Source organism: Hippocampus zosterae, chromosome 21 (assembly GCF_025434085.1).
Source record: "Hippocampus zosterae strain Florida chromosome 21, ASM2543408v3, whole genome shotgun sequence".
NCBI classification, from domain to species: Eukaryota; Metazoa; Chordata; class Actinopteri; order Syngnathiformes; family Syngnathidae; genus Hippocampus; species Hippocampus zosterae.
The window spans coordinates 10,353,805-10,497,983 of NC_067471.1; the positions used below are offsets into that span (position 1 = coordinate 10,353,805).

The 144,179-nt window shown below is 48.6% G+C and overlaps 1 protein-coding gene across 3 annotated transcripts; it reads left to right on the forward strand.

Moving 5' to 3' along the window:
• The first annotated feature begins 20,417 nt into the window (after nt 1-20,417).
• LOC127594022 (chemokine-like protein TAFA-5) lies at nt 20,418-91,586 on the forward strand. 3 transcript variants are annotated; one of them, XM_052055877.1, is made up of 5 exons: nt 20,422-21,127; nt 63,764-63,913; nt 80,775-80,902; nt 85,353-85,529; nt 89,699-91,586. In XM_052055877.1, the coding sequence occupies exons 1-4, from the start codon at nt 21,016-21,018 to the stop codon at nt 85,359-85,361; spliced, it is 399 nt and encodes a 132-aa protein (XP_051911837.1). In that variant the 5' UTR covers nt 20,422-21,015; the 3' UTR covers nt 85,362-85,529; nt 89,699-91,586. The 3 variants fall into 3 exon arrangements, with proteins under 3 accessions (XP_051911838.1, XP_051911837.1, XP_051911839.1); XM_052055879.1 differs by lacking the exon at nt 20,422-21,127 and adding an exon at nt 42,296-42,860; XM_052055878.1 differs by lacking the exon at nt 85,353-85,529 and having other exon boundaries at nt 20,418-21,127.
• The last annotated feature ends 52,593 nt before the right edge of the window (nt 91,587-144,179 follow it).

Below are 144,179 nucleotides of genomic sequence, written 5' to 3' on the forward strand. Positions count from 1 at the left end.
TTTGGGGTGGGGGTGGGGGGGGGTCGCCTCCGTGCCTCAGCTGGCCCGCGTTTGCGTTAGCGTTAGAAATATCGCGCATCTTTCTTTCTTTCTGACCAAGCGTCGCAAATAAATGGTCGTGCGACCGAAAAGTCGGATGGAGTGAGAAACGCAAACGCTAAAAAGCCATCGCCCACGTCGTCGATTGGATCTGACCTTTCAAACTTTTTTTTTTTTTTTTTGGGACAGCAGCGTCATCGCCGACACCCCCCCCTAACGTACAATCACTTTTTCAGCTTCATTCGCCTTTGCGTTCATCACGGCGATGGCAGGAGAGCGGCATCTCGTGAGTTACTCGCTTTGCTAGCAGAAGGTTATTACAAAGAGATAAACAGCATTTCAAAATAAAAGAAAAAAAAAATCTTCAAGCGATAAAGAAGATCGATGCCTCTCCGGCGGGAGCCGGCGCCAATGACTCCATCACCTCTCGCTGTCTCTCGCTTATTTCCCTCACTCCGTTTCTAATCATCCCATCCTTCCCCCCCCCACCCCCCCTCCCTCACTCACGCTTGCCTCCGGCGCTGATGTTAATAAACTCAATTGAAGCCCTTGTTGCCTCCCCTCAATCATCAGCCAACAAAGAGAATGGCGCTCGTTATTAATTGTCCAATGGGAGGAATCTCCCCCATTACAGTCGGACTGTGGAATTGAGACGGAGCTGAGACGGTGGGGGGAGGGGGGCGGGGGGTGTTATATCGCGTGATTAATGACAAGTTCGCGCAGCGCGTGATTAATTCGGAAGCGCGAGTGGGTGTTTAATCAGCGCCACGCGCGATATGATCAATTGTAGGGTGCCGAGTGATTCGACTCCCTTTCGGTTTTTGATTCGCTCTTCTGTCCCGAGCGACTTCAAATCGAGTTTGTCAACTTTGTGCGGCGTAATCGACATACTCGCGCCACGTTTCGGTTGCGATATCTAGCGTGCGCCACCGATCCTCGTCGACGTGGCCTTTCATTCCGCGGACGACGGAATTGCGACAGTGAATCAGGCTTAAATCGTCCGCCCCTCCCCCCCCCCCCCGACCCCCGGAGGCCTTCCGCCGCCATAATTGAGGGATCAGTGGGCGAAAAAGGTCACACAACTCCGTGCAAAGGGTGACGGCGCTCTCATAACAGCGACTCCTGTTGTGTTGTCATTTTTACTGACCTTCTGCTCCGTTATTGCGCCTTGTTGAGTGGCGGTTCTTTGTCCCGCTACCGGCACTCTACGAAAAGAAAAACACAGCGGAGAACGGACGAGGTTAATGGCGGAAAGTTGCTCGACTTGCAAAGGGGAAAAAAATAAATAAACACACACCAAAAAACTGTCATTGAACGTCGCATCTTGCTTCATTTTGTTTCGAGCTTTCGGTAAGCGCACTTGAGCCCTCGCAACTGTGCATATATTGTCACAGAAGAATACTCGGAGCCACTTGGGGATGGGGGGGTAGGGCGGGGAGGTAACCTTTTGTATAAAAAAAACAAAAAAAAAACGGATTCAGGTTTGCAAAACAACAACACGGCGCCGGCGCTCACTCCGATCTCTCGCGTACGGCGCGGCAGCTGTTGGCGCGTGCTAATTGAAAGCGTCGGCATTCATCGCAAGACGCCGTCGTCGCCTTTTTGCCTTTTTGATGTCGTCACGCACACTTGCCTGGAAATTCTCCGCCGCGGAATGACGCGTGATTGGAACGAGAACGATTTGATTAGTTTGCGGAGTAAACAAGTACAACAAAATTGACCCCGCCCCCAAAAAATAGTCCCAAAATCACATTCGACATCAATATGCGATCATTTATTTGGTTCCAACATCCACGTTTGAATTCGCCGCCTCACACACACAAAGCAGGGCTATTGATTCGTCAAGCGCTGCGGTCGAGCAGAGCTGACTGGTCTCGCCCCCCCCCCGCCCCCCTCCCCCGGGGTTAGACGACACACAATCGGCAGCGGATGTGCCGCTTCTAAACTGTCCCTGGGCGCCATTTCAAATCCCCGCAGATTCCTGATATTGATTTGAAACTATTTCTCCCACCGCCAGCATCTCATCCGCCTCCATCATCTTGTGTGTGTGTGTGGGGGGGGGGGGTTGGTTTGTTTTGTTCCCCCCTTCCCCATTCGGCCTCTTGATGTTTTGTGTCTTGTTCCCAGAGGAAATTGAGAAGATAAATAAAAGACAGGCATCTTTAAAATTGCAGCCACCAAGGATAGGAAAAGGGAGTGGACTCGGAATTGAGGGGTGAGGGGCGGTGTGTGTGGGGGGGGGGCAACCTAGCATGACAACAGTCAAGTCTACTTACTGTTGCGGCCGAGGCAGGAAAGCATTGTCATGCAAAAAAAGGTTGCGGGAGCGGCAGAAAAGAAAAAGTTTGCTTTGAATGCATCGGGGGGGGGGGGGGGGGGCGTCGATGCAAAGCAAATAGCTACTTGGGCGAGCCGCTATCTCTCTCTGTCAAAGCGTGTTCAATCACTTTTTTGGGGCGGGGGGGGGGGGGGTATCAAGTCATACCGTATGAGTCGCCGGCAGAGCTCTTTGGCCTTCCAAAAACAATCGCATATTAAAATCTCAATATTGATGGAGGGAAAAAAAAAAAAAAAAAGACGTCGTTCAGGCCGAGCGTGTTACTTCTGCCATTTTTGATGGAGCGATGTGGCCGCACTTTCATTAGCTGGCACGGCAATGACGGCGGCTTTATGGGCACAGACGACCTCGCCGTGGGAGTGCAGCAGCTTGAAAGACTAATTAGGATGACTTTGGGAGACAAAAAAAAAAAAAAAAAAAAAAAAAGAAAAGGAAAAAAAAAAAAAAAAAAAAAAGGTAGACTTGGCTCTAAAGAAGGCGCATCGCCAGTAGCCCAAAATGGACAAAAGCAGTAATGGGCCAAGTGGCGCTGCTTTCAAAACTTTGAAAAGAAATCAGCAGCATTGCCAATGAGAGATGTCCAAGAGGCTGCCGCCTTTGAGCGCAATCAGACAGGTCGCTGATGAGAGAGCTTTTCTAAAAATAACCCCCCCCCCCCCCTACATACACCCCCCCTCGTGTATGAAGCGGACAGGTACTTGGCAGCTGTTCAGTTTGGGCCCGCTGGGTCCAAGATGTCATTCATCACTCATTACTGCCTTTGATTTTAACCCGACGAGAAGGCGGCCGCCAGGAAACGGCGCAGCCGTTGACCGTAACGCCCCCCCCCCACCCCCCTGCAAATTTGACTTCTCGCTTTGGCTCGCCATACCTAATTTAGCCACATAGCCCGCGCGCGGAAAATGTACAGCTTTCGAGTTGAACCGTAATTTCATTTCAATATTTTACCACAAGCGGACCCGAACTCCGTCGCGACCACCATTTTGGATCTGGCTCTCGGATCGCCTTCAACGAGATTGCATCGATTGCAGCGAGTAACAAAATAAACCGAAGACGCCGCGGCCTCCCGCGCCCACGGAACCGATCGATAGGCGCCGACCGACGCCCGCACGCCGATAAAAGAAGCCGAGCCATTTTGCCAAATCACCGCTTGAGCCGCTGCGATGGGCTTCTTTAGCTAGCAGAGGACAGATCGCGCGCAGGCGTGCGAATCCCTCGCCGTCCGTGTGCCGAGAAGAGGCTGGATTGGCTACTTTCGCTTAGGGCCACAATGCGAGATACACACACAAACACACACACACACATCTGGCTGCCTGTCGGCCATGTCAGCGCTCTGGCTGCCTCTTTCAGTAAATAACGCCATTCATTATCCGCAAGAAGAACCTCGGCGGGATTGAAGAGCGTTTCACCAAACAACACCGGAAGCGCTCCAACATCATTACGCTTCATGTTCAGGGAGCACAGAGTCAGTCGACGGGTTGAGCAGCACAGCCGCCATAACGAGACCGCAGGAAGAATCCCAAAAGGGGATTTGTTTGGCGTTTTGTAAAATACACGGACGGCCATTGCGAACTCCGAAATTCAAAGCTTACCGCTTTTCATACGATAGCATGTCAAGGTTGAAAGCGACGTTCCTCGTGACGCACGGTTGCTCAGGCGCCCGCAGCCAAAAGTGTCGGCCGGCGTTCCGTTCGGGCTAGCCGGTGTCAGCGCGCGTGGCGGCCACCCAGGACCTAGCCTGATTCTTTCACCTCGACGCTTCACATTCGACTTTACGTTTGCTGAACGATGAGCCCCGCGCGCTCCAGCGGGTTTCCGTCAAGACGCTCTGAAGGTCGTCCGTCTTCGTTTTCTCTTTCCGCGGCGCCGTTTTTTTCATATTAGGGATGAGCTTTCGAATTAGCTTGGACAACTCGCTTAAAAAAAATAATGTAGTTAACAGAGCTATCGCTGAGAATCTAGAAGGGGAAAAGCTCTGTCGGTGTCCTAGTTTATTTTATTTTATTATTTTATTTTATTTTTTATTTTTTCATTTTTGTACAAAATGTGTTCTGAATGCAGCCTTTGTTTTGACCCAGTTTTCAACCGACATCAAGTTCCAAACAACAAAACTATTCCAATATACGAGATGTTAGAGATGCTAACGAATGCATCGCTATGGTGATGTTGACAATGTGACCTTTTCCCTTAAAAAAAAAATAAAATAAATTAAATAAATCAAGCAAATAAACAAACACAATTTCCCTCTATTTTCAAACCAAATAGCGAGGCACAGATAAATATTAATGGGATCAAGCTACACGGGGGGGTTTTCACCGGGGACCCCCGATGAATTTTTCATCCACGGCAAAACGGCAGCCGCGCTTTTGGGATTTGCTCAGGCATCCGAGTGAACCGAATGTCGGGAGCGGGATGATGTCGCGTTGATATGCTAGAACCGGAGGGATGACATTGCGGAGGACTGACTACAAACAACTGCGGGAAAGGGGGGGGGGGCACGCAAGGCAGGTTCAAGGTGAAGGGGAATAAAGCGAAATGTGAAAGCGAGGCAATGCCGGCACGATTTTGGTGAGTTGTAAATTAAATAAAGCCGTTAGTCAATTAATGGCTCGCTCCAAAATTTGCATTCGGAAAATTGCAACGCGGCGGATCTCATTAGATGAAAACAAAAGACGATTAGCGGAAACAGAAATGGCAAAAATGACCCCCCTTTTGCTCCGCCACAACAAAACAAACCACTTATTGAGCCAGTTTCTCCTTAATAATGCCACTTGCACTAATAACGGAGGCCGAAAACTGCTCATGAATACAACAACGACAAAAAAAAAAAAAATTTTTTAATTAAATTAAAAAAAAAAAAATTCAGGCGACTACAACCACGGTTACATCCTTCTGTAAAAATCGCATTTGATTCCAAATGGATTTGATTTGAATTCAATGACATTTGTATTGCACAACAAATATGGCCGACGGTCGGCGTGCGTCTACTTTCAAGTCGAAACTTTCGTTCCCTTTTCCAAAAAATAGTTTGTGCCATACGGCGGGCGCGTGAAGCAACAGCCGCCGCATTTAATGCGACGAGCCGCTCTGAACAAATGAGCTCCGCCGCTACCGTTGCGTGAAGCTTTGCCGGCAAACTCCCCGGGTGTTGCGCAAACTTTCCCCTAAACAGATAGCGAAGAAAGCGAGTGGGGGGGGGGATTCGATGCCGTTTGCTGGGCCCATAAAGGCGGCGATTAGAGCCGCTCCTCGGGAGGAGCTTCCCGCCCAACAATCTGTTACATCACGGCGCCGCAATTAGACAACGCACGCTGTTGATTTTTTTTTATTTTCACTCTGACCCTGTGCGGCGACCAATAAGGACGATTGCCCATCTACAAGCGACCGATCAATACGCCGATCAAGTACAAAAACACAAATGATTAACACTTTCCAGGGCTGCACAAATGCACGACAATTAAAATAGAATGACATCCAAGCACAGCTATGTCCCCGTTTCCTCATCAAAATTTGTTTTTTTTCTCCCCTCCGTTACTTCCATTGAAAGGGGGGCCGCGCTCATGTTTTAAATGAAGCTCATATTGCCACTTTTTTTTTTTTTTTTTTTAATCAGAGCCACAGCGGATGCTCAATCAAGTCGCATTACTCGTGATGGATTCGCAGGATGGTCAAGCCATCCGTCGAGTCAATTAGACCACCTCGCTGTCGCCCGCAGATTTCGCAATGAGATGCGAGGACGGGGGGGCCCCGACTTTGTTCATCATGAAAGCCTCTCATGCGACCGTCTTGGAATTTATTCAATTGGAAACGTGATCAGGTGCTCAAATGGAACTGACGACCAAAACAATGGAATTGGATGTTAATTACAGCCCGCGGCATTTGATTGATAGCTAACGATTGATCAAATTCTCAATTTCCCACCAAATGAAGCGTTTCAAACCCCCCCCCCCCCAAAAAAAAAGGCACAAATGACACCTCGCACAAGAGTGCTTGGCGAGCCAAAGAGAAAAGATGGCTTGATGCTAAGCTAGCTACGTTGCCTTTTGATGACCTTTGATGGGATAGTTGCCCCCACAAACATGGCTGCCACTTATGCACATGCCTCGCCTTTGATCGGGGAAAGTTGCCCTTGCCAACATGGCCACCGCACAGGCATACTTTTTAACTTGCTAGCACGTCTGTTGTTGCCACGTTTTTTTTTTGAGAGGGGTATGGGGGTGGGGGGGGGTTCTAGGTCCATTAAATGATCCGCTATAAAGTTTTGTTTTTTTTTTGCTTTCGGAGTATCTTGCAGTGGTAATAAATTCATTTTTGACATTTTATATTTGGGGCTTACACCGGGTCCAAATCGGCTCACGCGTACTCTGCGGTGTCGCTTTTCAAAGCCCGAAACGTTTGAAATACTACTGGCCAACCTTTGCCTGTCGATATCTCTCCCACAACCCTTTTCTCCTCTGGCAGCCCCCAAGACCATATTTCTGCCGTCAGTTCACATCCAGGGCGGGGTAGGGGGGGAGCCAGCTGGCCTCCGTCTTGGTCCCCAGACAGAGCGCCATCGGGCTCTCCATACTCGGGGAAAAATAAAGTGACATTTGAAGCCAGAAGAATTGCACTTGTCTCGCCGTGCCAAATAGCAAGGAGCCATTAAGCTCTTGATGCATGGCGGAGCAACAAAAGAGCATGAAACGGGGGCGGGGGAGTCTTTCTGTTTTATTTCGATAATTGAAGGGGGAAATAAAAAATGAAGGCAAAACAGTCTGTACACTGTACAGTACAAAATCCACCCTAAGATGATTTCACAGCTCGACTTCTATGCACGGCGGGCTCCAAAGCGTTCGGCTCTTGAGGTTTGCCGACGTGACATAATTTGATATTTTGCTTGGGCTTCATTTTGTTCATATTTTTCTCGGCTAGAGGACGGACTCACACCGATCACAAAACGAGTTAACCGAGGTGGAAATTGTCGCAAAGCCACGGGCACGATAAAAGCTATTGTGTGAAATTTGCCGATATCAGGTGACGTGCCCCCCCCCTAAAAAAGAAACCGTCCTTTGAAGTGGTCCGAAAGTCTCGAGGAATTTGTGCTCGTCGAAAGGATCAAACTGGAGCTGGCAAAAGGCCGCAGAAATTGTACTCAAGGAAATGGGGTGCCATTTGGAAGCCCCCCCCCCACCCCTGATTTTTGGGCGGTTGGGGGTCCACTTAAAAATGCCACAGCGGATTAATTCACCTGCTGCCAAGGTGCCGGCGCACCTTTTGGATCGACTGCCCCACAGCTGTGCTCGCCGCCTTTGATGTGCGAGACAGCAATCGACGGACGCGTGTGAAGTTCGAGGGGGCCACGGGGGAGAACCTGGCAAGAAAGTCCAGATTGAGGGGGGGGGGCGTGGGTGTGATTGACAGCACCTTTTTTTTTACATTTGATCAGCCGCGGGAGAGAGCGGATGGGACGGGCGAGCGCATGGGCATGCGCGCACCTGCGCGCGTGTAGCTAGGAGACCGTCCCCATGGAGACCCCCCCCCCCCCCCGGCGCCAAGGAGGGAGTCGGGAGAGCTCCGGAAGTAGTGCGGGATGCCTGAAACTCAACCGCATTGATTTTTTTTTTTTTTTTTGTCATTTGAGGCAGAATTCTTCACAGTCGCAGAGACGAAACGCTAGCTCGTTAGCACGGAAGCTAACCGCAGACGTTAGCACGGAAGCTAACTGCGAAAAGTCGCTACGCAGCTGGAACCCACGACCAGAGACCAACCAGTCGCGGGAAAGCGTTTGACAAAGCCGATTCGCAGTCAACAGCCGAACACGACGCTCGTCAGTCAAACAAAGGCGGCTGCTATCCCACGATACTGGCTATCAGCCGCGCTGCTTTTGTTGTTTTAATTGTGCGTCACGCCAAATGAACTTCTAATCTTGCACATTTTCAAAGAAAGCAAAGGAGGACAAAGATAGACGCTCGTCTCGCCACCCACGCGCCGCGCCGCAAACAGCTCGGCTTTGTCACAGCCAATCAGCCTGACAACACTCCAGTCGGAGTTGGTCTTGGAAGATTTAGCGTCAGACTTTTTGATTTCATAACTTTGTGCGTTCAATCACCCACTCTAAGGAAAATCTTGTACTCTGACTCTCTCTGACGTTACTTCCTAGCTGCCGCCTTTAACGCACACCTCCTCCGCCGAATCTTTTCAAAGGATTTCATCCAAGGTTACCCTGACCCGTCATTTCTCAAAGGCCTCTGCAATTTCCCGCTCACAATCGCTGGAGCGGCGAAATGGTTGTGAGCGATGTGACGCCTCCAAAATAAGCTTTGGCGGAATAGTTCTGACGCTCGGAGCGATTCGGGAGGGCCGGTGGGCAACGAATGACGCATGACAAGGACGACGCAATGTGCGCCAACGCGGCGTCCAAGTGAACGCCAAATCCAAAAGTGATGGCAAATCCCGTTCTTCCGAACACGGCAAACTCGGGACTCGTCTGACCCAAGTGGACGCTAAGTGAGTTTGTGAGAGCTCGTCTCTTTACCGGCGGCCATCTTGACCGCTGTCCCACCGCCCCGCACTTGGTATCTGGGGACGCCATGATGGTTTCACAAAACATGAAGTAAAAAAAAATATACAAAACAAAAAAATATACAAGGCCTATCACGACTTTTCATCTCATTGTAGGAGGAGGAAAACGGCGGGTTAAAAGAGAGCGAAATAGCTAACCCAGCGCTAGGTCCAAAAGGGTTTACCAAATTATTTGTACCCATCACATTGGGTGAAAGATTTTCTTGAAATAATAATTGCCTATTAAATCACAATCGCCATATTGAGGTGAAAAAAAAACAAACAACAGGCAATTACTGTTTTTCAAAATTGATTGGCCCAATTAACAAGCGTCGGTACTCAATCTGGTTAGCTCATGAGCCACAAATATGAGTCAATACCGCCAACGACGACCGTTTATAAGCACGTCTCGCCACGCTGCAGTGAAAACAGAAAAAAAAAAAATTAAAATCAATTTCATCATTTCAGCACAAAACATGAACAAGTGCGAAGGCCACTTTGGCGGCTTTACCAAAAAGAATAGCGAGTGAAACGAATAAGTCTCACAAATGAAAAGCCCAAATCAAAAAATCAAAAATAAAGGCTGAAAAGCAAATCGGTCCTTTTTAATAGCGCCGGCGGGCTCGTAAATGATGTGTTGCGATCGCTGACTGATTGCTCATTTCCATCGCCGGCGACTTTATGAGGCTTGATGGGCGAACATGTAAAATGCATGAAGGTACGTGACACGACGACGACGGCGGCGGCGTCGCCGCAAACGGCTAATTTAACAGCCTGTGAATTCCGCCGTTGGTTTATGCTTCCCTTAATGAGCGCCGCGTAGCCAGGCGTCAGGTACGTTCCAACCTCCCGTCATTAGCGCAGAATAGTCCAATTTATTGTGCCTGGGATGTCATATTCGGGGAGGCTAAAATTTGACGTTTGGCTCAAGTAACGGCGGTGGGCGGAGCTTCAACCTGTGAACTCGTTGTGCGTTTCATGAAACATTCGGCTCGCTACATTATCCGGCTTCATGAAACATTCACAAATTAGGGCTCATGCTGTCAAATATATTTTTTTAAATATGATTACGTAATGTTAGCCGCAAGTTGCCGAAAGTTTTGCTCGAGTTTCTCAATCGCGTTTATTTCTGATTAGCGGAACGGCGCCGTGTCAAAGCGCTTTGCCGACACGTTTCGCGAGCCTTCACGCCGACGCCTGAACATGCCGCGGCACGCAAACACAGTCCCGCGCATCCAAATATGCCTTTCAGATCCTGATAAACAAGATACGGGCGGGCAAGCTTTGACCCTCACCGAGTTAATCCACTCAATACGGCACACACACACACACACACACACACACACGGGCTTTATTGTTTATTCGGGTTGCATTCAGCCAATCTGATGCCGCACGGGAACAGACAAAGACGGTAACGACGTTACTTTTGTAAGCTAACTGTGGCTATACTTTGTCCGAGGGATTTGAATGAACCGCCAGAGGACAAAAGTACGGAGACGAGCAGGCGGCGATTGATCCCGGAGAGAACGCGAGCGGCGATTGCACCCGACACCTCGGCGAATGCTCTCGATTGTATCGCCACATCCGCGCTCCGCCGTGTGACATTTGCACCCCGCCATTCACGTCGCGAGGGAACTTCCTCTACTTTGTAGATGCCGGTTTCTCTGACCCGGAGAAGAGTCTCCAATTAAGGGAGACATTTCACAAAAATGTCACAAACGACATTACAGGACGTAGCGGGTACGCGGGAACAGGCTTTTCGACAAATTTGTACAAGCAATCGCTTGGATATGCCATTCGCCGTCGGACATGAGAATAACGTGGGAGGCAAATTTAAGATGAGTTCCGCTAAGTCCTGTGCGGCACAATTTAACGGTTTCTTGGCGAACGCCGCGCGCCTTATAATGCGGTGCGCCCTATACTGCAGAAATTGTTTTCTTTTTACGCAACGGTCTGAAAATTGGCTGTCGCTGAATTTGACATGATGTTCCGCCACTGTTAAAAAGATGTCGCTTCACACGGCAGCTAGCGCCGGCGCCGGCGGAGGAGAGTCGGTCTTTACTCATGCGCGCAGATTAAGGATGGATACGGCAAAGAGCAGTTGTGCTGCTAAATGTTTCATGCAGCACGACTTCGGAATGCCGTCTCCATTCCTGGAAGGCCACTGGACACAAAGGCGCCCGAATCGTACGACGGCGGCGCAACTAATCCTCGTACAAACACAAACGCACGCCATTAGCGGAAGTCCACTCATGCATATCGCGGGAAGCTGCTGATCTTCCAGTGTAATCCATCGGCAACAGCGGCTTTGCGGGTGTCATCAAAGCCCCGTTTCAAAGCATCTGCTCCTCTTTTGCGTTTATTCTGGGCATCAAAACCCCATTTAGCCATGTTCTGAGGCTCTTTAATTCAAATCAATAACAAATAAATCTCTCAGAGTGTCCCCAACCCCCTAAGGGCTTTGAGTGAGGAGATGGTGAGGAAGACGCAGGAATTACATTAAATTAAGCCCCAGCCACTTCACAGTATTAAACCGAAGTCACAAATGAGAGAATCCATTCCAGTGTTTACGACCGGGATGGCTCTGCTGGAAGGGATTCGCGTTGGTGATCAACGACACTGGTGTCAAGATTGGAATTTGGCACGGTTGCCAGATAATATCAACGTTGACACAAACCATCCCCCCAAATCCACCGTTGCCGCAGCGCAGGGCTGACGCAATATTTTTGCAACACCTTCCGCCGTGACACAAATACCGAGCTGAGCCGAACCGATGTCAATGTCAATCAAAAACACACACGCACGCACACAAAAAAACAGACACACACCCCCGAAAAAAAAAAAAAATCACGTCGGTGTCTAGTTGTTGGTTTTGTTCTCTCGCATAAGTCGTATTTTATGTCGCTGCCAAAGCTGTCAAAAAAATCACAACGCCGATGCCAATGGGGGCATCCAGACCAATTGGCCCTGCTGGGCAGTCTTTCAAGGCCACACAGCTGCATCCCAAATGGAGCCGATGCCAAACCTTTGACATTTTGGGTTTTTTTTTTTTTTTTTCACTACTCAAGCAAAGTCCTCATCAAACAGCAGAGAGCATGTCATAGAGCCAGGTGGCATCCCTAGGTGAAGTCACCTTCGGCCATTCAATTGGGCACATGGAAAGAGGTTAAATTTGATGTCACTGAGTAGTGAGAGAAAGAGACGGTAGGGGTTGGGTGGGGGGGGGTGCTGTTTATGGAACGTGACCCCCCCCCCCCCCCTTTGATTCCAGTCAGGGAAACGAGGGCCGGCTGGAATGAATTCATTAAGAACGTTGCCAGCAGCTTGCGGTTGAAATTGTCTTTCTTTCAGTCGATTCCACAGTGCTGCGTTTCACAAGGGAAAGAAGGAGTCGCTAATGCAGACAGGTGGTGTGCGCTGGACCGCGTAGAAAAAAAAAAAAAAAAAAAAAAGGAGAGACACACGCATGGGGCCTGCCGTAAAAAAAAAAAAAAAAAAAGAACGCAGATGCGCGCTTGAATTACAGCAGGACTACATGTCGACGATGCAAACACGTGAAGCTGAAAATCGTCATGAAGAAAGACTCATGACGCTTTATTTTCGAAAAAAGTGAAATGGCAAGCTCGTCTCGCATTTAATGAGCTGGGGAAAGATGTTTTCTTGTCGGTTGCCATGGCGAGTGGCCCCTCACATTAAAACGAGCGCAATTCATTCCATTTCAACTCCACTTATTATTTTTTATTTTTTGCATCAAATGTGGAAAACCACCCACGACTTTTGTTGTTGTCGTTGATGCTATGGTGATAAGAGTTGCGTCAATTTGTTGCAATCGTCGCAAACAAGTCATATTAATCCGTGCTGGGGATGATCTCGGACACACACGCGTTTGAACTTTGCCTTCCGTGAAGAGTTTGATTTGACTCACGCGACCGGGCACTTTGCAAAGGGCAGGCATAACGACAGAGTGACATTTCATTTCATTTCAGTCATTCATTCCCGTCTGCCCCCCCCTCCCCGTGTAAACCAATAGCGACCGGCAGAGGGGGCGGCTGACAGAGCGGCCGTCTGCTAGCCACGCCGACCGTGCCCAGTGGCGGATTAATGCGGTTAGCATTGAATCCCGGGGTTTGGAATCTATCGCTTCGTCCGTGGCATGAATGCGTAAGGAGGTGGGAGTGGGGGGGGGGGGGGGTCTACATGTGATGCTTTTGTGTGGCATTATCTACCCGAGAGGAGTCTTACGCTAACCCCGTTTCATGACATCTGCGGAAGCTTAACGCGTGTTGTGCGCGCAAGGGCTGCTTGGGTTCCCGACGCGTTACAGGCGCCCCTGGAGTCCGCTCTAATTTTATTTTCTTCGCGGATCCGCGCACGTGTTTTGACCGCATGCTTCTCATCGAGCTCCCGATTGAATTGGACGCATGAGCGTTTGGGAAAAAAAAAAAAAGCTCAAACGAAGGTTGCTCCAGTGAACGGAGATCAAACGAAATTTAGGGTGCTTGTAAAACTAAAACTAAAACTAAAACTAAAACTATCGCGAAAAAGGTATTTTGTTTTTTCGGTCAAGCCGACGGCAACCACTCCCCACTTATCGGCGACCGCTCATCATCAAGCCAACGAAGCGCACACCTGGAGAAAAGAGCTTGCGCTATCCCGCCGCGTTAGCATTTCATCCGCCGCCATCTCTTACTTCCTTCTGACACGAGTGGCATCTCGCGAGCAAAAAGCCGGTGAGTAAATCTCCCGGGGCGATGCCTTGAGCCTTCATGTAAACCTGCTGTTGGCTGCTTCCCGATGAAAGCGCGCTCCCCCGAAGAAGGTTTATCAAGGAAATTCGATGCTTTGCACCTCTCAACCAATTGCGGAAAAAAAAGGAGACTACTGCTATGTCACGGAAATATTCGCTATATCAGAATGTAGTTCAGAGTGATGATTTTTGACACTTGTACTCAGATATTTTTGTTTACAGACATCTGCATCGTTTTCGAGCGGGAGAAAAGTCTGGTTGACAGCGTTTGGGAAATTTGGTAAACCCCCGCAACGCCTCGATAGATGTTCCGGCGATTTCTACGGCACGCCCCCGGCGCATCTGGCAACGTGGTGACTCGATTTTAGACTTGCTAAAAGCAGGTCTAAGTCGCGGCGCGGGTGGCGGAATGCGATTTTTGGCAGATTTGATCGAGGGCGCAGACGTGCGTGGTGGTATTTCATTGGTGAGTCTGAAGAATCGTTGCAGAAATAAATTGTTTTGGAACTACTTGGGATGGGGGGTGGGGGTGGGCATGACTCAGGATGGCTCTCTTTGACAGTATCTCATTGTAAGGCTTTGTCATGTTCAAAGTTCTCTTGGAATTTTCAAATCGAGAGCGCCAGTGTTTCTCACAGCATCTTGGTCGACTACCCGAAGCGGCCCGGGGGCAAGGAAATGAAAAATAACTGATCAAAGCTGCGCCACTTCACAAAAGACGCCGTTTACCAATCCGGATGTTTAAACGGCATCAATTTGATGGCGCCGCACCAACAAGCACGCTGGAAGGCGTGGGGGTACGTCAACAAACCGTCCCACCGCTGTGCCAAACGGATCTGAATTCAAGAGGGGGCGGGGGGACATTTCGGAGAAAACAAGATTAACCGCCGTGTTAATGTTAGCGGCTCAGCTGAGGCTTGAGATAATGATATTTGCGCTAAGAGCGTAGCGCACGCTGGCGCCGAGACACCGGCCCGTTCGACATCCTTGCATCCGGTTAACACGCTAGAAAGATCTTTGAGGGGCAAAATTGTCACGGCTGTTATCGTTAAATATTGATCGGAAAACAGTTGAATGTACAGCGTGCGCCAATTACACCGTAAATGTTAACATATAGAATAAGAGAGCGGAAATGAGCGAGGCCTCGATCGTCGCAGGCTTGCTATGAACAAGATTGGACTTGGACGGCGAAAGGGAAACGCACAGAACGCCTCGAGGAAAGAGTCGTCGTCGTCGTCGTCATACGGCGGCGAAGCGGCAGCGGAGTTTTCTATAACGATACACAACGCGGCGTCCGCTGTTTGGTAAATATTATGACTCGGTTGTCATGGTTCCGCTAATCACTGCAAAGTGAAATCAGCATTCCGCGCGTCATGTCGCGCCGGGCCGGCGGCACCGTCAACATGCCTCCTGTTATAGGCCATAGTCAATACCAGAAATTGCAGGGAGGGGGTTGGGGGAGGGACAAATATTGTGACGCAAACTTTGATCCCTAAAAATAGTGGACGCGAGCAACTTCGCGGGGGCAATTATTTTAAAGGCACTAATGTGGAGGATGACAGATGGCTCGACGGAGGCCATCTGTGTCCACGCGACGGAAGCATCCGTCATCGGAAGACGGTGGTCTGCAACGCCACTTATCAGTCATTTACCACCACGCCTCGCCGTGTCATCCCCGGACACTTGAACACTTATTCACCCCCCCCCCCCCCCACCCCCTTCTAATGACTCCCGCTCGACAGCCGGGCGGACAAACGACCCTCGCACGACCGCGACGACTCGGAGGTTAAACGCCGCCGGACCCGCCTCGCGCTCAGTCAGAAGACGAAGAACGACGGATGACGCGAAAAGTTGGCATGTGTAACCTTTCCGACAATCACATCGAGGTCAGATCATCGTTACCGTGGCAACCCATACAAGATGGAGATTAATGGCGGATCGGCCGGCCCCGGGACGCTTAGCTTTTCGAAACGGAAGCACGACACAAAAAAAAAAAAAATATTGTTTTTGGTTCATCTCATCAAGTGGTTGGAAGGAAGAAAAAAATCATTTGAATCCAGATGATGTTATGTAACCACTTGACAAAATAAAATAAAATTAGAGCACATTCACTCTAATTCTATGTCGTTAAAAAACGACATAGTATAGTAAGGCGTTTTTGAGCCGAAAAAAACGACATAGTATAGTAAGGCGTTTTTGAGCCGAAAAAAACGACATAGTATAGTAAGGCGTTTTTGAGCCGAAAAAAACGACATAGTATAGTAAGGCGTTTTTGGTGCGAAAAAAACGACATAGTATAGTAAGGCTTTTTTGGCCAGAAAAAACGACATAGTTTTCCCCCCAGTGTAGTTAATGAACTAACTCCGCCAGTCTAAAGTTGAGCAGCGGCATTGCAGAGGAAAGCGGCGGTCTGATCAGACAGCCCTCCCACCCCCCACCCCCCCCCCCCCCCCGCTTAAAAAAAATGGGCCCATTTAAAACTACATCTTTATGTGAATCGGTGATAATGCGCCGCATAAATTCCCGGCCGCAGTCATAAGGTCAGCGGGCTTACATTTGTGTGAGGATTGCGAACGGGTGGGGGGGGGCGCGGTGTGAACGTCGATAAAATGCAGATGGAACAAAATCATTCACAGCTTTGGCAAAAAAAATCTCTGCAATTACAAAAAGCGGCACCATGAACATCCTTTAATCTTCTCACTATTAGCACAAGTCTTCTTTGTCTAATCTGGTGTCAATCCATCTTTGCATACCCTTTTCTTTCCTTCCCCCCCCCCCCCCCAAAGCACTAATTTAGTCCTTTTATTGCTCTTGATTGTCAGCAATGGTACACTTGCAAGCCATCGGACGCAGCAAGCGTGTTGCTTTGAGCTAATCGCAGGTATAATTAGTCTAACGGCTTGTGCTGCCATTCTAGTCACTTTGCCGTGAGCCATTTAGGCCCCGAAGCCCCCCCCCCCCAAAAAACAGGACCCTGGCTTGGCTAAACGAAACAACTCTGTAATTAGTCCTATTAATTGTTTCTGCCGTGCCCTTGGTACGATAAGCCAAGATGGCTCCCTGTACCGATGGTTTATTTGGGAGATTAGAAAGAGGCTACTATGCCAACAGCAGTAGTTGTTTTTTTTTTTGGGGGGGGGGGGGTTCAAATCTTTGTAGAATCCGTCCTCTCAGAGGCTTTGTTTGCAGGTTGGCATTTGTCATCAAAATGCACCCGCAAAAAGCTTTTGAGCCTGGCCAGTAAAAGCAATTTGGGGGGGCGGACGATGGCACCAAGCAAGAAAAGCGACCGTGAAAACGTTAGGAGGAGATTAAGCCGCCTCGTCGAATTCTCCGGCTAATCAAGGCGCGCCACGAGATGGGCATGGTCGGGATTTGCAACTATTCGGGGACAGTCAACAACAAAAACAAAGTCACCACGCGCTTTACAAGCGACGCCATATTGCAAGAAAGAGAAACGCATGCATTAAATTGATAAAAGAGCCCCTCACCCGGTTGTGTGCTTCCATCAGAAAACTCTTTTCGGGTCATTCATGTTTTCACAGAGTCACACTAGCCAGGGAACAACGCCCACTGCTTCAGGACCTACTTCCTGTTTGCTTTTTTTAGGGGGTGGAGTCAGAATATGACTGGCAAATTGAAAGCAACAGGAAAAGACACACACACACACACACACACACACACATTCACGTCGTGATATTGATTAGAGGACCGCTTCGTGCTCATCTGCTATTTCCAGGCACTCGGGGCGCATCTCCCCCGAAAGCTCACATGGACGCATTGGGGGATTTCCACACAAACATATGAATTAGCATGCAAATGAGTTTGGGAGTCGTTGACTTAAAGCGCTCGCTATTCTTCATTTCAGACCCCGCCGAGGCAATTAATGGGTCCTTGTTCACAAGAAAGAGAATTGCCTGCAGATAACTGTCAGAGGAAAAAAAAGACGCCCCACCCGCCTCCCCCCACCACCTACCATCCTCGCCGCCCCGCAACCCCTGCGAAACGTGGCACCGAAAGCGCACGTTAGCCATCGTAACGGCACAATAAAACCTCTTTTATCAGTCGCGGATAGAGCGACAGAAGCGACAAAGCTGCACGAAATAATTTCCGACGTGATTTGTGAGCACTCCAACGTTCATTTACACTTTCCCTACAACCCGTGCAAATAAATGGGCTACCTGCCGTGCTCAGCTGCGACGGATGCCCGCGGCGGCGGCGGCGGAGCCGCGTTCGCGCGTCGTGAGCGCGACAAACGTACAATGTCAAATCGCGAGCAGGAAGCAGCGGGAGGCAAAAGGAGGCCTGCGTCTTGAAATCTGAGGTAACCTGTCGCTATGGTGATTAACCAATATGGGACGCGATTCAATATCTTGCATCGTAGGGGTGAGAGGCGGGTGCACGTTACTGCACGTTGTCGGCTCAAATAGAGGAAATGCAAAAGGAACACTGAATAGTGGATTTAAAAAAAAATAGCAATCTTGGTACTCTTTTGACTATAAAGACAAATGAATAGAAAAGCCCAGGATGATGATGTCACCCCTCGGTACCCCCCAGGTGGGCTTTGTCATCTTTTATTGAGCAAGTCCTCATCACTTCATAAAGTAACGTAGCCTCGCTGCATTTATTTGGCCCCGTGGCAGCGCGCCAAGCCACGCGGGCGAATACAAGCAAAGGCACCTGTTCTCCATTTGTAAACGACAGGCGAGGAGACCAGCGGGGGGGGGGGGGGGGGGGGTGGGGTGGGGGGTGGGGGGCTAAACAGGTGGGCCGCTCTGCTCCCGCACGCCTGTTTACCTGGGATCAACATTTAGCCCTGCCGCTGGAAGAAATATGGCCCTTTGGCTCCGCCGCGCTAATTTCGAAAGCGATGACATTATTTGCTCGGCGCCAGTTTCCAACGTCTGCAATCTTAAAATAGCTTTTTGTGTCTGCGATTTGGAGTCTTTTAAAAAAAATTTTTCTTAATCCGGTGAGGGTAAAATAACGGCCGCAATCGGTGCCACCGTGTGGCTTTATATCACTGAAATCACCGAGAGTGGTTTGTGTTCAAAGCGCTCCCACAGTTGGGAGCGGGCAAAGCCGAAGAAGAAGACGGCGACGCTCGCGTCTGGCCGGATCAAAGTCGAGCGGCGGAGACGGAAAAGGTCACGTCTGAGAAGCTTGGCGGGCGGAGAAGATGAGTCCCGCCGCGAGAGGGCGAAGCGCCATGCCGGCTTTTATATTTTAGATTTGTAGAGGTGAAGGGGAGATGGTGTGCCATTTTCCGAAGCCCCCCCCACCCCCCCTGACAAAAGTATCCCAATTCTCGTTCTCTCTATGTTCTTTCTCAGGTGCGCTCGTTTTGACTCCCCTCTCATATTGGCCAGATTGCTTCACTCAGGACGACATGATGCATCGTGGAGTGATTAAAACTGGAATTCAACTGGCAGAGAGACAGCTCGCGGAGTCCAAAAAAAAAAAAAAAAAAAAAAAAAGGGGGAGGGTGAAATCAAACAATCAATCAGGCGGTTGTGCAGAACAAACTCGGGTAATCGGGCGCCGGTCCAAATCCCCACGACAAAAAGCTCGAATAGTGACAATCTGGCAAGGGACGAAGGAAGTGGCAGGTAAACAAGTCACAAGATGCGATTTTTAATTTTTTTTTTTTTTAAACGAGGAGAGTCCACGAGAGTTTCTCCAATGAGTCCTCGCGGAGGATTTGAAAGTAGTCAAACGGAGCAATTAGACGCAGATTTAGCGGATTACAAGGAAAGGCATATACAGCAATTAACCATTTTATGAGTGCGCTTTTATCGTCTGCTTTAAAAGACGCCCAATTTGGAGCTCATTACCGCCGGCGGGGGCTAAACGGGATAACTTGAGGATGTCCGTTAATTCATCGTTCATTCGATTACAAACGCTGCCCAAGTTCGAGCGCTATTTCGACACAACGGGCATTCAGTCCGAGACAATTCTGGACCAAGTCTGAAAAGACGTTTAAAAACGTCATTGGGAGTGAATGAGTTAAATATCGGGCGGCCCGGTAGGCCAGTGGTTAGCACGTCGGCTTCACAGTGCAGAGGTACCGGGTTCGATTCCAGCTCCCTGTGTGGAGTTTGCATGTTCTCCCCGGGCCTGCGTGGGTTTTCTCCGGGTGCTCCGGTTTCCTCCCACATTCCAAAAACATGCGTGACAGGCTGATTGAACACTCTAAATTGTCCCTAGTTGTGAGTGTGAGTGTGAATGGTTGTTCGTTTCTGTGTGCCCTGCGATTGGCTGGCAACCGATTCAGGGTGTCCCCCGCCTACTGCCCGAAGACAGCTGGGATTGGCTCCAGCACCCCCCCGCGACCCTAGTGAGGATCAAGCGGCTCGGAAGATGAATGAATGAATGAATGAGTTAAATATCGCTGATTCCCGAGGCTCCGAAAATGGGTGGCGCAGTTGTTCCTAATGGAGTGCATCCCTTCCCCCCCCACCCCCCCCGCACGTGCGCATGCACCTGGAGGAGACGTCGCCTTGCACCAATCATCCGCCGTCAACTCCAAAAGTCCAAACCTGCAACGTGTGCGACGCATGACGTGAGCCGTCAAACCCCGTCGATGCTGTGATGTCAAACGCGTACACCCCCCTCCCTGGCCCCCCCCAGTCCCCTTTTTACATTCTCACGGGGCTCATTGCATGACGCAATATTGATTATCTGATGCGAAGGGGTGCGCACTTCGCCCACCTCTCTCTCTCTCTCTCTCTCTCTCTCTCTCTCTCTCGTCTCCTGCATTCAGCGTCTTCTTCCAGCATGCACGCCGTGGTCTACTTTCAGCCCGGCTCGCTCGTGTCGCATGCTTAATCACAGAACTGCGTCGGACCTCGCTGTTATTTTGGAGTGGCTTTGGTTGCGAGGGGGAGAGGAAAGAAAAACAAAAAAAAAAAAGAAAATCACCAGGCAACACAGGTGGAAGGATCTTTTTTACGATGCTGCGGTAGAGATGATTGAACACTTGGAGCACGCACTTAGCGCAATCAGTCACCGGCGCGTCCTCCTCGTCGGAAATTGAGATGCGGTGCACTTTTTAGGGGTCGACAACTAAGGGAATGGTTTTTTTCTTTTTTTTTTTTTTTGGTTCCCTGAAGAGCCCAGAGGATGTAATGTTTTCTTTTGCGTACCGCTAATCGGACTACAAATCCTCCCCCCACTTGCTCCGGCCGGTCTTTTTCTATTCTTAAGAGGAAATATCGTGGAGGAATGAGCTTGACAAGAGCGCCATTTGGATTGTGAGCTGTTTTCATTTTTTTCCAGAAGAAGCACCAACACCCCCCCGCTCCCCTCCCCTCCCGCCACACTGTCTTTATCGTCTGCGTGCGCTTTCATGGCATCGCCGAAGCGCTCGGCCAGACGCAACGACGCCGGTCGCTGGCCGAGGATGTCGTCAACTTTCTGGGCTTTTGTGCTTCTCACCGCGCTCTTGGTTCTCTACTGCGGTAAGTGCTGGTGTGCGCGCGCGCGTTGGCCCCCACGCCGGTGGTGCGCGGCGGAGGCGCGTGCAAAGCAGGAGTCCTCAAAGAACACGCGTTAGGAATATTGCAGTATCATGATGCTTGTTCTTATTTTCTAAACATTTTTTTTGTTTTGCACGGATTTGCACATTTTTATGACGTGACAAACTGCCTTGCTCGCGGGCACCGTCGCCCCAATCGAGCCTGCGATTCCATAATCGTAAGATGAATGTTATAAAACAACATCTGTCTCGGCATTGTGGCTACACTGATTGACATATAGTAGGAAATATTCGGGGGGGAGGGTAGCGGGGGGGCTTCTGAAGACACACATGGGAACATGATTAAAAAGTGGAAAATGCTACTTGGGCGTCTGAATATGAATGTGGACACGGTTGCCATACGGGCCTGATGCGGTCTCATGTCATTCAGTTTCCCAATATTGGACAAAGCACACACACACACACACACCTTCCCCCTCCCACTTGTAAAAATCCTTCCATTAGGGGACCAAATGGGCGGGGCATATGCAAAGAGTGTGTGGAGGAGTGAGTGCAATAGCACCGAATAACCATGTGGGGGGCTGCTGAGCACCATGTACACACACACAATCAGTGTGGGGACCTGCTTTTTTGTCCCCATACGGAAAATGGTCGCCAAGACGTGACTGTGTTTCTAATTTTATGTCCCCTCAAAACATGGAAACGAGTGCACACGCACACACACACACACACAGACACGTCTCGGGGGCTATGCCGCTGTCGCAGACCCGCCGAGGTCAGACGGTCATGTGTCAGTCATCCCGTTATCAGCACCAAACAGTGACTCCAGAGAATGCATCAAAGACCAAACTCCTGATGAACAGCAAGTTCATTCGACCTTATTAGGCAAATGTATTCACGCAGCACACACACACACACACATACACGCACACACACGCACAGAGGGACTATCTGTGTTTGCAAAGCCCACTTTCTTTCCTAGCACCCTCTTGCCTTTCGTCTACGAATGCATGTGAGTCACGCGTGAAGAAAGATCCAGCTGGCAACTGCGCTCCAGCCCACTGCATGTGGAAAGGAGGGAAGGGTAAAAAAAAAAAAAAAAAAAGTATATCATTAGACCCTCAGCGAATGATTAATATAATCATCCCGTCTTGCTTGAAGCACATTAGCTCATCATTAGCTTCGTTGTCCTTTTCAACGACTTTGCAAGTCGAATTGCATATATGGCGTGCTGCGTTCAAAAAAAGTTCTAAAAAGCAGCCGTTTCTAAAATCGGAAGGACCCGGAAGAGGTCACCGCTTTTCTCCTCGAAAGATAAGTGCAAGATTGAGTTAGCTTTGTAATCACAACGACGGCGGCTTAATCAATGGGGAAGGCCCGCTCGAGGGTTTTGGGTCGGAGCGGGAGCCTTTTTTTTTTTTCTTTCTTAAGCCACCTTGTGCCATGTCGATTGATCTCCTGCTTTGGGCCAATCAATGCAGGCGCTCGGGTGTTTGTTTTAGTCAGCAAGTCTGGACGTCAAGGAGGAGCTCGACCTGGCAACATCTCGCCGCCATAATCAGTCATCGGACCTTTTTACAACAACTTCAGCTCATACTGCGCTCATCTAAGATTTCTCACTTTTTTGGGGGGGGTTATGATTTTGATCCTTGGTGGGCGGTATTTGGAAAGTAAGGCGCGGAGAGTCTCCGTCACCAAATTGCAGTCAGTGAATGAGGGCGATCGAACATTGTCAATAGCATCTTAAAATAGACACTTGATAATCATCAACTGATTTTGCTCCGAAATTATTATGACAACAAATTGAACGGTTACATAAAGAAAACAATATAAAACATGGAGCACGTTGGAGCAATTGATTGCCTACAGTCGTCGTTTGCACCAGGGTGGGGGTGTCGGATTTGTGAAGGTGCGCCAAAAAAAAAGCAGAGTGCGGGAGCTCTTTCATTACGCCTCACATGCATACGGTGCCTGCCACCTAGAATCAACATCTGACTTCACACGTTTCCGCTGAGGCCCTCCCGGGGGGGGGGTGCGGAGGAAGTTGATGTCCTTCGGTTGGGGAGAGACGAATGCGTGAGCCGCTGTCGGAAAATGAGGCCGTTTAAAGGGGGCTGATCCACAGGAAAGAGGATAGAATGAGGGTCGGTGAAGAATAAGAAAGGCGAACCCCCCCCACCCCCCGTTGAGGAGGGCACGGTGAGAAGAGAGCAGCGCGCAGAGGAAGATAGAAGAAAAATCAGTCAGGGAGAGACGAGAGCGAAACACTGGCAAGATAAATGGCAGCTGCTCAACAATATAACCGCTCGAGCTGGAAGAGGCTGTTTAAAACTCTAATCACACAAGAATGCTTCACTAGCCACTGATTACATTCTTTAAAAAAAAAAAGACAATCTGCCTCTAGCTCCCTCCTCTGGAACCTCTTGGCTGTACATTTTTTTCTTTTTTTGGGGGGGGTGTCACTCTTTATTCATGAGACTGTCGCCTGCTCGGGCCGGGCGAGCTAATCAGTATGCTAATCTTAGCTCACGGGTTAGCTCACAATTTAGCATGCTCGCGGCCCTTATGAGGGCTGCGCTCCCCCCCCCCCCCCAGCGCGTGGAAACACGCGACGGTTTGCGGAAGCGTGGGGACTCCTTATAATGCGGTTGATCGTCGTTCTACCGTTAAAATGACCAAGTGCTTCGCGAAGCGCCGCTGACGTGTCCTGGTAGCTGAGGCATTTAACCGTCGCCACGGCAGAGCTAATCAGTATGCTAATCTTAGCTCACGGGTTAGCTCACAATTTAGCAAGCTCGCGGCCCTTATGAAGGCTGCCCCCCCCCCCGGCGTGTGGAAACACGCGACGGTTTGCGGAAGCGTGGGGACTCCTTATAATGCGGTTGATCGTCGTTCTACCGTTAAAATGACCAAGTGCTTCGCGAAGCGCCGCTGACGTGTCCTGGTTAGCTGAGGCATTTAACCGTCGCCGCGGCAGAGCGTATACGTTTGCCTCACCGTGGACGCTTCCAGACAAAACACTGCCTTTTTTTTTTCCTCTGTGATGTCTGAGAAGATTTCACCGGGGCTGATTCACTAGCCAGGGAAGAAGGGGGGGGGGGGGGAACCGGGACTGGGCTGACCTCACTTGTAGGTGAACACGTGCACATATTTGAATACGTTATCCTATTTCCAGCATAGCCCGCAGCCTTCTCCTCTTCAGGGAGGGAGGCCGAGAGAGGAGCCGCTGTCAGGGAGTAGCAGAGCGGCCCCGCCGATGGCCCGGGGAGGTAAATTCATAAGAGGAAGTCAACTTGTTAAGTCTTTCCTGCGAGAAAGGGAAACGCCACATTATGGACCCGGGGAAATTGGGCCAGAGTGCGTCTACATATTTGAAAAGCTTTTTAGACGGCGCTGTTGCAAAATTTAAAGAGAGTGATGAGCGTTTGTACGAGGGCTGCGGATGGAGGCTCGCATTTGCCCGGATGGCGGTAATGAGCATTCGGCGTATGGAAGGCCTCGACTCTTGTAAGTCAACTAAGACGTATTACCATTTTGCAAGTTGAAATATGAAATATTAAGCAGGCGGGGGATCTCTTTCTGCGGCGCGCAAGGGCCCCGCTGACATTAAACGGGCCTGGACGCCAAGGCTCGCGGCGATCCTCGGGTTGGCGTCATCCCATCAGCTTTAAAATGTGTGGGGGTCAGCACGCTTTGAGGCAATTACATCGCACCAGGACACTCTCATTTATGGCTGACGCCGACAGCTTCGGGTGCTCCGGGAAAATCCAAATCTAACTTTTCGACAACGGGCCGCGGTTTAAGTTTGACGCGGGGCATCTAATTGGCAGCCTATTAGGGATTGGGGATTCACGCAGGCCCGGGGAGAACATGCAAACTCCACACAGGGAGGCCGGAGCTGGAATCGAACCCGGTACCTCTGCACTGTGAAGCCGACGTGCTAACCACTGGACTACCGGGCCGCCGGATTGGGGATTTTTATTTTTAATTTCCATCGGAAACACGTTGATCACGTCAAACCGCCGCCTTGATAACAGCCTCACCGATTCTCACTTTGCATACCGACGTTTGACATCCTTCTCTGCGTTCAATTTCCACGCGACGGCGGTTTCCACGATTACCATTGTCGCCTGTCAAACTTCATGCCCAGCGGGGGGCCCCTCACTCATCAGTCAACTCACTTGTTTAGTAAAGTTTAGCTATAAAACGCGTGGCGCAGCCAACCCCGGACCCCCTCCGGTCCGTCATGCTCAAAAGCTTCCTCATCTCACACTGCCACTCGCGTAAGACGTGCCTGCCAAACCGCTGTCTCCCCTAATAGCATGCTAATATACGCTGACATTTACTTTATGGAAGCAAACCGCTCAAGTGTTTTGTTTTTTTTGTTGTTTACCTACACGACTGGCGACATGGCTAATTGCACCCTAAATGTTGGCCGTGCCATTGGGAATTAATGTGCCGTTGGTGCGCCGTAGGCCAACGCTACATATTATATTTTATATTACAAGTGAAAAGCAGAAAAATGCACCGATTAGCGCCTATTTGTAACGTCACAGCTAGCGACCAGCGATAGCCGAACGAGCATGACGGGAAATTCCAGTCAAGGGCCGAGCAGCAAAGGTTCTTTTTGCGGCATGCAAAGCGGGGCGGTAAACGTCTCGGGATGATGCAGAGAAAGGTTAGTGGTTGAAGTTAGATGATGTAATCGCTTGTAATGGCTTCAAAAATACAAATAACGCTTCAGGATAATGAAATGGCTAATGTGAGAGTAGAAATTGCTTCTTTTTACACACTACAGCATCCCGGATTCTAAATAATCTTCGAGACATTTATTTTTAGCAGTAATGGTAGAAAAATTAGGGCGGAAAGATTTGGGGATTGTAGTTCTCGGTTTCTCATCTATGGTCACGAGCTATGGGTCGTGACCGAAAGAACAAGATCCCGGATACAAGCGGCCGAAATGAGTTTTCTCCGCAGGGTGTCCGGGCTCTCCCTTAGAGATAAGGTGAGAAGCTCGGTCATCCGGGAGGGGCTCCGAGTCGAGCCGCTTCTCCTCCACATCGAGAGGAGCCAGATGAGGTGGCTTGGGCATCTGATTCGGATGCCTCCTGAAAGCCTCCCTGGTGAGGTGTTCCGGGCATGTCCCACCGGGAGGAGACCCTGAGGAACACCCAGGACACGCTGGAGAGACTATGTCACCCAGCTGGCCTGGGAACGCCTCGGGATCCCCCGGGGAGAGCTGGACGAAGTAGCTAGGGAGAGGGAAGTCTGGGCTTCCCTGCTAAAGCTGTTGCCCCCGCGACCCGGCCCCGGATAAGCGGTAGAAGATGGATGGATGGATGGAGTTCTCGGTTTATTCAGGGTGGAAAGCATTAACGTGCGCAAGTCAAATTAGACGTGCAAAGAGCTTTGTCAAAGTGCCCGTTTTACATTTTGCTTTCAAACTAGCCCTTCAAGTTGAGCAAAGAATGTGCTTAATTGGGTCGGAATTTAGACAGGAGCCCGGGCGCTGTGCTTCACTCTCAGGAGGATTCACGAATGCGCACTTTTGCATGTTTCGCCTTGGGCCAGTAAGCCTATCCAGAGAGAGATGCTAAAGCTAACCCCCTTACCCGGCCGCCCGCCACCTCCTCCCACCTCGTCTCCTTTATGACTACAAAAAGCCAATTGCTCGGAAGAAAATGCCGGAATGGTGCTTTGAATTCCTGGAGGGGCCCATCACGGAGACACGGCCCACGGAGCCGAGACAGCTAGCATCTGGAGCAAAGACACGCTAGCGTGAGCGGGGGGGGGGGGGGGCTGTCGAGTGAGCGAGGAAGGAGACGACAGCGGGACGAGCAACCGGAGAGCGACAAGAGAGCGCGAGGAGGCAGGGAAATGGCGAACGCGAGACAGACGGAGCCGGAGGTCGACAAGGGAGTCGTAGGAAGCACTCGGAAAGAGGAGCGGGGTTGGAGGAGAGGGCGGTGTAGGGGGGGGTGGACAGTTGAGCCAATGTGACAAAAGACAGACAGACGACGACACCGAGACGCTCCGCCGATTGACAGCCGGCCGGGGAATAAAGTCAAGTAACGCAACGAAGCAGTCTGCAGACGGGAGCGGCCCGGAGGCTCTCTGAAGCGAAAACAAATATTACATTAGAAGAGACAGAAGCCATTTGTCACATCGGGCGGCCCGAAAGGTAGTTAAGGCGGCGCCTATAAGCACCCCTCAGCCGGGCTTGATCTACGGGACGTCGCCAACGCTATGAAAATTGTGCTGAAGTCAACTCGGCTCAATCTATTCTCCCTCTTGAGATGGCAAACTTTCCCGACTCTCAAAGTTGTTATTGGACCCGCGGGGTGGTTCCTTAACTCCGACTCGAGGGCTGCCCGACCCCCCCCCCCCTCTCCGCACACCTCAGCATCCCGCCGACGCGCGTGCTGACGGCCGCAAATCGACGTGAACGCGTCCGCGAGCCAAATCCGCAGGACGTTTATGGCCTCGGTGACAGCTGCACTCTCCGTCGTCGAGTGTGCCGCAAGGACAGCGGAGGGGGGTGGAGTCAGGGCGCCTGTCAGTCGGTCAGTCGGACACTCGGCTCGGCGCCAGATGCTGCATTACCCCCACCCCCCACCCCCAATTTGATAACCGCAGCATCCACTGGTTTGTTTCCGGCTGAGCTCCGACTCGTCATCACTTGCCATTGTATCACGTCTGAATGAGTCAGTGATGAGATCACATCAGGGTTAATTTTAATTTGAATCAAAGCACCCGAGTGGCTCCTTGACTGACATTTTGGCCGGAGAAAAAAAAAAAAGCAATTTCATCATGAATTGCGCGTTAATACCGAGGAATGCTCATTACTGCCGCGCCGCATTTCAAAGAAAACCCAAATGCGCTCCCCCCCCTTCTACGAGGCGATCACCAGATGTTGCAGAACTCGGACACTTTGACCATTGCGGGTTTGGACTGCGGTCCAAATTCATTCATTCATTCATTCATCTTCCTAACCGCTTGATTAGGGTCTAGGGTCGCGGGTGAGTTAACTCATGCGATTAATCACAATGAATCACACATTTTTATCTAGTCTATATATTTTTTTCCCGATCCGCATTGATGAAATTCGCACTGGGGATGTTTACATCGCGCGTGTCGTTCAAAGAGGAAAACATACGGAAATTGGTTCTGTGCTATTATGATAACCAGGCTGTTTATCTTTTGTTGTGGTGACAGATCATTTTCTTATCCGTATCCTTGTGGGAATACACGCAATTTTTTTTTATTTATAATTGCCCGCAGCAGTAGCTCGGGCACTAATTGCCACGTGTCTCTAAACCTGTGAACCAACCAAGTTTGACCTGAGATTAGCCAGTGTTGACTCTCTTTGAACTGACCAAAAAAAAAAAAAAAGGTTGGCAGGGGGGGGGGGCTCGTTAGTGGTATTTGTTTCTCCTCTGGCTTCCGCTCTCTGGATGTGTGAATGATATGGAAATGGCAACCCGCCCGCCCTCATTTATCTCGCCGCCGCCACACAACAATCGCACTGGGATGTGGAAACAATGAACTGATTTGCGTCCGCTGCCGTCGTCGGGAGTAAAAGGAGATGCAGTCAAAGATTTGATTTTAAACCGCACGGGGCTCAGCGAAGGGGGACAAGGAAGCAGAAAGTAAAACGTGGAGTGAAAGCGCCTGACTGCGGGCTTGAGGATCAAAGCTAATGCTAAGCCACCTAGCCGTTGCTACATAATTACACGTACAAGTATACACGTATAATTACAAGTGCGCGACAAAAGCGCCGCTCTCATCAGTGCTCGCCTCTCCGGATGTTTTCAACACATGAGAGAATGCGGATGTGACGCCGCTGCTGTTCTATGGGAGTTTCCTTTGAGCGATGCGGGTGGTGAATGAGTGGCGCGTGGGGTTCCCTGTAGGGCTTTTCTGTGTGTGTGTGATGTATACAATGCGCGACCTGATTCCTCATGCCAGCAGCTGACTCCCGCCGCCATACATGCTATATAGCGTCCGCTCGAGCTGGAATCGAACCCGGTACCTCTGTACTGTGAAGCCGACGTGCTAACCACTGGACTACCGGGTCGCCCATAACTACGGAGTATGTACAAGCCAAATGGTCATTATTGGATGACGTCAATGTTTGTCACCAAGTCAGTGCCACTCCGCATCTGTAGGGGGAGCACTAGTAAATCGATCACCGCTTTAGTCTGTTAGTCTCCCTCGTTAAGAGATGAGGCTCCCTGGGGTGCTAACTGTCATTGATATCCACAAAATTGGGATGTCGCCGGAAAAACAAAAAAGACAAAACGCTCAGTAAGGGATAGCTGGTGGGCGGATCAATCCCACACCCTCGCGCTGGGGGTAATTGCCTAATTAGTCAATGCCTGAAGAGGCCGCGGGGAAGTCAACATGCTTAAAGCTTCCGGCGGAGGAATGAATGCAGGGGGGAGCTCCTCTCGGGTCGTCGCCGCGCAATTTTTTAATCACCGTTATCACCGTTCCATAAGATGGGAAGGCCATCCATTTTCCTTTTACGCCGCACCGCGCATTATAGACCGGATGTCGTCAAAATATTAGACTGCTTTCGCCGACAGCCGAGTGAGTTTATAGTGTGAATAATGACTGGCGGTTTTAGAAATCTCGAAAAGTTAGCATTTCCTGTCACACGATGTAGGTTTTAAATGAAATCCAGTTGCGCCTGGGGCCTTTTTAACTGCAGATACCGGCCGATACCGAAACCGAATGATATCGTTACCCTTCAGAATGCGCTGCGATATCAAACTCGTCTTTGAATTGAGAGAGTAAAATGAAAAGAAACTCATTGCAACATATTTCGGGGAACTCCGCCGTACCGTATCCGATGTCATACCACTGAGTCAAATCAAATTGAATCATTCCGGTTTAAGAATAAATAAGGAAATAAATAAACAAGCCCCCTTGAATCCGATTGCAACCCAAGTATCGTTCGATAGCCGCCTTGCATTTGTTAATGGACAACCCAGTCAGATTTATTGCTCAGGTTTAAATGTACGGTAAAATAGCGCATTAAGCAGATGATATCATGGTCCAAACCAAAAGACTTTAATTAAATGGCCACTCTCAATACATCAATGTTTTTTTTTGGGGGGGGGGGGGGGGATGTTCTGAATGTCACTTCAGGGCTGAGTGACTCCTTACAGTGGCAGAGTTAATCTTTTGCCCCTTAAAATCGCATAATGTGCGTTCGTGTTCACAGAAGCGCAGCAGCCTCCGCGGAACGCTTCGACCTTTGCACGAGGGCAGCCGACAGCTTGCCTCCTCCACACAAGCGTCGCGGCCTTCGCGGGGTCAGCGAGTCACTCGGCAACACTTAGCAACGTGCTCTCGATGCAAAGTGCGCTGCGGTTCCCTGGCGGGCATGTAAAATTTAGACGCAATTTGGGTTGCAGTTTGATTCGAGCGGCAGCCTTTAAATAAGCCATAGAATCCCCCCACCCCCGCCCCTCCCCCTCCTTTTTTTTTTATCCGGAGTAAGCACACTTCAGGCAGAATTGAATGCTCACTATTTTATGCTCCTCCTGAACGCCCCTGAAGCGTCTTTATTGAATGGAAGCTGTAAAGAGGAGAGCGGGGAAGGGACCACCGCCGTCACCAAAAAGCAGTTGCGTGCTTACGCTAAAGTCCGCATTGTACGCACCGAGATCGACAGTACAAGGAAAGTCGGGCTTTTTTTTTGCGCTTTAACGAGCATTGGGGAAACATCAAATTTTATGGTAAACTGCAGCTTTGTAAGAGTCGGATTTTACACCGAGGGTTAGCTTGAAGCGTAACCGATGAACGGTCTTTCTAAAAAGTATTCAGCTTCCAAGCTGGGTTGTATTCTGGGCAGAGGCGGCAAAAATGACTCTAAAAATATAAGTTCATTATCTTTGAGTTAAATGTAAAATTTGACAACAATCTTTTTTTTTTTTTTTTTTTTTTTTTTAAACGACCAAAAACAAAGGACGACCTTGCTTCCCCAAAGCAGTTCATACATGCGCTACCTTCTACATTGACAGTCAGTCAGTCACCGTCTCAACCATTGATGACTTTACAGCTGTAATATTTACGGCTTGTCATTAAAAAAAAAAAAAAAAAAAAAAAGGGGATTTATTTGGATAAGAAAATAAGAAGTACAGATATGTGAAAAAATCTGCTTAGGTACAGTAAACAAAGTATTTGCACTTGGTTACGTGCCACCAGTGACTCTGGGCCAACTGTGCCGCGCTCCAGTTTTATTCATTTAGAAGAGTTTTTTTTTTAATTTATGAGAACTACACCTCAACACAAGATTAAACTGCATTCTCGCCTTTGAGATTATGCAAAACTGCAGCGTTTAACGGTTGCGTCATAAAAGTACTATTAAAAAAAACACGCACATACGCACACACACGCACAAAAACGAAAGTAAAGTCAAGCTTTGTGGCTGCTCTTGTGTCGAGCGCGGGCTGAATTGTGTAGCAGCTTACGGATGATTGACAGCGACCGCGAAGCCATGCCACGGTCAGGCGGGTCTCGCCTCTTGTAAGCGGGGTAGAAAAAAAAAAAAAAAAAGGGACGCGTTCCACCTCACATTCAAGTGCTCCGACTCTCCTCTCTGCTCCCTTCGACCGGTCACCCGCGCCTCACTGTCTTAAATAAACACACATAAGTGGTTCCCGCGGGAAAACCGTGTGGGTGGCTTGCGCAGGGGTATTTCCAAAGCCCGGAACACACAGTCGCTCCAAAAGAATAGTCCTCCGCTGTGAACTCGGTGGGTGTTGGTTTTGTGAAAGAAATAAAAAAACAAACCTAATAGGACTCAAGGTACTTGGGAATAAACAGTGTGCGGGTGTTCAAAATAAATTATTTGGACTTTTCAGGCATGGCTAGGAAAGAAGGCATTTGAGCATTTCGCTTGCAGAGCAGCGTCGGCCAGCGCGACCGATTTTCACGTCGATCATCTCTTTTGAGCTTTTCATCCGAGCGGGCTGCGGATCGGACAAAAGTCGGATCCGCGAAAGCGAGAGCTGGCGAGGGGATCGGGCGGTTAGTCCCTTTCCGCGGCAAGCGCTGTTTGGGCTTTCAAGAACGCGTTTCCGCTTGTAAGCCGCCTCGCGAAAAGGGATGTGCAAAGCGAGCGCGGGATCAGGTGGAGCTCATTCAACACTTGGGAGACTCGGTTTGGGTTTTGTGAGGCGGCATGCGCAGAGCTCTTTTTTATCCTGTCCGTCAATCAAAACGCTCCTGATTAATCTCGTCGGAGAGAGGGGAAAAACCCGCCGCGCCATCTCAAAAGTGGTTTGAAAAATCTGACCGGAGCAAACCCAGCTTTGACCATCAAACAACCGAGATATTCATTGATGAGTTCCGCATAATCGTTGGCCTCTGCGGCAAATATTGATTAATCTTCCAACAGATACATCAACGAAGCGTCATGAGCAAGTCCTAAAAGGTTATTAGACGAGTTTTCGTATTTAAAAAAAAAAAAAAAACAACATAAAAGTGACAGCAAGCGAGCGGAAAGGTGATGGAATAAAATGCGATGTGATTATTTCACGACGGTTTTTTTAAAGGCGCAGTGACACCGCGTTGTAAACGCGAAGAGGGAGACTGACTTATGAGCAAATAACACAAAAAAAATATGAAGCGAAATTAAAGCTCGCTGAGCTTTGAGTCAATGCTTTGAGCAAACGGATTGGATAGGATGATAAATATCCATGTCTATTTTTTTTTCAAACTCATTCACTCCCAAAGACGTTTTTAAACGTCTGCTAGTTAAGAGCTAGCTAGCTAGCTAGCTAGCTAGCACTCACTCTTTCGCTCTCTCTCTCTATATATTTATTCATCCCTTCACCCCTGAATTATTTCTGGTCACCTACACTTTCTTTTTGGATTTGAAAGACGCACTTGAGTGCCTCTGGGGGGGGGGGGGGGGGGGGGGGTTAGGACCCCTTCTGCAATCATAGAAATGTGATAGATTTCATCACTGAGGCAGAAGGTTTCTGCTCTCCCGAGGTCTTTGTGGAGGTGGCATCGTTCCGAGGCGTGCGCCTCCCTAGCAGCCGCGACGGAGCAGCGACCGCACTTTTGGCGCCGTTTCACCTCCGGGGGGGCACTAAGTCCTTCACTCAGTGACCTCTGATGACTTTAATTTCGACTCAAAAGAACACGAAGCTAATGTGAAAAGAGAGAGAGAGAGCAAGAGAGAGGTTTTTGTGACGGTACGAACGCCCCGAGTGATGACAGACGACTTCCACTTGGTTGTTTTGATGCCATTTAAGGAGAGCGTATCGGCTACGATTCGACTCCTTGCGTTTGAGTGACAGCTACTTCAGAACTATTGAGTTCCTCACTCGCGGCTTTGGAGTCCCTTCGTGCGGCGCGCAGGCGCTCGTGACAGCAAGCCCGGAGAGCTTCTGTTTGCTGGCGGATTTTTTTTTTTTTTTTTTTTTTTGCTCATAGGTCAAATAGCGCGTGATATGTGGAAAACTCGCTCTCCCGGGACGGATCGTGTCACGGGTTAAATAAGTGATGTACCATCGGAATGAATGTGTAACATAAATAAGGGGCCACCGGCGTTTCAAGGCAAGTCGACTGCCACATCCTGTTAAATTCCATCCGTTGTTTTGACAGATTTCTCCGGAAACCGATTCCATCAAAAGACCGCGTACATATTTTGTTTATTCTGCCTTTGTGACGGATGAAGCTCGAGAGGATGCCGATGCTCAGCCCCTCCGTGCCAAAAACAGTTTATCGTGAAAGATAGGAAGAGAGAGAGAGAGAAAGGAGGCTTGTCAGCCACATTAATGTCAAGTGGACATCATTCCGCGGCCTCATCAAACCGCACTTCAAAGCGGCACCGATCAATCTTCTTTGCGATCATCTTGATGAGATTTCCCCCCTTTTGACGGAAGCCGATTTTCCCCAAGAGGGAATACGGTGTCGGCGTCGGGGGATTTAAAAACCGCATGGGTGGCGACGCTCACAGCCAAGCGAGGCCCCGACACATCAACAGGACCCCCCCCCCCCCCACCCTAGCCTCACACACTCTTGCCTGGAATACATATTTGCTCTCTCTCAGCATGGACCCATGCACTAAAACATAACATGCGCCTGTTACAGTTCATTTTATCAGTCCACCCCCCCCCCCCAAAAAAAAATGCTTTTGCATTTTTGCAGAAACAGCTGATAAAAAAAAAAAAGAGCGAGCGGGAAGCTGCCGGAGCACACCTGGCTTTGTGATGATAAAGGGGCAGGTCATGGCTCACGGCATGCATCCGGGTTGAGGCCAAGAGGAGAAGGATGAGCGCGAATGAGGGATGTTTTGAGAAAAACACGCCGGGGTGTTTTTTTTTTTTTCCGCGATCATACCAAGGCCAAGGAAACGAGTTGGTTAGCATTTGGAAAATCCGATCCCCGAAGGTGGTTCCACTTATCAATACGAGAATCGGTAGACGCGTACGACACCGGAGCCGCATAAACCGGACAGCCGGGCCGCACAAAACTGTGAGGAAAGTCAATTTGTTTTGCTAACCGAGTCCCCGCAAAGTCCGAGCATCTTCTGGTTTCTTTAGCGCCCCCTGTGGGTTCTTTTTAAAACCTAGACGCGCAACGCTAATGACGGGGGCTTATTTTTCTGGGATCTGTTCATTTGGAAGATGCCGTACGCTAATTGATTAGCTCTAATCTCTCCAAATGTGGCGAGGCGGTTTCCCCCCCCCCCCCCAAAGGCGGCGAGGATTACGTCGCGCCGCCGGCGCTTCGGCGAGGTGATTAGGCGCTCAGGCACGGGCGCTAAATGTCTCTCATCCGTGCGGCCGTCCCGACTGATGTTTTGGTGGATGGACAGCGAGATGGATCGCACGGCCGACGGGAGAGGAAAGATTAAGAGCGGCGAAGATGGAGACGTAAATAAAAGAGGCTTGGGGGAAACAATGGGGGGGAAAAGTGCGAGAGAGAGTTATTTGGAAAGTTGGAAGCCAAGAGGGGCTAGAAATCAAGGGAGGATCAATGAAGAGTGGGGGGTGGGGGGTGAGGGGCTATCAAAAGCTTTCAACTCGCCGCCGATCCTTGAAAGGGGACTTCATCAAAATTGCTCTTCCCGGCCAAACGTTTTTGAAACGTGTGTGTGTGGTGGTGGGGGGGGGGGCAGGGCAGGGGGGCTTGTCGCGGCGGCTGCTAATATTGCAGGAGGAGCCTTGTATCGATTTACTCGTGGCAGGCCTCCTCGTTTTCAATCTGGCAAGGGGACATCGTGGGAATGAGCGGGGATCAGACTGCGACAGCTGATGAATCTGACTTTGGAGGGGGGGGGGGGGACTAAAGGGTGACCGAGGGTTGCGATGACACCCCGATTGACACGAGACTCATTAGACTGACTGGAACAAAAGCTTGAGCCAACATGTTGGGTCAAACTCTCAACTCAATGCACTTGGTAGAAATTTTTTATTTCTTATTTTATTTGCCTCGCTACACTCAAATCAGTCAATTAGTAAAGCTAACGTAGCAAAAAAAAAAAAAAAAAAAAAAAAAATTGTCGGCGGCCGACTATGGAAATAACACCGTGCCCTCTAAAAAAAACATTTTGGGTGAGCTACTTTCTACGCATCCACCCGCGGCCTTCTTTGTGTCTTCTACCAAAGACGAGGGACCTTTTGATGGGCCGCGAGATGCCCGTTTGCGGCAAAATGAAGTTCGGTCGGCATTTCATGTCAATATGCGGCCCCCGGGAGTCCATTTGGGATTGTTCAGAGGCGAAGCGCATCTCATTTCTTTCTCTCTCCAGCCCGATGCCATTGAGAATGTCAGCGGTGACATTTGAGGACGGCGTGCAGGCGGCGTCAAGATGGTGCGGTGGGGGGCGGGGGGGATCGGGGCGTCTCCAGACATATTTTCACAGTCTCGAGAGAGCAAGCCTGGTTGGAATTAAGGTTTATCCTCTCGTATTTGGGGAGATTTTCGAGGGAGCGCGGCTCCCGCGGAGGCTCAAAAGTACACCCGTGCTTCATTCGCGCAAACTCCGTCGTGTACATCGGTGCCTTGAGATGCAATCGAACCGACTTTGGGCTTTTTAAGCGAGCGGTTGTCATGGAGGCAATTTCAAGTTACATAGCGCAGAATTGAACTCGATTAGAAAAAATAAAATAAAAATGGAAGCGCTCACACAAGCACAACAAGCAGCATTTGGCAAATCGGAAAATTGACATAGCCGTCGAGTCGCCACGCACACAAAGAATCGAATAATCTCACGTCAAAAGCGTATCGCGAGCTCGGGCCGGCGGTTGAAGGCCGCACGTCCGCCGCGAAGGAGTGCAAAGGGAGCCGCAAAAGATCCGATAAGGCGTCCGTCCGCGGTGACGGCGTTTGGCCCGGCGGCGAAAGCAAACGTAAATAAAAGAAATAAAAGAGAGAGAAATCCTCTCGCCCTTCATGTCACTCCGCGCCGCTTTATTCGCCGCCCTCGCGAGACGATAAATTTGCCTTCTCGCGTGTTGACCTCCGCGCCGCCTTCTTCCTCTCCGCTCTCCCGTCGCCTCTTTCTGGCCAACTTGCCCTCCATCTAATGATCGTATTCTTTACGGCCTCCACCCCCCCTCCCCGCCCCCCCGACTCGATGAATACAAGCATGCCAGGGTGACTCAAGGTCGGTGCAATCTAAAGGAGATTGCCCCCTTTTCTTTTTACTCCGCACTACCTTTTGCCTTGACCATGGTGTGATCAAACAACAGTGTCGCCTTCTCTCCCGACAACCACTGCATTAAAATTCAAAAATAAAAAAAGTTTGCGGCAATTATTGCTTCTATTGGCGTGTCGCCTTACTTCCCTCATTTCCACCCATATATTCGCCAACCCGCCTTCGCCGCCGCCTCGTATGCAAAAAAAAGACTTGTTGCGCCCGTCCGGCCGGCCCGGGCGGGGTCATCTTTGGCGACCTTCCCTCGAGCGGGGGGGTCGTCGCCGGACAGAAGCCGCGATTCGTTTAATTTTTGTCGGCCGATTGATTTTTAATTTCCGCCTCGCAGATTTAATTTGACACCCTCGTTGCATAAAGTGATCAATAGCGATGAGTCAGATGTCTCGAAAGAGGCGTGGCCACAATGTCAAGTCATCAAGGTCGTGACTGCGATCTAGTGTGATGAGTGATCGCGCCTGCTGTCATATTTGAAATTATTTTTTTTTTTCTCTCTCCGCAATTTTTTTTTTTCTCCATTAACTCCACTTGAAGATGATGACACACCACTTCAGGTGCTTCCGCGTACATTCTGCTTGCTTACGGCGCAAAGTGTCCGTGAAGAGGCTCCCGGGAATTTATTCGTGTCCTTTGACGAGATCGATTTGTACAATCTTAGGCAAAGTGCTCGTTGGCGAACGCCGCTCGCTAATCACGGGCAGGTGAGGCGTCGCCGCTGAGGGCGTTGACGGATGGCGATGCGACAAAGGAAGCCGCGGGGGGGGGGGGGGGGGGCTTTTGCGCGTTGCCTTCTGAAGACGACAGAAAATGTAAGAAGCTTAGCAACGGACTCCGTGGGGGGGGGGGGGGGATGAGCCCGCCACTTGTTGTTTGGGGAGCCGAACGCATTTCATTTCCTGTAATGGGACTTAATGAAATGTACGCCGTGTTTGCGTGCGGGTGTTCGCGGGCGATAAATAATTAACTACAGAGTTGTTGCTTGAGTCAGTGTGAGTGACACTGATCCCCCATTTAAAAAAAAAAAAAAAAAGGGGGAGGGCGACGCGGGCGGTTTGCAAACTAATAACGCACGTATTTGATATGACGAGAGTGTGATGAAGGGCGGACGCAAGCCGTGATTAAAAAAAATATATATATATCAATAGATGAAATATGAAATGTCATTTTCCATGAATTTATCTTGCTAAAGACGCATTTCTATGGAAGCTTGGAGGGGCGGGGGGGGGGGGAGGATTAAAAGACCTGGCTAAGCAACACGCAGAGATGTGGGAGCTGAAGAGGAGGGACTTTGACGTCACTCATCAAAACGCCGAGAAGATTAGAAAGTTATCAGGAATGCTTCGGGGACCTCCGAGAATGCGGATTTCATCTTGTCAATCAACGGAGACGTGTTTTTTCACAAGCAACAAAGAGTAAAAAAAAAAAAACACATGTAGACGGACAATGCGACAACACTCGCGGGCATGTATTCTTTATCCTCGGCGTAAAACGACTACACTCCTAAAAGTAAATGGCATTTGGGTGCAATGGTTTATCCTGCACTGGGTAAAAAAAAAAAAAAATGGGCGGAGCAATAATGAACCCAATTTAGGTTATAGGAAAACAAGCTGCATATTTATTTAGAGTTTGTCATTTTTTCTTGCTATCCATTTACTAGCAAATTCCTTTCAGAAAAAAATGGGCGGAGCAATAATTAACCCAATTTAGGTTATAGGAAAACAAGCTGCATATTTATTTAGAGTTTGTCATTTTTTCTTGCTATCCATTCACTAGCAAATTCCTTTCAGAAAAAAAAATGGGCGGAGCATTAACTAACCCAATTTAGGTTATAGGAAAACAAGCTGCATATTTATTTAGAGTTTGTCATTTTTTCTTGCTATCCATCTCGCGTACTAGCAAATTCCTTTCAGAAAAAAAAAAATGGGCGGGGCAATAATTAACCCAATTTAGGTTATAGGAAAACAAGCTGCATATTTATTTAGAGTTTGTCATTTTTCTTGCTATCCATCTCGCGTACTAGCAAATTCCTTTCAGAAAAACGTTGCCAGCAAATACTGTAAGATCATCGATCATCGAAAGACGTTTACAACGATACATCGACTTTACAATGTCGATGCCGTCAAAGGATAAAAGTCGTCAAGTGATGGGACTCACAGACGCGGGCCGCACACTACAACTCACCCGAGTTCCAAAACATATTTCGGCATTTGTTTGATTTCAAAACAATGTTCTGCACGACGCCATCCCGAGAGCGTCTCTGGTCTTTTCCTTGCCGAAAGCAAATAATCAAATATTCATTCAATTATCCCCTCTCCTCGACTCGGAAATGAGTTTACTCCGAGTTCACAAACGTTGCGCGTCAAACAGCGGCCCGTCTGTTTGCGTGGCCAAACAAAGCGCTGCGTCCCGAAAAGGGATTTGGGGAGGCGGTGGGGTGGGGCGGGGTTATAAATGTCTACCGCCTCAACTTTTTTATCTCTGATTAAATTGTGGGAACACTTGCGTCGGGACACCTTTAGTGGACGTTTGCCTTATGTTGCGACTTTTCCCTCTGATTAAGCCCTCTCGCGGTTTTATTGGCCATGGGAAATAATGGCAAACACAGTGGATGGAGAGGTTTGAGGCTATTACTCATGGCTTTTATTGGCATGGGCTCCTCCTGGCGTACGGCCAGTGACCTGCAAAAAAGGACAAAGCGAGCGACACCTCTCCTGGGCGAACGCGGCCGCCCGCGGTGGGGCGGGCGGGCGGTTGGTCGTCAGGAAGCCGTGTGATGTCGGTGGGATGAGGAGAACGCTTTTATTCAAGTCAAGTCAACAGTATTTCTCGAGCACTTTCAAACAGCCATCGCTGCATACAAAGTGCTGTACATGGAGCGATTGAACATACACAATAAACAGTAAGACGAATTGGTAATAAAGGCGGTAGAAAGCACCAAGCAGTAAAATCAAGAGCAAATCTAAGTCAGGCTGAGTCGAACGCCAAATTTTTATTATTATTTATTATTATTATCATGATTATTCATTCATTCATCTTCCGAGCCGCTTGATCCTCACTAGGGTCGCGGGGGGTGCTAGAGCCTATCCCAGCTGTCTTCGGGCAGTAGGCGGGGGACACCCTGAATCGGTCGCCAGCCAATCGCAGGGCACACAGAAACGAACAACCATTCGCACTCACACTCACACCTAGGGACAATTTAGAGTGTTCAATCAGCCTGCCAGGCATGTTTTTGGAATGTGGGAGGAAACCGGAGCACCCGGAGAAAACCCACGCAGGCCCGGGGAGAACATGCAAACTCCAAAAGATGATTCCGCCCCCCCAAAAAATGGACTCAAATAAGAAGACTGCACAAGCGTCAGTGCACGATTACCTCAACTCACACGTTTTAGTGCCGAACATGCTCTCAAAACTCTGGCCCTTGTCGTGCCAAAGAAAGCGACGATCTCCCTGTTAACCTCAAAAACAACAAATAGGATCTCACCGTGCAGTTCAAACGAACTGTCAACGGTTCTCAGGAAAAACACAAATCACCGTGGTGTCTCGAAACAAACAAAGTGTTAAATTTTTTTGGCTGGATGCAATCTGCTCCCTGATTGGTTGAAAGACACACTTTCAATTTGAAAGCGATCAGCGCAGACTTCCAAAAGCCGTCGCGGGTCGCCCGTCCCTGACCGTGTCTAATGTCAACGCGGAAGTGCCGTTTTTTTATCTGAAGCCAACAGTGACGGCAATCTGCACGTTGATGAATAACTTAACATGCGAAGGCTAATTGCCACGAGGTGTTGGCGAAGGCGCGTTATAAATATTTCCTCTCATTTACACGCACTGCCGGTGTCACTTTGAATTGCCGCGACAATTTTTTTTTTTTTTTTTTTTAACAGGTTTGCCGCGTGTGAGGTGTCAAAACAGGTGCGGAAACATGTCAGCCTCGCGAATCACTCTCGATGGATCCCAAACTCTCAAATGCTGTCAGCGTACTATATTTAGCTCGTCCAGCGGGGCGCGCGCGAGCATATGCTCAGTCCATATGATCGTGTTTGACATGCACACGGGCGCAGAATTCCCCCCCCCCCCTCCCAAATCCGTGTCCAAGGTCAAGTCCTCCGTGAAACACGTCATCGCGGCGGAACTGGCACCCGCATCGAAAGCACACAATTTGGCACTTGATAGCAGAGACTGTTTTCGGCTAATTAGTGAGAGGAGCTGCAAGGGGGGTGGCGGTGGGGGGGGGGGGGGGGGGGGGGGGTTGTGCGGGTACGCGCTCGGTTTTGTGGCGTGAGTGGTGCCATCGCTTGTCATCCGCCTCAATTAGAAATGCGCACAAGTGGGCATGCGAGTAAGCGCCCTAAAGAGCGTTATTGTGGGGGGGTAGGGGGGGGGGGGGTTGGCTGACCTACAAATGCTTTTGTGCGCGCGTGTGTCATTGTTGCATATTTGCATTTTCTCTTTGAGCTTCAAACGGCACGCGGGGGGATATAAATATGGGGAAACAATTGCATTTGTTTTGCACTGCAGGGGCGGGATTATGCAAGCTTTTGTTTGCCTCCATTGGATGCATTTTGCTCTATTTTCGATGCTCCGCCAGTCACGCCGCTTTCAACACCCCCCCCCCCCCCCCCCCGACACACAATTCCACCCCAACGCTTTTTAAGAATTTCAAGCAACAATATGATGATATTCAGGGCTAAATTTGTGACGTTTTTTTTTTTCTGGAGCTGATGAATCCTTTTGGATGGTGAACTGAGCAACGATGGCGCCTATCGCTCGTTGCCGGAGGCTTTGCCCAGCGTGGAGAAAATGGCGACGTTTTTGAAGTCTGAATTTCCGATATCTAATTAGTGTCTGGTTGCGCCGACAAAACTGTGCGTTTCTTGGTGAATCCTGCAAAACGCTTCAAGTGGAGCGCTACAAAAGCGACTCGTGTGTGTGTGTGTGTGTGTGTGTGTGTATTATTGAAGGCATAGGTCAACGAATCGAAATGAAAAAAAAAAATATCTAGCAAGTATGCAAACTCGACAAGTCGAGTAAAGAGAGTAAGATGGCAAAAAGGCTGCGCGGAAATATGTTCACGGAAAGTGTCAATAAAACGCAGGAATCATTACGGCAAGACATTTTCTTCACAGGGCGCACTGTTATTCGGTGAGGACAGGGGGCGTATTGGCAGCCTTAGCCCCTTTTGGGGGGGTGGGGTGGGGGGGTGGATTTTTTGTCACATAAGCCGAGCCCCTCTTGTGATTGCCCAAGTATTTATCAGGCGCGGTGATTATTGAGGAGATGCGTCTGACAGGCATACTTATCGCGTCGAAATAAGTCGCATTGGACTGACTGGAGAGGGGGGAGGAGGAAGACGAGGGGGAGGAGGAGAGAAGAAAGGAGGGAGGGGGGGGCAGGGAGGGAGATGGAACGGCAGCATTGTGGGGGAGAGAGAGAGAGAGAGAGAGAGAGAGAGAGGGAGAGAGAGAGAGAGAAGAGCTGCAAGGAGGGCGGTGGGGGGGGCACTCGGAGGTTAGTGTGGGACTCGGCTAGAGCGTCGGCGGCGGCGGTCGCGGTGACGCGCGCCTAACATGCAGCGGAGAGCGGCGGCCGTGGGCATCACCTGCGCGCCTCGGAGAAGCGTGCGCACGCCTCAAACGCTCATCGACGACGACACCGATCTCCTCTGATCAGCCCCCCCCCCCCGGAGAAAGAGAGCAGAGAGGTTGGCCAAGAAAGTGCAAGACGATGGCCGTCCAGACCGTTTTTTGGGGAGTCGCGGTGAAGCGCTGAAGCCGGCGCGTGAATGTTTGGCTTTTCGCCGCTACGCTTGGACTAACGCTTCGGATTGCTTTTTTTTTTTTTTTTTTTTTTTTGAATGCTGTGACAGTGTGATTTTGTGAGTTTGGACCCCCCCCCCCCCCCCCCCCCTTCCCCAACGCCGCCACTACCGTCCTCTCCGTCAGGATGCAGCTGCTCCGAGTTGCGTGGGCACTGACCGGAGCCGCGATCTGCTGCTTCCTCATCCTCCTCATCCACTCTCGTCTGCTCACAGAAGGTAAACCCGCGACCCCCCCCCACCCCCGCCGCCGCGAAGTTGCCGCTCAAAGTGTTCGGTGGGGGGGGCGTCGGGACGGTCCGATGACATTTGCATCATATGAGGCTCGCGAGCTCCGTTTGATTGGAGTTGATTCCAATCGCGCAGATGAATGAAGAAGTTCCAACAGAGGGCGGAAAAAGACGCGATGAAACGGTCGCGCGCGGCTTTTTTTTTTTTTTCTTTTTTTTTTTTTTTTCGAGCCTTCTCAATAGGTGGCACTAGAGTCTAGCTTTAGGGAACGTGGAGGTCAAGTCGCGCTTTCTGGTTCTCCGCTCTTCTGGCACTCTAACAAGGTTGAATCGCAATTAAGATCGCCGCCGCCGTCGTCGCCTCCACGCCGCACGGGTGGGCGCAGCCCGCAGACAGCGCCGCAGCGCGCTGTGGCTCGGCTCTTTTTTTGAAGGCTGAGAATGGATTGGGGGGGGGGGGGGGGGGGTTGATTGATTCCGTTTCAATGTGACGGCCCGCGGAACGAAAGGCCCCGTGTGGTCGCAAAGCCGACTAATCTCTCGGGGGTGTGAGGACGTTTCAAGCTCCTACCCTACTCCCCCCCCTGCCCCCCCCCCCTGATGAAAGTCAAATGTTCGCTGCACTTGATGAACCTGGCGGCAAATACAAAGCAGTTAATATTTCCGATTTGATGAGCTCGGAGCAAACAGATTTTTTTTTCTTTTTTTTTTTTCTTTTTCTTTTTTTTTTTACACCGCTGGTTTTCCAGCGTGCCGGTCCGTACCGAGTGGCGTGGACCGGCCTCGGCAAAATATTCCGCTCACACACTCTCCCGTCACTCTGGAGCCTCCGTGACTACCGAGGAGCTTTGGAGACCATTCCGGCCTCATCCAAAAGCTAAAATGAAGACAAATTGGAGTTGAGGATGATTTTGTGCTGGCACGTACCTCCAAAAACTCTTAATTAATGAGTTGTGACATGCTTGGGGGGGTCAAAAGAGCATCACGTGACCACCTCACGAGGATGACAGAGCCATCGCTCGGGGGGCGTCTGTAATGTGAGGAAGCATCCGAAGACTCATCGGCAATGCTGACTTGATATTTGCGACCTTCACTGTTGTGCGAGATATTCCGCAAATGTTTGCAAAGTTGACGTTGACTAGCTAGTAGCGCAACGCTTCGTCTTCGCGAACGAAGAGGATGAACAAGGTCAAAAAGCGGAGCTCATCGAGCCAAATTCAAAGGAGGGGCATTTTGGAGGGTCAGAGTGAACGGCCACACAAACGAGGCATGAACGAAACGGAAAAACTGCTCGGAAATCCATTGATTTATTTTTAGACGCATTTTAACTCATTCAGTACCAGCCAATTCTGGACCAAGCCTTAAAAGACGTCGAAAAACGTCTTTGGGAGTGAATGAGTTGAGCATATTACGGATTGACATCTGAACACCCGGTTTGGCACAGGCCTATTTTTAGCTCTGTTAGCTCAGATCCGGCAAGGGGGGGAATCTGTGTTGGGGATTGGGATGAGCCCCTCGCATGGTCCAATTTAATAATTCAAGCAATGGTACTCATAATATAAATTTAGCCACTAAAAGAATCGGGCTGAGTGCTCGGCTGAGAATTATTTTAGTATAAGATGGAGGTTTACAACAGGTCAGTCAAAACTAGCGCAAACTGGGTGAAGTAGCTAACTTAGCACTTGGTCAAAATGGCAACGCTTAGTTATTTCGATGGAGGATTTGAACCAGCACGTTGGGTCGAGAGAAAAAATATCGGGACTGACGAGTTAAAGCTACCCGGTGATATGGCAAGGGTTAGAAATAACGAAGAAATCACTTTTCCGGATCAGGTGTGGTCAACGAAAGTCACTCGCGTGATCTGTTTGGCACGGCTTTGACACCAGATGCGATTCCCGACGCAAGCCGCCAATTTTTTTGTGGGTCGGCCATCTGCTCTGACTGGGATTTGAACCCCGATCCCCGGGTGAGCGGTCGCTACCCATTCAACCATCCAATTCGATTCTGACCATCCTCAGCTCTTCAGCCTGCCTAAATCCAATCTTACACTCGATCTGCTGCGGCAAAATAATCAACCCAACACCCTCAAAAAAATTTTTGTTTTTTTTTTGGGAATTTGATGTGACACTCTTCAACACGTAGCCTTTGACTCAACTCGCTGTTTCCAAGCACCGCTGTCTTCCAGTGGCCAAAAATACGTCACTGACACAAAGCCTTTGACACTGCTTGACCCAAATCTGCCCGAGGCTCTGAGCGGAACTGCCACACTACACTCCCATCCAATTTTTTTTTTTTTTTTTTCTGGGCGAATTCACAGGCCCGTGTTGCTTCTCTCCGTATGTGCTAAATCAAAACTGATGCGGGTTGCCTGGTGTCAGCCGCAGTGTATGAATACACATCTCTCTGTCGCTTTGGACCATTACACCTAAAACCTTGTGGGTTTGAGGATCAATAACCGCGGGTTGTCGGGCAGACCGTAGGCCTCTTCGCTCGCCGAGCAGGTGGCCGGGAAATGCTCGACGACTGAAGGAGAAATGATATGCGGCCGAACTCGCTTTCAACTTCTCATTGGAGCGGACGCCATTTAAAAAAAAATAAAAAATTTTTGCAAGAAAAGGCCTTACTTTGAAGTGCGGAGATGCTTTGGGGCTTGACTAAAACGGAGACGACAAAGTAGTCTGGCGGTTTGGGGGTGGGGGGGGTTTGCTGGGGATTCTTTTCATTAAACCCAGTGAGTAAAGGGCCTCTTATTTTGACTCAACTCGAAATCTTTTCAAGACGACTGCGAGAAAAAGCGAGCGGACCGATCAGGGTCCTGAAAGCAGACGGAGGCGGAATCTTTGTGTGGGGGGGAGGGAGCTTGAATTTGCGAGTTTGCGATTAGCCTGCGTCGGAACAGAACCGCATTCCTTCGGAATGGCTAAGAAGAAACGATCTCACTTTGAGCTTCTCCGAGTTTCGCTCCCAGATGAGTCGTCGAAGATTTTCGCGCTTTACGCCGAAAGCGGCACTCCGGACTCTCCAACGCATTTATCAGGATGCATACGCTCAGAGTCCTAATTAAAGGGCACCGAGATGGACCCCCCCCACCCCCTCCCGGGTGGGTTTTGTTCACGCGCTAACCCAGCAGACTATTGATTCCACGGCGCCGGAGCGTGTTCCGTCCACCCCTCGGCGGAGGAAATAACGGGTGAGAAGTGTGCTTACCCTTGCCCGCTTTCAATTTGCACTTTCCCCGCCGTGCCGAAAGGTGACGATGAGGTCATCCCCGGCGGTCGATCAATCGCCGTGTCTCTGTTCATCTCGCTAATCGATAGCTACTTAAGAGGTTTGATCGTCTCGGAGTCCGCAGTCATTTGAATGGATTTAGAAACGAGACCTTTTTTTTTTTTTTTTTTTTTTTGGGTCCTCGTTCCCCGAGGCCCCTACGCCGTAAATGTGGCATCGGCGATAACAAGCTCGGTCACGCTTTATGGATCGGCTGCGTCGGAACATTTTTTTTTTCCTCCTCTATTTCCATCCGACAGAAATCCGGGATTCATCTGACATGAGCTCGGTGATCGCCCACGAGCTCACCTCGGACTCAAAAGGGGGGCCGGGGATATTAGCGATGCTGCGCGGCGCCACCGAGTGAAATCGCATGTTTCTCTTTGGGAAAACCAACGGAAGCTTTATCGATTCAAACAAGCCGGGCCACTTGCTTTTGTCTCGCCTGTCGGATTGTGTCGAAAGCAATTTCATAAAGATCATTATTTTTCTTTCTGGGGCTACCTTGCCGCTAAACAAGATCTCCCGACCTCCATCCCTGCCTTTTGTTGCCCACTTATTCAGCCCCCGGCGCAGCAATAGAAAATGAATTTGAAGCCGACGGCGAGTAATGACAATCGCTAAATAGAAAAAGCGACATAGCGACACGGCGACACACCTCCACAGCGTGTTGCACCCTCGAATAAATTGCTCAAACGCTATCTCGGCAATAGAAAATGGATTTAGCCCCAGTGTAAAGGACAAGAAGCGGGGGGGGGGCTGGGGGGGGGGTCGTCGTGGTCATCCAGCGACGTGCGATTCACTTGTCCCCGCGCCACCGCAGCTCGATCATGAACAGGGGGGTGTCAAAAATCGATCAATTAAGTTACGTGACGATGACACGCTTTGGTATTCACTCGCTCGTCCGGTGACGGAAACACGCCGGCACACAAAGACAGCCGGCGTTCAAATATTGCGAGCTTTCGTTCGGTTAAATAAGCAAAGATATTTCCGTACGTGTTTATCCTCGGAGAGGGAGCACTAAAGGGCCCCGGCTGTTGCCGTTTTGCTTCGATTTATACATTTGCGGCAAAGCAAATTGCCGTATAACTCAGAGCGGCGTTAGCTAACGGCTCGACAACCACAGGGCACTCTATTAGATACGGCTTCCTCGCTTTGAAATAATGCGCGCGTTATATTACGTCAACACAGAAATGTATGATGCCCGCACTGCCATTAATATCTGAGTTTTCTCATCATCTGCCAAATTTTGCTATGCATTGATGTGACCCGAGTCTGCCCCCCCCCCTCGCCCCCTTTCAAATTGGCAAACTTCTCGTGGCAACTCCGCTTCTCCTTTCCATAATTCAGCTCTTATTATCACTGTGAAAATTCACAATCAAGCTATGACGCCGATGATTTTAGATGGGATGTTGGAAGCGCGGGGCGGACAGACCAAAAAAAAAAAAAAAAAGTAGGGACGGGAGGGTTAAAAAAAAAAAATCATGTGATTTTAATAATCACATATATTCAGCAAAGGAAATATGCCGGCGCGGCACATTTGCCTTGCTGAACAGACAAGAAATTATACGTCGCGCGGCGCCACCTAAGCTAGACGATAATACCACATGCGATGAGTTGAAAGGAAACAGGCTTGCAGGATTGGGGGGGGGGGGGGGGGAACACTTGCTTAGATCAAATGTTGTACAAAGGGCCACCAGTGGGCTTATGCACTTTGCCGTGATTTATGCGGGGCGGACCGACTGTGCCGGATGGCTAACCGCCTACCCGCTAGCTTTTTGGCTCAGGTAGAAAAAAAGCCCTCTTTTTGCGCAAATTGCCTCACTAATTGATGGACTTTGACCGGTTGCTAAGCTAGCATCTTGCATGCGTCCGAGTAGGAGTGTGTGTGTGTGTGTGTGTGTACATTCATGTGGTGGGGCGGAGGAAGGAGGAGAAATCCGTCAGCGGCTAATGAAATAATTGGCATTGAGCGCCAAACGCGCGCGTTCACAAACAGGCATGAAATGGGCTTTTTATAGATTTGCCATCGCCTTGCGCACACGCGCGCTCGCAGATTAGCAAGTACAGATCCGCGGCGAGTTGTCGCCGCAAATGCAGGAGCCCGGTGGCGGAGTGCGGGCAGGCGGTGGCGGCAAATGAAGTGGAAGAGGAACAGACGGGTAAAAAATGTCGAACCAGAAGAAGACGAGACGCGGTACGCGGGGGGGGGGGGGGGGGCGCTTTCTCTTTGGCCTTTGTCGGTGTCCCTAATCAAGTGGCCATATTTTGCATTTGACAATTCGAGAAACGAAGCAAATCAAGTGACGGTCGACGCAAATGGTTTCCGCTCTGTTGGAAATGAGAGTTGTGGGAGGGTCGCTATGGCAACATGGCGGAGGAGGGTGGGGGGGGGATGCTTGTGTCTGTTATTTCCTAATAAATAAACTCTTCATCCGCTAATGACTTGAGTCATGAGAGGTCGCCATTCAATTAAATGGTCCGGAAACGATTTGCTTACGACAAATCATCTGCTCGTTTTGCTCATCTGTGCCAGTGACGTATAGTGACAGGCAAAAATATGAAATCCCAAGTAAAGACTTGGGACTTGTATTCGAATATTGGCCATGATGTTGCTACGTTGGGAAATGAACGATTGGCATTTTTTTTACAAACCACTAATTTAGAACAAACGGCGAAATGATTCATTATCTTCCCTCCGACTGCTTATTATGTCACGCTTGTAGCACCGCGATAAAAACGTCCCGTTCCCAACGAGGTCAAAGGTGAAATCTTAATGACACATTGCTCCCGCTGCCTGCGTGGCATTTTAATCACCGCCCTCGTTAACGCGCAGCCCTAATTGCACAGGAGTCACAAAGAGGAGTTACGTAACATTTGGCGGGTTACGAGTTGGATTCACGCACAAAATGAGCCCCCATTTGAATGTACGGGCCTGTGTTGCGACACCCCGCGCTAGCCCGCGGCGCGCTTTAAAGCCGATACATTGAGTAGCCGCCTTGATGATGCCCCCGCTGGGGCCACCTCGCGCATGGCGTGAGGAGGCGGCAGTTTGACTCCGGAGCCGCTTGATATTTTTACCCGACGTCCTTAAAATAGTCCCTCGGACGGTGCCGCGCAAGTAACGTGCGTCTCGTGGTGTCGCAGCGTGCGCATGCATTCGTGTACGGGGGGGGGGGGGGGGACTTTGGATAGAGAGAAAAGGAAGAGCTAATAAGAGCGGCGACAACGCCTCCACGCTGGCTATTGCGGAAATCCAGATAGGGACGTTTCCTTTCTTCTCGCGCCTCTAACTGGGCTCCTGCTTTGGATCAGACGCAGCCTGCATACCAATGGCTCCGCCTCCGCGGGAGACGGCCAGAAATCGGGGTTGTGGGAGCAAGAAAGAGCCAGTGACACAGGATGAATGCGAAGGGCCGGACGGGAGGGGGGGGGGGGGGGTGACACAGAGGCGGCCGGGCTCAACGTTTAATTGCGACGGCCAAAGGAAGGCGAAGGAAGACTCCGCAAGACGTCTCCGGAGCAAGAAGCAATCGATAGGTTGCTGCCTCCTTTCGACGTTGCGCTCCATCGACTCGTTTCATGTATCGGAAAGTTGCAAAGCGAAGAAGAGAATGCGCGCGAGCCCGCAGGTGCGTTTTCCACCAAGCAGAACAGTTTTGATTCACGTCCGTTGTAAAAGTGGACAAAATCCAACAGTCCTCGGGGTGCTGGCTACAGGAGCACGCGGGATAGTTCGCTAGGTCGTATCGATCGGTTAGGAAGAGAACAAAATGAACCGTTTATGAAATGCGGGGGGCGACGACGAGGGCTGAATGATGAATCGCGTTGGACTTGATCAAATCGGAAATTTCAGCGGGCGTTTCCGTCTCACAAGGACCTGAGGCAGATATCTGAAGTCTTTCACGCCACGCGGCACAAGTATTTCACGCCACGCGGCACCGAACTCCACCGACTGGCCCCGACGTGGGGCTTTTTTAGTGTTCGACCAGTTTCTTAGACGTCAAAGCCATTTAATTTGCATCTGTAAATGATGGCCAAGCGCCGCCCGGTAATAACAGCGGCCGCCTGATGTTGAAGCAAATGAATAATTTATGGTTTATGCCGCACCGAAGTGAGCATATCGTCTCCATTAAAGCGCACTGACTGTGCGCGCGCTCCGGCTTCTAGCCCCCGCTGGCTTTATTACTAATGCACACACACACACACACACACACCCACGTTCATAAATGTAGAACTTCCTCTCCGTAGTTGACATGCACCATTTTTTTTTTTTTTAGCTCGCGTCCTTATTTCCTCCTCTTTTGTTATGCTAAATGCTATAGTGAGCGCTAGTATCTCCTCTGAAGGAGTAGAGAGTGTTGGCAAAAGGAGCTGAGAATCCAGGATGGATTTCCATGCTGTATTCTTCCTCGCGAGATTTTATTTTTTTTATTTTTTGGGGGGGCTGAATTTGTGACCGCATCACCATCAGGCCCTTGTCATCCTGCTGTTCGAGCACCTTGTGTACGGTCATGTCGTTTTTCTTTTCTTCCCTCTCCTGGACGAAGTGTGAGTGGAACGTCTTGCTCACATTAAAATGGTGCAGGTGTTGGGGCTTTTCATTGTATAACATTTGAAGAAAAAAAAAAGTATGTGGAACTGGATGGGGGGAGCGCGGCGGGGGGAACTTGACGTTCGTCACATTTGAATTTTCTTTGACATTTATCGAGGGGAATGTTGACATCAGCTGCCTGCAACCAAGTTAGCCGAGTGCAAAATATTTCGGAGTGACTCACGTGCATGACAAATGAACTTTAATTAGCCCCCGTCGCATATTTTGCTCAGAGTTCATCCGAATGCGTCACTTTCATATTTGAAGTTCATGCAAACGCGCCACAGAGGTAGACCTCACGCTGCTAGATTTGTTTCGCCGTGTTAATAGCCACTTTGTGATAGATGAAACGTAATCCCCCTCTCCCCCCTCCCACACACACAAATCTACCGCTAGCCCTCCAAAAATTGGCTACTCTTAACTTCCCTCTGGCATGACGAAAAAAAAAAAAACTCACAAAACGACATTTGGCCATATGAAAATGCATTGAAATGACAAAGCAACAAGTAGCACTGTCGCTAACCGGCTAATATTTTATTTCACAGCACATTGTCTTGAGAGTTGCCATACATGGCCCCACTAGGCATACCCCCCCCCCCATGCCTGCCTGCTGCGTTGTGTAGCTTTTGTCATCTTGACGGCAGACGGTTCCGTATAAGACGAGCGCAAACGGTCACATTTATGCAAGTGCTCCACCACCTCCTCACCATCATCATCATCATCATCCCAGCAGCCAGGTTATCCCCTCCTTGGTCATTATCCGCGCACCAGCTCGTAAATCTACCTGGTGATAGCGGCGCTCCCGTGTCCTGATGCATATTCATAGCAGCGCAGACTAAATATTCATGAGGCGGCGTCTGGCCAAAGCTGCTCCTATCGTGAAATATAAGGCGCACTTTGCCTTTTTACGGCCTTGTTTTCTCTGCTGTTGCTTGCAATGTGTGGGGGTCGGGGGTGATGTATTTGCATGTCTCAAGGAGAATTACTGCGCACAAGTTTTCCCCTAAACTCCACGGACCACTTCACGGGGGTTAGTACTCTCCTCTTGGGGGTTTTTCTACCCGCTCCACCCCCACCCTCTTGAAATTCTACAGCAGCTTCTTACCGGTGGTGAAAAATGAGCCGAGTAACAACTTTTGAAAGGTTTATTTTGCTGGGATGGTGCACATAGATCATGCTTTTGGCCAACGATGACATATTACCATGCAGATTAGACTTTTTTTTTTTTTTTTTTTTTGCCGCCCCCCCACAAATAAGTAAACTTAGCACATTTTCGAAATTCAGTTTCGAATCAGGGGCGGCCCGGTAGTCCAGTGGTTAGCACGTGGGCTTCACAGTGCAGAGGTACCGGGTTCGATTCCAGCTCCGGCCTCCCTGTGTGGAGTTTGCATGTTCTGCCCGGGCCTGCGTGGGTTTTCTCCGGGTGCTCCGGTTTCCTCCCACATTCCAAAAACATGCGTGGCAGGCTGATTGAACACTCTAAATTGTCCCTAGGTGTGAGTGTGAGTGCGAATGGTTGTTCGTTTCTGTGTGCCCTGCGATTGGCTGGCAACCGATTCAGGTTCTCCCCGGGCCTGCGTGGGTTTTCTCCGGGTGCTCCGGTTTCCTCCCACATTCCAAAAACATGCGTGGCAGGCTGATTGAACACTCTAAATTGTCCCTAGGTGTGAGTGTGAATGGTTGTTCGTTTCTGTGTGCCCTGCGATTGGCTGGCAACCGATTCAGGGTGTCCCCCGCCTACTGCCCGAAGACAGCTGGGATAGGCTCCAGCACCCCCCGCGACCCTAGTGAGGATCAAGCGGCTCGGAAGATGAATGAATGAATGAATGAGTTTCGAACCAGTCATTCAAGCCGAACAGGATTCCCCCCCCAATGAAATGCGACTAGTGGCACCGCCATCCTCCTCACCCCACCCCCCCATTCCAGATTGCGACAGTCCCATCGGCAAGTATCGACTAACGACGTGTGCCGAAAAAGCTCATTCGTAGCAGCGTGGCGCGTCGCGACGCCTAAAATATGGCTTTCGACAAACACATCTGTTGACGGAGCTTAATGTATTCGCACGCATCTCGATTTGAGCGCAAACCATCTGTCACATGAGGATATTGGCTTACGTAAGCCTTCAAGAAGTAAAAGTAGGCTCATAAGAACGAGGTAACGGCACTGTAACCCAATTATATGTGCTGGGCATAACCAGCCTTTGGGGAATTCTTCTATTAATGTCCTAGTTCCCCACTGACGCTTAATATGCTTTGATTTTTTTTTTTCTCGTGCTTTCATTTGACTGCAGCCTCCTATAGTGCATATGATCCAAATTAGCCTGCTTATACAGTGCGTCTTTACACCTCTTTTCATACATCCGAAGACAATGACGTTGCTAATGATGCCTTGAAACAGCCGGCTGGGGGTCCACAGGGTCTCATGCGAAATAACGCCGTGGTGACGACATCCTGAGGCTTAATCCCTTCGTATTAAACCATAAAACATAACTCTTTAGCCGTAGCCTATTAGATACAAAAGTCTATTCCCACAAGAAGGTAATCGTGTTTTTTTCCACATTTTTTTTCTGGTTTCTCAGCTCTTTTTTGTCTCTTTGCTTCCCTTCTCCTAAAAGCTCTTCCAAACTGTATCCTTATCGCTATCCTTTCATTCATTCATTCATTCATTCATCATCCGAACCGCTTGATCCTCACTAGGGTCGCGGGGGGTGCTGGAGCCTATCCCAGCCGTCTTCGGGCAGTAGGCGGGGGACACCCTGAATCGGTTGCCAGCCAATCACAGGGCACACAGAGACGGACAACCATCCACGCTCACACTCGCACCTAGGGACAATTTAGAGTGTTCAATCAGCCTGCCACGCATGTTTTTGGGAATGTGGGAGGAAACCGGAGTACCCGGAGAAAACCCACGCAGGGCCGGGGAGAACATGCAAACTCCACACAGGGAGGCCAGAGCTGGAATCGAACCCGGTACCTCTGCACTGTGAAGCCAACGTGCTAACCACTGGACTACCGGGCCGCCCCCATATCGCTATCATTTTTTAAAAATTATTATTATAGTCTCTCTATATTATGGGTTTTGACAAATAGTGTGTGGGTCTGGAATGGATCCATGGGGTTCACCATTTTCATCTAAGTCAAGACAGACTATTGGATACGCCTATTGTAATGAGATCCCATTTGCAAAGCTGTACTTAATATTTAGTCTAGCTGTTGGCAACGAATCCCTTTGGCCTCTCTCAATCCAACCGAGCGAAACGTCCTAAAATTTTAACGCCTCGCCAACTGCATTCGAGGCGACGCCGCAATGCCAAACGGTCTTTTACATCCCGCTAAATACAACAATGACGACTTTGGCCTTGAATTGATGCCTGGTTACTGGGCTGAGTAATGAGAAAATAAAGCGAATACTCAGTTCATACTCTCGTGATGTGGAATAGCCGTACGTGCTAAACTAACAGATTTCCTGATTGTTATGTACCTTACACTATCCACACATTTAGAAATAAGGGTCTCTTCTAAAACATTAATGCAGCAATTAGCTTCACCGCAAGTGTTGGTGCTTAATAAGGACCGCCGTGTTCCGCATCGGGATCCGTTTTCCTCTCTTGTATCCAAATAAAAGCCCCCCCCCCCCCCTCTCTCAAACCGCTAAAATGTTACCTCTCCGCCTGTCGCGGCTGCCAACTTTTTGTTTCTAATGGCACATTCAGTCCTATCTGTTGACTCCTGCCAACGCGCGCCGCTGCTGAGTCGCTCGGTCTGTATTTATGGAGGTCAATCATCTAATGGACTGTTTTAAATATGTATAAAAGTGTTAAAGCTGTCCACTTTAATTTACTGGGAAATGCTGAAGACCTCCCTTGCACTGTACTCATAAAGTTCCAGAAGAGGAGCTTACGAGGGCTATTTTGCAAGCGAGTACGGGGGGTTGCCTCCCATATTTACTGGGGGCCTCGTGAATAATTAAACAGGCGGAGTACCGTCATCCTTTTTCTTCATGGCGCTCGGGTCACGGGACTATTCTTGGAAAGGAAGCAAGCTGTAAAAGCTCCTCGCGCAACAAGTGAACGAGAAAAAAAGCGATTCTTTATCGCCGGAGATAACAGTAACCACAACATATCACAGACCCCCACCGCTGATTTTATTAAACGCCGTCGTGAGCGTTCCCCTTTGGCGAGTAAAATAAAAACAGATCGCACTGGCAAATTGGCACCATCCTCCAAAGAATCCCCCCGTAATGGCTCTGAGGCATGGCAATTAACTGCCTGTGGTGCCACAAGGTGTAAATCCAGTAAGAATATGATTTCAATGTTTGAGGACTAGCTGGAAGAAGAAGAAAAAAATCATCCAAATGTGGACTGGAAAGCAGAAAACTCGGAGAAAGACAAGTCCGAAGTGTTTTTATGTGCGTCTTTATGGCCCAGCTGAGCGGCAGCACAGAGGCCAAGTTAAACGAGGGGCGGGGGGGGGGGGGGGCCCGCAGCCTCAGCCTGCATGCTGATGGGACTGCAGTGAAAGGAGCCATGCACTCAGCCACTCCCATACACAAGCGCCGAGGATATCGAGGCCCATCTCGGCCATTGACTTGTACGAAATCTCAACTTGCGCCGCAAGAGTCCGATTTTACTCCGCTGTAATAATTTTCATTATTTATTCATGTAAAACGGAGCCTCTTTAGGTTTACAAATGATTTGGTGGACAAACGGCATTTTCAAAGAAAGAAAAGTCTCGCGCATTATTTTCAGTTCACATACGCCATGGCCTTGTGCTTGCTAGCAAGCGCTTAGGGGAGAGCTAGCGAATTTTAATTGCATCGAGAGCAGTGGAAGTTTCACCTCCGGCCACGGCGCAAAAATTCGCCGGTGCGAGCGAGGCTCTGTGGTGTGATGTTTGCCAGTAATTCCACTTCCTGGATTTTAACATGCCGCCTTTTACTCAGCGCGACTACGCAGGCTAACAAAGATCAGGACCGCTAGCTCGAAATGAGCACCACGTTCCAGACTTCAATGCAATTCCCACAGCAGACATTAATGAATGCAAAAAGACCGAGACCTTGGCAGTGTGATTCGTGATATTATGACGTGTTTTGACTTATTTCTATATAGTTCTCTATTTATTTTTTGCTACACACGCACATTCACACACAAAACAAGGTCAACAAATCTTCATTCCAACTCGGCTCTTGAGTGCTTGCTAACAGACTCTTTCCAACTCGGCTCTTGAGTGCTTGCTAACAGGACCCGCAGAATAAATTTGTAAACCGAGGTTCTACTGTATAATCATTTCTGGCGTCCCCCAGGGATTGGTGCTAAGATCCCTCCTGTTCATCCTCTACACGCCCCCTTTGGAATCATATCATACCGATTACGTGCAGCGCTGCATCTCCACTCCCTGAACGTAACGGTTAAAATACATGTGTACAACCCCCCCCCCCCCCACCCCCTTATTACGTCCCACAAACAGAATTTTGACACAGGGTTACCTGTAAACCCAATCTCTCGCTAGAAAAGGGAGCGGAAAAAACAGCTGAAGGTGATCCGAATACATTTGTATAAAGTGGGTCAGACTGCGACTGTACTGCAGTCAAATAGAATGAGCGTTCACAGATTCCGGATGCTTCTGGCTAAACAAACACACACACATTAAAGAAAAAAAAAAATATGATAATCACACACAAGCAGGAAATGGTACAACAACAGCAACAACTACTATTTGGCGAAATATATCTCGTTTGCAGCGCCGAGAGGAGCGGAAACAGCTCAGCTGGTTGGAAATGTAGGCCCGCTGAGGAAAGTGGCATTTTATTCCCTTTGTCTGTGAGGCCGCGGTCAGTTTAGCTCGACATGACCAGTCACGCTTGTTGTCGTCGTCACCGCGTGGTGGCCCTCAAGCTGCGGCTGCATTTTTGAAGAGGCGCGATGCCTCTCGTGTCTCTGCGGCTCCCCGACTCCCTTTCTTATTTCGGTGGCGGTGAGCGCCGTGTGAGCTTTGCTTTTTTGTTCCCCTCGCAACACTTCCCAGAGAACATCCAGTCAAGTAGGCCAGCGTGAAATACCGTATTTCCACAAATAGTGGCCCTACCCCATAATAGACACCGTGCCCTAATTAGTCGCCGGGGGTGTCATCCATTAAAACAAATAGCCTCATTCTTTCTTTCTCATTTCTAGTTCTTGGGTTAATTATTGTGGATTGTTTTGTACAAATAATACCGTATCGTTTCACGCATGGTTCCCCTAACTTGGTCGTACAGAAGCTGCTGTCAGCCACAGCTCACGCTCAATAACTCACACACAAACTCAGTATGTTTATTATAGATTCGTATACTCCACTAGCCTTGTTAAAATGCCGTTTTCATCCCATTCACCCAAAGGTCTTTAGTGTGCCAAATTGCAGGCACATTTAAGGACTTTGCCTTATCATTGAGTGTCTCCCTTGTGGGGGGGTTGATGGGACGCCTGTGTTCTTAATTGCGACGGTAAGGTAGCGCGCTCATAACCGTACGTGAGGTTATAGGGGGTCGTTTGTTTCCACCCCTCTTCTCTCGCAGTTTTAATGGATGATCGTGCATTGTTTTGCGCGCCGGAATTATTAAGCAGCGTTCACAATTCTAAAGCGGGAGAGGGTGGGGGGAGGGGGGGTTCCCGCGGGAGAACACGATTCCGCGTGTGCTTTGGTCGTGCCACGCGGCAATTGAGCTTTGTTTATTCGGGGGGCGCGAGTCAATTCCACGGCGAATCGAATCGATTCGTGACGACGAGAGAAGAGGAATTGTGTTTTTGGATGTCACGGAGAAGAAGAAAGCGTCCGTCGCTATCGTGCATGATAAAAACGTCGCCTCTCAATAGAGCCAATCGAAAAGCAAACGCGGCAGGTGGGCTATTACATATCTCAGAAGGTTTGCTTCCAAAATATCGGAACGTACGCAAACAACATTGGAAGAGAGATGCCGGCAAAGCAATGAACAAGTGCTTTCGTTTCATACAATGTTACAACAAAGATCAACAAAAACAAAAAAAATTTGAGTACTAATTATGATCCTTTATCATACTTTTTTTTTCAGTGAACCTCTACAAAAAAAAAAAAGTGCATCATTACTTGTGCAGGAAGTAAAAAAAAAAATGATTGTGGCTGCGGTTGCATGGCAACAATGGCTTAGCTGCGAGAATGCGGATGAGTCAGAAGAGGAGAGCGCAAAGTCTATCATGTGGCCGTGTTTGACATTTACGCCTTGCTTATTTTCTAAGCGCATGTGCCCATGTTGTAGCGCGTCTGCTCCTGTGTGCCAGCTGCTTACCAAAGCGTTCCCCCCCCCACCCCATCCAAGTAAGGAGGAAGGGGGAAAAAAAAAAATCAAATCATTTCGCAAGAGTATCTCCACAAAGCAAAGAGAAGTGCTCAGACAAGATTTGCTCACTCAAAATAGATGGACCCTTCGCCTCGTGCCGCCCCCCGCCTCCCCATCGCCGTGATTGGAGCGTGCTCCCGGTGAGGATTGTCTGCGGAATTTTCTCTGACTCATGGCGGCAGCGGCGGCGGGGTATTAATAATATCAAGGCCGGCTTTTATGATGGCTTTTCAGTCAATCGATCAGCATCGGAGGGGATAACGAATGTGTGTTCTAAGTCGAGGCACTTTGAGATGAGCTTACTTTCTTTCCGGCAGCAATCGAACCCCACCGGCCAAGATGGCGTGACGTTACCTCCGACGTTGTCGCTTTCATTCTGCCGCCATGTGTGAATTAAAGCGCCCGCGCCGAGTCCGAGCGGTGGGTTCGAGGTAGCCGATGGAAGTGACGGACAATCGCTCCGACGGTATATAGCAGGCGAGATGCCAAGCCGAGGTGACTGATGAGGCCGTGGAAAGTGCGAAAGGGGCTCAATCTTTTTCCACGCTATGATATAAAACATCCGGTTGCCATTCGGCTTTTGATTCATCGTCCGGAGAGCGATTGGGCGATATATGGAGGCTTCAAAAAAAAGAACGAATGTTGGTTTTAAGCGACGCAATTAACTCATTCAGTACCAGCGAATTGTACACCAAGTCTGAAAAGACGTTTAAAAACGTCTTTGGGAGTGAATGAGTTCAAAGACGTTTGAATGGGAGGACAAATTACAAAAAAGTAATGCCGTTGAAAAAGAAGTCATGGACGGAGACGTTTTGTTAGATTTTTAAAACGATAAACAAAATAATGTATCTAGCAATCACCTGCCTACGTAGCGGCCATCTTAGTGGGGGCAGCGTTCCCATCAAAGTCAATTGAAAGTAAGTGTTGTAGGCTGCATTTAAAATTAAAAAAAATTAAAAAACGGATTTGGAGCATCAAAGCCAGACGCTCCTCGCTGATTTTTGAGCAGCTGCAGTACGCGCAGGAGCGACGCAGGCTCATGCCTCACGTTTCCTCGCTCACACCGCGTTCCTCCCCCAGCGCAACAGATGCCAACTACATCAAGCTGTCATGTCGCGCTTTTGGGTTAAGTGGAGATTATTTGGGGGAGACGTTTTTTGTACGCGCGCCTTTCCACGGGAAGATGTCTGTTTACACATCTCCATATGTCACAATCCTCATCGAGTCATGTTGAACACACGCAAGCTGTGTGGCCACATATTGAAGCATGTCGGGAGATTTTGCACCAAGAGGGAAAAAATGCCGTTATTTCTACAAAATGGATCTATTTTGAGTTACGGGACGCAAGGTGAGAGATCCAATCAGCCCAAACAACCAAATCTGTCCCTTTTTGGCACTTTGTTCCACTCGGTGGAGTGTGTGAACACCCTTAACTCATTCACTCCCAAAGACGTTTTTAAACGTCTTTTCAGATTTGGGCCAGAATTGGCTGGTACTGAATGAGTTAACAAAAAACTTTTGCTGCGCTCTCCGTCAGCATCTCTTGGGCAGCAAAAAATAGGCTTTTTTTTTTTGTTTGTTTTTGTTTTTTTTTGGGCTGTCCTGAGATGACATGCTGAGACCTTTGGGCCAAACGGGAGGCGCGGCGAAAACAAATGCTTTGTCGCCGCGCTGCCCATTTGTCAAGACGGTCGGCCTGTGACAGAGCAATTGTAATGTGCTGAGGAGTGGGAGGCGAAATAATAAGGCATTGGGGGGGGAGGGGTGGGGGGGCGTCAATAACATTACGTTGCATTACGCCGCACGCGCCGCCGCGTGAATCCATCTTCCGCCGCCGCCGCGTTCATTTCACTCTAGGGTGGCCACACATACATTTTAATCAGCCATTTGGCCAAGCCGAGATGACAACCGCTCGACAAACTCAAGCTGATAAGGCCGATGATAAATCACAGCTCGCGGCTTTGGAGATGATTTCGGCAGGCCGGGTTCCGCCGTGGGCGCGGGCCCGCGCTTTGTGTCGGATTCAAAAGGTAAGGATGGGGACGAATGTATGTCGTGACAAGCAGAATGGCGTTTTACTACAGTTCAGTTTTCGTGATGTTTACTGGAGGGGGGGGGGCGGCTGGGTGATTTATCAAATCCAAAAAACAATGTGCCTTGGCTCAATCAAAGTTGCGAAACGCCGCTTCCAATAAGATGGCCTGTCTTTGTTGGCCAAGTTGCCCTTTCAGCACAGCCACTGGTTCCAAATCTTTTTAATAGCTATTTTTTGTTTTGCTCCCGTTGTTTGTTTTGAAGTGAAAAATCACCTCCCATGAGCGTCAGTGTCTCTGGCCATCCTTAAATCTTCCCACCCCAGGGCCACCATCGGCTTGAGATTTGATCATTACTTTGATTTACGGCCAAAAACGAGTGACACAGACGTGTCACGGAAAGCACTTTTTGGCGGATATGACTAAACGCAAGTGCGTTTTCCAGCAGGGCCGTATGGCCTTCAAATAAAACCTTTTTCTCATTTTTTTTTTCCCTCACAGATTTCCGATTTTTCTGATGACTGTATGACGACTGTCTCTTTTGGTGGAGGGGTCGTACTTTGTACCTGGCTTCACTTCATTGCACAATACTTAGTGACCTTTTATTGTTATTATTTTTTAATGTTGTGCTTGACAAATATCCCATATATTAAAAAAAAACTAAAACTAAAACCGAAACTAATTATTCCTCAACTAATACAAAGCATTTTCAAAAAGATGAAAAAAAAAAACTAGAAACTATTAAAAAAAATGACATTTTAAAAGACGGGCGGCCTGGTAGTCCAGTGGTTAGCACGTCGGCTTCACAGTGCAGAGGTACCGGGTTCGATTCCAGCTCCGGCCTCCCTGTGTGGAGTTTGCATGTTCTCCCCGGGCCTGCGTGGGTTTTCTCCGGGTGCTCCGGTTTCCTCCCACATTCCAAAAACATGCATGGCAGCCTGATTGAACACTCTAAATTGTCCCTAGGTGTGAGTGTGAGTGCGAATGGTTGTTCGTTTCTGTGTGCCCTGCGATTGGCTGGCAACCGATTCAGGGTGTCCCCCGCCTACTGCCCGAAGACAGCTGGGATAGGCTCCAGCACCCCCCGCGACCCTAGTGAGGATCAAGCGGCTCGGAAGATATTTTTTAATGTTGTGCTTGGCAAACAACCCATATATTAAAAAAAAAACTAAAACTAATACCGAAACTAATTATTCCTCAACTAATACAAAGCATTTTCAAAAAGATGAAAAAAAACTAGAAACTATTTAAAAAAATGACATTTTAAAATATTTCCACGTTTATGTATTTCGGGTCATCAAATTTCACGGCGAAAAACTGACATTTAGGTTCAATCTTATTGCCGTCAAATGTCAAAACCGGTCAAATTTGACCCCTGCAATACGGAAGGGATTTATTTATAGCACCACTCGCTAAACTATGCAAGGCTATCATGATGACACTGCGTCGATACACAACCCAGCAAATGCGTATACTGCCCGGGCCGGCCCTAAAACGAGCACATTTGTTTTCATTCCCATATAGAAGCACTCACGGAGGACACAGTGCAACGCGGCATTAAGAGGATATTAATTTAGCTTTGCTGACAGCCGCGGCGTTGACAAGGCCCCTTCGTTGATGAGACGCGGGTGAGTAATGAGCTCCCGCGACTGGAGAAAGACGAACAACAACAGCCGCCGCGACTTCAGGCGTCAAGCGCGGCCTTTGAGCTCGTCGAGTTGACGCGCCGTTGAAAATGCCGGCACAAAACGCATCCAAACGGTCTGCCGAGCGTCGACGCGGGCGACGGTGAAGGGAGGCGGCTGGGGGTGGGTGTGTTTGGGGGAGCGGGAAGTTGACGCGCAAAACATTGCCATCCGCAATCAATATGACAAGTTATTATCTGCCGTCGGGCCGTGAAGACAGAGCCGTTGCCAAAAAAAAAAAAGGGGGGGGGCGGGTAAGGAAGTTAACAGGATGGTGCAAGAGGGGGCCGATGAAGGTGGAGAAGGCGTCTTGATCTCCCAAGACGTGACACATTTGATTTTGTTGACATGCATTATTGAACAAAGTCATCTGGTGTTCGAGTCGCAGCGCTTATCTGCATATTCCTCACAAGTCTTCGTCGGCGCGCTCGTATTTATAGATCCTCGCTTCCCGCACGCGCTCGCCTGTTTGAAGCGCCTCGCCGCCGGGCGCCGACGGCGAGGCGCGCCGCTAGCGGCTGCGTGGCCGTTTGCGCAAATTCCTCAAATAAGACGGAGAAGAATCATCGTTTTGGATTGAGAATGAAATCCCGATTGAAAAACACGATTATCCGTTCTTGACTTGATTTTATTTTTGTGTCAGGACGGGGTTTTTTTTGTTTGTTTTTGTTATGTTTTTATGATAACAATAGGGCAAAATTTTAACTTTTTTTCCCCCTAAAGTTTAGAACCGTTTCTTTCACAAGCAGGTTTTGAGCTTCTCCAGTCTTTAGTCAACAGCCATACAACACAAAATAATTTTTGAGTCTGGGCTGGCAAAATCTTTTTCTTTTTGGTGACTTTTATGCTAATACCTCATTGCTTTGCTAGCACCTCAAAATATTCCACAACAAAAGACTGCGAAAGGCTAAAGAACGTATTTGCCGCTCCACGACTGAGAAACGCGCTGGGAGCAACGCTGACTCACCGCACGGTTGACCTTTAGCCCTCGCCCGCGTCATCGTTTCTCAGCACTCTACACACAACGACCGCCGCGGACATTTTAAAAATGGCGGAGGAGCTTCTTAGGTTGCGGCCAGAAAAAAAAGCAAGTTGAGCGCGTGAATCTTAAACTCCTGCCATTAAAAGTAGCAAAGGAACCCCTAATTTGAGAAACTTTCCGCTTTATGCCCCGGACACGATCAGGGGTCTTTGCCGCCGCTCCGTCCGTGCCCACGAATGCTCATTACCCCCAGGTGTTGACCCCCCCCCCCCCCCCTCGCTAGCTCAGTTCATTAAGACGAGCGGCCGAGTGTCGGCGACTCCAGTCGGGATTTAATCACAACTTCCGCTCTTGTGCCAATCACAATTAGGTCCTGATAAGCCTCTGTGGGCACGGGGGGGCCTTGAGGCTTCCATACACAGACAAAGGTTAATTTGTGAGCAGCGAGGTGCCCGGCTACAGAGCCAAAGGTCACCCGATTGAATACACGGTGCGCGCGGGCGTGCAATTACAAAGTTCATCAGTATTCATGCGCTTCCTTCATGGCTAACGGCTACATTACCTTCAAAGAGATGCGACTGATTGAACAAATGCCTTGTTGGAACCCCCCCCCCCCCCCACCCACTGTTAGTAAGGAAACACTAAACGGACATTAAGCATGATATCGAGTAAATTAGAGATGTCCGATACCACTTTTTTTCCAGACCAATACCTGTTGTACTTTTGATGCATAAATTTTTATTTAACGCAAATTGTGAGTTTTAATCCTTAATTTGAGGGGGGCGGGAGGGGGGGGGGCAACATGACAAGAGTCACTAGTGCCTAGCTACTTGCGCAGACTCCCGAATAGTCCGAGTGACGCCACAGAAGGCGTCACGGAATCGCAAAGCAAAGCAGATTGCTGGCTCTTGGCCCCCGCGTCCGCCTAGCCTGCGTACGTCTGACCTCGCCCCCCCCCCCCCTGCCGTGTATTGTCATTCGCAGGCCAGCTGGCGGCGGGGACATGCGAGATTGTGACGCTGGACAGGGACAGCAGCCAACCGCGGCGGACCATCGCCAGGCAGACGGCCCGCTGCGCCTGCAAGAAGGGCCAGATCGCGGGAACCACGAGAGCCAGACCCGCCTGCGTGGACGGTAAGGCTTCGAGTTTGTCCCGGGGTGTGGGGGGGGGGGGGGGGTGGAGGTGGCGGGGGGGGGGGGGGGATACTATTAAAGCTCAGGTGGTTTACTGCTACTTGAAAGTGAGCGATGAGAACACCTTAAGATGGAAGGAAGCAATTTTGTAAACATTGAAATTCAGCGTTCAAGGGCATCGAGTTTGAAATATCACTTCATTTTTTTTTTTTTTTTTTTTTTTGGAGAAGTCGAGTAATTTTGCGTGAGTGATCTAATTCCAAGGCTATCGGTAGTGGCAGTCCTCAAAAGAAACAAGTGTGAGTTAAAGGTAAACCAAACCAAAATCTAACCTTGCATTCATCTCACATTCAAGGGCCGTTAAATTCATTCCCTGCGCATTTAAAGCAAACAAACATTCAGCCCGAGTACAAAAGTGTCTAATGAAACTGTGACTCGGCGATTTTTTTTTATTTTTTTTTTTTGGCGGTGCTTCCGTCAGCAAGAAAGCAAGCGGGTGGAATTTTATCTCATCTTGCAATATTGGCTTTCCTTACACGGATGGATCAATGTTTCTATATTTCTACTTCCGTGTATCGATCAAACCACTTGTCCGGAATTGGAAACCCCCCCCCCATCAAACGTATGCATATATTGCAGACATAAAAATCTAACTGTGTGCATATTTTACGAGGCCGGGGGTTGTAATTTACAAGGTCCCGCCGTACGACATTGCCTCTCGTCCGTATAAAAACTTTATTGCGGGTTGTATTTCAAACATCCCATGGCTTGCCATTACCGCCATGCAAATGTGCTTATCTGTGCGAGCGCGGTTTTATTTTGTTCGGAAAGTCGGCGAGAACGAGCGCTGCCACCGGTGACCCGAAATGTCGCAAATGGGAATTCAATCAGTTCTAATCCACTGGAGTCCTTGAGGTCTGCTTTTGCCTGCTTTTGTCGTGTCGGCGTCCTTCACGCCTCCGCGTACCGACGCGACGGCCATTTTGCGATAATCCGTAGCCGCCGTTTCCGCACGCAGGGCGTTTCCGGGTCACTGTTATGCTAATTTCCAGGCTAATGCTAATATGCCTTAATAGCGACGAAGACGGTCTCGTACTATCGTCAAAACGGGGATTGCGGTTTTTTTTGTGTTTTTTTTCTTCCCTGTACTGGTTTCGAAACCCTTTCCTCACTTCACCCTGAAGACGCCGTCGCATATCCGCAATCTCCTACTCGGGATTCTTTTTTATCTCCGCGCTAGCCTGATGACTTTTGAGTGAGGCCGACGGTTTGGCGAGACTGCTGAGCTGTAACAAAAGAAAAGAAGCTCTCAAGAGTCGGGGAGAGAACGCGGCGCCTCTATTATGCCTCAACGCTCGCCGGCGAAATGGGACGCTCTTCTCCGGCAGGCACTTGTCAGCTGCATGTTTGAGCACCCGAAAAATAAAAATCAGGATGGTGTCATCCGTTACGCAACGGTCCGTGTAAGGAAAGCCGCCGCCGAATGGTGACGTCGTTTTTTTCCTAATTTGTTATTAATTCCTTCAAAGGAATGTGAGCTGAATCAAAAATTGACACGGCGGACGTTTTGACGTCTGAACAAGCTAATTCCTTTTTGTTTTGGTCTTTTGATGGGTGGAAATAGAGCCGTTTTTAGCTAGCAGGCTAGCCCTTTGGCTAAATAAGCTTCCCATTGCAACCCCCCCGGAAGAGCATTTCATCGTTCCGTTTGTCACTTACATCTCAGTGGCACCGACAAAGACGCAGTATTTTTAGAAGACGCTAACACACAGCTAGCACAGGTGTCGGAAATCGCGGTGTTCCGAAATCAAGCGGCGCGATGTTGAGAGCAGAGCGTTTTCCAAAGTAGCTAAGGGATGGCATGTCATCTATTATTGATACGGTCTTTCGGTTCAAAGAGTTGTATCGCAGTAACGCGTGAATGACCGCGTGCTAATTTCCATGCTAATGCTAATATGCATTAGGCTGGAAATTGCCATCGTCATCTCTGGCATGTTGTCTGTAAATCGGGCGGCGGTAGAAACAACAGCGTGCGTCAGGCTGACTCTCTCTCGTCGGAGCTTTTAGACATGACCAGAGCTGCAATCATAGCGCATCAAGCCACGGGCTTGATTTGATCCAGGGCGAGGAAGGGGTGGGGATGGGGGGGCGTGGGGGGGTCTGTTGGGGAAACATGTCATGTCAGCTCCAGCAGCCAGTTAGCAAACTAGCCGCTACCACAGAACAGAACTAACCTCCGGAGGGAGGGAGGACTAGAAAAGGATGGTGTGGCGGGGAATGTGTAATGCAAAGAGACTCTCTGAACCCCCCCACTACCCCCCCCCCCTTTTTTAAACATCCCCCTCACGTTCTGCTTTACATACACGTGTAAATTGTTGGCCGCGGGCTGTGATCTTGTCGAAAGAGTCGCAAGGGGGCAGGCAGATGGGTACCACAGCCCCGAGGTGGACCCCCCCCGTCTCCTTTTGGAGCGTGACATAAATCACATGGCGCGCCTTGTTTTTTTGTTTTTTCTCATCACCCAGCAGTCCCCTTGTAAGCTTCCTCAATATCTTGTCTACTTCGTGGAAATCTCCCGTTTCGAATTCCAGGTTGCCATTATATCCAACCTCGAGGAATGAGATAATCTTTCATTTGCAGTGTGATTGCATTTCCCTCTTTTGAAATGCACGCTCGATTGCTTTCTGGTGTTAGCGTGCATGATTTGCTTTAATCCGCGTCTGCTTTTCTTTCCATCCTTGTAATTAATCATCAAGCAAAAACAGCTCTTACCCCTCCCCACCCCTCCTATTTGCCACCAATATGTTATAAAATGAAGCAATCTCCGTCTTATTATACCGGCGTGAGGCCGCTCGCGCGTCTGTGATTGCGGTCTGCCATCGAGAGTCGAGATGAAGGAGCTATTTGGCGTAGAAGTCGATCATAAAACAAGCATAAAGCGGGGGGGGTGACATGATGACATTAGGAAGAACGCAACTCCGTTTTAGGGCTGCACGTCAATGGCGTTGGAACGCGGAGAGGCAAAACATCACTTGCGCTAATGGGGGCGTTTTCTGGTTCGCTCTGCCGAAAATCACGCCGTTTGTCGACGCCTAGCCGGCGAGATGAGTTGCAAAAGAAAAGTTGCTTCGGGAAAAAAAAAAACGCAGTGGACTTTGGACTTCCTCCCTCCCTAGCAGAGACCTCAATGAATTTTGGAAAAAAAACAAGTTTAAGTTGTAATGACGGACTTCACCACTAGGAGGCCAACATCAACTTTGACCGCAGACTGTGCTTTATAATACAACAAGATTGTGCTTTATAATATGATTGAATAATTAACTGGCTCGGGTGGAATCATTTCATCTAAACAAGTAAATATTGTGTTTTTTTTTTTTTTTTGGCGATACATATTCATGGGATGAATATTGTTTTGAACGTTTATTTGACAGTTGCTTCTTTTACGTGTTAAAAACAAATCGGAGACATCGGGAATGTTAAAAGGAGTCTGGGAGAGAGAGAAAACAAAAACCAAAAAAAAATTTTTCTACGCCTTGTTTGTCGGAAATAATTTATTACCGAGCGAGCTTGTACGGGAGTTTCGAAGTGGCTTTGACAGAGAATAAGAGAGCGACGCGCACACTCCCAAATGAGCATATCTCCATTCCCTTTTTTGTATTTGTTTGCATTGTGCTAATAGGAACGCAAGATCTCGCTCGCTCTCTCTTTGTCCCCGTAGAGTGGCTGCTATGAAAATAGTTTCTTTGTGGGGTTTACACAGACGCAAAGAGAAACACGCAGCCGGTTTGTGTTTCGGATTCTGGCGAGCATAAAAATATAATAAAAAGGATTTTTGAGTTTGTGTGCCCTCCTCCCCACACCCACCATAGGCTGAAAAGGCGCACATTAGCATCGCAATCACGCCGTTTATTGTAATTTTCCGATCCGCAAAGCGCCTTTTATCGATTCCTCCCCGCCGAGTTCCACAATAAGCACCTGAAATGATTCCGCGTCCCCTTTCCGTATGTTCCGTAAGCCTGAAAACCGTTGGCACCTCGTTACAATGCAATTTGATGGATGAATCCAGTCAATGACGAATATGCACTTTGTCATTCCGCGCGCATTTTGACGGTAAATATTTGACGAACGCGCGCTAACGGCTGACGTCGCGCATCGGTCTTTCGATCAATTTGCATTCATGCTCACATTCTGGCTTTGTCTTCGTTAGTCTCCGCCTCCGTTAAACCTGCCCAAGTGATGAAGTGGACGCAGGTGCCCGCTGACGTCACCTGGTTTATTGATGCCCCGCGGTGGAGTACGTTGCTGCCCGCGTGCCTTTTATTTGCATTTATTCATCTTGAATGAGAACAAAGCCCCCTGAATATTCCGGCGGACACTTTGCGGCTCTTTTTTTTGGGCTCCTCGACGGCCTCATTGTTAGCTAAGCCAGAGGGGGGGGGTGTCATTTATGCATAAAAAGAAGCCGCGCTGACCGAATGCAAAGTTTTACCCTGCTCAGGAGCGAGTGGCTCACAGTCTTGAGGTTCTGGGTTCGAAGCTCGGCTCTTCCCGCGCGGAATTTGCATGTCCCTCCTGCTCCCACATTCTAAAAACACGCCTGTCATTTTCACTGTAGCAAATTTGAGTTTGGCAATGGCGTGCAAAAACGAAAAAAAAAATAAAAAATGCGTTCAAATTCTTGTTTATTTACATGCCTCGTGCAATTGCTTGCAATTACATCGGCAATGACTTCCCCCCCCCCTCAAAGGAAATGCAATCTTTTGTTCTAAACTAAGCCTGTCAGGCAAGGTGATGAGGCCAAAGCGCTACCTGCTTCCCAGAAGTCCGCTCGCTAGCACTTCAGAGGTTTGATGGGCCGTGCTCTCCACCTGACTGGTCTAATTGGAAGCCAACAGTTCTTCCCCCCCCCCCTGCTGTGAGCACACATCCGAGGGGGGGGCCGTGTCTGTCCGCTCGCCCGGCCACAGGCTATAAACAATTAATTAATAATTACCGCTCGCGCAGGCGCCGCGGAGCCGAGGCCGCAATTTAAAGGGGAGAGGGCCTGGAAAGTGTCAAGATTGGCAAGTGGATTATGTTTTTTTTTTTTGGGGGGGGGGGGACTTTCATTTTAGTCCTTCGGCACGGCCAAATTGGCTGTGATGCTGACGGACAATACTCTTGGAATAATTTTCTCATTAATATTAGTTTGTGGGCGGCCCGGTAGTCCAGTGGTTAGCACGTGGGCTTCACAGTGCAGAGGTACCGGGTTCGATTCCAGCTGCGGCCTCCCTGTGTGGAGTTTGCATGTTCTCCCCGGGCCTGCGTGGGTTTTCTCCGGGTGCTCCGGTTTCCTCCCACATTCCAAAAACATGCGTGGCAGGCTGATTGAACACTCTAAATTGTCCCTAGGTGTGAGTGCGAATGGTTGTTCGTTTCTGTGTGCCCTGCGATTGGCTGGCAACCCCCGCCTACTGCCCGAAGACAGCTGGGATAGGCTCTAGCACCCCCCGCGACCCTAATGAGGATCAAGCAGCTCGGAAAATGAATGAATGAACGTATTAGTTTTTCGTCCGATAAGGACTCGATTTCCAGCAACATGCACGGACATAAACGTTCCCCCCTTCTGGCAACGGCGGAGCCGCAATATGCGAAGAGACAGCTGGTTCTCCAGTAATTCCATATTTAATGTCTTCGTGTTGGCCCGTGGCGCACCGGGAGCGACGCCCCGGGGGAGCGCAAATGGACTTTCATTGCCACTTGTTGACGGAAGCCGAGATGAGGCGAGCCAATCATCTGTTGAGTGTCGCCCTGCAATCGGATTCAAAGACTTCGCTCGCTCCAACTCGTCACTCAGTCACAACGCACGTCGAGTCCATCTGCTGTCTAGCGAGTTGGGTTCCCTTTTTTAAACCGCCGTTAGTCACGAGACGATCATCTCTTCCTGTTTCCTGGCTCGGTTGTCGCCTCATATCTGAAACTCAATCGCCCCCCGCCCCCGCCCCCCAAATTCATATGCACATTCCTACTCTTGTCCACTTCAAATCAGGAAAAGGTGATTGGCGATATTTTGGATTTTAATTACATTAAGCGTGAGCCACAATGAGGGGGGGGGGGGATTATTAGCACCCTGGACAAAATAAAAAAAAATTAGTACAGGTTGAAGTGGACAAGAGTAGGAATGATCACCGATTCGAAACATTTGACGACGCTAAAGTTTAGTCGGACTCCTCCTGATGTACATAAATACATACACGAACGGACTTGCAATAGAAAATCTGACCATCCTGAAAAAAAAATAATAATATTTTAAGGATTTGGACTGTTTAATTTAATTTTAATTTAAACAATGGAAAAAAAAGTTATTCGCAATAACCTCATTAATCGTTAAATAGGTGTCGATTAATCGATTAATCGTTTTAATGTACTGCTTGAATACGCCAACAAAATATTCATTACAAACGGATAACGTTCGGACCAATGAAACGAAACGGGATCGTTTACCCCTCAGCGCACCCGGAGATGTCCCACGTCAGACGAATGCGCGGGAATCACCGTTTTACTTCACGCAAACGCTATCGCCCCAACGCCTCGTAACGTACCATTAGGCTCACGTCGGCTAATTTTCACGGCGCCGTGGTTGTTGCGCGCGTCCTCCACAGACAGGAAGTAATGCGGTTTAATCTAAATAAAGCTCGCTTGTGAATTTTCGTTATCTATGTCATTAAGCAACGGTCGCGCTGCTACGACCGGCAAAAAAACAAACAAAAAAATAAAAATAAAAACGGAGGCACTCTATCGTGACTGAAATGATAAAACGCATAATTAGCAAGTCAATCTTGTGTTCCATCTCTTCCCTCCTTGCTTTCTTTCGCACACTCGCTCCGTCTTGCGTTGATAGACGCAACCTTGCGCTCCCCCCTCCATTTTCAGAAATGATGTTGTTCATTAATGCGATGCCATTTTGTCTTTCGGGCTCGCCGTCGCCTCGCCGGGCTTTTGTCTTGGGTAATTTGCCTTTATTGGTTGGCTTAGCAATTCCGTCTCGACGCGGCTTCATTCAATAATGCATGCGTCTGGTTATTGTGCACGCCTGCGAACCCACCTGTAATTGTTGCGCAGCTGGGTGCACTCGGGCGGACGGATGGGCGGGCATAACCGGAGGAGAGAGCGAGCGCGAGAGGTTACCGGTGCGGGGTTCATTAAAAAAAAAATAAATAAATAAAAATACACACTCGGTTCCTGTTAGTGTGATCATCTGAACACGTTCCAAAAAGACTCATTTGTCATCGAGGGAAATATGTGCCTTTGCTCTCTTAGTGGAGATTAATAGCACTCTCGTTTTTGAGGGTATGGAGCAAGTCGGTGGCTTTTAGCCTAGCTTAGCATAAATAGTGCCGCACAAATGAATCTCTCACAAGCTGCATACGCATGAACACACACACACACACACACACACACAAAATACTGGGTTGTTTTTGTTTGCAGATTTTGTTACAATGTGTGCTTCAAGTCCATCGAAATTAGCTATAAAATTCTCAATGTAATAAATAAGTGAGGGATTATTTTTTTTTTTTGAAAAAAGAATTTAATTTCATTTTACGAACATCAATATCTGGGCAGACTCAAGACAAATTGTTTTAAAGAATCATTTTCAAAGAGCGGGATGTGGGCTCCCCCTAGTGGTCAACAAACGAATCCCTACTTCAGCACAGTTCAGTTGTACTTCACTTTTTATCAGCATAGATTAGCATTTTTTTTCAGAACGTTTGAACAAACAAATGTAAGGATTTTTTTTTCTATTTGCCAACATTCACGCGCAACCCCCTCAAGGCCCAAGCCCCCCAGTTCATTTCGGCGCGTGCGCTTATATAACACAACTGCAGTCACCCTCCACTCCCATCTAATTGTTCTGCAAAAGGAGCTCGGTGGTCACTGTTGTCTTTGCCCTTGGCTTGGAGCACCACTGGCTCACCTTGCCAGCCTTAAAAGAAGAAAAACACACACACACACACACACACACACACACTAGCCAGTCCGCAGCAGGCTTGTAAAAATGTGAGTGTACACGTTTGTGTTTGCGCGCTCCCCCATAGGAAGACAGACATCATTATCCCCACCTTTCTCACTATCCTGTCCCTGGGAGACTTTTAACCGGCCCATAAAAAAAACCAACACCACCACCAACAACAACAAAAAAAACCCCACAATCGAATCAGATGAATGATATCAAATACAGCCGCCACCCCCTTCCCTTCCATCTTGCAGCCGCAGTGGGGTCATTTTTATAAGAGCGCGTTACGGAGCCGCACGTGGCCAAAATAATATTAGCACGGCGGCGACAGGCACGTGAAGGCCAGATGAATCTGAGATAAAAATAAAGGCAAATGAATACAAATGGGGTCTCCTTCACCTAGAGGGGCGAATAAATCACACGTGCTCTAATGCAGTATGCTCGCTCGCCCTCGCTCACTCTCCCTCTCTCTTGCCCACCCCCTCCATCAGATTAACTTTGTGTCCTTCTCTATTAATAATACACTCGTAGAGGGGAGCCGGGCTATTTACTCGGATACGCGGGTGTCAATGTGTCATGACGGCACGGCCGTTTGCCGCCACTAGGGTCACCGGGGGTGTTGTCGAGAGAGGAACGACACGAACGCGTGGGCACTTTCGAAAAGGGCAAAGGTTGTACAAATGTGTTTCGGGGGAGCAAAAGGTGGCGTTTCCCCGTTTTCTCAATTTTCTCCTTGGGAATGTCCGCCGTACAGATTGCGGCGCTCCCCCAAGGGCTTGACAGGTGTTTAGAAAATGAAATGGAAATAATTCATGCAGAAGAGGTGAAGTGAAAGTGACTGTTCTCGGGGGGGGAATTGTGGCAAATAAACACAACAACACGCGTGGCAGCCGCTATCAGCTTGAATGTCAAGCCTGTGGAGGATGGAGCTGATGCGTTGAGCTCATGCCCCGCCTATTTTCAATTACCGCCTGCAACTGTGCTCCTTCATGTTACGTACGCATTGGGAGGAAGATCAGGAAATGGAACGCTAGCATGTATTTTCCTTTGAAACGAGGCACAAACAAAGATTTTCACAGACTCGTTACGCTGAAGTAATAGCTGTCATTTTGCCACAGAGGATAAAGAATACATGCCTGCGAGTTTTGCGAGTTTGACCTTTTATCGGTCTAAAGTTCATGTACAGTTTGTGTTCAGGTATCTGCTTAAAGAGTCAAGCGCTGCGACTACTGTATCTGATGTCATTTTTTAAAATCACAACCTACTTTTTAGGGATACGACTGCCTTGTGTGTATTAAAGTCAAAAGAACTCAATTAAGTCAAAGTCAAGTGTGTTTTCAATGTTGCAAAAAAAGCAACCGGTCGCCATTTTGGACACGCACACCTTAGCCCACGAAGTAACTACATTTTATTTATACAGCACTGAAATTAGGAATGGACGCGTATCGAAATAAAGTATTGGGATCGGGCCGATACCGAGCTTCGATATCGGGGATTTCGATACCAGCCATAGAAACCTATGGCAAAAATATATCGAACATTGAGTTAAGGCCTCCTCAGCAGTAGTTGGCGCAAAAAACGCGACAGTTTGACATCTTGATATCCGAACTGGTATCAGTTTGAAAAAACGATACAGCACATCCCCGAGTGTATATCAAATTGAGAATCCCCGACAGTGCGAGCGTGGCTGCGCACTGTCTAGATGACATTGACTCACACACATATACAAGTGTCCCGAGAGCGTCTGTGAGAGAGCGGCCGTTTTTGCAAGATGTGCATCGGCGCTCGTCCCGGAGGGAGACGCCGTCATCTCCCGAGACAGGACAAAGTCAATACGGGCAGTTACAGCAGGGGTGGGTGGAGGGGGGAGAGCAGGCCACCAGAGGCCTGACTTCTAGTCATGGAGAAAAAAGGCGAGTCAATTCCGTGTGTGGAGGAGAGCAAGAGAAGGTTGTCAACCCCCCAGGGAAAAGTACGAGTCGTCGTTTTCTTCGCGGAACGAAATAAGATGGGATCGTCGAGCGAGCGCAGCAACCGTCGTAGCCATTACAATTTGCGCGCCGTGCCCGTTATGTTTGGAGGCTACGGACTGCTATTTTCATGGCACGCGTGTTTTTTTTTTTTTTTTTTAAATACGGCTGTTTATCACTGTAGTCTCCCTCCTCGAACTAATGGCCGTCGGTCCCGCACGGCTGCGCTTTGTCTCCACTAAAATAGCACTCGGCCACTCGAAAAAACCTCTTAGTTGGCTGACTCACTCTGAGTGGCCGCTTATCTTGCACTCCCTGCCATTCATCTACGCCGCCAAAGCATCAACTCGACTTGTCCCCGTGTTTACCTTTTCAATTGGTGCACATGACACTGACATTTATTTTTTAATTTATTATTATTTTATATAGAGTATATAATAATTATTAGAATATTTATTTCTAATAATAGGAATATATATTCTTTTATTTATATATATATATTTATTTTTTTTAATTTTATTTATTTTATATATATATATTTTTTTTTTTTTTTTTTTTTGCCAAATGGATTTTTGCTTGCAAATTTTCAGCCATCACATCAATAATAATAATACTTATTATAATCAATCTGTTTTACAATAAAAAAAACAGTTTTATGACACAAATGTTTTGGTCTTCTAGTTTCGGGCGAGAGCGGGACGACTCTTTTGACATTGCCGAACGCAATCATCATTTGGTACAAATCGGTTCTTGTCGTAGCGTCGCATTTATGCCCCCGTCCCCGAGGGGGACCGCCGCTGTCGGTTAATTAGTTGTCGGAGGATGATCACAACAGGAAGGGAATGGCTCTGACCAGTTCTATGGGATTTGTGTGCAATACAAGTTCAGGAGAGCAGAAAGAACACACACACACACAAGATGGGGCTGACCGACCCTCCCCCGGTGCCGAGTTTCCGGGCTACCTTTAAATTTGTCCGGGGACACAGCTTCACGAGGTTATAATCCACCTGCCAGCGCCGTTCAGCATCAGCGGCCATGTGGCAGAAACATTCGGGCCCTTCTCCCACTTAAACACAAAACGCCATCAGTGCAGAACCGCAGAAGCCATTCTCCCCCCTCCCACTCCACACCCACTCCTATCGCTACAGACGTGTCGCCAAAAAGCGGTTTCTTTTGTCGAGGGAGAAGAAGAAGAAAGGGCGAGCGAAGAAGCACTGCAAAACCTTTGTCATGGCTAAAAAAAAAAAGCCAAATATCGGTCGTTAAATCCTCAATTGCTACCCAACTATATCTGCGTACAATGGTTCCCCCCCTTCGTTATATATTTTTCATCGTACCGGTTTATTGCCACTCGTAGTTGGTTTAGTGTCAAAGTAAACTTCAAACAAAGAGACGGTCACATTTCAAATCACTTACCGTTAACACACACACACACTTTTTCATCGTACCGGTTTATTGCCACTCGTAGTTGGTTTAGTGTCAAAGTAAACTTCAAACAAAGAGACGGTCACATTTCAAATCACTTACCGTTACCACACACACACACACCGCTAAATGCCATCGCGAAAAGTACGATTATTATGGGATGTAAGGGCTTGACAGGTGTTTAGAAATACAATGACAAGGGGCGCTCAAATATGTTTAAGAGAATATGGAAGCGGTAAACTTAGGGGGCTTGGCTTGGGGTTTGGGGCTTGGGTCTGGGGGCTGGGGGCTGGGGGCTGGGGGCTGGGGGCTTGGGGCTTGGGGCTTGGGGCTTGGGGCTTGGCTGTAATTCCGCGAGACGTCATCAGTAAATCAAAACCACTCACCTCTATTTTCCCAACGTAGGTGAGGTTGACTGGAAGTGCTCGAAAGGAATGACTGAGAACGGAGGAGACTTGTACGCGCCTTTCCGACCAATGGCGAAGGTCCTGTGGGGGGGGGGGGGGGGAAGAATGATTGGTTCATTCGGATTGGGAAAAGTGCATTGAAAAAAAAATGGCTTCCAACGTGATTGACAAATGAGCTAATGAGCTATCGATTTTCAAGTTCAGATTGCCCCCCCCCCAGTGAACATGATTGACCTCAGAATGGCTGCCTGGCCCGACCGACACGGTGCACCTCAACCGCTTCATACCGGTTTAAAAACAAGCCGCTTAGACGCCGATGAAGCCGGCGAACATCCTGCGCCGTGCGTCGCAACAAGCCCGGAGTTCTTGTTTTCCTGACCTTTGCTATTGATCTTTCGTTGATCCTTTGAAATGTCAGCCTCCGCAACCCTCAGCCACACTTTCTTACACACTCACCGAGCGCGGTCGACACACCGAGCCACACGCGTGTTGGCGGAGAAGCCATTTTTTTTTTGTCAGCGAATGTAGTATACTTTAATTTTTAGTCTGGGATCGCAGTGCCGCGGAGAGTTATATGGCAACCGCCTCACAGTTAAAAGGTGGATGAGACAAAGTTTGGATGGCAACAAATCAAGGGAATGTTCATTACATCGACTTTTGGGATGGACGACCGCGCAAAGTTGAGACAATTTTTTTCTTTCTCGCGCGCACCAAAACAAGCACTGTGCAATTTCAGTCCTGTCCAATGCATCAAAAGCATAAGTGGAAAAGTTTGGGGCATTTGTTGTAGGATTACTATTATTTTTTTTCCCCCCTCCTCCCAAAAGACCATAAAAATCAATCACGGAGGCAGATTTTGATCGGTTACGCCGCACTTTTCTGGCGAAGAGGAGTGTAAAATAGATCGCTTCCTGGTGCGACAGCTCTGCCAAGTGGGGGTGGGGGTGTTGGAGGCAAAGGACAGAGAGGAGGTAAAGGTTCAGACAAGGAAGGATGGATACGGTGCTCTAAATACATAACTCGCCCTCCGGCTGAGGCGCGCCTCATTTATTGTCTCACTCACGCTTGTCTGAGGGACTCTGCATCGGTTATCAGTCACAGAGGTTTCGGGACCGCCGAGTCTAGGTCCGAACCGGGGCGACCGGTTCCTGCTATCAGTCATCGCTGGCACGAAACCTCCGAAAGCGCAGCTCCCCCCTTCGTCTTGCCAGGTGACCTGAAAAGTCAAATAAAGAAAGCGTTGTGAATGATACTTGCGAAATACCGAAGTGGCTAGGCGAACATTCGCCCTTGCACAAACCGCAGCCGCTGACCTGATAAAAACAAGCGGTGAGCATATTTTAGCAAAAGCTGCCATAAGCCGCCTTCGACATTAATGCCAATGATTGCCGTCTTATCCTCTTTGGGGAATGTTCAGAGGGAAATTACTATTCACGCCGTATTGCCGCTTCGCTTAATTGGAATTTGTTTAGCACAATTTATAAGGAGGAGGGGAAAAGGGAATAAACAGATTTATTGGTGGACGGGCCTCCGCCAAGTAAAGGTTATGCATAATTTAAGGCGGATTAGTGCGGACGTGGAGGTGAAGAAGGCTAAACGGACAACGTTGCGGCGGGAAAACTCGTTGGTTTGAAACGCAAAGACGCGTGCGAGCGACGTTGCCCCGCCTCTCGCGGCCGCGGGTACGCCCGTCGGCGGTAAATCGCGGGGCAAAACTCATGACGTGACTTTTGGTTTCTCGGCCTGGAGGAACGCAAGCTAAGTATGTGGATGCGCACCCCCTCATGCACGCTCCAAGACCACACTGTGTGCAACGTTAGCGCCTCTCTGACACACTCTTATTTCAATTTGAAAATTTTCAATGGGTGGAACACGTACGAAGAGACGTTTGCGCTATGAAGTTGCCCGCCGACGTGTGCGCTACATGCCAAGAGTGCAACGCTTGGCGCCAGTGTGGCGGCACACTGGTGTTAAATGATCACATTTCCCCACGTGTGCGTGTTCACGGCTGACATTTTCCTCCTCTGGGCTCTCCTTCTCTCCTGTGTGTGTATGTGTGTGTGTGTGTGTGTGTGTTGTGTGTCCGCACGTCAACAAAATCACCGGGTTAGTGTTGTCGCTCAGCTGCGTGGAAATGTCAGCGCACATCTGCGACGGAACGATATCAGCGATACCGGATGGTCACCACACACACACACACATACACACACACACACATACACGCATATGCCCGAACGCAGGCCCGAGGCAATGTCACGGCGCGCAAACTTGCCAGTGACACACCACGACGGTGCCCGGCACAAAAATAGGACGCAGGTGCATGTTGATGGGACCGAGAATATGGCAGCCGCGCTTAAACGTGCATCATAACGAGGCGAGGCTGTTACGCGCCACATGACGCACGTAAAATTGAAGCGTGCGTACCATGCGTACACGGGACTCCTCGTTCTCGGGGGGCTCTTTATTGGTCGAATTGTGTTTCTGGGGCTTTTGTCATTGGCGTGAAATGAAGTCGGCGAGCGCGAAGAAGGAAGCGTGAGGAACAACTTGTGGAGTGTCGCTGACGACTTTGCGCCGTCCTTGCCGGGCAAAACTTGGGATGCGATGATAAATCGCCGCTAAAGAAAAAAATAATAATAATACAAATTCGTTCCCAACCTGTGCACTGCAGGAAATGATTAGACTACTCAACCGGTCCCAAAATGATCATTTTGCTACAAACTTACTTTCTATTTCTTCATCTATCGATGCTCGTAACGTATCGTGACAGGCTGAACAATTAAATGCATCCAATCAGTAAGCATCAGCGCATCCCAGCCAGTCATAAGCCAAGATAAAAAAAAAAAAAAACAAGTCCATGCACAAAATATTGGAGATTCTCCATATGGTTTTGTTGATGTTTATCACTTGCTCGAGCAGAGCCGAGCGGGGATAAATTGCCAATTTTCCAACAATAAAAGGAGAATGATGGGAGGGAGCGGGCGCCTCTTTTGTGTGCTTATGCCTTGTGCTGGGACGCGCTTACTTGCATGTGCCACTGGGACATTTTACTCTTACAGTAGGATGAAGAGCCCGGGGGGAGGAGGGGGGGGAAAAAAAAAGCTGCTAGATTTATCGCACTTCAGGTGAAATGAAGACGCAGTGGATTGGCTTAAAAGGTTATTTGACTCGTCGGAGCTTGAGCAACATGGCGGCGCATTAGTGGAGAGGAGGAGGAGGGTGTGCAAGACCGAATTGATGAAGAGCGAGGAGAAGGAAACACACACACACACACACACACACGCACACGTGCGCACGGATACTTATTTGTATGCGCCAGCTCCAATTTACAAGCAGCTCATCGCAGGAGGGGAATGATGAATAATGTTGATTTGATGCTGCTGCCGCTGCCGCTCGGCGCTAACCAATATGAGTGGCAGAAAACGCAACCTTGAAGCGGGCCTGATGCATGGCTTCAATAAACGTACACCTGCGAGTATAGCCCGGCAGTCATTTCGACGCTCTAACTCTGTTTTCATGCATATAAAAGGTGTTGTGGAAATGCCGCATTATTTAAATGAACTTGGAGGGTAGGGGGGGGGGGGGTTGGGGGTAGGGGGGGGCGTTTGAAATTCCTACAGGAATGTCGTGCGAATGCATCATAGCACATAACCTGGCCTGTTCACGCGCTAGTCTTTAATTAGCATCGCAAATTTGTCATCAGAAAGGCTGAAAAGTAGACACGGTGGTGTGTACAACGCTTAATATGGACCAGGAGAAGTCAATGAGAAAGTTGTCTCAGGAGTTTTTTGTTGGGGGGGGGGCAAAAAAAAGTACAACTATTTGCACATTACAAATTCAGATCACCCGCAACCCAAATAAAGCCAAGCCATTAAGATACGAGTGAAATCCATTTTCTGACCAAGGTCATGACCCCTAAGCAAAAAAAAAAACCAAGGCAGCACTGCGTGTCGCGATTCTCAAACCGTCCGCTATTTTTTTTTTTTTTCATAAGCAAAGGCAGACAATCGGAAACTACAGAACGGTGAAATGTTTGCTGCACCCCCCCCCCCCCCGCCCTACCCCCCCTCGCACATTTCTTGAGCAACCCAAATCATTCCAACCTCAACCCCGTCGCCATTCAACATTCAACAGCGTTTCGGTTCAAGCTTCAGCAACCGCGGGGCCCATTTCCACAGAAACGACATTCTCTAATCACTTCTATGTTTTTGTCATTGGACGTGTGCGTCGCCATGGCAACCCCCCCTGGCTTGTGCCGGCCGTTCAGAGCGGAGGCGAAAAAAAAAAAAAAACACACACACACTCACATACACACGAAAGTGAGTGAGAACACATAACCGCCCAGCTTGACTGTGGTGTTGGCCCACCCGGCGCGGCGCTCAATAGATCGATCGCTTTTTTTTTTTTTCTCAAATGATTCAAACTGCTCTTCCGTGTCAGTGTGCCAGAGTGAATCACTCATCACCCCCCCCCACCCACCTCCCCCCTCAACTCCCACTCAGCACCTTTAGAGTTCCCAACACCAGCATCCACCAGGGCGAGCTACTCTGGCTTTCTTTTAGATGCGCGACCATTTTGGTCGAGAAAGGACGCCTGGGGGGGCTGAGCGCTTGTTTCGACGATTTTTGCCTGAATTGAGTAACACGCGAAGGCATTGACCCGCCTGATCGGAGCTGCTCTCCATCTTGCCCGATTGGCGCCATCTTGGCCTCATCTCTCACTGTCAGCGCCCTCATTCCGTATCTTTCAATTGTGTCTGCGCTTCATTGCTCTTCACGTCCCACAGCCCTCCCATCCACTTATTTTTTCACTCCATTGGCAGTATGTGTATTGTAAAATATTCCCCCCTACCCGCACCACCCCCGCCCGCACCGACTCCTTCCCATCACTTTTCCATCATGTTCAACCCGCGCGCATCCCTCCGCTCTTCTCCCCCGTGCTAATCTTTTTACATCGCCGCCATCTCGATGGTTTTTCTTCATCCGTTTACCCGCCCCCCCTCGTGACCTAACAGCCACCCCCCCCACACCCCCGCTCTAATCGTTCTCTCTCCCTCTTCTCAACAGCTGCCATTGTTCGGAAAAAGCAGTGGTGCGAGATGCTGCCGTGCTTGGAGGACGAGGGCTGCGACCTGTTAGTCAATAAATCCGGCTGGACTTGTACGCAGCCCGGGGGCCGAGTCAAGACAACCACAGTAAGTTCAGGCCGCCCCGTCTTCTGGGGGGTGTTATAATTGGGCTGGCCCAAAAAATAAGATCCTTTGTTTTGACAAGGAATGAAATTTTTTTTTTTAAAGCTCAGCAAAAAAAAAAAAAAAAAAAAAAAAAAAAAAAAAAAAAAAAAAAAAAAATCAGCCACCCCATTTTAAGCGCCAAGCATTTATTGTGGCTCATTAATAAGCAGAAAAAAACATTCACTTTACAGCCTCTCTTTGTTTTCGACTTATCGAAATTTACATTAAGCCCCCCCCCTTCCCCCCCCCGCCACCCCCGCATGATCTCAAAATTGAGTCGCACTTCACGGAGGAGTCATTTCATAAAGGCAAAATTGCTCGTATCGGTTATTACCACCTTTGTTATTTCGCCCACGTCTCCATCCGCGTTTTCTCCTTTTCCAAGCGAGGTACAATCTCATCCCCAACATACGCTCCGGTCTCCGGCGCACGACCCCGCCCCGACTTATCTGCGAATGTCAACGGGTGAAAGCTGAGAGAGGAGCGCCGGAGCATCATTAGCGGATCCTGTCATAATTGAGTCATTGGCTGACTCAACTTGTTTATGCCTCCGTGCTGAATGACGAAACGCTCACGGCGGTTAGTTAGCACGCGGGGCCACGACGCGCGGCCGAAATACCCGCTCGCGCTCCGACGGGGGGGGTTTGACAGCCACTCGACTACGTTTCACCGACAATGTCGTTTGTTATCCGGGCGGGCAAAGATAGCACGCACTCAGAGGCAACATGTATCTGTGTCCATTTATTCTATTTGACAGCTATAAGAGCGTCGTTTGCGCACGTATGCTAACGTGAGCCGTCGGGACGCGCATTCGTATGCTAACGCGAGCCGTCGGACGCGCATTCTGACGCGAGCGGCCACTTTGCCGCCGTACTTGTACCTTTCATATCTCGCTCGGGGACGTCAGTCATCAGTCGGACGTGACAGGTCCCCCCCCCCCACCCCCCCGCTTGGATCACTGGCGACTTTAAGCCGGCCGACAGCTCGTCAAACGGTCCGACGGCCACGCGCGCTCATCTATCCCCTTCGGCGCGCATGTTTAAGCAGCTTTCGCTGTCAGCGGTTTTGCTAGTTGGCAGCAAGCAGTCACGGGGTCGGCGTTGGAAATTCCTTTCCAAGTACGAGAGAGACGCAAACGGACGAATAGCAAAGACGAGGGGTGATCTGATTTTTTCAAGTCCAAATAAAAGGCCATCGAGGTTGTTTAAGAAGGGGGGTGGGGGCACTAAAAACTATCCAGACTCTTTGAGAGAATAACATGCAAAAACAGTTTACTCCGTTTACTTTGAACAAACGCCTTTTCCCCGGGGCTTTTCCGAGTCTGAAGGCCTCAGTGGCCCGACACGCGGATGTTTGCCAGAGGGCAACGGCGGCTCGGGCACAGTCCACTGAGCATGTCCGACCTGTCCGTCAGGTGTTTGTGTGAAAACATCAATGCGGACAAGCAGGCTCATCCCTGCGGGGCGGATGACCGAGCCGAGTCAATCTGACTCAGCCCCACGAGCCCCGTAAAGGGGCTATTTCGGACAAATGTCAGGAAGCAGTTTGCGTGCGTAGGCAAATGTTTCGGACTTTCTTTCTCTTAACGTGGTCTCGATTGCTTGCTTTCACCGGCCAAGCCTCTTGACCGACAATCCAAAACGGAAGTGATCTTGTCAATGTCACCGAATTGATCCCACGAAACACTGAAACCTAAATTGCAACTTCAACTACTCTCGTGGATCTGCGCCACGACAAAAAATGTTGCGCAAAGCTGCCACAGCGGCTACTCGTGGCTACTTGCAATTCAAAAGTACGCAAACGTAGCGTCAATCGGGTCAATGGATTCGTGATTGGCAACTTGAGTTGAGTGCGCGCACTAACCCGGTGTGCCTCTAGGGGCACTGTGTCAGTTTCGGGATCTTTTTTTTTTTCAAACTCTATAAAAATGCTTGACATCAGTCATTAATGAGAAGGATGCTACACTTTGCAGGGGTTCGAGTTTGATTTTTTTTTTTTTTTTTTTTTTTTTTTTACAGCTAAGGGGTTAATAACTGAGTCAAACTGTTTTTATGATGTGAATTCTCTAGTGGACACACACACACACACATTTTCCATCCTTCCCACCCACTTCTATAACGCTGTCCCCAGAGAAGGAAACGCGGCATTGTACCCTTCACCATTTCAGACGGGCGGATGAAACAAAACAAAGAGAGCCCCCCCACCACCACCAACACCCCCCCCCCCTTTTTTTCTGTGGATGCTCAGTGAGATGGAGCCAGAGTGATTGCACCATTAGAAGAGAAAAATCAAAATCACCACAGGTGATCCGGCGGGTTTTTGTGACAGCCTAATAAGACAAACAATTGGAAACAGAAATAGAGAGGATGCGGTGGAGGGAAAAGAAAAAAAAAAAGCATTACTTAAGTTGTTTTTGTCTGGCGAGCAATAATTGTGAAGCGACATTGGGCTCAACGCGCTACGTCAATGTTTGGACTTATTTCGGTTCTGCGCAACAGACGGTCACACTTTTGCCGGCGAGCCCCCCCCCCAAAAAAAATGATTCACTGCGCTGCGAATGTCAGGCGAAGCTCGTATTTTTCGATCCGCGTAAGACAAGCCGACCGCGGCCCTTTTGCGTCGAAAATGCACGTTTAGATCTCAGGATCCTTCTAAAAGGTTGTTTACACAAGACAATATCCCGGTCGGCCGCCTGCTCTGAGGATATTTACTCAATCACAGTAGCCGCCGCGGCCTTGCGAGCCCTTTCCCCCCCCCCATCATCTGCATCTCGGCGTCTCTATGGAACCGGTTGAAGACGATCCTGATGGGATCTCCCCGCCCCGGCCGCATGAAGCGTAAGTTCTGGGTCGGTACCGGCGTCTGTAATTGATCCCTATGGGTATTCCGTTGCACATCCATACAGCGCATTGAACAGAATCCCCGCGATGAAGACAGCTGCTTGGCCACGGTAGACATGCAGAGAGATGGGAAGACGAAGACCCCCCCCCACCCCCCTTGCTGCTCACCATTCATTTTTCTTTCAAGAAGCTTTTTTTTTTTTTACAAGCAGCCAAGTCAGCACACCTCATCCACCATTTGGGGGACTTGGGGGAAGACATTAGAGTGTTAGCAAGGGGGCAAGAGGGAGATGCACCAAGAATTCCCCCCCGCCCCCCCAAAAGTGCTGTCTCCTCATGTTCAGAGAGAAAGCGTTTGGATTGATGCTCTAAGTGGGGAGTATTACTTCAGCAACCCCCCCCCTGGCTGCTGAAACAGTGTAAAGAGCTGGCGTTTCCAACCCAAATTGCCCATCATGATGTGTTTCGGCTGTTTGGATTGGGCAAAAGCAGATAATTGATTTCATAAAGGAGCAATTGATTGATGGCTGGCGCCGCCGATGCTGCAAGCAGCTGCCCTCGACTCAGACGAGCGGACAGCTGGAAAAGAACACGAGGCCGACCGGATCATTATGTTCATTGTTACAACTGTAGCTGCTTTTTTTTTTTTTTTTTTCTCCGAGTGTCACAAAATGGGAGAGTAATTAGACACCGTACTTACTATGAGGAGATAAATGTGAGCTGTCGGGCATTATAATTTAAATGGCATTGGCCGCTTATAATTTGGAGGATTTGGCGGTTTGACAAGTCGAATGCCAAAGGGAAAAAAAAAAAAAATTTAAAACATGTCCGACATTCCAACATGAATGATATCAATAACATGACTGGCAAGACCGCAATCATGAACTCATGTTGCATAAATGACAAAATGATTCAGGACAAACGGACTACCAGAAGCACATGTGGCTCATCGATCGCATTAGCATTAGCATTAGCATACTCGCTGAAATTACACGACGGCATCACGTATGGACACAAACGGTCATCAAAACTGTAAAGTCATGCGGTTCCTGGTCTAGAAAGTCGTACCAGAGTCCTAAAATCGACGAATCGCGCGCAACTCGACTCTACCAAACTGGTTGACAAAAAAAACGAAAAAAAAAATCATTTGAGTTCCCTCTTTACAAATACACACGGCGAATGTAAAAAACAAATCAAAGTTGGGGTCTCTTTTGAGTTAGTTCTTTAATTCCCTCCCTTTCTGCCTTTTGCGAGCACAACAACTCCCTCAACCATTTTTCTCCTCCGCTTTGCAACAGTTGTGAAGGCGCTTAAATGTGACACTTTGATAAGCCAGTCTAATAATACGGCGAGAAAAACAACAACGCACTCCTGATTACATTACAATTTTTTTTTTTAAACAACATTTTGCCTTCCAAGTTTGACTCCCACACGTCTATAGCGTATTTCATTAGCAAGAAAACACAACGTGGTGGTGCTGCGAATGTGAGCGTGTCGAAGTCTAGACGGAGCAAACCAGCACATGGTCATCCATATCTCTGCCCTTTTTTTTTTCCCACCCCCCTTCCCAGGCTCTATGACGCGACGAGACTCTCCCTCCACATTCTTGCACTAAGGAGAACATTGACGACCCCCTTGACAGGCAGCCAGACACCACCCGCCACCGCCACTTTACCGCCACCATCACGAGCCCGCCCGTTCCCTGGAAGCCGTCCATCCTGCACCGTGGTCCTCACGGCGGCGGAAAGGTACCAAAATAGCCCCTTTTGATTGCATCCCTCCGGAATACATTTGATGGCCAAATAAAAGTAATCCATCCAAAACACCTCGGAGCAATATCTTCAAATTTAATTGATTGCAAATCCCTCCCCCTACTGCCAACAAGAGAAATTACGGCGACATGCCGATGCACGGGAATACAGAAATGTAACTGAAACAACCCTATGCTTCTTCGAGATCGATATTTTTTCTTTTTTTTACATTTAGCCCACCCGCCCCCCCCCTCCCCTAGCGTGTGTTAAGCTACCGCAAATCCACGCGTGCTACAATACACGACGGCTCCATCTGCGTTGTGCAGCTCGTTTCTCGCTCTTGCCTGGCTTGCGTAAAGCCTCGCGAGCCCTGGCTACGATGGCGTCTGGGAGTCGGAATTAAAAAAAAAAAAACGCACGTTACTGGGACGGCGGAGTAGCCACACGGACATTTTTTTTTAACTTACAGCGCAGTAAAAGCGATTAGGACAAAGTCGTAAAAGTGCCCATTCGCGTTGGGCTTCAGAAAAGCAGGTTCCTCTCCCGGTCGATATTCATGGCAGCTTTATGATTTGCTTTTAAGAGAAAATCTGATCCCGCTGTGTCTCTCCCATCTCGACAGTGAGCCCCCCTTGATAGATTGTCAGCTAAAAATAGACATGGAAGGAATCCATGCTCACACACTCGCACAGTAAGTCATAGAGAAGATTAGTTTAGCGCCGGTTAAGGGAGACCAAAATGCAATTAGAACAAGGGGCCCCATAAAAAAAAAAAAAAAAAAAATCTACTACAAGACAAGTTCTTTGTATCAAAGACAAATTAGTGCAGTTGCTCCCCCCCAGGTCACAAATCGGCGGGATGCCATTGTGGATCTGGTGTAATGTAGCCTCTTGAGAGCGAGCGTTTCCAGTGACAATGTACTTCGGAGTTAGCAAAGATGGATGTTTGATGTTCTGCGGAAACGTACCCCCCCACCCCAAAAAAAAGGCTTGATCATGACCCAACTTGGCAGATAGCTGGGCTTGAGCATCTGCTTGCCCGAGCCTACCTCGTACACACGCGCGTGAAAATTTTTTTGCCGCTTCGGGCGTTTAACGAGCCGTTTCCCACCGCTCGTTAACCTGTGGCGCATTGCTAACCTGCGGATGAATATTCATCGGGCAATGGCTTTTGTGAGCGGGAGACGCAACCTGACCGCCACTGTTACAAAGACAAATGAGCAATCGCTAAAAGGCAAAAAAAAATTTTTATAAATATAAAAATATATTTAATATATATTATATTTAAAAAATATATATTTTTATTATTTTTTATTTTATTATTTTTATTTATAATATATTTAAAAAATAAAATTGTATATATATATATATATATATATATATATATATATATATATATATATAGTACACAATTACACACACACACACACACAAATAGATTAAAAAAAATAGTTCAAAACCCATTGCCTTATTTCGGTGTTGTCGGTAACCCAAGTGGATGCGCTTTCTTTCACGCGTCCGCTAACGCGTTTAGCGCGGGTCCGTGTGCGCTGACATTTTCCGAGGGAGTCGGCCAGAGTACGCGCGCGGAGGAAATGTCAAGTGGCGGCCATATGTCGCCGCAACTTTGCTCGCCATCCCAGCAGGAGAGTGACTGCATATGTATTATGAATCGAGTCGTCTTTAGCGCCGACAAATGGGCCTGTGTTCACCTTCGCTCCGATGCACAAGTAAAGCGCCTACAGAGGGGCAGAACGTGTGAACAAATGTACCGTGTCCTTCGCTACCGCTCTGCTGTGCCTCGAGACAGGAAGATGTAACATACGTCGTGATGTGCGTGGAATTCGATGTTTTCCTCTTCCTTGGATGAATATCGATATGTATTGAGTGGAATGCTCGGGAGCCAGAGGGCACAAATTACACGTAAGCACCCATGGATTATTTACGTTCTGCTGCAGCCACCGCTCTTGTCGATGGCTTCACGTCACTCTCCAGCTGGACTTCATCTCTCTCTCGCACTCACTCCCTCGGCTCGCCATTCCTGCATGCCCGAGAATGCCATCTAGTCGTTCGCATAAGATATAAAATAGCAGTTTCCTGATAAACCCGAGGTAATAATCACCTGGGAATTTTATTCATCGGAGCAAATTCGTCTGATATTCATCCGACATTGGTTCCTCTTTTAATAGGAGACTCGCATTTCCCCGAGATGAGATTTGTGTGCGAGGGAGATTTATGGAAGGCGGTTTTTGCCAGTTGTGTGCGAGAGAGCAAGTAAGAGCGAAAGAGGGGCATCGTGGGAACAGAAGAAAATGACCTTGGTCGACCGTGTCATCTAACTATGCGGCGGTGGTTTACAAAAAAAAACAAGATCGTTTCAGGGCTAGACATTTGCATTCCGTTTCAGTTTCGGCATCCTTGACTGCAATTGTAGCATTTCACAGTGGGGCTGCCCGTACCGGCTGCAGTCATCGCCTGCTACTCGGTGCTAAAAAAAATTTCGAGTTGCCGATACCTGTCTGAATAGTTTTCTTCTCGCAATGCTTCCCAAAAAAGTTCAATATCATTTCAAAGGGAAACTCTTCTGACAACATTTACCTTAAATGCGGCCTGCACTACTCCATTTATCAAGACAAGGGCACGGAAAATCCTCCTGGATCCCCCACACCCTGCCCACCACCTTTTCCACTTCGCCACTCCCCTTAGGCAGACGCTACAGATCCATGCGCACCAAATCCAGTAGACACTTAAACAGCTTCTTCCCTCTAGCCATTAACTCCTTAAACAGTCACTGACGTAGTCACTCTTCTTGTACTACAAAATGGTACTACAAAACTACTGGTTACTCTAAAATGGTCCAATGATTTTGTTGTTTACGATGATACTAGTGCAGCGTGTTATACCGGAGACAAATTCCTTGTGTGTTCTACATACTTGGCCAATAAAGATGATTCTGATTCTGATTTAATACAGTCGCGACCGCCAATTTGCTTAGCGTACTGTCGAAGATCATTACCGAGTCGCTCTGCAACCGACACACGATTCTGGCCCCTTATTACATTCAAGCCCCAGCGGAAGTGCCAAAATCTTGGGACAGCGACGCTATCATTCTGGCTGCGTGGCAACTGCGAGCGGCCAGATGGTTTGTGGACGCGTCTAGGTTTGTCTTTTTGCCCTAGGAGTAATTGTTTCCCCCGAGAGAGTCACTATGTTCATGTCTAGTTTGAGGAGAATAAATACAAGTTGGAAAGGAAACCGGAAGGAGCAAATGCGGTTTGCAATTTTCAGGAGTAGTACACTGAGATGCGAGCTTTACTGTACAGGGTCACAAACCGCTCCTTATCGGGCACTTACTGTAGCTTTTGCTGAGCCGCTAGCTGCTACCAGATGATCACCATGGTACCCCCTCAGCGGTACAGCCTCCAGTGCCAACGGTTGATCTGGACCTTTCTCTGCCTCAGTTTGAAGTTCATCGCACCGCTTCTTCAGCATCAATCACACAGGGAGCTTCGCCGAGCTGCCTGCCTACTGGCATTGTGTGTAGTCATCAAACACTGCGAAAACAAAAAAAAGGAAAACAATCCGTTCACCAATTCCAAGATCAAGATCAAATACTGTGAAACAAACAAACTGTATTTTTACAAGAACATCCTCTCATTCTGCTTGCCAAGGGAGCTAATCTGAGAACACGTCTGGTTTGTTTCCAGTGAAATTCATCAAGTTCAAGGCCTTGACTTCCTCCAGGTCGGACAAAAGTGGCCTTAAGGACAAAGTGTTCATTTTGCTCAGCGGTACAAAGAACAGCCACATAGCAGTGAAGTGAAAAGAAATGGCTAGTTTTCTGAGGAGGTTGTAGCTAAAACCATGAAAATAGCAGCGGCCCCGAAATTGAACCCTGTGGATCACCATTATACAGTGGGGCAGAGTGGGACTCAGAGCGACCGAGGCCGACACAAAACTGCCAAATAGGATATAAACCACCTGGTGCGGTAAACGAACCAACAGCAGAATGCCAACGCAGTTGTCAGGGGCATTTGTAGCACACGATGCGATACAGCACACGATGCGATACAGCACACGATGCGATACAGTTTGAAAGTCAAAACACTCTACTTGACTGTGCTAACGCAAGCTCTTGTTTGCTCTGCTCTTCATCTTTTGGCGCAGGTCTCGTAACACCAAAAGAGCACGAAAAAGGGAGCGTTTGCGGGAATCCCCACACCCCCACCCCCACACCACCACCCTTTCCCCCCTACCAGGACAGTGGGTCAACGGCTCGCAGCAAAACACTGTTCCTTGCGAGCAACCGCGCAGGCTTTCCGACTTCTCCCACCCAGTGCCGTGTCCTTTGGGTCAATATGATCTGCCTGCTCTCCACTTCTGCCTGCTCTGTCCAATTAGCAGCTTTTGCCTGTCGCTGCGGCGGGTCGGACTCCTGCGAAATGTCAGGGGAGATCTGCGCCCCCCCCCCCCCATCCGAAGTCCTCGGAACTGCTTTGAAGATGAGAATTCCCCGCATTTCTAGAACATCAGCGGGGGCGCTAGGATCCTTTGGCGAAGTGAGCGCTCTCTGCTGAAAATAGGCCTTCTGCTGGAGCAGACCTCACGTATTTTTTTTATAGACCAAAGAGCTAAAGAACAAATGCGAGCCGAGTGGCCCAAGTGGACCCTCGCTGCTTGCGTGAGCCGTGGACACTTTGCGTTGACCGGCATCCGCACGGATCAGAGGAGTACTTTTGACCGTTTCCTGACTTTTCTTTCCTCGGACTGAGCCCAACACTGTACTTCGGAACTGGAGATATAGGTACTACATACGTATAATTGTGTATCGAGAATTAAAAAAAAAAAAAATCAATTAAAAAAAAAAAAATTAGATGCGATGGTCGGGCCAGCTGGTTGTGTTGGCGAATGAAAAAAAAAAAAAAAAAAAAGAAACACGAATGAAAAGACGGCGTAAAGAAATGTCATTAAATGTATTTTGAAAGGCCCTAAAAGTTATATATTTAACAGTTTTTATATGTTGTACCTTTGTAGAGAAGCCTATTGGACTTGTGGTCACAATGACAATTAGGATGTGAACAAACGCTGTTGTGTTCTCATTACCGCTGGAGCTCGTCGTCTTGGGGGTTTTTTTTCCGTTCACAAGCTCACTAGCTGCTTTCTTTTCATGCTCATTTCCAAGTCACTGTCCAGCAAAAAAAAAAAAAAAAAAAAAGAAAAGAAAAAGGAAATCCTGAGGACTGACCCTGCCGCTGACTCAACATTGTAAGTGTCTAGTAGTCAGTGGAAGCCATTCAAGACTGCTAATTTGCTCTGATATTGTATTGTACACAATGTGGAATACTGACCCTTTTCCTCTCGAAGGCTTTTGATCTCTTAATTTATTTCCGTGCGCGCGTCGGTCGGCGCCACGTTCCGGCCTCCCTGTCGGACGTTAGCGAGCGGAACGAGGCGGGGTTGAACAGGAAGAGCAGCGGAGATACGACCGTCATTGACATACAGTAGTTTTTTTTTTTTTAACTCATGAAATATTTTAAGAATAAATTAAATACAATGGTAAAAAAAAAAAAAAGGTGCCTTGAAAATGTAGGTGGTGTTTTATCCATATGCTCTTCAAATGGAGTCCCACGGGGTCACTGAACTCTGTGAAGACCGATAAGAAATCAGTTGCCGTGGGAACCACATCACACAGGCTGTGTTTGCATTCTAATTATCAGTGTCTGCGGGTTCCATATTCGGCACGATTGTGACAAAACAAGTCATAAAAATGAACTGTCACTGCTAATGTGATGTCATTATCACAGGCGGCCGCGACTATTTAATTTCTGAGCGTCTTTGTGATCGCTGATCCTCTCACGGTCGGTTTGGCGCATATTTATGGTCTGCTCCTGTGCAGCGGAGTGGCAAAGGCGCGCAATGACAGATTCTACCCATTCTTTTATGCGACGACGAGCACTGTCACGGGTTTGAGGACCATTGAGACGACTTGAGCGTTTGACACAATAATTATCACTGTACACCCTGTGGTTGGGCTGCATTGCCCCCCCCCTCCCCACGCCACACACACACACAAAAAAAATAGCTCTGGATGAACCAGAAAGTGACATCACCAAGAAAATTGATTAATGTAGTTATTTCTGGATATGGTAATTGTGTAGCATCATTACAGCAGTACACATCTTTATGTGATTATTATATATTGTAATTATTATGTGATTATTATGTAATAATAATCACACAGGAATGTGATTATTTTTTAATAAGTGGCCATCTTACCTTGAGCTTTTTTGTTTTGTTTGGTGTTTTTTTTTCCTGACAGCATGCATTCCAGCAAGCGTTTTGATGATGAAGCAGACAAATTGAGAAGGATCCCCATGGATGTTAATCTGGTGCCACGATTAGTCCATTTGAAGTCAGTCCTATTTTTTGCATTCATTTCAATCACATTTTTAGGCTTTGATTTCCCCCCCTCACCCCATTCAGCAGGTTCCTGTTCGCTACCCTGAGACTTTTTTTTTCTTCCTGGGTTAACGCAAATGTGCCACTGTTGACAGATTTGGCATCCAATTCATAGTTCACAATGGGAGTCTTTCTTTTAAGTATGAATTTGATTGAAGTGCAGAGAAAGTGGATCGATCGACAATATGGCCGACGCAATTGCTTATCTAAGGATGTGGCCCCACACCCGCCGCCTTCCAGCTGCTGTAGAAATAATTACAATAATCAGTCACGGTTGCGTAATGTGGATTCTTTCTATGCGTTGTTTATTTTCTCGATCGACAGGTTAAAGGTTCGCAGAGCGCGCGGGCGCTGCCGAGTCGACACTGAAGGTTTGTATGGGAAGGTTGTCGTCGTTATGACATTTTCAACGGTGCTTTTCATTTGGCTCCTACGCTGTAAACAACTTTTGACTAAGTTGCAAGAGCAGAGTTTGAGGCAAGAAGGCTGTATTCAAAAGTACATTTGAGCTAACAAAACAAAACCTACACATTCTTCGATATTCAAAGAGTTTTGGAAATATATATATACATACACACACACACACAAAGAAAAAGACATGCCTGATGACATACTGATCAGTAATCAAGACATATGTAAATTTAACCGCAGGCCCGCTCCGTCTCCCCCCCCCCCGACAGGGTTGACAGCTGGCAACCAGCCTGACACACAAGACCACGGAATGAAGAAGAAGAAGAAGAAAAAAAAAAAAAGACCAGCTTTTCACCAGCTTCTTTAAAAACTCATTTTACATGCTGTCACGTTTCATTACGGCTGTCGACCCGCGCCGGGGGCCCTGCAGGACGGCGCGGAGCCCGGGCGCAGCGAGCATGCCCGCCGAGCTAGCGGCGGCCTGACCCGCCTCACCGCTTCGCGAGGCAACCACTTTTCCTGTCAGCCCCCCCCCCCCTTCTCCCTCCCCCTATCAACCCGCATGGTGCACACTCCACTCATAAAAGAAGGTGATTATCAAAGTGCCTGATTCCCTACTTTTGCCTCTTTGAAACAATGAATCCACTCTCGACGTGCACCTCTGAGCAAAGAAGATAAGGTTGCTAAATGCTAAACCTTGAAGACATCTTTTGGGGAAGCGCGCTGTCTATTTACACAAAAATTTCTATTTTGTGCCAGAACACAACTTAGCACACTCAAATAAAATCATATTTTACTCGTCACGAGATGTTAAATGATAGCCACCCTTCGGTTTGGGGTAGGGAAGCTAGCGTGAGTACGCGCGCGTGTTCATTAGCCTAGCAAGCGGGCTTCAGAGTGCGCGCACTCGGCGGCTTCCTGCGCCCAGGAGGGACTTGCTGAGAGCATCTTGCCGATACTTTTAAAATGGGCTTTTAGTACCAGCGGCAGCGCGTCAAAGCTGCGTCGTGTACAGTTTGGCTACAAATGAAAAACGGCCTCCGATATCGATCAGTCGTCGCGTCATTTTAGCGCCATCGGCACCCGGCTGCCGTAATAAAACGTCGCGGGACGTTTTTTACTGACCGGATCGCGTGTTTTATCGTGTGACTTTTAGGATTCATGCTAGCATTTATTTTTTTTAAAATTACAGATTAACAAAAACGCATTACACATTAGCGGGGTCTGTCGTCCGTTTTATGCTCTCCGAATGCACGTCGTGTTCCTCGTTGCCTTCGTAATTGCATTCCGCGGTCTCGTTTCGCCATGCGGAAAAATTCAAATCACTCTTTGATTCACTAAAGCACGAGCTCTCCGCCTTCTGGACGCGTGGTGGCTGCCTGCTCATTCAGTGAAATCGGTTTTTCATCTTAATTTGACAGCCCAGGGTTTCTCACTCAGTCAATATAACACAGCGCAGAGATACCGTATCATCATCAGCATCATCTCAGACTCCTCTGCCGAAGACATGACCGTTCAACTATTTCTTTCCTATCCTGGAGTGTACATCTCAATCACTCTGACTTAGGGATGGGCTTTCTACTTGAATGCTCCGAGGCTTATAATAATTACAACTAATAAATAATCAACATGCGGCCCGGTAAGTCCAGTGGTTAGCATGTCGGCTTCACAGTGCAGAGGTACCGGGTTCGATTCCAGCTCCGGCCTCCCTGTGTGGAGTTTGCATGTTCTCCCCGGGCCTGCGTGGGTTTGCTCCGGGTGCTCCGGTTTCCTCCCACATTCCAAAAAACATGCGTGGCAGGCTGATTGAACCCTCGAAATTGTCCCTAGGTGTGAGTGTGAGCGTGGATGGTTGTTCGTTTCTGTGTGCCCTGTGATTGGCTGGCAACCGATTCAAGGTGTCCCCCGCCTACTGCCCGGAGACAGCTGGGATAGGCTCCAGCACCCCCCGTGACCCTAGTGAGGATCAAGCGGTTCGGAAGATGAATGAATGAATGAATGAATGCTCAGAGGGCAACCATCCCTTTGGGCGAAAACGATTAAAGCAGACACATTCCCAGGTGGACGGCGGGGCTTTTCGAGCGGGCGAATCAGATGAGGCCGGCGGTGAATATCTGGGATTATTCCTGATGCACTATTCATCGGCCTTTCTCATCAATTTATTTACACTGTCCCTCCGCCCCCCAAAGACCAGGTGGGAAATGATGGACTTGCACTTATTGAGCCCAGGCACCTTGATAATGGAGTGAGGCTGAAGCGATTAGCGCTCTAACAGCTTCACACCAAGATGACCGCAGTTCTCTTCGGGGGAGATCGGACAGCGGGAGACCGCTTGCGTGCCCGGTGGGTAGAACGACATCAGTTCCAAGGACGCCCACACCTCTATGGCCTTTCTGTGACTCTACCAGATTCTCTACGCTTCTGCTTGCCTCTGTACCGAAGCCACAGGATGTGCCTTTTGATGAGCACAAGACTCGACTGAGGCTTCAAACAACCTGGTGAGGCGCAAAATTCGCTGGCCTCTCCTAGGATTTTTCTCTTCTAAAAAGCTCTCTACAAAAGCGAACGACCAACCACCAGTCACGTCTTGTGCTACAATGAAACAGGAGCACCATCAGACACGGGTCAACGGTAGCACTCAAGTTTGATTGCCCGATCAATGCAATTTTGGAACTTTGGTCTCGACCGAACTGCCAATAAAGTCCTTGTTAACCTCGTGGGTTTAGTCGTCTCCAAAAAAATAAAGTCCTGGCATTTCCAGCCGCCCTCTGCTGCCATTGTCCATGAATTATTGATAAGGCGAGTATGAGCGCTGTGTATCTGTCTCATAATGATTAGCGGAAGGGTCACACCGCTCAAGCCTCGAGTCGCCGGCATCCGCCCTTAATCCCCCCTTAATCCCTGAAACAACGGGCTGCACCCACATAGGAGGGGGACTGTCGATTTCTATCGGGCCACTCGGAGGGATCAGTCTTGCTTTCACACAACAAACACAACAATGATAGTTGTTTAAGGCGCGGCACGCTCCTCCGGAAGTACCGTTAGGGAGAGAAAACACGGCGCGGAATGTGACCCCGTCGGAGAAGAAATGTTCCAGATTTATCGAGGAATTAGCGGGCGCGGCCGAGCTAACGTGTTTACCTCGTCTCATCCCACGATTGCTGGCCACCTCAGTTTGTGTTTCATCTGGAAGGATCAAGAGCTGCCTGTTGCACTGAGCCAGGGGGTGTTGGGAAGTGGGCGGGGGGTCTTGCTTTTGCTGGTGGCTTTGGATGACTTGGATGGCTTTAAAGTCCTCGACGCATTCACGTTCGCCCCGGATGTGCTACAAAAGATGGAAAAAGGGATTGAAGGTTTGAAATAGCGGCCTGCTTTGTTACGGTGCTTAAGTCGTCAGCCATTTTCTATTTGTGATGCCTTTTGGCTTTTGTCTGTGCTTACTACTCCCTGGTCAAAATTCTGTCTGAAAGCACATTTTGGAGTCCATCCATCCATCCATCCATCCATCCATCCATCATCTACCGCTTATCCGGGGCCGGGTCGCGGGGGCAACAGCTTTAGCAGGGAAGCCCAGACTTCCCTCTCCCTAGCTACTTCTTCCAGCTCTCCCCGGAGGATCCCGAGACGTTCCCAGGCCAGCTGGGTGACATAGTCTCTCCAGCGTGTCCTGGGTCTTCCTCGGGGTCTCCTCCCGGTGGGACATGCCCGGAACACCTCACCGGGGAGGCGCTCAGGAGGCATCCGAATCAGATGCCCAAGCCACCTCATCTGGCTCCTCTCGATGTGGAGGAGAAGCGGCTCGACTCGGAGCCCCTCCCGGATGACCGAGCTTCTCACCTTATCTCTAAGGGAGAGCCCGGACACCCTGCGGAGAAAACTCATTTCGGCCGCTTGTATCCGGCATCTCGTTCTTTCAGTCACGACCCATAGCTCGTGACCATAGATGAGGGTTGGGAGTCATTTTGGAGTCACTTCATGAAAACCAGTTGAATTCTGTACAGTCTCTTTGATTACATTTTTCGACCGCACAATTCCATTCCATTCCATTTTTCTATTCAGATCACCAGGGTTGGAATGGTACAAAGGTCTCCAAGCACTTTCAAGACAACACTACTCCAGAGTTCTTTCTAGCATTTCGCCGACCTCATTTCGTGCAATGTTTCCAGCCACTAAAAGTTAACTGCCCCGGAGTTTAATTGAATACCCAACCACCGCCATTTACAAACCATCAACAAGCTTCTGTGGAGTTTAGCTTACTGGCCACGTCGACCGCGATGCATTCATGCAGAGTTTATCGAGTCATTAGGATTACTTCCCACCTTGACTATATTATCCAGCAAATACTGGCAAGGCCTTTTTGACCCACTTGAAGACATTGAGCGAATACTAGAAAGCTGTATTTCAGCTTCAGGACACCTTCCACCCCGATGCATTATGATAATCTATTCAGCCGGGCTTATTGCTCAAAAACGGTCCATAACGCACAGAAAATCACCCACAGGGATCAGATGGTATGCTCCGCACGCACAGGCCAAGCGGTGGTTGGATTTTTGTTTTTTTACACACCAAACAGACGCATTAAAAAAAATATATTTGGCATTCGGTAGCGACATCAGTCTGACGCCTCAGCCGGAGAGTGGATTTAATAGAGCGTGCTCTGATAAAGTCCCAGCAGGGAGCACTTGGTGGTCAGTAGGTTGCTGCGGCAGCTAATTGATCAAAAAGTAAAACCTCGCACAGAAATTGGGGATGGCGTTATCACGCCGAGTCAGCCACGCTAATAATGAGTTGCACCCAACCCCCCCCCCCCCCCCTAACCGCATTCTAACGATATTTCCACTCAGCCTTGGGCATAATGACGACAATGATGGCCAAATGTTTACCTTGTCCGCAGAGTCGGCACACTGGAGGGTCTTGTGGGGGGTGGGGGGGGGGGGGGTGTTCATGCAAGAACAGAGCAATGATGCATCTGCACGACATGGACTACGCACCGCCTGTGTCGAGCCACCGTGACCTTGAAAAACAGAAAATATGTCCATTTGTTTTACGGTTGGGGAAATACTGCAATGATTTGAGCATAGTGACAATAATGTGACAATAAACCGTATTAATGAGCCTACGAAATGACACGCTACCGGAAACGATCGTTTTGGGTTTCCGGAAATGCACAAGTGATTCTGAAGACATTGGGCATTGCAACACTGAGACTGATATCTAATTGCACCGCACCCCCCACCCCACCCCACCAACAAATGAAGATAATACAATACAATACAATACATGCTGATTTATATAGGCAATTGAGAATCATATTTACATTTTATTGACAAAAATAATAATAAATGTGAATCATAACTGTAAATGTAGGCCGGCAGAGGCCCGACAGCCCCAAAACAAGCAAATCCGTCTAATGATTTGAGTGACAGCAATAAATATCGGTGAGGATCATCCTCATCCGCAATCTCTCCACCCCTCCCTCCCCTTTCTCCTCATACGTCCTCGTGCCCACTGTGGCATGACAGGTGACTGACGACGCTAACAACGCCCGTCCCCCCACTCCCCCGCCCCCCCTCCCATCCAAGCCAGTGCGCAGGCGGCATGATGAATTACCCTCATCAGTTTGTTTCGCCAACAGGCCCACGCAGGTCACCGCCAAGGCCGCGCGTGACATTTTGTGGCGTACTGTATATGCAAATACCTGCCAATCAATTAGCGCGGCCCCCCGTCCTTGGGCTGCGCCCATTGTGATTAAAATGAATTGATTGCGAGGCAAAATCAAAACCCGTCGGCTTGCCAATAAATAAATAAATTTAAAAAAAAAGGCCTAGGGGTCACTGGGACGTAAAATGCTATGAGAAATAAAACTGCCCGTTATTCTTTATCGCGGGCTCGTAACTGCTCCAAGTATGGTTGAAATGTGCTGAAAATGAGCAATACAAACAGGGGTGACACTTTTAAAGGCGGGCCGTTAAAAGATTCCAAAAGCGGATGCTCCAATGTGATACTTGGCGCGTTGTGTAGCCCCCCATGCTCGTCACGGGCGTCACGATGGCTACCCACACCCACTCCGCAGTTGCCGTCAAATCATTGGTGCTGCAACTTGTATTTTACACGTGCATTCGTTTATTTTTGTTCTGCGTAGTAAGAATAGTTGCCCTCGAGAATATCCATAAAATCAAGAAACGCTATATTATAGCTCACGATTGGAAAAGCCTCCGAATGTGGTCCAGGTGACAAAAAGAAGGGGGGGAGGATTAAAATCGAATTTTACATCAAAGCTCTGGGAATATTCCGGATGGAAATTGTCATCTTCAAATTGGGGTGGGGAGCTGGGGGGGTGTGAAGGCGGCACACTGTCGCGCACAGCCCATCCATAATTTATAGCACTGCATTGAGCCATAATCTTTGCTCCGCGCGCTAATGAAAGCTACACTGCTGCATTTTTACAACGGGGGGGGGCCATGTGGCAAAGAGGAGAGCAAACGGCAAGGCGAGCGGGGGGTGCGAGGTGGCGCACACCTGCCGTTGGCCGTTTTTGTCCCATCGGACCCTCGCTGGCGCTTGACTCCAAAAGTCCATCAAATGCCACTGGGGGGGGGGGGCTGCGGATACAACTCGCTCGACTTTTAACGGCTTTTAAGAGAAGACGGGAAAGGCAACAACCGGACGCTTTACTTCGTTGATGTGACAGAATCATTTGCATTAGCCTGAGTGGAACATTATTCACCATCTGCCCCCCCCCACCATCGCCCACAAAACCCTCCTTTCCTATTTCCCGTCCCCCCTGCCCATCAATTGCGCGGCTCCGGCTCATCGAGTGCAGCCGAGTGCGACCGATGCGCATGGTCGCTCGCGCTCGGGATATTAGCGTCGTCGGCCACAGAGCTCGCAAATACTCGCCAGAGCTCACTTGTAAAGAATCGGCATTTTACACGCATAGAAATATGTCGGCCGGCACACATCTGGATGTAAACCGCGGCGGGATATCCGGGTTGCGTGAATCTCTACATCCCTCGAAAGTGTGAGGCAGATGTGGTAACCGCTTGGACGTCATTCATCTTTAAAAAAAAAAAAAAAAAAATGAATTTTTTTTTTTTTTTTTTTTTTTTTTTTAAATGACAAGAATAAATCCAACCGCATCCCAGTTGGACACAACAAAATAAATCTTTCGACAGTCACGGTAGTTTTTTAAACGCACAGCTGCCTCAGTGTTGAGCACCCACGCATCAAATTAACTGTCCAATAAAACTGTGATAGACTGTTTACCACCTGCCGTTTGTTCGGAAAATAACAAATTGCTACTCGAAACCCCCCCCCCACACCCCCCCGCCCATCTTCCCGACAGAGTTTTGCCATTTTCTTTGAGATAGCTGCCAAAAGTTAGAATTTGTTTCCTTCCCGAAAGCTACTTTCAGCGGAGCGCACCTGACCCGATCGCGGCGACCCGCGGTCGGTTCGTCGAGCTCGGCGGCGCTTGGCGGGATACTCGGTCCCCGCAGCAGCTGCGTCCCAATTAGAGAGGCCTGACTTGCGTGCCCCGTATTAACATTCCATTTAGGCTCTCCCCCTGCCGCCTCGCCGGGACTCGGCGGCGAGGCGGGTCCACCGCCGCCGCAGGGCCCTCGGCTAAGACTGCCCGCCAGTCTTGCTAATTGACTCCTGATCCACCGATGGCGCGCAGGTAAGCCCACGCCGCATTAGCGCAAATTGAACACCTAAGTGCAAAGTGGACGATCGTCTTCACTTGGCAGATCTTTTCCCATCGACTGGTGCATGAAACCACTCGAGACTCCGGGGGGGGCTCGTTTTGCGTGGACGGTTTCACATTCCCTGAAATTTAAAAGTGAAATGAAATTTTGATTATTTCATTCATTCATTCATTCATCTTCCGAACTGCTTGATCTTCACAAGGGGTCGCGGGGGGTCCCAGCTGTCTCCGGGCAGTAGGCGGGGGACACCCTGAATCGGTTGCCAGCCAATCGCAGGGCACACAGAGACAAACAACCAACCACGCTCACACTCACACCTAGGGACAATTTAGAGCGTTCAATCAGCCTGCCACGCATGTTTTTTGGAATGTGGGAGGAAACCGGAGCACCCGGAGAAAACCCACGCAGGCCCGAGGAGAACATGCAAATTCCACACAGGGAGGCCGGAGCTGGAATCGAACCTGGTACCTCTGCACTGTGAAGCCGAAGTGCTAACCACTGGGCTACAGGGCCGCCCCAATTTGAGTTTTCTTGCTTTAAATGCATTTTCAGGCCGAGCTGAGCACGTTTTCTGAGTTATTATTATTATTTATTATTTGTAATTATTATAAGCCTTATACGCTCCCCTAAGCAACATTTTCTCACATCACGCCACGTCCGAATCCCCCCGACCCCCACCCCACCCCCCTGCGGCCGTCCAAATTTTGGTTACCACCACGAGAGAGCCTGACAGGAAATGGATTGCAGTGCTTTCCCGGCCCAGTAAACAGGTTCCCGCCGCTTGTGAAGCTATAGATGGGTTTGATATAAGATGCTGTTTAACCCAGAAACAACGCCCTGGCCCGCGGGACGGCCCATTCCTCACACCGCGCATCCATCATGCGGGGCAATCTGGAAGCACGGCTCCCAACCCCCCCCGAGGGAGGGCCAAGAGGAAAAGGAAGAACGTGTCGGATCTCACCCATGCGTGGAGGTAACAACAGGCTACCGCATATCCTTCCCCCCCACCACCCCGCTTATGGCGTTGGGATTTTGAAGGCAGTCTTCTGACGGCCTCCGTCATGTTGTGACTGCTAAACAGCGGCGAGAAGATCTGTGGGGGGGCGGGGGGGGGGGAGGGGGGCGCCACACTGGGGAAATCTTCTGTTTCGGACTTGAAACGCTCAATCGGAGATTGTTGCCGGCGTGCCGGATTGGCGGCGGCTGTGAAGAATCGTCTGTGTTTACCGGCTCATTTTGATGTGCCAGCGCTCGTCACGGCTTTTAGGTGCCACGAGCCCCCCTGGCACTCTATTTTTTTTTTTTTTTTAAGTGCACGGCGGCGCAGCGTGACAACAAAACGCTTATCAAGTCTGCAAAACCTTAGAGTGCAGAAAGCCCAGCGTGAAGATCCTTTTCAAGAGTCACCTCTAAATTCACTCGTCAGAATTCAGAGATATTTTTAGAACCGATACGCCGTTACCAATGTCGTACAATCGCCGCGCTATCAGAGCCATTGATGACATTTGGGAGTAACTTTCCACTCTCCTCGGGTGGTCCTCAATGGGCGCTTTGCCCCGTTATTAAGAGACGCCGCTTTGTCAGGTTGCTGCTCTATTTCGCAGACCATCGCATTTGGTACGCCTCATATTGAAATCTTTTCACCAACGATATGGCAAACTCAACCAAAACTCCAAGGGGGTTAGGATGGTTCCCTGGGAAACGCCTAATGCTTACTTACTTAAATGCTACTATGAATTTCCTCGTACTGATGCTGAATATCACGTATGGTTCGTGATTATTATTTGCTAGAACTCAACACAGGCAATATAAATCAACCAAAGGTAACCGATGTCTTTGGTTGGAGGCCATGTGGCTCCAGAACGCAGCACAAGACATCTGATTGGCTGAAAAATGAAGTATGTGCTCGGTTTCCCTAGACCGTCCCTCCCTAAATCCACCTCTTCCACTATGCTCGTTAGTGAAATGGATTACTAATGGATTATTAATCTTTGAGGAGGGAGTGTGCAGCGACCCGGCTCTGAACACCTGGAACGCTAACAGTAAATAACAAAGCGACTCGGACAACAACGCAGCTGCAGGACACAAAATGCGGCGTGTGCATGCACAGGCATCTTTCAGGCTAAAAATAATCTGACCGCTTTGATTTACGGTTGGCCCAATAAATATAACGGATACATCTAATTAGCCGTAATTAATTGTCGCCCCATATTTCTTTCCCGAGGTTTCGGCCTGCGAACGTATTATGGCCTCCCCTCCTATCGCCACCAGGGGCAGATTTCCATCGCAAACAAATGGCACCCGCTCGGTGAAGCGCAATCACCACGTAACATACATCTCTTCCACCCCTGCCACCCCCATACCCCCCCCCTTTTTTTTTTTTGCATCAGAGGCCCCCCTAGATTTGCTTTTGTCATCTAATTATTCCTCAGGAGAGGCAATTAGCCACTGCAAAGCAACTAAGGTTGCATGATGTGAAGCATGGGAGTAGGCGCACATACATGCATACGCAGGTGCACACAAGCGCGCCGCTGCATGGGAATGCACGCACACACACACACACACACACACACATGCGTATGTTTCCGCGCAATAACTCAGGAGCACGGGTCCAAAGAGAGCTCCGTGTTAGATAAAAGAATCCCTGAAACAAATCAGGGGGTTTATATTTAGACAGTTGCTTTAATCAGATAAATGATTTTACTTTTTATGCAGAGGGGCAAAAGGAGTGCGATAAATCGACGTACATATTCTCCATATCAAAGACGTACTTCAAAAAGACAAGAAGTGCAGTGACTTCCCCAAGCCGTAAGATGAGCAATAACTTGCTGAAACAAAAGTATTCAAATGAAAGAGAAATATTTTCTTTTGTCCTTTTTTTTTTTTTTTTTTTTTTTGGAGGACTGGATTCATGGCGGTCCCATTCATTCAGATGGGGAAAGACGATTTGGTTTGAAAGCGACTCAAGCTACCGCTGTCATTCACGTTTTGTGGTTCATCTCAATACAAACGACGGTGAATCCGAATTTATATTTTCAAAGATAGGTCAGTTTTGAACATTACAAAAGGTTGGTACAGCGCCGTCAGGTTATTTTGAAGTTTGCATTTAATTTAAAAGATTAAAAAAAAAAAAAACAGAGCTTTGGGTATTATCCATATGACATTTATATCCTCTATGATTACAGCAGCGAGTCCATCTTGTTGCTGCTCCTTGCTCCCATTCCGGCTGTCTTGGGAGCTGATTAATTCCGACGGCTTGTCCGCGTCTAAGTTTGGGGAAGATACGAGGGAGGTCCTACGAGCACTCCATTTCGCCCCTGATTGCTTACAAAGGTCTCCTCCTCGCCGCCAACATCATTTGGCATTCGCACGCAAGGCGTGTAACGCGGACACGTCGTTGTGTTGCAAGGGCACATGCAGACAATTCGCCCCCCCCCCCACCCCCAATCACCCCACCCCTCCGCCATCCTCATCCCCACTTAGTTTGGCTTAACGCACGCGGCGAAAGGCACTCTCCTCCCTGCACAATGTTGATTATGAGGGCGCGGTGTTTAGAGATGCAAGGGAGAGCGGACTAAGATTTGGAATTCCTGGCAGGGACTATCAGTAAAGGTTATGAAGCCGTTGTTGATGCATCCATTTGTCGCGGCTGCATCCAACGTTGTGACATTTATCAAGTACGTCCAGTTAAATGTCACCCAGAGAGGTAGCGGAGCTGTCCTGTCCCTAATTAGGAGCCTGAAAGTCACGCTGAAAGTCCCTCTCATCCACTCCGGGACAATATTGATCTCTTTCTGTAGCTTTGCCTCGAGATTCAGCAGTGGCAGTGGCAGTGGCGCCCCCCGCCCCCCCCCCATGTGAAGAAAACTTTGGGGTTGAACAATTGATTCCGCGGCGGGGATAAAGTACAGACAAATGGGGAGGGATGTAGGCCATTCGTCACGGATGCGGGGCTCATTGTTTGCAGATTGCCAGCTACGGGGGGGAGCCGGCTTCTTCCCTCCCCAGCGGGCTCCGCAAACCACAGGCAGGCCCGGACTGGGAATACAGTCGTGGCAAAAAAGAAAGCGGGACGCCCGACCCCCAGCTGGAGAGAACAAACTGCCGAGCTTGTACAATTCGCTAACGTCACAAGACCCCGTTTTTTGAAATTGACTTCACAGCGAGCGTTCGGAAAATAATAAGGGAGAAATTGTAGAATAGAAGGAGATGAAATGCAGTCAACAGACGTCAGCGGTTATTCGATTCAATACGCCTTTCCGTTTGGTGTCAATTCAGCAAAAAGTGGAGCTTTTTTGGGGGGGGGGCAGTTTGGCTTTCAGTGATTAAAACTACATTCAAAATAAACCCGGAAAGCTCATGCATATACTGTAATTGAATGACATCATTTTATGAATCGCTCTCAAAATATAATTCCATTACGAGGGACCATCTCTTTGATTATTGACATAATTTTCATGAGTGAACACTAACCGCACCTCGGCAGAATGAAATTTCCCACATGGCAGGTTAGACAGTGAAATCTGCACACGCGAATTCGAATCCACGGTCAAATCCTTTTCCCTCCAACGCTGAGCAATAAACATCCGGATTATGCGCCACTAAGCTTCCCAACATCGTTGCGCTCGGATGACCTTGGCACCCGGTCAGTTTGGAAATCAAATTCGCTTACGTGGAATTGATTGGGGCACAGGCTCCGCCCACGTACCGTATGTCTCGTAATACTAAAAACGTTTTTTTAGAACAACGGTCTTATGCTGGATGGATCTCTTCATGGGGTGGGGGGGGGGGGGGGTGTTACATTCATGTGAAGTGAGCTAAGCCCAGTGGTAAGTATCAGGAGACCTCCTACCCTGCATCGAGATGGAGCCAAAAACAGAGCCAAGGACTCAAGGGGGGAGGCGGGGCGGGGGAACCGAAGCCTTGAGATTGATGATAGTTAGGATGTGCAGAAAGTGCGTGCTTTCGCAAAAAACGTATGTGTTATTCTGAGACGATCGGCAAATGAGTTCGACAAGGAAGGCTTCACTTGGGTGATTTGTGGACAGTCCCTGACAAAAAAAAAAAAAAAAAATTAATTCAAAAGCATTTTGTCCCAAGAGCTAGCCCTTTTCGTGACCGAAAGAACGAGATCCCGGATACAAGCGGCCGAAATGAGTTTTCTCCGCAGGGTGTCCGGGCTCTCCCTTAGAGATAAGGTGAGAAGCTCGGTCATTCGATTCGAGCCGCTTCTCCTCCACATCGAGAGGAGCCAGAAGAGGTGGCTTGGGCATCTGATTCGGATGCCTCCTGAACGCCTCCCCGGTGAGGTGTTCCGGGCATGTCCCACTGGGAGGAGACCCCAAGGAAGACCCAGGACACGCTGGAGAGACTATGTCACCCAGCTGGCCTGGGAACGCCTCGGGATCCCCCGGGAAGACCTGGATGAAGTAGCTAGGGAGAGGGAAATCTGGGCTTCCCTGCTAAAGCTGTTGCCCCGCGACCCTGCCCCGGATAAGCGGTAGAAGATGGATGGATGGATGGATCAAAAGTATTTTACCACGAAGGTCGCTTCGCATAGTTTCGCAAAAAGTACTTTTCTCTTTTTGTTCTCGCCGCTGAATCTGGGTCATCTAATTGAACATCCACCTTCAGGTGATGTCAAAGTCAAGCGACCACCTGTTTCAGTGCCGCTGCAACTGCCGCGGTAATGAAGTGCCATAATGTCACGCAGATTTTGTGCAAATGCAGACGATAACGACCCAATTGCACTCCGCGCCCCCCCCCCCCCCCCTGTTGCATTTGATTCATACATATGGCTAGGAGGTAGAGATGGAGGAGCGGCGCAAAGTGTGCCAGAGGATGGCGGGAGGGGCTTTGTTGGCAGGGCCAAAGTTGAAAACTGAGAAAGGGGGACGGAGAAAAATGGCCTCGCACCTGGAACTTGGAAGAGGGGCGAAAAGAGAGGCGGCACAGAGGTGCTCGGCCACTTGTAAATGATGCGCTTTGAAGCTGGAAGCGACAGCGAGGAACCGCAGGTGCGGGCGAGCGAAGCGCTTTTGCTTGTGTAGCGCCATTCAACGGCAACTAGGAAGTGAACGGAAATCAAAACACAGGATACGTCGAAGATTCCGAGGTATTCGCTCGCCATTTTGCGGAAGGAAAATCGGTCGTGTCTCACTTTGGCATCCTTTTTAACGAGGTTGCCCGAGAAAAAGCCTCTCGCCGGCACGATCCTGCCATTTGTGTGAAGGTCCGACCGTTCTCGATGAAAAGATCAAGTAGGTTAAGGCCGCGGCGCTTTTTTTTTTTTGCACAGCTAACAAGCTTGACGAACCCGAGATCGCTTCTGTCAGAACTGGGTCCACACCCCCCCGGGGCCCGCAAAACTGGGCTGGCCTGGGGGGTGAGTCGCCGCGTGGCGTTGCTATTTTTAACGTTTTGTTCTGGACTTTAATGCAACGCAGAAGGAGAAGACTCACTTTTCACATCAAGTGGCGCGCATGCATATTTCCATTGAGTCAATAAAGTGTTGTTGCCATGCGAAGGACACGCGAGATGTCATTGCTGGGGTGTCACATGGCCCAGAGAGAGAGAGAGAGAGAGAGACGGGCAAGAAGGACACAAAGGCGCGGAGAGGAGGAGGAGCCAAGTGCCCCCGGCCTTGTCCCCGGCACCGGGGGGAAATCTCCCAACGCCAAGGTTAATTAAGCACTGGAAATGAGATCAAGAAGCTTTTGCTTTCCGACTCATTAACCAATTGCAATGCTTCTTCAAAACAGTCCGGGACTCATCTCATACCGCGGAATTATTGCGGGAAGATCAACAATCAAGTCGCGCCACAGACCGAGACCAGCCACGGATGGGAGGGCGAGTCCATTGAGAGAAGAGCCACCGACGATTCGGAAATATAAAGACGTACTCGGCACCAAAGGAATGTCCATTGAATCGAGCCCGGATTCAATAGACAGACGATGGCATCCGGTCCACTCAAAACGCCCCTTTTAAAATACATGTTTAAGTCTGTCAGTTCCGGACTTGGTCGCAAACGGGTACAGGTCCAGGAACAGACACACGGGCCACATGTTTGTGACAGTAGACTAGAGCAGGCTAAAGCACAAGTCAAAGTAGCGGCCATGTTGGCGGAGGGACGTTCCCATCATAGGTATTGGAAAGCGTGGACGTTAGCTTAGCATCATATCGCTAGCTGGTTAGTTTATTTTTTTTTGTCGTGTATACGTCTTCCTAAAATGTTATTTTTTTGCGCCAGCACATGCTTGTCTTTTGTAACTCTCTTCTCCATAGCATGAACTGAGGTGAAGCACGACCTTTATGGCTCATGAACGTGACCGTTACGCTCCACCTAAAGTAGCAAAAAGGCCAATTTGGACAATCGTTAAGACTTTTCAAACAGGTTCAAGCTCTTTTAATATTTTTAGGCTATGAAAAAAGGTTCACTCCGATCGATGACCCTCTCCTCCAACCAGTCCACTGTACCGGATTTTTTTTTTTTTTTTTTTTAGCTGGTGCCAGTCGAGCAGTTTTTGAGTAATGCAGCTAATAGAGTGACTGATGTAGGTGCAAACACAACGTCCTTGGCGGAGGTGATAATTAATTCTACTCAACAACCGGCACTGCAGCACTGGACAAAAACGAGCTGCACGAGCAAGCTTTTTTTTTTTTTTTTTTTTTTTTAACCCACAACCCTTTTTTTTGATTCCGCGGTTACTCTCGGGGACACCAGAAGAGAGTCACCGGAAACCAAAGCGGTTTCTGTATCAGGTCACAAATTCAAAAGTTCACGCACGGTCTCTGATGCCGAAGCGTTCATAAACCCCACAAGGAATCTGATGGCGATGCGACGGCCATGAATAAATAACAATTTTGCCGTTTTTGGCACTCAGTTGGGAAATTCTGGCGCGGGCACTTTCAGGTCAGCGTCCGCAACCGGGTCAGCGTGCGCAACCTTTGAGAGTCGGCGCATTACTGAAAGTATGCATTACTCATGACTATGATGCAAATAGTCTCATCGGGCGGGAGAAAGTATGCGGGAGGAAGCCCGTTCAAAATTTAGTAGCATTTCATTCACATTTCATGCACAGCAGGAGAAAATTGATATTTCTTACGTAATTGTACTGCTTACACTGAAGTTTGTTGGAGGCATGGGCTTTTTTTTAGCTACTGGCAAAATTGCTCCTATTGAACAGAATTGCTTCACAAACTTTACTGAGCCTTCAGAAAAATAAAACAAAAGCTGATAAAGTACTACAAGAATCCAACTAATTCGAAAGGGTCCACATATTCTTTAATTCAAATGGCCGTGGAGTTCACTGAACTCGCTTCACTTTAACTAATTCATTTTGTGTATGATTTGTCCCGCTAAATAGACGAAGGAATCAAACACGATTAATAGATTGAAAGAGGAAGACGGGAAGTTTTGTGCTGTTATTCAAAATTGGGGTAAAAAAAAAAATAATAATAATAAAAGAGCATTTCAATAAAAGCAGCGGAGGCGAGCTGCAGAAAAAGGGCAAAAGAGGGACGAGATAAATTCGCTGCTGTCTCCCTGGCGCGCCTCTCGACTGCTGTTCATTTGTCTCAATTAGTCAGCAGACTTTCAGAACGTACCTGCTCTTCTCGCTCGGCCTCTTTCTCTATTGGTTCAACCTGAATTTTTTTGGGGGGGGGGTAGGAACAAAGATTCCTTTGGTGCCTTTAAACGAGTACAGCAAGTCGCTAAGTCGATTCGACGCTCAGAAAATTTGTATGCATAACTCGGCTCTTCATTTTTTTTTTTTTTTTTTTTTCCGGCCCCTTCGTAATTACAAACAGGAGCAGGAGCAGCTGGCTGGTCAACTCCGATTTTTTTACACGCCAGTGGCCAGCTCGCAATCATCACGAGGGGGCAATATAAGAGATGCATGCACGACATAGATTAACATTGATAAAATGGCGTCATCGTTGAGGGCCTTCCACAAACTTTTGGCCATTCAAAGAATCATCTCCACTCGACATGAAGGTACAATATCCGTCTTATTTAACAACCCGTTTAGCATTCTCCATTTAATTGCAAAAGAGACATAATTGTCCCTCGGAGCCCCGGAGAGAGGCCGGATGTCTCTGTGAGCATTTAAGGGGCGTGTCTGCCGCCTGCCGATTATTCCTCTCAATGAAATTCTCGCCCGAGACGCTACATCGTAGTCCCTCCAGCGAATGCTATTATTGTTTGTGTGTGCGTGTCTTTATTGCCATAGCGGGTGTGATATAGCTCATTAATATTCCATGCGGCGTCACCGGGTAGTTTCCTCCGTTTATTAGCCCGCATCTGTCGCGACTCCGCCGTTTGACTTTACATGGATGGCGCACTTGCAGTTCGTTTTATATTATATGTTACTTGGTGTATGTCTACTTTTTAGAAACAGCGACATTGTTCGCATTATGCTTTAAATCTAATCAAGGAGATTGCAAAGAAACACACTGGGGTTTTTTTTTTTCCTACTGGCAAACAAACAAAACTCCATCTGGAAAGTTAGCATGCACAGCGCAAACAGTGTTGATATGACGCTCATCATCAAAAGGTCCTTCAGTTTCATCCCACTGTTCCGGGAAATGCCGACACTAATAAGCAATGTCATCTTTTTGGCAGCACTTTTGAGGGAAAAAAAAAAAAAAGGGTGCATAAAATCGAACGCAGCCATCACTTTGCTGGCACATTCTCCGACTTTCCTTTCCGCTCTCATCCTCCCCCGGTTCTAATCCCTGTTATCTATTTGATTGACCAAACCCTTTTAATCACAAACTATCTTGCAAATGGAAATAACGGTGGCTCGATAATTAGCTGCGAGAAAATGGAAGGCTTTTCTTGTCCTCTCCAACAGCCAGCCTCTCCTCCCCTCATTCGCCAGTCATTCCCGGAACAAGTTTCGAGTTAATTGACTATTCATCTCATGGTCGCCGGATTGCTTTCGTCAACATTGGACGTTCGTTGCGTACCCGGCATACAGATGTACAATCGCACCGAGGTAGGAATTAGCTGGCGAGCACGTGTCGAAATGAAAAGGAAAAAAAAAAAAGGGAAAAACAAGTCGACGTGGAATAGCGGATTAGCATTATGCGGTGCCCTATTGAGCAGTTCATCTGCATTCAGAGTGAAGGAGCCACCAATTTGGCCTTTTTGGTGTGGTTGCATGGTAAACAAAGACAAATTAATTAAAAACTAACCAGTACAAAAAGGTATACATATGCGACCCCGGAAAAATGAGGCGCGCTTTGAGTTATGTGTCGATCAAAGACAAAAATGGAGGGTCAGAGTGACAATAAATACTTGTTCGGAAATGTACGGTTTGGATATACATGAAGCTTTTATTGACTAGCCACGGGTTGGAGTAACATTTTGTTTGAATGAAAATGCCACGACGCATACCGCCGACCTAGCTATTGCTACACACACAACGCGGCAGTTATGTTATTCATAGTTTCTGATTTTGTGGGGGGGGGGCGTAAAGGTGTCGGGTTTCTTTTGGTGGCGGTCACCGTGTATCAAAATGATGCGTAAGCTCCTATGACGCGGCGCCCACTGGAAATTAGATCGTTACACGCAGCCCGTTGCACACATGAAGATACGCACACTACTAAATACTACTACCACTATTCGAAAGAAAGGGCAGAACAATGCACTGGTTTGTAGCCATCACCGGGTGCTGCCATTTTGCAAACTTGGCCGTCGACTGAAAATGACTTCCCAGTGCCGATGGTTGCGAACGTCACGTGACCTAAGCCAGTGGGGGGGTGGAAAAAAAGTTTTGAGAAGCACTCCATTGAAACATATTTATAACGTTTGGTCCTATGGCACTGTCCGTTCAGAGGCCAATTGTCTCATCATGAAGCTAAACTGATGCTTCGAGAGCTTTCATCAAGACCCCGCAGGATGCGCCATCAGGAAAGCAGCATGACATTCTCATTCCGGCCCCCAATTAAAAGAGGAGTCTGTGTGGAACGCGATGGGATAAATTGCCTCCTAATCAGGCAGGTGGGCTGCGAGGACCCCGGGTGTCAGAAGGCTTCAGATCATTCCATTTATTAGCAAGTTGATTTAATCAGCACTGCCCACTGATTTGATGAATTGCTTTAATAAGCCGCTTGGTGAAATGTTAATCTTAGGGGTGAGGCGCGGCGATCAAATCGTCTTTTCAGGATGCAACTAAGATGAATAACGCCGGGCTTTCGATACGAACGCTAGCAGATTTTTTTAAAGCTAGCCAATACAAGGCCACGGTCAAGTGCTATTTCTTGAGCCAGAAAAACCCAAAACGCGTGTTAACATGACCACGCCCTCCGTCCAATGACAGGCCACAAAATAAACTAAAATTGAAAAACATTTGTTTGCGAAATAAAACTAAATATAGTTTAAAACAATAATTAATAAATATGAATCAAAGTAGCAAAGCCGTTTCAAAAAAAAAATTCCAACTACCGGGAACTGAATTAAAAAAATTATCTTATTCTCGACAAATAAAAAATATTTAAAAAAAAAATCTAAAGCTAACTCTCAAGAAAAAAAAAAAAAACCCACAAAAAAAACAACAAAACGATCCAATTCGGGTTTCCTTCCAAACTACAAAACTGCGACGTTGCACCCGCGAACGACGGCAATTAATCACGATCAACAGCAAACACATAACCTCCACGTCGAGTGAGCACTGGTGCCATTTTACACTTGAGCGGGGGGCCGTCCCGTCCAGAAAGAGACAGAAGCTCGTTAACATCCCTCCATCATCCAATTTATGACCACGGGATGCGCTTAAAGCACCACGTTCCAAGTCTTTTTTTTTTTTAATGCTCCAAATACTCTCTTTTCATGCCTAATTTACACATGCAGATGATTAATGAAAGAGTCGTCGTTTTTTTTTTGCGCTTGTGTGTGTGTGTGTGTGAGGACGTGAGACGCTCTGGCACCAAAACACGCCGCAGACTGCGGTGACAGGGAGGTCCGTCCCATCTGTCTCCCTCGAGAGCGCCGCCGCCATACACACACTTGAATTTGATTCAAGTCCGAAAAATGCGCCAACCGGCCAAATTTCTTTCATTTGACTATGTTCTCGTTTTTTTTTTTTTTTTTTTTATAAACGGTATTTAATTGGAGTCATAGCCAACAATTTGTACACACAAGTGTCACATTTCGGCAAGAATAAACAAGAGGGCGTTTGTTACCTCGAGACTTTCTGTGTATCCATGAAGCGGGAAAAAAATTTCAGTTTCTTATTTTAATTGGCTTCTTGCATCAAACTTGCCACGTCGCGATTCATAAAAAAAGCCGGCGAATTTACAGCGGAGTCGCTCGTCATTTCACAGTACGCTGCACGCGGCCCTTAACTCGAGCCGTCGCTGCTGGCTCGCTCCGGCGTCTTCGCCCGCCGCTTATTTTCATCAGCGCCCGGGAAAAATAAATAAAAAACAAACCAACCACAAAAAAAAAAAACAAATGTCATGATCATCAACTGTGCCGGAAATGGACTTTATTTCTAACTGCCGCGTGGAGATAAGTGATGTCAACAGCGATGGCGCGCAAGACGACGAACGAGCCGCGCTAACCGTCCTAATGACTGCGGCGCACGCTCGAGCGAGCGCGCCGCCGTCGACGCTAGCTCGTTTGACAGATTTTGCTTTTGCTCTTTGAACAGTCAGGGTGCAATCAGGGAGGGGGGGGGGAGCGGTGGGGTCTCATTAATAAATATGAATATGCTTGTAAAACACCATCGCCTCGAGTCTTTGTACGAAGCTCAGAGTATTGAGGAAAGTCATCATCGTGGCTTGCGTGTCAGTTTTAACTTGCATTTAAGGGGGGGGGGGCGCTCTACAGCTAGCCCAGCCGACTTCTGAAAAAGGCCATCACTCAACATCGACTCACGCTTTCATGTACACGAGTGACCCGGTGAGTGGGCAAGGGTCATGACCTCGGATCTCTCTGTGACCTCCCGCGATGGAGAAACGCCAACTCGTGGCGCGCGGGACTCGTTTTTTCTCGAGGGGGTCAGAAAGGCAATTAGTGCGCCGCCGCCGCCACCCGTGGTCTGAAGGGACTCGGGGAGGGGTCGCCACATTCGCAGGTATCATGATGATGTGGAGCGCAGGGAAGGTAAGGGTCAGCCTGTGACTTTGGTCGAGACTCGCTTAACACGTTCTGCGCTAATTCAAATGAAGGCTGACGGTTTGTATTCATGCCTAATTGACTCAACACTTCCTGCTGGCTGCGTCCACTCCACTGGCCCGTGTCATTTCGCCACAGTCGAGTCTTTTCGCTTCGGCGTCTGCTCGTGTCTATTCTACAAAGGCGGCAAGCTAGTGCTTTGAGTGGACTAATGAGATTGTACGAAATGACCTTGAAATGAATGCTCTTGCATTCAGTCAGATTTGTTTCGCAGCCGACTGCTCAAGAACGCGCGGAATGCAAAAAAAAAAAAAAAAAAATGCGAGCGACAGTGGTTTAGCTCTATTTACTCGCTATTAAACATTTCCTTCATAATTTATACATGGAAAATAATGAGGTTGACTTTGAGGCACAAAACACACTCCTTGTTTTTTTTTTAGTTTTGTTTTTGCTCTCTATGACTCCCTGAACACTTATGAAGCGTTATCGTCTTATTTTGTGAATGCTGGGAAGCATCACAAAGTTTTATTTTTATTCGCCGTGTTTATTGCCATTACTTTGCGAGTTATTCACAAAAAAGAAATGTAAAAAAAAAAGCACAATTATTTTGCAGACTTGTTACGAGATACTGAACCGGAGAGCTCGAAAATTGGGAAGAGAAAGACGTTACTTATCTTGGCCTTGCTCATATATATGACCAAAAATTTTTTTAACTATGTTTTCCAAGGCAAAACAAAAAAAAATGCACGGAACACCGTTGCATTTGCTAATATTCTCTCACCATACTTGGTTCAGTTCACACAATTCATCGCTACACGGATAAAATGTCAAATTTCAAACTCTACCGGCCAATGCGAAAACCAAATATCAACAACGAGAGGCAGCATGGGCCAAAAACTGACACAAAAGTGCGCTGTGGTCTGACGAGTCCACATTGTATTCCGTTTTCATCTGCTTTCGTTTCTCACTACCGCTACCTATCAATTTTTTATTGGACTTATCTTGTAATATAATTGCGGCCATCAGAGATGTGTTGAACAACAAAAACATCGCAAAAGCCACAAAAAGCCAAGCTGATGAAGATTTATGATTATTTTGTTGTCGTTATTTTTAACGCCAAGGGGAGGAGTCCAGCATGCCCCTCACGATCCGCCTCCGCAAACCCCAACAATACGTCTTTAAAATTGATTCATTATTGCTAATTAATGAGCCGAGGCTGAATTATTGAACTGATTAAACAAAACATCAATCACACATCGAACAAGATTGAAGCTTTAATTACATCTTAATATGATTGATGCGACACCGGAGAGCGGTTCCGCTCGCGAGCCCCCCCCCCCCAAAGAGCTTCAACAAGTTTTGTTTTTTTTGTCCCCCCTCCCACCCCATCAACAGTCTATTTGCTCTCCCTCCACCTGCAGAAACACGGTGAATTTCAAATGTCTTTTATGAACAATTCACGTGCTAATTATAGCGACGAGGAAAGCGTCGATTGAAAGCGAGCGGGGCAAAAGTCGCACAACGTGACGGTCGCTTGGCGCCGTGGCAGGAAGTAGGAAGGATTGCGGATCGCCGGCCTTCCCCCTGGTGGCAGATTACACAGAAGACGCGTAACCGCAGCCCGAAATATGGCAGCGGGGCTCACTTTTGCCTCGCCTAATTATCAGACACCATATTGACTCTCAACGGGAAAAGAGGAGGTAATTTTGTTGCAAAGTCCTTTTGGGAAATGAATTCATTTTACTGATGTGACTCGGTAATTACAGTGACATAGAGGTTAATTGGCAAATCTGTATTGCCCGGGCGTCGTCAAGGAAATGTGTTCTCTAAACACACCTCGGTAGACAATAAAGGTAAACACGCATAGATCACACGTGCGCTTTTGGTTTTAAGCCGAGCGGTGAGAACGACGGGAAAAAAAAAAAATTTGACGTGTCTGAGTGACGTTACGCGTGTTGTTCTTTGGCAGGGAAAGGCCATAAATCAAAGCCGAAAAGTTTATTACAAAAGGCAAAGCCATCAGGGTCCAAAGCTCAGAAATCATTATTACAAAATGGAACTCATTTGTTCTCGGAGGACCGAATCAACAAGCGAGTCCTCATTAACGGACCACAACGAGAGAGTGCCAAAAGCGGTCATTAGAGAGGAATTGAAAGTTGAATACAACTGCTGATTTGCAATCTCGCGTCCTCGCCCTTTTATCCTCGTATAATTTGAATGGAATTTATTTTGGCGGATGCTGGCGCCTCCTCATCAACGTACACTTTGATGTCTTCTTTAATTTGTGGCTGTTTTTGTTGTTGTCCTCGTTTGGAATGAGCTGGCCAAGCAGATTCCCTTAGATAATATTACTTTTTTTTTTTTTTTTTTTTTGCCGTCGTCAGTGCAGGAATCACCAATATGAGAAAAACACACCATTACATAGTTTAGTTTTTTTTTTTTTTTTTTTACTGCTGCTATGCGATTTGTCATCCCGCATTCCGAGAAAGGCGCCGACAGCGTCAAACACAATTAAAGGTAATCAAACAAAAGCCTGACAACTTAACAAGCCCGCCGAGGCATCTTGACATCCCGTTGCACTTTCCTCGCTTTGATTTCGGAGGATTTTGTTGGCGCTTCCTCTTGCCTGAATGGACAAGCAAAACGCCAATAAAATATGTCACCAAGACATTGCTGTGCAAACATCATTTCCGATTAACCCTGAAGGAGGTGTCAACTCGTCAAAAGCCGTGACGTGGAAAGGTTGCTAACATTTACATAATAATAAATACTGTCCAATCCGAGCCAAATTCACAATTTTTTTGGTGGGAAGGCGGGGTGGGGTCGCACATCTTGCATTTTCTGACACAATTTGACTTGCTCTTCATTATCTTGTTTGTCTCTCCCAACCTGAGCGATCTTGGTGGCAAGCGTTTGGGGAAAGTGGTTTTAATTCTCAATTTGGATTCTCATCAAAGAGTGAGCCCCAATTTTGTAATCAACAGAGCTATTAAATCGCACTAGCGGGGGGTTAATGAAAGAATGCTTTCATTAGCTCATATGACAATATCAAAACTATGACTTATATGATGAATTATTTATTTGATCGAGTACAAGAATGAAAATGTATTGATGCATGTGCACGTCTAGAGTGTATTTTGATCTTGGTTTGTGATATGTTTACGGTTCAAAAAAATTATATAAACCAAATGTCAACAACGAGAGGCAGCATGGGCCAAAAACGGACACAAAAGAGTGCTGTGGTCTGACGAGTCCACATTGTATTCCGTTTTCATTCGCTTCATTGGAATATATATTATATAATATAATTTCGGAACATTTGGGGCGGCGTTAACAGCTCCGTCGCTACACACGGGCAAATGGCGGGGGGGCTCATTTTTTTTTTTGTATCAATACAACATGATTGTGTTGCTTTGCCAAAATGGCCGTCTGCCAACCCTAAAAAGAAAAGATGGACATTATTATTGTACAGATAATGCGACCTCATCTCTTCATTTCTCCTCATTGCGTCCAAATTCCCTGTGTGCCAAGTTAGCGTTTAGCACTAATAGACTGAGTCATGCGAGTTTTCTGAATGAGTAATCTGTTGTTCCGAGCCCGTGTAACCAGGCGAAACCTCTCGGCCAATCAGAAAGCAGCTCAAGGCCAGTTGATCCTTGATCAATAATGGCTGTTGATTTGCTCATTAGGGCCCAGATGTGAGTTGTAATTAGGCTCACCGGGCACGATTGACGTTGTAGTCCAGGGCGAGCACATACATCGAGACACACGGTCTGCTCCCCCCCCCCCACCCCCCTCAACCCGGCGACCACCAAACAACGCTTGCTTCCCGAATGATCAATGTCTCTGTCATCCTGGGCCGTGTCCGGGGCGCCGGGCAGGGCCGGTGAGCCGAGGCGGCCGGGCTCGGGGCTGACATTAGCGGACGCCGGGTGAGTGATGTCAGCCTCCTGCTCCCGTGGGGGTGAAGGGTGCGGGGAGGGGGGGTGAAGCAAGGGATGCGGCCAAGCCCGGAGCAGTGGGCTCGGGGAAAGGTCACCGCTCAGCCTGGTGTGATTAATAAGACAAGAAGCTGAGCGTCCCCGATTGCCATTATCAATATCCGCGGCCACCAGCTGTCCCAACTGCATGGGCAGTCGCAATCAGACACGCACACCCATGGCAGTTTACATGGAAGGGGGGGGGGGGGGTGATGCAGATGCGTCAACAACCGGTTAAGTTGCATCTCCGCCCGTGTTTTGCTCACATTTGCTTGTTAATGTGAGAGGTCAGCTATCAATTAGATCGTATTTATTCACAACTGAGGCTCCGACTCAACCGGATTCCGCTTAAATCGGTAAAATGAGTCACGGCGAAACAAATCAGAGAGGGGTGGAAGTCTGCGATGGAAATGTCATCGCAGCCTCGGCGAGAAACATGACATTTAAACAGACATCTGTTCCCCCCACCCCCAGCCCACCCATCACCAACTCTAAATATTTATCCTTGCCACTGTTATCCCATGTAAATCAGGAGAGAATATAACACCCCCCACCCCGCAAAAAAACAACAACAAAAAAAAGCATTAATAAATTTTCATAATTTCCATGCAGCGATGTATGGATGTATGTCTTGAGGAGCCGACGATGAGAAGAAAGGAGCGGAGCACCGATTCGGATTTGGAACTGGGAGTCGCGGCTTGGAGTTTGAAGCGGATTATGTGGGACAGGAGAAGTGAACTAATCTCTTTTCGTCAATGGACGCTACAGCTTCGCGTTTGCTTTCAAAACTTTGCTTGTAGCAGACGTGTGCACATTTTGAGCATGATGTCTCTGATCCACTGGTGAAAGGACACTTTGATCCTCTCCTCTTTCATCTATAACTGCTTCAGACAACAAAGTGTATGCAGAAAAGTGGTGAAGATTGCACGACTGTCTCTGTCCTATGTGTTGTGTTGTTATTTTTGTTATTTTGACTTCAAAATGGCGCCGCGAGAGTGGCTGCCTTTCCAGCAGCTCCTATTTTTTTGTTGTTCTACTTCTTCCTTTCATAACTTTGCTGCTGTGAATCTGGAATTTCTCCATTGCGAGACTAATAAAGGTTTTCTTAAAAAGGTTTTTGTCCCGCAGGTCGTATTTTGCAGCATCCAGCTATAGGAGCTTTTGGTTAACGGCAACTTTAAATCGCGTGTTCTCTGCCTGTGGAGTTGTGACACAGTGGTGGAAAGTAAGGAGCGCTTTCGCAGACAAAAATAAGCAGAAATTTTATTTTATTTTTTTTTTATAAAAGTGAGGGGTTCAGTGAGCTGTTTTCAGCCTTGCCTCGGGCATCCCAGATGTCAAGGACTCCACTTCGTTTGGCCCGCGGAGCCATTTGGCAGCCGCTACTCTCCTCATCGCCGGCCACTACTTGCGCGTTTAACTCGAAATCAGCACTGCTGCGCGGCCCGTCGAAGGTCAGCACGCATTTTGGATCGAGCTCGCTATCAATCTCCCAAGCTATCTCAACCACAAGTGTGTCTCTTGCTGGGCTCTAGCGATAGCACAACCCAAAGCGAAGCAGAGGCAACATTAAAAGTCAATGAGGAAAATCCCCGAAAGGATCTCAGACGTCATTCATGGTTTCAATAAACACATCCTTTCAAACTCACATAGCATTACGTCAAGTCAGAATTCATCTGGATTATTACGCAAAGACACGTGACGTTGATGGCGTTTACGTGTTTTGCGCAGGACACATATCGATAGATAGATAGATTAGAAATTATTGCAAGACCCGTTGCCTATTAGCGCTCGGCAAAAGTCAAATTTGACACTAAAACTGGTTTGATCTCGTTCGCCGGCTTGTTAAACAAGCCGTTGGAGAATCCTTCACCTGAGGACAAAGTTAACTGCGCTTTACTGAGGGCTATGTAGATTGCTAATTAGCTAATGAGCTGCAGCATGCAAATTTACCCGTAAATGTCACTTGAGTCCCGCAAGATGCCGCCGCGCGTGGGCGGCAGGCCAATGGAGACCAAGCTGCTTGTCAAGCAAAGAAATTCGATTTAATTCCGCCGATAAATAGGCAGACCAAAATACTCTGAAACTTGCTTTTGGGGGAATGCAAAGTTGGATTAAAAAAAAAAAAATGACAGTCTCCCTGCAGGAATTTCTCATTTGTACATTTAGTGGTTGCACTAGCTAGCATCTCGCTCGGCGTCAACAAATGCTGGCCACGGAGGTCAAGAGTCTCCCAAACGACATCCTTAGGATGGTCCCACCCACTCGTTGCCTGTCCGACCTCGACGCTAACAACAGATAAAGTGCCGCCATTTTGAGCCGGCTGTTTGGCATGAATGCAGTGCGGAAACAAGGGCGACAGATGGATAATAGTGCTCGGACAGATGTGGTTTTTGTACTTTTTTTATTTTATTTTAACCCTCTCAGTGAGGCAAAATTTGAATAAAAGAATAGGGGAAATTCCAGCTGAAACTCTAACGTCGGAGAAATGTGAAATTTTTGGAAAAGACATGTTTGGAGATAATGTACAGGGCATTTGAAATAACGATATTTGGTGTAACATTTATGAGACTCACCCCTGCAAGCATGCATGGCTATTTTTGGGGGCGGGGGGGGGGGGGGGGGGGGTTCTTGAATACAAATGTCATCCAGAATCTCGCCTTCAGCAAATGGCTGTTGTTGTAGTCAATGAGTGCCTTGTGTAAATGTTAAAGCTAAAAAAGAAAGAAAAAAAAATGCACTGTACATTGGCCGGTATAAATTTAGGACAAGCTAACTGTCAGCGCACGGGCGAGCGTCATATTGATTCCCCGGTAAATCACTTTTATTGACAGGGTATAAAAACAGAGCTCGTATATGTCAAGCGTGGGCGGAGAGGTAACTCATCAACCGCCGCCGCCGCTGCCGCGATGGACAAGACAAGATGTCACTGCGCATGTTCGGCGCCATCGAGGTGGCCCGCAGGCACTCTGAGACACCGGGAGATTTAAAAAAATAATAAAAAATTCTCCATACTGATGCTTTATGGGGTGACGATAAGAAATTGCGCAATGTTTTACAATTTTTTTTAATAAACTACACACAAACATGAGATTGAACAAAAAAGCGATAGGACCAAGGTTGGGGCGTGTTATCCCTTCTGTAATTTTGAAGGTGAATTTCCCTCTCTGTCTCAATTAGTTGAATATTTGATGAAACTCAGCGCGGTTTCAAAGAAATATATTTATGCGTTGACATTTTCATCTTGACCTCGATATATCAGTGCCCCCGCCCCCTCCCTCCATGTATTAATTAAGACAAATAATCCCATTCGTAGCGCCAGTAAGCACGTTTATAAAAGTTCCATGAAAGACGTTCGAGCAGGCCGGCGGTTTACTACTTTCCATTTCCAAGCGTATTTCTGAAATGTAATTGGGATTAATGAGCTGTAATCTATTTAAAGCCTGAGTGCACTTGTGTAAGGGAAAAAAAAAAAGAACTATTACATTTGTAATGCTTTTCAATGTGCCCTGACAGGTGGCGAACAGGTTTGAAACGTGTACAACAAAAGGATTCAAGAGTGATTCGGAAGAAAAATAAAGTAAAGAGGAGGATTATCATCCGGGGAAGGTGCTGGGATTAAGAGTGACTACAGGGTCCTTTTGTTAATCGACACGGAATTGTAAAAGACGGTAAAGCGTTCCTCAGGGGTTCACCGTACTCCTCTTTTAAACTCAAACGTACATATGACGGATATACCGTCAGCTACGCTTGCAAAGTGCTTCTAAGCTCGATCCGAGACTGTGCAATGACCTCAATGTTGACAACAAGGACACCAGCAATGGATTACGTGTCAATTTGACTGCATAACAGAATCACAGAGTTGGGAGATAAATTACTCGGCAAAGCGAGTAAGACAAGTGGGGTGTGTGTTCATTTAAACCCGATTTATGTATTTAACGGCTTACGGCGCGGCGTACGTGACAGCGCGCCGGCGGCCGCCTTAATGCAGATGCATTACAGCCGACGCGCGGCGCCCGTGATTGACAGCCAAAGAATAACCCTTGAAAACAATTATTCGCAAAAGTCGGCCGGCTCGATATTGATGATAAACGCTTTGGTTTCGGTTCGGATTGATTGGGCCCGTCGGCAGACGGCCGCGACAGGGAGATTGGCGGCGACGTTGATAAAAAAAAGCCCGCAGCGTTATCATCACTGTCGTCAACAACGAAGGCCACCGCTCTTGATTTAATCACGGATCCGTCAATGCGTCGGCGCCGTTGGAAGCATTATATGTCGCGGGCGGTACGCACAATTTCAGATCAATATGTCAAGAGAGATGACAGCGGTAACAAAGTACACAAAGAACACATATTCCGTGATTCAGGTATTGTACTGTACTTGAGTAAATATTTTTACGGGCAACTTTTGACTGGAGAATAACCTTGCAGACTCAACAAAACCATATAAACGCTAACTCACAAAAGTCCACTAGCTGAACGGTAAAAAACAATGGAACGCACACAGACGAGCCAACTACAATTGTATCAATGTACTTATAAAATTCCGAATAACAAATTTTGAAGACAAGCTGTAGAATAACTTGCAGACAAACAGAGTTTTGCCACCCAACTGAGGTGTTAACGTATTGCTATAGACTGTAAATCAAGAAATTCCATCTGAAATCTGAAGATGCAACATCTGGCCAGGGTGCCGTCATCTGTTTAATTCCTTATAATCTCTTTGATTATGTAACTATGGTGCATCTTTAGAAAAGTACAAAAATGTAGAGTACTTGCTCCATAAAAAAACACATTAGAACGGATTAAAGGCATTTCCATTCATGTCAATGGAGAAAGATGATTTGACATACAAACAGAACATTCCACACTTTTGTAAAATGGGTTTGTTACTTTTTTCAACCTCCGCGGATGACGCTAGCGTCGAAAATAAGAGAGCTAAAGTCAACTGAGGTTTGTTTTAAAATTCTTAGCTATTTTAGTTGACAATTATATCGATACGATTTTAATTTGCAATCTCCATTTTTACTCGTTTTGCCACCTCTGCAGACTTGTCGCTATGAATCACTTGCATGAATTTTGGCGTGTCTATCAATAAGGGCCGTTGCTTTTATATACGGTTTTGCATCACACATTTTCCACATGGCTTCTTATCCGTTTGATATGCTCCACTCACCTCCGCCCCGGCCCTGGTCGTGCTCCACCACGGCCCAGTGGCTTCGGTTCCCGGAGCATGAGCCCGCTGGCGCCGCCGCCGCCTTGTTATCTGATATCCTCTTCACGCCCCATCTTCTGGAAGCTTCATCAAGTGAGCGAGGACAAGGAAGGCACAAACAAAAACAACATTATTAAACGCAGAAATTCTTTTGGATTCATTCGAGCATTCAGGCGCCGCGCATCACATCCATTTAGAGGCGGCAAATTGATTCAATTTGGCGCGTTTGCATCACTTAATTTGAGCGGCTGTCGGTGAGCTGTAAAACATGCATTGTCAGGGAGATGCTTTTGTTTTTCGATTCCCCCTTTACCCCCCCCCCGCCCCCTTCACCCCGCATCCCCACTTTAATCGCAGATATGCCTTCCGACGAATTCTCATTTATTAATATAACTTTGCAGAAGGAGCAGACAAACCAAGATCGAAATTCAATTGTCAGGCGGCTAAAGTCGCAAGGAATCAGATATTAGGGGCGGGGGGGGGGGGGTCGTATCAGAAATTCAGAAAGTTCCGTTGAATAGGCAGGACACAGATTTGCTCATTCAAGTCCGCATTTATTTTCCCGCCTCGAACAATCAATGCACCTTTGAACTTTACGCACCACCTGCAGGTTATCGGCGGTATTTCACATGGTGGCGCCTCAGCTAATAATTACGAGATTATTTAATTAATCAGCTGATGAGAAAGGCCTAAGGAGCATTCGTGCGCGTAGCTGCTTTGCTCCCAAAATGTGTTTTCTGCGTCCTCCACGAACGCATCAAACAACGGAACACGGATTAGTATTCGCAGGCAGTCAGGACGGTCTTGTGATGTGCAACAACACGACGCCGACTTCTGAAGATCTGCACATATTCTGCACAAGTTTGGGAGCAAATTCTTCACAGCTCTGATAACAGTGGAAAAAAAAAAAAAAGAAAAAAGAAAAACCTCGATTCTAATTTTAGCACCGGCGACCGATTGAAGAACAGATTCCGGGAGATGGCAAGAACGCGTTTTTTACATTCAAGAGTGTAACTGATGTTTCTTTAAGTGGCGTTCGTAGTCTGTTTCAGTGGTTGTTGCCTCCGAAAAAAAAAAAAAAAAAACGAACTAAAAAACATTCTCAGGCAAGAAATTGTTTTCACTCTGCATTCAGCTTCCTGCGACGAGTCAAGGCTGAGGAAAAATAACGGGTATTGAAATTCAAGTGTTTATGAAGTGTTTATAGCCGCAATAAGACGGCACGTGAATTCATGAGTGGAATTACAACGTGGCACATGAGAAACGGATCGGAATTATTCATGGTCATTTGAATTGAGCGACTTGAATCTTCAAAACAAAAAAAAATATACGTGTGTTGACTGAACATGGGAAGCAAAAAAAAATATATCGACATATTCTCATTCTCCCTCCCCAAGAGTCCACCCTAGCCCAAATAAACAGCATCATCACAAAGACGGAAGATGACACAAGAGGACATGCGTCAAATATAAATCATGTTTCCCGTTTTGGATGCGCAATGCGCAGTGTGAAAAAACGGATTAGGGACCCCCTCGCAAGCAATTACCGCCACAAGTCCCACGGTGAAAAACACGTGTCAAAAGATACAAACCCCCGGAGGGGGTCACATCCATCCCCATCTATTGTTAAAGACAGCTGTCAGCCAAGTATGAAAGAGAGAAACGTTTACGACTGGCGGGGGTGGGGGGGTGGGGGGGAGTCTTGTTCGTGACGGGAAAAGCACACAAAGCGCAAGGAAGACTTCCCCGATTGATTGAATAATGTAGAAGAGTTGAAATGATTTTGTTGATCGATTTCAGAGACGTGGAAAGCTATGATGGGATGTCTGTAGAGTTTTGCGGAGTTGGAGCAAGCAATTTACACACTGCAGATAAACCATGCAGGAATATGAATGGCAGCGGCCATGTTTTTTGTGGGGCTTTTTTTTTTTTTGGTGTCCCATCATTTATATGCTGCTATGGCTAAGTTGCGTGAGTAGCTAATCAAAATTTTTGAGTGGATTTATTATGATATGGAGGACAAACTGTACCTCAACAGTAGTAACATTTTGAGTGACTTGATGGGGGGGGGGGGGGGGGGAGTACTGGCACTTAATGTTGGTTTGCTGTTGAGCAGTTTTGTGCCGTCCTTGAATTTTGCACCTATGAAGGTTTTTTTTTTCCTCCACATTAAATTTTTTTTTTCTCGCACATCTACAGGCCGAGTTGAGCACGTTTTTTGACTTTCAATGTATCTTCATGGCCCGGTAGTCCGGTGGTTAGCATGTCGGCTTCACAGTGCAGAGGTACCGGGTTCGATTCCAGCTCCGGCCTCCCTGTGTGGAGTTTGCATGTTCTCCCCGGGCCTGCGTGGGTTTTCTCCGGGTGCTCCGGTTTCCTCCCACATTCCAAAAACATGCATGGTAGGCTGATTGGACGCTCTAAATGGTCCCTAGTTGTGAATGTGAGCGTGGATGGTTGTTCGTCCCTGTGTGCCCTGCGATTGGCTGGCAACCGATTCAGGGTGTCCCCCGCCTACTGCCCGGAGACAGCTGGGATCGGCTCCAGCACCCCCCGCGACCCTAGTGAGGATTAAGCGGTTCAAAAAATGGATGGATGGATGGATGGATCTAGTTAGGAAGTGCGTGGTCGTATGTGGCCCACAAAAGATGAAAAATTGTCTCCCCTCCCCCAACATTTAAGTTGCCCATCCCTGGTTCATACAATTGTGACTAAAAAAAAAAAGCAAAACAAAAAAAAACCAACAACAGAAAAAAAAAACACACAGAGGCGGCACACAAGCTTTTTAGTTAGTAGCAAGGCACCCTTTGGAAAGGTCATCATTAATGCAAGCTGATCCATCAAGATGCCGTTACTTACAAGGCACAACAAGGCAGTTTGCCATTAGACGGCGCAAATGAATGCGGAGGGCGGCTTTTCATTTCGCCGGTTGATCCCTCGGTGCCGCGTCTATCGAGTTGCCGTTTCACGTGCAGGACTGCCGTTTCAAGGTCATTTCGTATCGCCCACCAAACGCATCTGAGCCAGTACGTTCAATCCGTCCTCTTTTTTAGCCCCAAAGCCAAAGATATAAATACGCTTGGCTGACGAGCGAATGTAACCAAGGAGGAAATATTGTTGCACTTCTTAATGGAGCCGTCAACAATCACTTCAGTGCAGAAAAAAAAAGATGGGAGTCACGAAGCGGCTTTGCGGTCCATAGGCGCGGTGGAAGCATCATTACCATAGAAAACATTACAGGCGACGACGGACGTCCGGGCCATCAAAAATGATCATGGCGTAAATCGCATGCGGCGCAATAATGGGCCCGTCACTCTTCACGTCTGAAGGGAAAATAATGCCGGCGGGCTTATCTTCATCTTCCGCGGTGCTTCTGTTGATTACCACAAAAATAGGATTTCAAGCGTGTTTAGCTAATAGACGCGCACCAACATCGCGGCGGGTTATATTTTCGCCATCGCCGTCCGATTCCGTCAGTCTCGTGCGCCTTGAAATTTAAAAAAAACAAAAAAAAGGGCTAATTTGATGAGCAATTACAGCAAGTTGCCGCATGCGTTGTCGAAAAGTCATCACCGGAGAGCACGGGCGGGCGGCCCGTGACGCATGCGGCGAATAATCAGACTTTAATTGCGAGCGGCTAAATAAAACACACATGCCGCCTTAGGTAGCCAAAACTCTCCTTGAATTAGAGGTCACAAATGACGCTTTGGCCGCACAAATAAAGTCTAGACTTTTCGGCGGGAAGGTGGCAACAGACAGGCAGCCCCGCCCCCCCCCCCCCCCCCTTCGCCCCCCGTCTTGTTAATGACATGATTAAGCTCTGCTAAGGTTAAAGACTTTCAAAGCCCTGCATGGCTAATTGGGACACGAGTGACGCCGCAGACTGGACTTCATCCCCTCGGTGAACTCGCTCGAACACACGAGTGCGCCGACATATTTAATTTGCAAGTCGACGTGCGTTTGAATCTTTAAAAGGGGGACACCCTGTATATAAATATTTGGGAAGCCGCCTGTCGAAAATAAAAAACATGGGAAATGCAAACGGCAGGTTGCGAGATCACTCACATGAACTAATCCGTTCATGATATTTATTTTATTTGGCCGTCCCCTCGTGCCGCACTCGAAAATTTACCGCGAGTTACTCGGAGAAGCTTTTCAAAGCCCCCAACTCCCCGATTCCTCGTTCCTCACTCCAAGACGGAGACAAATGCACTTTGCTCGTGTAAATGGAGCAGAAAGCAAGACAAATCCGGCACAGTTTGGGAGCCCACTTTTCCGTCGAATTCGCTCCGTCTCTTGCCTCTCTCGGGCCGGCTGAGAGATGGCGATGTTTTCAAAGGTCGTTTCGACCATTTGTCTTATCTGGGACTTTCTTCGGTGAGACGGCGAGCACAACGAGAGAAACTTTGCCTCGGGGCTTCCGCTTTGTGCACTTCAAAAAAAATTCAAACCGGGCTAAAAGGAAATCTCCCAGGAACGATGGTATTACTTTCACCGTTTGCTAATGATGACACATTTAATATGGCGCCTCATCCGTTTGCCTTAACGAGCAAAGCGGCGCAATGTAGCGTCGGGTGAATAATAAAGCGCAGCCCCCCCGGTGGTTGATTTATGTCGGGCGTGCTTCGCTGCCACAACTTGCCCTTTTCCTTTTTCCACTTCATAAAAATTAGTGAAAGATTAACGGGGGCCACTGCCGCCGCTAGAGTCCCGCTGACAGGACGACCCAGCCACAACGGAGTATTTACACGCCGTTGGGACGAATGAGCGCCGATTATTACCGAGAGTGCGCCGGGACACGTCGTTACGCTAACCTGGTTTGTTTGTTTTTGTTTGGTTTTTTTTTTTGTGCCGTCACCGTATTTGCCGTGGCTAAAACTTTCAACCGGATTCAAATGAGCACACGTCTCCGGAGCAAACGTGAGTCTTTATCACTAAGTTTGCAGACCGCTCGTGGTTCGCGTAGCATACTTTGAGAATCAGCGAGAATCCCAAATGATTTGCAAACGCAGGTCCAGCGAGTGCGGAAGTAGCAAAAAAACGTGCAGGCGGTCTGTTTGGGAATTAATGTGAATGAATGCGCGATCAGATTTCAAGACAGGTCAATCCCTTTTCCGTTGCGACTATCTGGGGTGAAACAGGCCACCGTGGCGAACGCTGCCTTTAATTAACCTGCTACACTCGAGGCCGATGACATTTAGGCAGGGAACATGACCTGAATCGCAAAGTGGCTTCCCCTCTGAGCTCCGGAATGGGCTTTCGCTCCTAATTGATCCGCCGACAAAAAGAAAACCGATGGGGGGGAGGAATAAAAAGAGCTCAGGCACTAAAAAAAGAGCCTATTATTAGATGTGAACGGCGTCCAGTACATAATGGCTGCACCTGTACAATCCAATGAGAAACGAAAAAAAAAAAAAATCCAACGGCACACCACGCCAGACACCATACAAAATTGATTTGGAGTATTTTTCGTACACCGCGCCCCCCCAAAAAAGGAAACTGGAAAGTTTCAAACGCTTATCCAAAGGTACCTTGTTGTTGCTTGGGGGGAAAGATAACAGTTGCGTTCATGAGCCGTGATTTTGTTTCTCCACCTGGGTTCTGATTAGATGCCATAGATAAGGAGGGCTTTACAAAAAAAAATCCTAATCAAAAAAACAACTGTACCAAAAATAGCATGGTAGCACGGTTACCTTCTGGCTCCGATCAAAACAACGACAACGATATGATTCCGTCAATACGACATGCTCTTTTGGAGCTTTCCATTCTATACGTTATTTTAGCCTGCTCTAGTCTACTGTCATCTGTTTATCACCCTCAGATCAACACGTTTGGGCCAAGTCCAGAGTTTCGAATAAACCTCTCGAATAAACCTAATCCAGCGGGGGAACATGCAAACTTCACACAGGAAGGCCGAGACTTGAACCGTGAACCTCAGAACTGCGAGGCAGATATGTTAGCCACAAATGCACTATGCATTTTAGTCCACTCATATAATACAGACTGAGCATTAGCTGGCTTGTACAAAAAAAAAAACCAAACAAACAAATTAAGTCACTCATGCCTCAATGCATAATAGTGCACCAAGAGCCGTTTGTAATATTTGTGTCATTTATTTAGTCACATCATATCATTTTGATCCTGCACTCGTGATTGTGGTACAAGTGCACCTAAGAGCGCGGCTGGTGAGCGTTTTCGGGCAGCCCTCGTCTAAAGCCGCTCCAAAGCTGGAATTTTCATCCTCTAATTAAATTAATGCAGCAAATGATTCATCTTGATTCCATTGCACGGTTGTGTGGTGTTCTGCACACAGCTTCCGTACACCGACTTGGGGCCTTTGGTGATTTTGGCCGCTAGTGCCACCAAGTGGTCGATTCCCGGATAGCAGCGCCACATTTCTCAAGCCTCCATCCGACAATACTGATTCAGCATTAAAGAGAAGAGATGTGGTTTGTTTTTGGGGTTTTTTGGTTTTGTTTTAGGTCAAGCCAACTGGTTCAGAAAGGCTTTTGGGCGGGAGGGGGGTGGGGGAGATCGACGTGTTCATTGTGGAGTGGATTGAGGAGCGCTCTTTCAGGCCTGTAGGGATGAAAGAAGTGGACGAGGGGCGAGAGTGATGTACGAGGCCGCTGCCCTGAGAGAGATGAGAAGGAGCTGCCACCCCTCGTCAAGAGGGGAGAGCGAGCTGGGGTGAGAGGTTACAAACATTGAAATGCCATTTCCTTCACGCCGCCGCTTCCCCGCCAGCGCCGATGAGGGATTGGGCCTTGTGAAAAATGGCTGCCATTACGGGCGCGGCCTCTGAGCACCTTTGCCGCTGAACCCCGCGCTGCACCGGTGCAACTTTTTCACTCTGCATGCGCTTCCCAAAAAATTTGCATGCACAAGTGTCGCTTAGTTGAGATCGTCAAGCAAACGGCCAATAGAATTGGTTCGACCGGATGCCATTGCGGCCCAACGGTTTTGTCAAGCTCAAGTGTTGGACAGTAGAGGAAGCAGTTTGACCAGTCTGAATTTTTCTACGCGATATCAAAACACCAATGGCGTTTGTTGTGTTCGAGGCTGTCTGGGAATGCCTCAGGATGTTGTGCTGGAGCCCCACTAGTTTTCTTTCGATCCGCACTGATATTCAAATGAGTCCGAGGCAGCGCTAGAGGCGTATCGCTCGCCAGCGCGTCCGTAGCCGGAGGCTGAGGTGCTCTGCGATTGGTGGAAAAATAGTTGGTCGCTTTTTATTATGGGGTCCCGCATACACATACATGTACCGTAATAATGTCATTTGGAAGAAAAAAAAACGCGGTTTGACAGATTTATTACCCAAGTTTCGCCATCCAAACTGACCCGCCGGCTTCAAGAGCCGCGCATACTTTGCGTGGGGATTTTTCCTTTTTTTTTTTTTTTTCCTTTTAACTTTCAACTCCCAGACGAAGCGAGCTCGCAGAGAGCTGGCATGAGCTCTTAATATCATCGCCGTGATCATCCGCCTACTGACAGCCCGTGCCTTTCCCTTCTCCCTCACATTACAGAAAAGCAGTGGGAAGTGTCAGCGCCGTTAAAAAATGCATGAGACAAACATAAAAATGCTCGCTGTCGATAGCTAAAACAGACATTCCGATTATCTCGAGCGGAGATGTTTCTCACCGAGAAAAATAATCGTTTGGATGTACGTTAATTGAGGGATCTCCTTTTTTTTTATTTTAAGCAGAAATTATTTGAAAGGTTAACGCGAAGCAATGCCAACAGATGCCAGAAGAAAACACTCCATAGTAGGGTAGCCCAGGGGGTGGGTGGGTGTGGGGGGGGGGGGGGGAGATGTCCTCCAGCCTCATCTATTTTCGCCACAAGCAACTAATTCGCACAGACCCACAAATTAAAACTGGTGATTTTTTTTTTATCCATCCATTTAGCAACGGTCACACAGGGACCAAAAAAAAAAAAAAAAAAAAGTTTAATCCCTTGAGTGATAGAATTAAACTGTTAAAGCTGCCGTCGTGTCATTAAATTCACATACAGGCCTGCGTTTGCTATAATTGGCACCCGGATAAGTACACACATTAATGACTTGAGTTTTAATCAAGTCCTGATCAGACTCGGTTGTGTGTGTGTGTCTCGAAAAAAAAATGACTGCAAAATTAATCCTCGAGTAAATACAAGAAGAACGCACACTTTAACGGTTTAGGACTCGTGATATATAATTTTTTTTTTTTTTTTTTTTTTTAACGTAAACACGTGAGGGTAATCTCGGGCTGGCACGAGAATTGAGCAACCTCCGCCGCAAAGGCGACATCTGTTTGCACGTTGCATCTTCCCTTTCTTTGTACACAAGTCCATTAAATCCCCAGCTCCCCCCTACCACCCCCCCCCCCACCCCCGCAACTTGACCTGCGACTAACACCCCTCTTGTCTCGTGCTGTTTCCTTGTTATCGCCGCCGTCTTCGCCCGTCCCAAACGCCCTTCCCGCCGCCCGGCCTTTTATTGCGCTTTTTTTAATACGCCACCTGCCTTCAAATGCCCACCTGGAATCTCATTAGCGTTTCGGCAAGCGCCAGCAGGCTGGTGCTCCTCTGCGGGCATCCTCGCCGCATAATCATTCGGCAATTCGGGTTGATTTTCTCGTTTGGAATGCTTTGGGAACGAAGTTGCTTGAAAATGAAGTGGAACTTTTTTTTTTTTCCAATTTATTCACGACATAAAGTGACAGGCGGAACAATGACGCGCTCTTCCACCGAATGTCAGAAGGTACGACAAATTGCGAGCACGTACGTTGCCTTTTCGGATGACAGAATAATTAGCGGCGAGTTCAACTAAACAAAGCCACGATTTTGCGGCAGTGGGAAAAAAAGAAAATGGATTTCGATTTAAAAGATGCGAGTACATGAAAGCGTTCCATATCGAGATAGGCGTGGAATTGTATCATCGGTTGAAAGAAACGCCACATTTACAGTACGGACACGTTCCCCGTTTGTAAAATGACAAGAATCTCATTACACCCACTCGAATTGAGCTGAACTGCACCGAATCGAATTTTAATCCGGCTGAATGGAACCAAACCGTTCCGCTTCATACGAACCCGAAAGATGAGGCGAGAGTGTGTCAAAGAATGGCGGCGGTGGGTGGGAATCTCAAGATGGCTTCTTCAGAGCCAGAAAAACGTGTTTTGGGCAATGGTGGGGGGGAAAAGGACGGTGGGGGTGGGCTGAGGTGGGCGCACTCGGCTACATTCAAGGCAACGATCAAAAGCTGCGTGGCGACGTATAACCTCGAGCCACATATAAATGTTTGCGTGTGCTCGTATAATCCGTCAAACGCACAATTAATCAGGAATGACAACACCCTGATTGACATTTCAACGCTCATTTCACATTCTATAGGTCGGTGTAAAAGATGGGACGGGACGGTTGGGGGGAGGGGGGGGGTCATCGGGTCAATGGGCTGCTTGACGACAACACGTCAGAGACACGGCGACACACCTCGATTTTAGCGGGTTCAACGGAGCGAGGCAGCGGACGACATGGTTAAACACCCCCCCCCCCCCCACCCCCCCCACCGAGTCGAGATCCGAGACACCCCGCAACGCTCACCCGTCTGAAATCCAAAATTGGATCTTCTGCTCTGCCACCCGATGCTTGCCGAGATGGAAACGGGGCAAGCGGAGATGGGTTGGGGTGGGAGGGGGAGGGGCGTAAAGGAGATTTGGGAGGGGGTGGGGGCATGGGGTGGGGTTGTTCTTTGAATCTCTTAACCTTTACGGCTTGTTGCGGTATCAAGCCCGGCGGACAAGATCGGACTCTTGACACGTTTGTCGGTGGATGACAAATTAGCTGTCCTTCCACATGCCTGATTGCCTGACCTTTATTCACTAAGTGGCGATGCTGATGAGGGGGGGGGGGGGGGGGGGACGTTTGACAGCGGTAAATGGTGCCTTTATCAATGAGGGCCTGCGCGGGGATGCGCATTTTACTAATGGGGCCAACATATAAGACAATGACTTTCCATACACGGACAAACGGAAAAACTCCCCTTCGATGCCTGTTCCGGTGCGATGTATCGAGTTTCGCGTCCACATAAAATCTGCGCGGTCACGTTAGTTTAGGCTTTGAGAGTAAGCAAAAAAAAAAAAACCCGTCACCTTGACATTTGAGTATTCCGCGATGCAAGTTGCCTCGCCGCATTGGCTTTGCATCGCATGTTAAGCAGTTCCGCGCAGAGTAAACTTTATACGAGTGCATCTTCTGCTAACTAATTGAGTCGGAGGGGGGGGGGGGGGGGGCATCTCCTCGGAGAGCAGGACATTTAAGCACCTCTCCCTCGCGGGGATGGTGCGGAAAGTAAATCACTTTTAATTAGAATAAATCTAAAGATTAGATCTGGCCTCTCTCTCGCCTCCCCCTGGTCATTTGCATTGTGGGTGGGATTTGCGAGATGTGAGGAAGGGACAGTTAAAACCGCTCAACAGGTGATTTGGGGTGGGGGGGGTGGCTCAGGCACGATTGCTTTTATGGCTCGACTGGACATGCCTAAGTTCATTCCTTTTTTAATCAGCAAACACTTTGTACCTTCAATGGCTTTCGCACTGCTGTCCAAATTTAGAGTGGCGGTTAATCCAATAATCCAAAAAAAAAAAAAAAAAAAAAAATCCCTCTGAGGGAAATTCATTGGACGTTTCCAGATGAGAGAAGAAGATATTCTCTTCCTTCCAATACTAAAAGCCGCACGTGCCATGCAGACGCGGTGCTGGGGATAAGAATCGCTCCGAGAGGTGATTTAAGATCCTTTTTAGTGGAACGTAGCGACATCCCTACCGGACCGTCTGAATGTCATACTTCTCGCGGCCCGAAATCCGACAATGGCAGTTAAGGTCAGAGAAGAGAAGAGAAAAAAAAAAAAAAGAATTGCAGCTGTTTCCATGATATTTAAAAGAAATGTTGGCTTCTGCTGGTATTGCAATGTTCATCTCCGCTGATTGCATCAAGATCTCATACTGCCAGATAGATACAGAGAACGGGAGGGGGCGGATGGGACTCCGTTAATTATTCGAGTAAAAATCGAATAATTCGAATAATTCGAATAAATCGAGTAAAAGTTCCTGTCGGCACCGACACCAAAAATGACAGATGGCAGGTGCAGGGATTGGAGCTGTAACCTTTTGAGTATGCAGGAGACCCTCCAACTAGAGGCTGTGAGAGCGTGGGGGGGCAACAACAGCGCGGGAACATAAAGGGAGACCCACTCGGAGCCAAACACAGTCGAGCCGCAGTGACGGAGGAAAATGCGAAGGGACGTGTCCCAATCTCCTCTCATTCAGAGGTGACAGTCCATCTGTCAGCACCTCGGAAGTCCGCAGGGGGGATCCGTGTCTGCCGAGACGGCCAAAGCCAAAGCTATCTGCATCGCCATTAGTATTCCTCCGTTGGAGCGACGCCAACTGTCGCCTGCACCGGCGCAACACCGTCGACAGCGCCGGTGCCGTGTCGATAGATCGAAAGGACAAGCTCGACGCGACCCTGGAAATCCCCGTGAGGGGACGAGTGATTCAACAGGCTTAGCTATTAAACTTACGCCACCTTTTAGCCGCGCTTACCGCATAACAAAGCAACAAAGCGCGCAAATGCTTTTCACGTTCCTGCTGCGTGAGAGAGAATTGGAATCAAGAGGGCCAATATTCACGTCTAAATCGTGACCGTGTGGAATGGCGGCAACATCCCACGAAAGCTCATTCATTCAAATCGGCAAAATAACCCCGATATCAACTCTTGAGATCAATCTTCACCCACGAATCATGTTGATCAAACTCTTCATGGAGTTGTGGGGGTTGCCAGTGGTTGTGGTTGCTGGACAGCGGCACCATTTAGCTCCGCCTGCGCTTGGAATTTTTAGCGAACAATGAACTCCATTTGAAGTTCCGCGAATGGAAAATCTACAATCTGAATCTCCACCAAGGCCAAACCAACCATTTTTGGATCATTATCACATCGCATTGCAAACTAACCTCTGCTTTTGTATTTTTTTCTCTCAATGCACCTGAATTTTGTCACGTCGCGTGTCCGCCAGCAGGTGGCGGGTTTTCTCCCCCGCCATCCGCGCACCTGTCCGTAATTTCGGGCTGATTACCCTCTTTTATTAAGAGACTCCGACAGTCATCTCGCTGCCGGAGAATTCCACGCCGTGCCATTGCTCTCTCGTGCTAATTCCTCGATTATAGATTACTCGTTGCCTTCTTGCCTTGCGGCCTTTACTCTTGCCATTCGCGATTAGTCACTAAATTGTACTCTCTTATATTGCCTATTCAGTAGTTCCTCGCACTTTGTTTTTTCGGCGAGCGTTTTCGGTTGTTTCCTTATTTCTCCCCTGGTCCTTATTTGACCAGCGTTTTGTGTTACCGTTTTTTCCCTGTCGGGCTCTTTCTGTTTTTGTCATTAAAGACACTCTTTGTTTTGACAAGGTTCTTTCGTGTCTGTTTTCCGGGGATCCAACTCTTTATTTTCATTGTTCTGCACGAAGCGATAGTTATCGCTTCGGACAGAACGTGACAGAATTCTCCGGCCACCATGGATCCCGCAGACATCGAAAGAATTTTGTCCGCTCTTTCCCGACAAGAGCAACAGATGAGTCAGCAGGGCCAAGCCATTAGGGAACTCCGTGGCGCGGTCTCCATGCTGGCTCATCGGTCCGATGATTTAGAACCTCGGTTGGTCCGGGTGGAAGAGCGGAGACCATCTCCCCCCGGGGTTCGTTCTATCATTCCCGAAGCGCCCCCCTCATATCCCATTATGACGAGGGAGCCATCGCTTCCACACCCCCCTCGCTACGGGGGCGAGCACGGGCAGTGTGGACACTTCCTCCACCAGTGCTCTCTCATTTTTGATCAACAGCCGTCTGCCTATGCTAATGACGCCGCCAAGGTGGCTTATGTCATGAGTCTGTTAACAGGTCCGGCAGCATCGTGGGCGATTGCGACAAGTGACGCCAAGCCGAATCTCCGTACTTCGTTCCCCGACTTCGTGGCGGCGTTCCGCCGGGTGTTCCATCATCCCGTGCGGGGCAGAGAGGCAGAGGGCCGGTTACTCGCCATCCACCAGGGGGAGCGATCGGTAGCGGACTACTCCATCGAGTTCCGGATCCTGGCCGCCCAGAGTGGATACGATGATCGAGCGCTGTGTGGCCTATTTCGCCGTGGACTAAACCCTCAACTCAAGGACGAGCTGGGTTGTTCCGTGGAGAAGCTGATAGATAGGAAGCGGGTTTGTGATCTTGATGGGCGTCTCCTGGCGGTAGTTACGCATAGGACGGAGCCGTTGAAACTTCTACTGTCCGGCAACCATGTCGAACATCGTCGTTTTTACTTAATGCGGTCTCGCAACGCCCCGATCGTTCTCGGGTTACCCTGGCTCAAGACACACAATCCCGTGATTTCCTGGGCGCGCCCAGCGATAGACAGCTGGAGCCAGTACTGTTACCAGCACTGTCTGCAATCGGCCGTCGGGAGGCATGAACGTGTCACACCCCCCGAGGAGATCTGCCTTGACGGAGTGCCGGATTGCTATCGGGATCTAAAGGAGGTGTTCAGCGAGGATCGTGCCCACTCTTTGCCTCCACACCGCCCCTACGATTGTGCTATAGACCTGCAGGCGGGCGCTCCGTTGCCGACCTCGCGGCTGTATCAGGTGTCCCAACCCGAGCGCGAGGCATTGACGGAGTACATCAACAGCTCGCTCGCCGCAGGTCTTATTAGACCATCGCGTTCACCGTTAGGGGCGGGTTTTTTCTTCGTAGGGAAAAAAGACAAGACCCTGCGACCCTGCGTAGATTATCGGGGTTTAAACGAGATAACTATTAAGAATAGATACCCGCTACCCTTGCTGGACTCCGCCTTCGCCCCATTACAGTCAGCCACCATTTTCTCCAAATTAGACTTGCGCAGCGCTTACCACTTGGTTCGCATCCGGGAGGGTGACGAGTGGAAGACGGCTTTTAAGACCCCTCTGGGTCATTTTGAATACTTGGTTATGCCTTTTGGGCTCACCAACGCCCCTGCCGTTTTCCAAAACCTAATCAATGATGTGCTAAGGGACATGATTAACATCTTTTGTTTCGTTTACCTTGACGATATTTTAATTTTTTCCCGGTCATTACACGAGCACCAGCAACACGTTAGGCTGGTGCTACAACGTCTACTGGAGAACCGGCTCTTCGTCAAGGCAGAAAAGTGTGAATTCCATGTTCCCGTCATCTCCTTCCTAGGGTTCATTATTGAACAGGGCAGGTTAAGGGCGGACCCCATTAAGACGCGTGCCGTCACTAACTGGCCGGTTCCAACCAATCGCAAGGAACTGCAGCGCTTTCTGGGGTTCGCCAACTTCTACCGACGCTTCATCCGCGGTTATAGTCAGAAGGCGCTCCCCTTAACCCGCCTTACGTCCATTAAAACCCCATTTAAGTGGGATCCGACCGCGGATGCGGCGTTCGCAAACCTGAAGGCGGCGTTCACCAGTCCCCCCGTACTACAGCACCCTGATCCTGATCTCCCCTTTATCGTGGAGGTGGACGCCTCGGATTCGGGGGTGGGGGCTGTGCTGTCCCAGCGCTCTCCGGTCGACCAGAAGTTGCACCCCTGCGCCTTTTTCTCCCGTCGACTCAGTGCCGCCGAGTCCAATTACGACGTGGGCAACCGTGAACTGTTGGCAGTTGTGACCGCCTTGCAGGAGTGGCGGCACTGGCTCGAGGGGGCAAAGGAACCCTTCACGGTCTACACAGATCATAAGAACCTCGCCTACCTTCGCTCCGCCAAAAGACTGAACGCCCGTCAGGCCCGGTGGGCCCTCTTCCTCACCAGGTTTGACTTCATCCTCACCTACTCTCCCGGGTCTAAGAACACCAAGCCCGACGCCCTCTCCCGTCTCCACGAGCCTGCGGGGAGGGATCGATCCCCGGAGACCATCCTCCCGACCCGGTGCGTCGTGGGGGCCGTCCAGTGGGAGGTTGAACAGCGGATCCAGGCAGCCCTGGAGGGGGTTCAGGTGCCGACGGAGTGCCCAGCAGGGAGGCTATTCGTACCTCCCTCCTTACGATCTGAAGTTCTGCAGTGGGGACATGGGTCCAAGGTGGCGTGTCATCCCGGGGTGAACCGGACTGTGCAACTCGTCGCCCAGCGTTTCTGGTGGCCGGAGCTCCGCAACGACGTGACGGAGTTCATCAAGGCCTGCACCTCCTGCGCCTGCGGCAAGTCGTCCCATCAGCCGCCGGCGGGACTGCTCCAGCCGTTGCCCATTCCTCCTCGCCCGTGGTCCCACATCGCCCTGGACTTCGTCACGGGTCTCCCGCCTTCCCGGGGTCGAACTGTCGTACTCACGATCGTGGACCGCTTCTCCAAGGCGGCTCATTTTGTTCCTTTGTCCAGGTTGCCGTCGGCGCTGGAGACCGCCGACCTCCTTGTCGAACACGTCTTCCGTCTCCACGGCATTCCACTGGACATTGTCTCGGACCGGGGGCCCCAGTTCGTATCCCGCGTCTGGAAGCAGTTCTGCCGGTCCCTCGGGGCCACTGCCAGTCTGACCTCGGGGTACCACCCCCAGTCCAATGGACAAGCCGAGCGTGCCAACCAGGATCTGGGGGCGGCCCTCCGCTGTGTGTGCCTTCACCGTCCCTCGTCCTGGGTCGACCACTTACCCTGGGTGGAGTACGCGCACAACACCCTCGTCTCTTCTGCCACCGGTAGGTCCCCCTTCATGGCCGCCTACGGGTACCAGCCGCCGCTGTTCCCGTCCCAGGAGGGGCAGGTGGAGGTCCCCTCTGTGCAGCACCACCTCAGGCGGGCCCATCGCGTGTGGAAGGAGGCCCGGGCTGCGTTGTCCCGCACGGCGGCCAGGAACCAGCGGATCGCGGATCGTCGCCGACGCCCGGCTCCTTCATACGTGGTAGGACAGAAGGTGTGGTTGGCGACGAGGGATCTTCGGCTGGCCGGCACGTCTGCGAAACTGGGACCCCGATTTACTGGACCGTTCGAGGTCGAGGCCGTCATCAGTCCAGCTGCTGTCAGGCTCCGGCTACCGCCCACCATGAAGGTTCACCCCGTCTTCCACGTCTCCCTTCTCAAACCCGTGTCTCCCAGTGACTTGGCTCCTCCTCCCACGCCGCCGCCACCTCCGCGGGTCGTCGACGGTGACCCGGTGTACACGGTTCGTGCCATCCTGGACTCTCGGCGCAGGGGAAAGGGGTTCCAGTATCTGGTCGACTGGGAGGGCTACGGGCCTGAGGAGCGGCAGTGGGTGCCTCGCTCCTGGATCCTTGATCCGTCCCTTTTGCGCGACTTCCACGCTGCACATCCATCCAAGCCGGGTAGTCCGCCGGGAGGCGTCCATTGAGGGGGGGGTACTGTCACGTCGCGTGTCCGCCAGCAGGTGGCGGGTTTTCTCCCCCGCCATCCGCGCACCTGTCCGTAATTTCGGGCTGATTACCCTCTTTTATTAAGAGACTCCGACAGTCATCTCGCTGCCGGAGAATTCCACGCCGTGCCATTGCTCTCTCGTGCTAATTCCTCGATTATAGATTACTCGTTGCCTTCTTGCCTTGCGGCCTTTACTCTTGCCATTCGCGATTAGTCACTAAATTGTACTCTCTTATATTGCCTATTCAGTAGTTCCTCGCACTTTGTTTTTTCGGCGAGCGTTTTCGGTTGTTTCCTTATTTCTCCCCTGGTCCTTATTTGACCAGCGTTTTGTGTTACCGTTTTTTCCCTGTCGGGCTCTTTCTGTTTTTGTCATTAAAGACACTCTTTGTTTTGACAAGGTTCTTTCGTGTCTGTTTTCCGGGGATCCAACTCTTTATTTTCATTGTTCTGCACGAAGCGATAGTTATCGCTTCGGACAGAACGTGACAAATTTATTAATATTCATTAATTAATGATTAATTAATGTTGATTAATTATTTATTAATATTAATAATTAATATTAATTATTAGTATATTAATTATATAATATAAAAATATATTATAATATATAAATTATATATATATGTATATAAATCATAATATTACTTAATTAATTATTAATTACTATTAATTAATTTTATGAGTGCCGCTGACCTTTCAAGTGCTGAGGCGATTAGAAGCCACCAATTAAGCACTCTGGGGTCGCACGCCTCGGGGGGAGTGATGCATCCCAACGGCGCAAATTCCGGCGGATGCGCCCTTCTGCGGAGACTCAAATTGCACTTAAAAAAAAGCAGAGTTGGTAACTTTTAGAACAGGCGCAAATAAAAACACATCAAAATGACGTGACGCGAGATGCTCGAGAGATGCGAAATATTGTCAAGTGCGGCGTGCGTATGACAAATGACGCCGGCGAGCAGTGCTAGCATGCGCTTGAGAGGATTATGACTCAGTAAGCTCGCGTTTTGAGCAATCAATATGGCTAAAACAACAATTTTTTTTTTTTAAAACAGCCAATGTGACATAAACGCCGCCCCCAAAAACAGCCGTCCACCCCGTAACTGCTTTGCAAGTGAGAAGATGAGGCCAGTTCAAAACAGAAATGATTTCGCAGGCATTCGTCGATAGTCGCGAAGTTAGCCACACGCGGCGCCGCCGTCCTATGGCGCTGCATTAAGCTTTCATGAAAGTGAAAGTTAATTAGATATGATGACTGAACTCCCGGGATCGTAATTAGCCAAACTGCGTGACTGCTCTCCTGTAATTAAATGTCATTTTCCTTCAGTTCACTGAGCCTGAAAAAAAAAGGGGCGGGGGGTATGAGGAGGAGCAAAGGAGGACTATGGCCACATCCAGACTGCTCAAAAGGACAAGTTGGCGTGGGCAGACTGGATAGTCGGCGGTTTATTTTAGCATCTCCGTGTGACATTTCGACGTCGTGTTCGGGGGGCAAACTAAGTTCATAGAGGAGTGGAAACACTCGAGGTGAAAGTGGGAAGGTGGGACGGCGGGCAAGAGATTGCGCCCGCGGACGGGCGGGGGGGAAATGTCAGATTACACTCTGGCATATGCGGATCACCCCCCCGGGAAGAGAGAGAAATGGGCCAGTCCGACGGAGAGTGTGCGGCGGGCCTCGTTGTCGCGCTCGGGAGTCAAACCTGCGGGAGACCCGACGACTGAGTGACATCAGAGGACGCACCGGGGAGGAGAAAGTCATCACAACGACACCAACCACTGCTAGCCTCTGATTTTTTTTTATTTCTATTTTTTTACATCTCTATTCATTTTCTGACCCGTTTTATCCTCGCAAGGGGGTCGCGGGGCGCGCCGGAGCCCATCCCAGCTGTCTTTTTGGGCAGTAGGCGGGGGTCATACCCTGACGCCGCTACGTTGCTTTTCATTCATACGAAGCGCTTCGAGTTTGATACAACTTTAAAAAAAAAAAAAAAAAAAAGAAGTCTCACTTCGATGAAACTTTCTGGATATCGTTTCGTGTTTACCTCGGGCTTACGTACATACAATACGCACCCGACCCCCCCCCCCCCCCCCCCCCGACTGCATCTTGAATCTCAAGGCTCGCGTTCCAATAATGTAACGCCGCGGCATATCTATCGACTGAGATGAATCTCGGAGGGCGCATTCATAAACTAACACGCAAAGGCGGGCGCGCGGTGGGTGTCACAGATAGGAAGACCCCGCGGGCTGCGTCTGCCGCGACGATAATCAGTCATTTCGCCGCGGCTCTATAAATAAGCGCGTTCACCTATAAGGCGGCGGCGCGGGGGAGAGATGAGCTAATTACTCTCTGCCCAACGGACAGAAAACGATCACGGCGAATGTAATAAGGGTCCGAAGTTTGTTTGCCTGGCAAAATGACTACGGGCGGGCTGACGGCAGGTTCGGAAAACCGCCATTGCAAAAACGATTTTATTCGGAGCCCTTCCGTTGGATCGCATTCATTATCTTTACGACAAAGGTTATACGATGGACATTGGAAATGAGACGACGGGTTATGACACAGGGGGGGAGAGCTATTTTTTTTCTTTTTTTCCAAACTCTGGTCTGAATTTCTGCTAAACTCTTCGACTACGGCGGCCTCCGTGCTAATCTCACTTTTTTTTAAAAATCTTCTCCGTAGCACTTTTACGACTACAGCCGGCCGCCTTTATCCCCTCAACGGACAATCAATCAATATTTGTGATTGTATTTCCCCAAGTAAAGAAAGTTGGGAAATTGAAAACACTAAAAAATAAAACAACGACAACGACGACGACGACTTAGAAGCCCCCAGGAGAAGGCACTAAAAAATCCATCATGCGAAAATGATCCCCCGGGGAGCGTTTTATGTTTGCTTTAAATCGGCTGATTTTACGACTGCGGCAGGCGGTGTAATGTAATCACATCAAACTGCCCAAAAGAGCCTCTTCAATTCTCCTTATGTTCGCCCGATCGCTTATCAGCGCAGACCCGTAAATGGGGAAACAAACCGCTATGATTTTTCCGGGCGATTCCTTGTCGACAGGCAAAGTCATGGCGGCTGCACCAAATTGAATCCCCCCCACCCCCACTCCCCCCGTTGAACAACGGCCGTCCCGGTTGTCCGTCCCTTGTCACGTTACATCCTGCGCCACTTAAGGTGGTCTACGTGTAATTCCACCCGAGCCCTTAATTATCTCATTAATTTAGGCTGACGAGGGGGGGGGGTGAAAGCCCCTCTGTGATCTGCCCGCGCTCCGGTATTAAGCCACTGTACGGCAGGCCGTAACCCGCTTCCCGTTTTAGAGACCGTTTGGCGTTTAACAAGGTTCACATCTAATCCGCAGCTTTATCTTTACGTTTTTCATTCATTCATTCATTCATCTTCCGAGCCGCTTGATCCTCACTAGGGTCGCGGGGGGTGCTGGAGCCTATCCCAGCTGTCTTCGGGCAGCAGGCGGGGGACACCCTGAATTGGTTGCCAGCCAATCACAGGGCACACAGAGACGAACAACCATCCACGCTCACACTCACACCTAGGGACAATTTAGAGTGTTCAATCAGCCTGCCACGCATATTTTTGGAATGTGGGAGGAAACCGGAGCACCCGGAGAAAACCCACGCAGGCCCGGGGAGAACATGCAAACTCCACACAGGGAGGCCGGAGCTGGAACCGAACCCGGAACCTCTGCACTGTGAAGCCGACGTGCTAACCACTGGACTACCGGGCCGCCCTTATCTTTACGTATCTTGGCATATATATTTTTTTTCTTCCTTAAAAAGAACCTTAATTACCCGGCTCGGAGTTGAACCAACAGCATGTTTATGTTGGAAAAGTCTCGCCTAAAAGAAGCTTAAGAGACACGTCCCGGTGCGCCAAGTCTGAAATCGAAGCTCGTATCGGACCCGTTTACAAAACCGTCTGCTGAGGGTTTCCATTTTTGGCTTTTGGCTAAGGTACGTCTCATCCAGACATCCACTGAGGGAGGAAAGAGAGTGCGGGGGAGAGGGGGGGGGGGGGGGCGACGACACAATGAAGATTCCTGGAGATGCTATCTAGACAGAGGAGTAATAAAACGCCGGGCCGAGACGTGGGTTTATATTGGTCTTGGCCGGACAGCCGTCACATGTCCAGCCCTTGACTGAAGTCGGGATTAGAAAGGGTGGTGGGCGAGGACAGACGGCGCGAGATAGAGCGCAGACAGAGGAAATGATAGTGAAGGGGAGCAGGAGAGGGCAAATAAGCCAATGACAGCGAAGGAAGATTGATGGCTGACTCCTCCTGGATGGCTGATTTTTGCCCATTTCGCCAGTCAAAGCTCGCCGAGTGAGGGAGGGGGGGGGGGGGGGGGGGGGAGAAGGTGGCCAAAGATGAAGCGCGAGATAAAAATCACAGAGGGAAGAAATAGAAACAAGGAAGATGGCTGGCGATAATGGTAATGATGGCGAGAGTAAATTGTGCGGGAAATGTTGAGCAAACAGAAATTTCCCCGGTCCGACGTTGGGCAAACAAAAAAATTATTACCGAGGGATGGAAATAAACAAAACGCAAAGTTTCCCTCGACTCAAACCGAAGCTGTGGTTCATTTCCCATGCGCAAACAGTCCAGTCTAGTCCCATTTTAATTTTTTGAGTCACCTTAGGAAAATGGTAAAAAAAAAAAAAAAAAAAAAAAAAATTGTCTTCTTTTTTTTTTTTTTTTTTTTTTAAACCCGGTTAGTATGTCACAGTTACAGCGATGCAAAACTTTTGCAACATGCAAGGCCAACGTGCGTCACGAACATACGAACACTCCAGCATTTCTGGACTGACGTGAATTTTGAACGTTTTCCGCACCGAGAGGCATTTACGCTCCGCGAGGCTGTTAAAGGGCCGCTCGTTACATCGACGCTCGGTACGGAACGCTTGTAAGGACACCGCTGAATGTCTTTGCGGGGCTTTTTTTTAGCAAGCGATTGCGATGGCGCCTCAGCGCGACCTCGAAGCTGTTAAGTGTAGCATTATGGATTAAGCGGGCCCGTAGAAAACGTGGACGGCGAATGATGCGAGAGCTTGGCTTTTGCTCAGCTGCCGTGTGCAATAGTGACTTTCCGCAGTGTCAGAGGGTGAAAAATGTGAATGTATTTAATAATAAAAAAAAATAAAAAAATTTTAAAGTCGACTAAGGTTAGCGCAAAATATGGCTGGCCTTTGTAAGGGGAACAAGTTAATATCCAGCAAAGGCGCAAAGGCCGAGAAGAGATGTGTCCAGGCTTATGTCCTTCCCGATAAGAGAGTTTTCTCTCTGCTTCGAGCCCCCCCCCTAATAGGAGTTGACACCTATTTGTGACATATGACTGTATCTCTG

Excerpts from the sequence above, each read along its gene's own strand:
- LOC127594022 (XM_052055878.1), top strand. The coding sequence starts at position 21,016 with ATGGCATCGCCGAAGCGCTCGGCCAGACGCAACGACGCCGGTCGCTGG. Across the intron at positions 21,128-63,763 it reads GCTCTTGGTTCTCTACTGCG|GCCAGCTGGCGGCGGGGACA; the intron begins GTAAGTGCTGGT and ends TGTCATTCGCAG. Across the intron at positions 63,914-80,774 it reads CAGACCCGCCTGCGTGGACG|CTGCCATTGTTCGGAAAAAG; the intron begins GTAAGGCTTCGA and ends TCTTCTCAACAG.